The sequence below is a fragment of the Leiobunum rupestre genome, chromosome 8, assembly GCF_980474605.1.
Source record: "Leiobunum rupestre chromosome 8, qqLeiRupe1.1.hap1, whole genome shotgun sequence".
In the NCBI taxonomy this organism is placed as follows: Eukaryota; Metazoa; Arthropoda; class Arachnida; order Opiliones; family Sclerosomatidae; genus Leiobunum; species Leiobunum rupestre.
Window position 1 is genome coordinate 15,018,186 of NC_143391.1, and position 144,179 is coordinate 15,162,364.

General features: G+C 38.3%; 2 protein-coding genes across 6 annotated transcripts; one reads left to right on the top strand and one right to left on the bottom strand.

The window, feature by feature from the left end:
* Nucleotides 1-17,495: 17,495 nt before the first annotated feature.
* Nucleotides 17,496-18,554, bottom strand: LOC149932470 (uncharacterized). The gene is made up of 2 exons (XM_090157127.1): nt 18,159-18,554; nt 17,496-17,786 (listed from the first exon to the last, which is right to left on the bottom strand). The coding sequence occupies exons 1-2, from the start codon at nt 18,552-18,554 to the stop codon at nt 17,496-17,498; spliced, it is 687 nt and encodes a 228-aa protein (XP_090013253.1).
* Nucleotides 18,555-32,729: 14,175 nt separating this feature from the next.
* LOC149932471 (neural cell adhesion molecule 1-like) lies at nt 32,730-67,630 on the top strand. 5 transcript variants are annotated; one of them, XM_090156403.1, is made up of 14 exons: nt 32,730-33,585; nt 38,267-38,386; nt 39,462-39,797; nt 42,427-42,537; nt 42,834-43,040; nt 50,525-50,821; nt 53,038-53,328; nt 53,795-54,082; nt 55,585-55,875; nt 57,607-57,735; nt 62,968-62,991; nt 65,295-65,438; nt 66,482-66,627; nt 66,732-67,630. In XM_090156403.1, exons 2-14 carry the CDS (start codon nt 38,296-38,298, stop codon nt 66,768-66,770), a joined length of 2,394 nt encoding a protein of 797 aa, XP_090012529.1. In that variant the 5' UTR covers nt 32,730-33,585; nt 38,267-38,295; the 3' UTR covers nt 66,771-67,630. The 5 variants fall into 5 exon arrangements, with proteins under 5 accessions (XP_090012529.1, XP_090012530.1, XP_090012532.1 ...); XM_090156404.1 differs by lacking the exon at nt 65,295-65,438; XM_090156406.1 differs by lacking the exon at nt 55,585-55,875.
* Nucleotides 67,631-144,179: the final 76,549 nt, after the last annotated feature.

Below are 144,179 nucleotides of genomic sequence, written 5' to 3' on the forward strand. Positions count from 1 at the left end.
CAGTTATATTAAAATTAACAATTTTAAACCGTGGTTGACGTTTTACTTCAAAAATGCGTAAAATTTACCACACGTTGCTGTTTTTTCTGTTATAAACGGCAAGCGCTAGTATATAAAACAACTAATTATTATTTAGTTGTCAAAACATTTTTTTAAATCGCGCAAGTTTCCTTTTAGTTTTAAATATAATAATATCCGATGAAAATATTTTTATATACTATTTTGTATAAGTAGAATCCCATGCAAAATGCTATATTAATTACAACCCTTGTTCATCGTGTGCTTAATAATTTGAAACCAAGTTAATAGTTTACTTTCCTTTGGTTTTCCCTATAACTCTAAACTACAAAGGCTCGAGCTAAACATGACCAACTACAGTTGTAGTCAGTTTTGATACTACCTTAAAATTTATCTGTTGGATTATGAAAATATGTTGTCAAAGTTTTTGTTATTATAATAATTGTTATCTTTTATATATTTCTATCATGAAACTACAGCAAACACTGGAATTATACAAACATTGGATTTTACTGTAAAAACTGCATGCATTTACCGTATTAAATACGTCTGGAATGAAGGTTAAATAAACAGCAATACTCTGTAAATATAACTTTATCTTGCTGTATTTTTAAACAGCCGAGTGTCCAGTAAATTTAACAGGAAGCATGACAATAAAAAAAAACAGTCAGAGTTGGTTGTGAAATTAACAGCATTTTGCTGGCATCTATGCTGACCGCAGCTTATTGTAAAATTTACAATAATATTTTTCTGTGTGTAAGATGCTATTTATAACAAGGATTATATTTATAAATTAATTCCTGTTAATGTAATGGATTTAAGGTGTCTAATCACCATTATGTATTATAAGCAGGTGATCAAAATTATTTAAAACTATAAAAACTGATGTAAAACTCCTTGGAAGTGTGCAATAATGAATCAGAAATCTGAGTGTACAAAACTTACAGGAAACAACAGTCACTTTGGAATAGTCTTAATGCGCCTACCTAAACATGTGTTTATATAGACATACAATTAATTAGTAGGTACATAAATATAATCTACAATATAAGGACAAGTATGGAGTACGAGTCGTCAATTCTATTTTCGTCTGTGTGCGTAGTCAACTGGACCTATTCGTTTATCGCTCACTCGCCGTCAACAACTTGTTTTTCGCTATCATTTCTTCGGCAACAGCTTAACTTACGTCGTCTAAGAAAATATCGACAGAAATATTACGTCCATCATTATATGTTCCAAGAATACTTCCACGTGGCTTAGTGATAGCTCATTTGAATATTCTTTCTCTTCGTGCGCAAATGATACCGTACCTAATTTTGTACATATTCTGGAATACACTTTACTCAACTGTGACAGCTTAGATTAATAATAGTGTTTCCTGGATATATCACTTCGACATATTTCTGACCACAAATCGTTTTTACGACTCCCGCACAGCGAAGCGGGAAATTCATGAAACTCCTGTAAGAAACAGGAAACATCGTGCTTTTAATATTAGGCCTATAAACGCGATTTGATGCAAGCGCGATTTGCAACTTCGATTTTGGATTGGTTTATTTAATTAAATTATTAAATTAAACTTAAAATAATAATATAATAATAACTAATAATCCAGTGATACAAGACATACGGGTACGAAAGATACAAATCTTTAAGCATAACTGCCGCTATTTACAAAATCCCGATCGCAAAATCAGAACTTCAAACAAACGGATCTCAAACTACTTCCATCGAAAACAAATCGTGGTGTTCTCATTTCTTACCCTCGCAAATGTGCATTGGTGGACGCGGCGAAATAATGATAATAATAATAATCAGCTAGGCTAATACCCAAGGCACCACCTTAGCGACTTTTTAATGTCATAAACAGGTGGCCAGTTACAATGCGTAGGAGGGTAGTGGCAAGCCCTTCATGACACGCGAGCCAACAGCTCCCTACACTAACTATAACCTCTACAAGTTTTTATGGAAAGGGGAAACCGAAGAACTCGGGGGAAAACCCTTTAACCAGTGGGGAGAGAAATTGCAAACTCTACGCAGAAGGAGTGGTTCCGAGTTTTCCCCCAGTACCACAAGCTGGAATCGAACCCGGTGAAAGTGCTAACCACTCCGCCACCCCTACATGCTCGCGTTACTGTATAATGATATATCCAGATGACAGAGTTGAAAGAAGAGGTGGCGGTGTGGGATCTTAATATTCTGACCTGCCAATTGCGTCCAAAGTTAATCCATCCGATTTATTTCTACAGACTACAGGGTACTTCAATTTGCTCGATCAGGGTTTTTTTCTCAAAAAGTGTTTTTTCTAGTGTTATGAAATTTTCAAGGTTTATTTTTTAAGTATGGAAGACCTTGGTTTCTGAATTTCAGAAAAATCGAACGATTGTTCACGGTTATGGAAAATTTATTTTTTCACCGGTTGGTGTCACACAAAATGTTTCAATGGAAAAGCTGTAGAGCGTAGTCGAAAATTTAAAAATAAATCTGGTTCGGTCGAAAAAACCCTATTTTTCACTGAGTTTGGAGGTCGTGGAAGAATGTAAGTTGTACTAGGAGCCAATAGCCTTTTCAGTTATACATTTTAGAAAATAAAAAAATATATAATTAGCCAAAGTGACATATTTATTAATGACTTTTATAAAATGTTTTCATAAATTCCGCCTTCTGACGCAATGCACAAATATGCACTGTGTTGCATATTTTGAAATGAACCCCGAACCATTTCTGGAGTGACGCGACGAAATGCTTCGATGATTCTTTGTCTTAAGTCTTCAACGCTCGAAACAGGTGTTTGGTAAACGTATTCCTTTATGAAACCCCAAAGGAAAAAGTCGAGTGGTGTTATATCCGGAGACCTTGCGGCCAACGAACACGACCTTTTTTTCCGATCCATCTTCCAGGAAACTGGTCGTTTAGATACGCAACAACATCACGATGTTGGTGAGCTGGCGCCCCATCTTGCTGGAACCAGATACTTCTGTACTCGGCCAGAGAAATGTCGTTCAACTCGTTGGATATTTCGTTTTGAAGGAACTCCAAGTATAGTTTGGTCCGCTCAGACGATTTGACAGGAATAACGGGCCAATAAGTCTGTCACCTAACAGAGCAGCCCACACATTTAAGCGAAACTGTACTTAGTGGCGGTGAGGGAATCCCCAGTGTGTATTTTCGTAGTCCCACATGTGGTTGCTCTGACGGTTGAACGGCCCCTCTCTTCCGAACAAACACTCGTCGGACATCAGTAGTTGAGCGTGAATATCCCGGTGTTCGTCAGCCATGAAGCAAAACCAGTTTCAGAAGTCGAGTCGGCGCTGTCTGTCACCGTCATGCAGTGCTTGGTGGAGTGTCGCTCGGTAAGGGTGTCTGTTGGGTGATCTCCAAACTTAGTTTCGATCCAACCAAAAGTCGTAGATGGCAGTCTGACGCTCGTTCAATGGTAGGCGACGAAGTAGGCAAGGATAGTATTTTCCATGTCGATGTAATGAAGACCGAGACCACGAAGACTCGGATTGATATTACCCCAATTGTAAAAGTCGCGGACCACTTTAAGAACCGTCGTATGATTTGGTGTGCAATTGGGAAATCGTCGTCTAAATAACCGACTTACTAGGGTAGCGTTACGACGACCTTCTCTGTAAAATAACTCAAAAAAATTAACGCGCTGAGTGTAAAGAGGCATACTTGACAACAATGGTCCAAGCTGAGAGGATTATTTAATTTTAAAATGTGAACGCTTTAAATACTAAACGTAAAATTGACATTTTACGTTAATGAAAAATGAAAACATTGTTAAAGAAAATTGAACGTTTGAAGAGTAATTTTTAGTCTACAAATCTTCGTTTTGAGATCTTACTCGTAACCAAGTCGAAATGGAAGACGCGCTCTTTGTCTACGTTGTCTAATTTGGTGTTAGACGTTTAATTTAAAAAAAAATACTTTTTGCAGATTTCAATATTCAAAACATAGCGGAAAGCATAGGTTCCCTACAATAAATGTACATGATTGTTGTGATTATTTAAGATTGTTTACGTTAAAGGCTATTTGATAGTAGTGCCACTTGTTTTTTCCACGACCTCCAAACTCAGTGAAAAATATGGCTTTTTCGACCGAACCTCATTTATTTTTAAATTTTCGACTATGCTCTACAGCTTTTCCATTGAAACATTTTGTGTGACACCTACCGGTGAAAAAATAAATTGTCCAAAACCGTGAACAATCGTTCGATTTTTCTGAAATTTAGAAACCAAAGTCTTCCATACATAACAAATATACTATGAAAATTTCATAACAATAGGAAAAACACTTTTTGAGAAAAATGCCCTGATCCTGCAAAATGAAACGCCCAGTATTTTCCTTCCAATGCCTTGGTAAAGTTCAAACATGAACTTGGTTTTATAGTGGGTCTCATTTTGTCCAAACCGGAAGGAGATTTAATATTGATGGGAGATTTCAACGTGGATCTTCTACACAAAGAAAATAATGATCTGTGTTAAGACCGGAAAGGGTTTATCAGATTTGCCCGAAAATCACTACATCAATGGTTTTGTTTAAGACCCTGGGTTTTCCTGGTTTACCATTAAATTTTTTCATAGTTTACATCTAGAACCAATCTGTCACGTGTACTGATCACTACTGGTTTCACCTTAGTGCTAATTAACATCACATTAGGTAAAACAAACTGCCCTTTTTAATCTTGTTTCAAACCCTTCATGGTTTTAATTCGGAACCTTTTCGGTTATTTTTGGTAATCACTTCAAATTGTTTTGTCTTAAAGCAGTTAAGTTTGCCAATTAAATTTTTATTCACAGATTCTATAACATTTTTGTTAGCAACAGTATTTCGGCCATTTATTTTAGCAATGTATTCTGTAAGAATTTTGGCTACCCTCAAAAATCGACCGATATCCGTAAAACTAATAAACAACTGAGTTTCCCTTTGTACGAGCTGTCCTTAGCAATTTATAGTGAAAAACTTAACAACTATTGCATAGCAGTTCAATTTTTATCAAATAATTTTTATTCCCGGTGGCTCACCAGATATTCCAAATAGTAATGCCGTTTCGCCCTTTTAAGAACTCATAATTTTTCATGGCTTACGCTAAAATATTAATATATCGTGTTCTGATAAAACCAAAAAGGTTTCTTATTCGAAGCTTCTTATACAGCCGGTTGTATATTAATAAGAATATTTTTTCATTTTAATACGGAAGTATCCAAATTGGGTTGCTGGTAGATTTTAAATTATATGGTTGTTGATACCGTGTGTAGAAGATGTTAAAATCTACAATAAATATTTTGTTTACATATTACGCAATGCAAGAGTATTTTAAAATTATTTTGAGTAATTTAGGCAGTAAATTTTATAGTTTAGTCAGAGAATTTCACACACTCTGTGGCTATATACGCCACTAAAGTGGTCTTATCTGAAATTTCAAATATCTGGGACCCGTAATAACACAGAAAATTGAAAGAAAAGCTTTCCTCCCCGGTTTTAATGCATACCGATTGCATACCATATTGGCTACGAATTAATTTAAAAACCATAAATAGTATAAGGGGATTTACTGTTAACCATTGTCGGTCACTGAATAGTGAATGTTAGCAGCTGTTGGCTCGCGTGGCATGAAGGGCTTGCCACCACCCTCCTACGTATTGTAACCCGGCCACCTGTTTAAGGCATAAAAGGTCGATAGATGACTTGGGCTTAAGGTGGTGCCTAGGGTTTTAGCCAAGCTGATTATTAGTATTATTATTATTATTAAAATGTTAAATCTTGTCGTAAGCCTTTTACCTGACAACTATTTTTTACGTCCTCTTGACACCAAAAGAAGGCCTCTTTATTCAGCTCCTTCCGGTCTTCTTCAGCATTTAAAACAAGCGACTGGTATTCTCCTAACTCTAAGGTGTCTTTTATCATTTATGTAAGCCACCCAAACAAGTTTTGTTACAGTTCTGTTATCCTTCTTGGCTTGTCCTATCACTATCTAACACTGTGTCCGATGGCCGTCTAAACCTAATAGAATCACCAAAGTTCTTCCCACTAGGATTTTTTGTAACTTCGATGCGGATTCTACAGCACTGGCAAAAGATATATCCGTTCTTCTCGATGGTTCGGTCAGTTAATTGTGGTACTTCACACGCTTCTTGAAATCTACTTTTGATCAACACACCCCAATGGTATCGCGCCGCTGTACTCTGAACAACCCATCTTGACTCACTTCTGCAATTCAGAGATTATCGGATCATTCATATCATCATAAATCGCATCGTAGAGGGATGAATGCCGAATTTCACGATTCCCAATCTCGTATCTACAGAAATGTAGTTAACAACTATCTCAGATCCTCCAAGCTTTGTATATTAGAAATAAAATTGAGAATTGCCAAGGTATCTCAGGTCTCTTACAGACGACGTTAAAATAGGTCTTACAACGCCTCGACTATCTATTGCCATAAGTGTGACACTTCCTATTCTTCACGTGCCAAAGCTTTACTGAGAGCTATTTACAAGACATACTGCATTACAGGCTTCGTCGCCATTTTGCTTCCGCGTCAGACGTAGCCTTTGCCTGCGCCTCACTAGGGGGATAATTTATTCTTGAGATGACGTCACATCATTACTAACTCTCATTACATATTCCCCAAAGTAACAAACTTATTTAACAATATTATAGACTTATACTATTACTCATTTAAAAAATCGGAAAAAATATTATTGATGACCCGTACGAAATTGCATCCGTATTTCACCTATATCATTACATGAACTTATACGCCTTCCAACTTAATCCAGTAACGGTTAAGGAGGTATTTGATTTGTTGAAGAACTTTACCCAAATTAAGTTTCTAAAAGGTACAAAGATTCTTTTAGCCGAACTATTAACGAAATAAACAAATTTGGTTTTTCGACTGATTGTAAAATTACCCGCATTTCTCCACTGTACAATGGAAAAGGGGGTAAGTACGACCCAAACACGTATCGACAAATTTCTGTTTTACAAGCTATTTTTCAAGGTACTCGAACGCTTAGCCCAAAAACAAGTTATTCCAAACATACTCTTTGAGCTTCAATCAGGATTTTGCTCTTATAACTCTAAGATAACTTATATCTTTCGTCTTGTTGAAGACATCCTAATTAACGTTGGTGTTGTCTCCCGTGATGTAGCTGAGTCATTTGATCCAGTGGATCACAAAGTTCTGCTTTACAATTTGCAACGAATGGCTAACTCTTAAGTTTATATTGTTTGGCTCTCCTCTGAGACTTTAGCAATTCAAAATGTCCAACAGTTACCTGAAAGTGAAATATTTGGGAGTTTCTCTTGACGATGGACTTAGTTCTGTCACTCATACCGCATACGTTTTGAAAAGATAAACCAAGCTTATGGTGTATTCGTACTTTGAAACCCGGCATATTATATGCGTCTCTGGTACAACCTCTATTTGATGACGGAGACATATTTTACCACCTCGCGTCAGTCAAAAATGTAGAAAAGTCCATAATAAAAAGGGATCAAATTTAAAGTAATTACTAAACTTACGAATAACTCATACCAAAAATAAAAAAAATTACGTACAAAAAGTCTGGTACTGCGGCTCTGGAGGCTACATGATATTTACCAAGTTATATAATTCCATGCGCTCCATCCGGGAATTTTTCGGGCAGGCAAATATTAAGTAAAATTCAAAAACCAAATCACAGGCTGATACTGTACCTTGTATCGCGACGCCCTGAAATATAGTTTTATTTAATGTTGTAAATCTCTTTGGACAAGCGTGACGCTTCCTAGATAACGCAAATTTAATATTTCTGTTTCAAAAGGTTTTAATATAAGCGGGTAAGCCCAAAATGGACAAAATACTTGTTCCAACCGAAATTTTGAAGAATTACAATACACAGGCCATTTTTACTATTATTCTTATAATTATAATTTATTTATTTTTGCTGGTACCAATAGGTCTTCGAGAATGAAATGAAAACGTGAAACTCGGATCAATTAGATCTTAGAGTCAAAAATGAATTAAAAAGAGCATAATTTTATTTTTCGAGAAAATAAATATTACCTTAATTTAAAAGGGAAATCTTGAATTTGGTAACTAAATTTTCATTTGTCCGGTTCTGAAAATAGTCTATTGATTTTATCTATATTTATTTTATGTTGTAGCTGTAAGCACTCAGTTTGAAATCGATCTTTGACCAACCATGTATCAATGGTTCAATCAATTGTAATGGTATTTTACACGCTATTAATTGTAACAAAAAAAAAGCTAGAGGTTCCGAAATTCTGTTTTGATCAACACACCCCAATGGTATCGCGCCGCTGTACTCTGAACAACCCATCTTGACTCACTTCTGCAATTCAGAGATTATCGGATCATTCATATCATCATAAATCGCATCGTAGAGGGATGAATGCCGAATTTCACGATGCCCAATCTCGTATCTACAGAAATGTAGTTAACAACTATCTCAGATCCTCCAAGCTTTGTATATTAGAAATAAAATTGAGAATTGCCAAGGTATCTCAGGTCTCTTACAGACGACGTTAAAATAGGTCTTACAACGCCTCGACTATCTATTGCCATAAGTGTGACACTTCCTATTCTTCACGTGCCAAAGCTTTACTGAGAGCTATTTACAAGACATACTGCATTACAGGCTTCGTCACCATTTTGCTTCCGCGTCAGACGTAGCCTTTGCCTGCGCCTCACTAGGGGGATAATTTATTCTTGAGATGACGTCACATCATTACTAACTCTCATTACATATTCCCCAAAGTAACAAACTTATTTAACAATATTATAGACTTATACTATTACTCATTTAAAAAATCGGAAAAAATATTATTGATGACCCGTACGAAATTGCATCCGTATTTCACCTATATCATTACATGAACTTATACGCCTTCCAACGTAATCCAGTAACGGTTAAGGAGGTATTTGATTTGTTGAAGAACTTTACCCAAATTAAGTTTCTAAAAGGTACAAAGATTCTTTTAGCCGAACTATTAACGAAATAAACAAATTTGGTTTTTCGACTGATTGTAAAATTACCCGCATTTCTCCACTGTACAATGGAAAAGGGGGTAAGTACGACCCAAACACGTATCGACAAATTTCTGTTTTACAAGCTATTTTTCAAGGTACTCGAACGCTTAGCCCAAAAACAAGTTATTCCAAACATACTCTTTGAGCTTCAATCAGGATTTTGCTCTTATAACTCTAAGATAACTTATATCTTTCGTCTTGTTGAAGACATCCTAATTAACGTTGGTGTTGTCTCCCGTGATGTAGCTGAGTCATTTGATCCAGTGGATCACAAAGTTCTGCTTTACAATTTGCAACGAATGGCTAACTCTTAAGTTTATATTGTTTGGCTCTCCTCTGAGACTTTAGCAATTCAAAATGTCCAACAGTTACCTGAAAGTGAAATATTTGGGAGTTTCTCTTGACGATGGACTTAGTTCTGTCACTCATACCGCATACGTTTTGAAAAGATAAACCAAGCTTATGGTGTATTCGTACTTTGAAACCCGGCATATTATATGCGTCTCTGGTACAACCTCTATTTGATGACGGAGACATATTTTACCACCTCGCGTCAGTCAAAAATGTAGAAAAGTCCATAATAAAAAGGGGTCAAATTTAAAGTAATTACTAAACTTACGAATAACTCATACCAAAAATAAAAAAAATTACGTACAAAAAGTCTGGTACTGCGGCTCTGGAGGCTACATGATATTTACCAAGTTATATAATTCCATGCGCTCCATCCGGGAATTTTTCGGGCAGGCAAATATTAAGTAAAATTCAAAAACCAAATCATAGGCTGATACTGTACCTTGTATCGCGACGCCCTGAAATATAGTTTTATTTAATGTTGTAAATCTCTTTGGACAAGCGTGACGCTTCCTAGATAACGCAAATTTAATATTTCTGTTTCAAAAGGTTTTAATATAAGCGGGTAAGCCCAAAATGGACAAAATACTTGTTCCAACCGAAATTTTGAAGAATTACAATACACAGGCCATTTTTACTATTATTCTTATAATTATAATTTATTTATTTTTGCTGGTACCAATAGGTCTTCGAGAATGAAATGAAAACGTGAAACTCGGATCAATTAGATCTTAGAGTCAAAAATGAATTAAAAAGAGCATAATTTTATTTTTCGAGAAAATAAATATTACCTTAATTTAAAAGTGAAATCTTGAATTTGGTAACTAAATTTTCATTTGTCCGGTTCTGAAAATAGTCTATTGATTTTATCTATAGTTATTTTATGTTGTAGCTGTAAGCACTCAGTTTGAAATCGATCTTTGGCCAACCATGTATCAATGGTTCAATCAATTGTAATGGTATTTTACACGCTATTAATTGTAACAAAAAAAAAGCTAGAGGTTCCGAAATTCTGTTTTTGTCTAATAGTGAATATCGTTGATATCAGGATTTCAAAAATGTTTCAAGTAACTATTTTTAACTTTGTTTTTTTTTTAATAAAAAAGCTGTTTAAAAATTTTGAAACCACGTGGTCAATTTTGAATTCTAAATCTGAAAACTGGCATACTTCGATTTTGAAGATTTTTTATTTAACCGTTTACATAAGCTTTCTTATAATATAAGATTTGTGTGTGATACCAGCGGCTTAAAAAATATGATTTTCATCAAAAGCACAAATATTTTGTACGCAGTACAAACGTTCGCTTTACGAAACTCAGGATTTCCATAAAATTTGAGGTACAATCTCCTCAACCCACCTTTTAATGAAAATCCTCACATCTCAGTTGTGGAAAAAACGCCATTGATGCAATTTCGAAGTGTGACAAAATGATTTATCTTAGCATCTATATCAGAATAAAAATATTTGCAACGTCAGTGCATCGGAAGTATATCAAGAGCTATGTTAAAAAAATATCGATTCATTTTCTTTAAATAAATTTTTATACTCGCTTTCTTTGAATGTTTCTTAATAAAATTTGCTTTTACTTCCAAGCAACAACAGAGGGAAAGAGAATTATAACAATTCCATACTATAGGTAGAACTAGAACGGCATATTTACTAAAATCCAAAGCTTTTTACAAGTCATTCTCTAATTTCAATGTTAAATATAATTATTATTGGAATTTACCCAAAAAATCTTCCTTTTTCAGATTTTTCTGAAATAAAATAGGTTAAAATTAGGTTTAACAAATAATTTTTTATCTAACTTGATAAAACAGGTCAGTTTTTAACGAAGGTAAGGCCACTATACTTTAAGGTGTCCTAATAACAATGATTAAATTTTTAATAACTTTAATCACGATTAAAAAGTTTCGCTAACTTGCGCGGGTTCAACCTTTGCAAGTTGGGAAGTCAAGAATGAGATGCTGGTGGAGATTTTTAAATAACCACGATTTAATATCGCCGATCTTGTTTTAAACATTGCAATCACTTTTCAATCTGTTGATGGTATCCATATAATCACGATAGTTTCCGGTCCTTCCGGAATTTTGATCGAAATTGACATATATAAACAGTAGAATAAATTTGTGGTATCTAAGTAGTAAGTTTACATAATTAGAAAAATAAATATATATATATCATGAACACTTAAAAAAATCAACTGTTAATTTTTCCTTCTGTAGTTTTACATATCTATTCGGGAAGGAAAACTATCGATACGCCCCTTTTGGTTCGAAATTGAAACCTAGATAGTTAGCGACTAAAGCAGACGCCGTTTATTTTTCCTCGTCGTTATTCGTAAATTTGACTTACTTAAATTTTAATATAATTTTTGCATCGTTTGCTTATAATTTGATAACTTTATTTAAGCAAAAATTGTCTGGTTAATTTGTGTGTAGCAGACGCTACCTCGGAGAAGGTAGTGCCGTTACGCCACCTAGACTCGTTTCGGTCACGAATAATAACACCAAATTCATTTGTGCTATAAAAAAGCCTTTTTAAATTGAATTTGTACTTTTCCAAAGTAATTTTACCCTCTTGGCTTTTGCATTCTTATCACATTCCAGCTAATTGAGTACGACCAAAATGCACTAATAAACTCTTTTGTAATAAACTATATTTGAAATAACAATGACAAACTACTACGCGGATAAAACGTTTAAGCGCGTATTCAACGCGTTATTTGTAATAAATGAAATTATTAAATTCACTACTGAATCAATTAACCGATTTTTTCAAATTCATTTGATTGATCAATCCCCATTGTTATTGTTACATTTTTAGTGGTTTAACGAATGTTTTTCCTAATCGTTATTAAAAAAACGGTCAACCAGTTTCTTTTGCCTTCAATCTCTGCATGATATTTCATTAAATTAGATACAGATCTACAAATAATATCTATAGTAGTAAAAATAATTTAAAGTCAATTTTCATTCAAAATAAACCTAGGGAAAAAACAGCCATTGTATGTAAAATCCCGAGTGCATGCAGTGAATTTGAAATCGGGGAGACTACGCAAATCAAACCAACTTTTTAAAGAATGAATAAAAAATGCAAACACAGAAAATGGCTTATTTATATTCGAGAAAGCTTAAGAAACAAACTGGTTAAACTATGAAAACCTAATACACATTCATATTTCTTTCCAAACTCTATGAGAAATTTTTTTACCGTTGGTATCTGGTTTTCCAGCAAACATTTTAAGCTGGCACGTAAAATTCCCTTCTACAATTTGTTATTACTGTTATTTCAATATGTTATGTGTATTTAACCACACGTTTCTGCCATCTAGGAGCAACAAACACTACACCCCACACAAGGAGAACGCAACCCGTCAAAAGTCGTGGATTTTCTTGTTTACGTTTTTCATTGGCTAGACGCTTTAGCGCCTGCTGTCGTCGGAACGGGAAAATTTTCTTCCTCCCCCCCCCCCCCCGCCCGTAAAACGTTCAGCGTAAAGGCTCGTGACGCTCGTCCAATAAAATTCGTACGCAACCCTTCGTTAGCGTGTTTAAAGGCTAGCTGCGTTCTCCTTGTGTTTGTTGCTCCTAGCTGCCATATAGTACCATTTATTTGTTTTAATGGTATTTGTAAACGTACAAGCTAGCAAATGTATGTATTCTTTCATTCAACTTAGAATTCATGTTTCGGAAACTATTTTCGTTAAGGCATTAATATCCGATCGTTCACATTTACTTCGTTATCATAACATCGCTCCAGAACAGACTAATGTTCAAGTTTTAAAACCAACTATTTTTAGAAAGTATATTCGGTTTCTCATTCCATAAACACGTGTTGAAGGTAATGGTAATAGTGATTGTAGGGAGTTGTTGGATCCCGTGGTATGGAGAGGTTGCCACCAGCCTCCTACGCATTGTAACCCGGCCACCTGTTTAAAGGCTTTAAAATGATGATTTGGGCCTAAGGTGGTACCTTGGGAATTAGCCTAGCTGATCATTATTGGCAAGAACTAAATATTCAAAGTATAAATTCAATATTCACATTTATAAAGGAGGTTAAAATATGCGCATTATCTCAACCAAGAAAATAGTTAAAGTAATTAATTAACTTAATTAAGGGGCGTTCAGACTGTACAACTTATAAAGGTCAGTTTGTCTAACTATTTGGAAATGAATTAAGCAGTTTATACAGTAAACATTGGTACACTTTTATAAGGAACAGAACGCAATTATTTTTGGGTGTACAATTTGTTTGAGATATACAACTATTAAAAATTCAACCATAAACAAATTCATATTTTTACCACCTTTACCACCCGAGCTATACACCATTTACCATTTTTCCCTATAGGGGTTTTTTTGCTTATAAACGTTTTCACAGTAGGTTTTTTTAAATAAAAATTAAGTAGTAGATAGTATAGTTCAAGACACGTGTATATAAATTTATCAACATGCGCTCTCACTAATAATAATAAAAAATACGGATAATTTCATGTGAACAATTGTCGTACTATTTGCTACCCACAAAAATTGAATATAACCACATTGTTTGAGTGTTGTGAACAATGTGGGGTGATCAATTAATTGGTACATCAGATATGAACAACTAATTTGGCTCCCATGAAATTGCTTAGTCTGAACGTTACTTTAACTCTACCGCATACCAAAATAGAATTGATGGAATTGTAATATATTTGAAATCAGATCTCACAATTAATTGATAAATGAACTATTAAGACAATAGAAGTTAGACTACTAAATAATTCTGTAAATAACATTATTGCGTGTATCTATCCTCGATCAATAATGTAAGTACCTTTATTGAAAATTTTAATACTGTTTTGATATCCATATCTCGTGTCGGAAAAAATGTATGGTCCGATATGAACATTAATTTATTGAACATTAATGATGTAACCACATCAGACTGCATTTCAACACTACATGAATGCTGATTCTATTCCTGTATTAATAAATCAAAGAGAGTCAGCAAAACTATATTGATCATATATTTATTTAAAAGAATGATTTTCATTTCCCCACTTCAATTACTATTTCAATTAACCGGAATCAAGATAATGCGAGTTCTATAGAGTATAAAGATTTAATGATTAACAAAGAAAACAGACCCCGAAAGATATACAGGGTGGTTTTTTATTGCTCGAAAAAGTTACTTTTTTTAAACCTATATGTTTACTAGAAATGTGAAATTTTTATGGTACGTTATACATGCCGAGGGAGACTCGCTGACAAAATTTCATCGATTTCGGAAATTAGTTTCACGTTTTTCCAAAACGTAATTAATTTTTCATGGGAAACTTGTAGAGCGTCATCGAAAACAGTAGACTATCGTTGGTTCGAAAAAATTAAACGAATTTTTCACTGAAAAACACGACTTGAAAAAGTGCAAAGTTGAGCTAGCTAAAAATGTATTCGCAAAGTGTCATAAATTAAATTTACGTTTGTTGAAAAAAGTCGGTGAATTGTTTAAGTTAAAGGTTGGGAAGTGTTGTGTACGATCTCATAAGAAGTACACATTGTAACTAAAACATATTTATTGATAAAATATCATAAGAAGAAAGGTTAGACACTGCCTGCTGTCAATAGGTTGCCGGTGTTTATATACCGTTAGATTGCCACGTGATATACGATAAGCATGATAAGAAGTTTGTTTTTTATACGAAATATACACAACATCACTTACTCTTTTTTTTAAACTCCGGATCGTTCGGGCACTTAACGGTGCCGTTGTGGCGTTGTTACTGCGGTGGATTGAGCGTCGTTCATGGTCGTGAGGTTTTGTGGTGCAGCCGTGGGTGGTGGTTCAGGCGTGGGAAGCCATACGAAGTCATCAGGTGGGACAAGTCCACTTGATCGTGAAGAGGAATCAGCTCCCGGTTGCGTTTGCGTAGCTGATTTTGGTGTTTGCGCAAGAGGTGATCACCGCTGGCTACCTGGAACATGGCATGTCCGATGAATTTTGTAATTGTGCCCGAAATCCACTTAAGGCCGCGAGTTGTTGTCTCCCAACTGAAATTTGCTCCGGTGTGGTTCTGGTGCTTCGGAAACATTGGATTGAAGACAAGGACAGCAAAGGTCCAGACGAGACGTTATGTTTCTTCCCACCATTAGCTCAGCTGGAGACTTGCCCAATAAATACGGAGTTCTTCTGTGAGCCATCAGGATCCGCTGGATTCTCTCTTCAAGCGTGCCCAGGCTGTACTTTTTCAGTCCCACGTTCAGGATATCGGTTTCTTCGCCACTTCCGCCCAACAGTTTTCTAATTTGCTGGTGTACCGTCCTCACTGTCCGCTCTGCTTGGTCGTTTGATTGAGGGTGATATGGCGCTATCGTGATGTGGCGTATTCCATTTCTCCGAACGAGCTCCCCGAACCTTTCGCTGGAGAAGCAAGTTGCGTTCTTGGTATTCCGAATCGAGCCATCATGGGTCTAAGTGAACGAATGGCACACTCGGTTGACGTGGTGGAAACGATATCTACCTCCATCCATTTTGAGTAAGCGTCTACGACGATGAATATCAGCTTCCCTTCAATTGGCCCGGTGAAATCGCAATGCACTCTCGTCCATGGTTTCATGGTTGTGGGCCATGGTGATAATTTCTTGGTTGGTTCGGCTGCTGTGGACTGACAAGAGTGCATTGTACGCAGAATTGGGAGATGTCATTGTCCATTTCTCGGCCGGTGTAAGCGTGCGTGATGCGAATGATATTGGCCGTTCCACCCCGTTGATGTTGTGCGAGATGACGACTCCAATGCCCACAGGTGATGCGTCGCAGGGCAGCATGATATCTGCATTCGGGTTGAAGCGAAGCAGGATCGAAGAGTCTAATAGAAGCTGTTTTGCCTTCATGAAAGTACTGGAGTGCTCCTTCGTCCAATTCTACAATGATGCTTTCTCTAGGAGTCGATACAGTGGCTTCAATTCTGTAGCGTAATTCGGAATGAACTTGGCGTAATAATTGATAAGTCCCAAGAATGACCTCAATTCTTCAACGGATTTTGGCTCAGGGACGTCTGCTATGGCCGACGTCTTGGTAGCTTAAAAAATAAAAATAATAATAATCAGCTAGGCTAATACTCAAGGCACCACCTTAGACCTAAGTCATCAAGCGACTTTTGAAGCCATTAATTCAGGTGGCCGGGTTACAATGCGTAGGAGGGTGGTGACAAGTCCTGCATGCCACGCGATCGAGCCAACAGCTCCCTACACTTACTATTACCGTTAACCTCAACAAGTGGGTTGAGTCCTTCACCGTCCAGGTGATATCCCAGGAAGTCCAGTGAAGTTTTGGCAAACTGGCATTTCTCTCGCCTGAGTCTCAAGTTAGCAGCGTTGAATTTTTGCAATAGCGAATCCAGTCTTCTGCTATGGTCGTGATCATCGAATGCTCCGAGCAGGATGACATCCTGAAACGGTATTACACCAGGCTCATTTCTTAGCAACGCCTCCATATACTTCTGAAAGACAGCGATCACCGATGATATCCCGTAGGCATGTAGTTGCATTGATATAAGCACTTCTGCGTGTCATTGATTATGACCAAATCCTTGGATTTCTCGTCCAATGGCAGTTGACTGTATACTTCGCGCATGTCAAGGCGAGGGAACACCTTGCAACGACCCAGCTTGGCAAATATATCTTCTGCCTTGGGAAGTGGATATTTTTCAGTTTCGATTTGTTGGTAAGCTGTCAGCTTGAAATCGCCGCATATTCTGATACCTCCGCTTGCCTTTAATAATGGTACTATGGGTGCTGTTGACTGTGCGAAAGGTAACGGTGATATTATGCCGTCTCTTTCTAATCTTTGTAGTTCGGCGTCCACTTTCTCTTTGTAAGCGTAAGGTACTGTCCTTGCCTTGCAGAACTTCGGTGCCGTGTCTGATTTTCGATGGAGATGAACTTGGACGCCGACAAGAACTCCTCTCATCTTAAGATCGAACACCTTTTCGTGCTTTTTAAGCACTTTCTTTAACGCTTCGTCAGAATCGGGGAGCCCCTGTACCGTTCTGGTCTGCGACAGGACATTCTTTTCCAGGATTTGAAGCGTGGTGGACAATCATGATCTTCCGCATATAGTGGGTCGCTTACCCTTGTAGATTATTATCGGAAGAGTCTCTTCTCGGCCACGGTATTCGACTTTTACAGCACAAATGCCGAGTACGTTGACCTGATGACCGGACATACTTGGTGAGATGATTCCTTCTGCATTTCCACTGGAAATTAGTGAGAAAGCTGATCCCGTGTCGATCTCCATGGTGACATCGGTACCGTTAATCTTGCATATGATTTTATACGGTCCAGGAACCACTCCCTGGGGCTGATGTGGTAAGTGATTAAGATTGTTCTCCTGTTATTTCCGGATCGTGGTTAAGTTGAAAACGTCGTATTCACTCTCTACGCTCGTTCTGTCCGCTATGTGATTCGTTCGAGGCTCCTTCCTAGCCAATTCACTGCAACATTCTCTCGCAATGTGTCCCTTCTTTTTACAAGTTGAATTTTTAAATCTGCACGAGTTCTGGGTATGGTCAGAATCATTGCACCTTGTGCATTTTATTTCGCGATCCTGATGAGACGGTTGAGATGGTCTAGATCGTCGTTGTCTCGCTTGTTTTGGGTGCTTTTTCTTTGATAAATCCGAGAGTAGCTGAACTTGCTCCGAGATGTTGGTAATACCGACGTTCGTAGATGCCTATTCCATGGTCTGTGCTATGCTCATAACCTTCTGCAACGTTAGGTTGTCCTCAGCAAGTAACCATTTCTGTAGCGAGTCGTCCATGCATCCGCAAACGATACGGTCCCTCAACATGTTGTCTAATGTCGTACCGTATTTGCAGAATTCTGACCTGCGACGTAGCTCAGATAGGTACTTAGCGATGGTTTTGCCGGTTTTCCGGTTTCTTGAATTGAATTTAAAACGCTCAACAATCTCGGAGGGTACTGGATTGAAGTACCCAGCCAGTGCTGCAACCAGTTCGTCAAAAGTTCTATCGGTGGGTTTATCGGGTTCAACAATATTCCGTAACGTTACGTATGTGGTGGGTCCAATGACTGTTAACAACACCGCCTTCTTCTTGGGCTCATCCATGACGTCGTTCGCCACGAAGTACTGCGTCATCCTTTCAGCATAGAATTTCCACCCCTCCGTTTGCTCATCGAACTGACTGAAATGACTCGTGGTCGACCAGACTTTTACCAATGCTTGTCGTTCCCGGTCCGGTTTTCCGCTGGAAAGTTATTGGAACTCCGATCCCATCCCCGTCACCAATTTGTTGTGTACGAACATATTTATTGATAAAATATCATATTAAGAAAGGTTACACACTGCCTGCTGTCAAAGGGTTACCGGTGTTTATATACCGTTCGATTGCCACGTGATTTACGATAAGCATGGTAAGAAGTTGGTTATACGAAATATACACAACAGGAAGATACAATAATTAAAGAAGATATCGTTTTTCCAAATACGTACAGTAAATAATTTCCAAAAAGAATCGGGAAAAATCTATTTATTTAACAAAATGCGACGAAAATTATAAGAATGGTTTGAATATTCCACCATCAGCTGCGATTCAAGCTTGAGCGCGAACAATCAAGTTGTCAAAAGCATGTTGAATCATTTCTGGGGTGATTTCCCGGCAGGCGCTATATAATTCGTTGACGAAGTTCTTCTTGCGTTTCAACGGGAGCGGCGTAGAACTTATCCTTAATGTAGCCCCAAAAAAAGAAATTGAATGGCGTAAGATCTGGTGACCTTGGTGGCCAAAGTATCGGTCCGTTTCTCCCTACCACGTCTCTGTGGTAATGAGGCGGGTCTCCGTCTTGGTGAAACCACAACCTGGCTCGTTGGGCTAATGGAAGTTCGTCGAGCTGTTCTGCTGTTTCGTCTTGTAACAAATGTAAATAATTCTGCCCATTTAGATTTTGTGGCAGAAATACAGGACCAATAAGACGGTTTCCTACTAAACCAACCGAAATGTTGAAGCGTCTAAACTGAAATTGATGACGGTGTTCAAACCCCCAGTGTGGATTTTCGTCTTGGCAAAAGTGATGATTCTGGGGATTGTAAGGCCCATCTCTCGAAATCGAAGCTTCATCAGAGAATAAAACGTTGTGGATAAATTGAGGGTCGTTATCCACAGAATTCAGCAGCCAGTTGCAGAAGTCCAGCCGTCTTTGATCATCTCCATCTATTAAACATTGGTGGAGCGTAGCTCTGTAAGGATGGTACTTATGTGCACGTCATATTTTCCATACACGTGTTTTACTACACCCCAAATCAGCACTTTTACGTGGGTACGCGACAAAGTACGCCAAAACAGTGTTCTCAGAGTCGAAACTATGCTGACCAACACCTTGAAATCTAGGTTCTACATTACCATACTGCAGAAAGTCATTACATTAAAGTGACAAACGTCTAACTCCTGAATAAAAGGTGCGTTTGACGAAATATCTGTCAACTGTACAATACATACTTAGCGCATATGGGATAGTTGCCAATTTTAATAAATGTTGTAGAAATGGAAAATTATCGAGAAAAAAATTACCATAGTACAATTCCAACCAAAATAATAAAAATTAAAGGAATAAACATTTAGCTAGCCCAACTTGTCACTTTTTCAAGTCATATTTTTTTCAGTGAAAAATTCGTTTAATGTTTTCGAACCAACGATATTCTTATGTTTTCCATGACGCTCTACAAGTTTCCCATGACAAATTAATTACAGCACCTAGCAGTGAAAAATTAAGCTTTGGAAAAACGTGAAACTAATTTCCGAAATCGATGAAATTTTGTCAGCGAGTCTCCCCCGGCATGTATAACGTACCATAAAAATTTCACATTTCTAGAAAACATAGGTTTAAAAAAAGTAACTTTTTTGAGCAAAAAAAAACACTCTGTATATCTTTCGGTGTATCTTTTCTTTGTTAATCATTAAATCTTTATACTCTATAGAACTCATATTATCTTGGAAAAAATAACTTTTTCGAGCGAAAAAAAACACCCTGTATTAAACGAAAGCGATTTAACGTAGCAGATGTTTGTTGCGTAGAAGTCTTGAAGAAATATATAGATTTAGCCTAAGCTTTATGTGCGTTCTTCTTATAAAAGCCGGAAATTGAAACTCTGAATAAATAATTGTCTCAATATAAAAGAGTTAAACAACTAAAAAGGGAACCCTTTCATTATAACCAAATGCAATTTGTAAAGCTAAACAGGAACAAATTATACTATGTAATTAGAATTTCTTAAAGATAAAGTTGAAATTAGTTGTTCATAGCCGATATGCCAATTAATTTTAACGCGATATGCTTTTTACACCTTTCTGTCAAAAATGGAATTAAATTCATTTGTTATAGCTCGGAAGAATACGTAAATTTGTCACACGAGGGTGGGATTGACTATTTTGCGGAATTTCTGAACTGTCTGAACTGCTGAATTTAGAAGGAAACCTTCTATAAATCCTATTATCCGAATTTTTTGACTATTTTGCTGAATGCTGAATTTCTGAACTCGAAATTTCAAATCGCTTCATTTCGGCTTCTGTGCGGTTTCTGAACGGTTTCTTTTCGGGTCTTTCTGAACTGTCTGAACTTTTTGACTATTTTGCTGAATGCTGAATTTCTGAACTCAAAATTTCAACAACGCATTTTTAGTATTTCAGACTAAAATATTGTGGGATCAATACACCTCATACTACGGGCTAGAGTTTGACATTTCCAATTAAAGTACATTACTGGGGTTATTAAAATCAATTTTAATTTTACTATATGGTATGAATACACCCAGAATACCGTTTTGGATTTAACCAAAATCAAACCATATTAATACTTCCTCAAGAAGCGAAAGCGCTAAAAGAGCGATTACAAAAGTATTGCTTCTTAAAGGTCTAGGTTTGCTTCTTCCTGTCCACCTTCAATTAACTAGACTGGAAAGCAAATACCCTGTTAATAGGCCAACCGCTGAACATGTTGGCCCACCACCAGGGTATTCTTTTTCAGGCAAGTTAACTTAAAGGGGGAGAGGCAGAATCAAACTTAGGCCTTTAAGTAATGTATAAAAACTGAATTAAAATTAAAATTTAAAAACCTTCTTCTAGAAGTCAGGCGCATGAGATGACACATAATTCGTATTTTTATAAAATACTTTTGAGAGAGTTTCTCATAAAATATCTAATGAATAAACACAAATATGATTACGACGAAGCAGAAAAACACGTGATGTCCTGGAGAAGCTGTTGAAAATAAGTTTTAGAAAAAGGAAGATAATTTAAAAAAGTTTATTTTATAGAAATTCGTAGAAATGCTGTGTAAACTAAAAAACACAGAATTAAACTACAAGAAATAAATTTAAAAAAACATGTATGAAAAGGTTTATAATTTATTTTGAAAAATAGACAGAACCGTTCTGACGGCTAAAAATACGTTGTTGAAATTTTGAGTTCAGAAATTCAGCATTCAGCAAAATAGTCAAAAAGCGATTATTAATAACGCAACTTCAACATCGATCCAGCAACATATATTTAATTAAATGCTGGTTTAAAGTTGTAGTAACAATTATTATAAACAAATTATGCCGCAAATAGCTTTTTAAAAGCTTTAGCGTATGAAAAAGGATATTCTTAAAACCACTTGCCAGGTTGTCCTAATAATTGTTTTTTTAAACCGGCCTTTAATTAAATACATTTTTAATGTTGTTGGATCGCTGTCGAAGTGGCGATATTAATAATCGTTTGATGCATTTTAGGTGTTTCCAAGTTTCGACGAAAGTTTGCAAACGTGATAACTTCTCAACCGTTGGTTGTAGAGGGATAATTTTTCCACTTTCTAAATATGATCCGACCATTGTGAATTCAAGTCAGTGCCGTAGAACCAATATTTTAAAAGTTATTAAAAATGAGTATTGATGGTTCCCGCCAAACTATTAATTTTTGGTGGACGAAAACGATAAATAACGAAAGATATTGGAAAATAAATAATAGTTGCAATTGGTTTCATTGATCTATCTATTATAGTTTTCTAGCAGAATTAAAAAGAGGGCAAACATTTCACCTGTCGAAGACTTTTTAAACAGAGTGTACTATTAATGCTTAGAAAAACTTGAAAGGTTACGATAACATAGACCTAAAACTATCAAACTAGTTAAAAAAATATTTATTACCGTTGACCAATAAAATAAATCATTCATTATTTACAGGAATAATTTCTGAAATCAGAGGTGGTAAATATATTTAAGGAATAGACTATTTTCACTTATAAACTACATAGCAAAAACTCCTATAAGACTCCAAATATTAGTGTTAACAGAAACAATATTATTTTACGTTAATCTTAAGTACAAACGATGCTCTTTTTGAAGTAAAAAAGGAATTATATTCATCGGGATAAAAATCTATTTCTGCGTTCTTAGATCTCAAAAAGGCATTTGATTCTCCGACGAAATAAGTATATTAAAACCTGAAAAAGCCGGAATGAGAGGACAGCCCCTGAACTGGTTAACCTTTGAAATCCCAACAGGTACAGTTCTATAGGCCCTGTGTTATTCTTAATATATATTAATAATATTGACATTGGTGCTAGAATGATATCATTCGCCGACGATACAGTATTAATATTTGAAGCCAATATATTGGCTAGAAGTTTATTAAAAAAAGGGCAAGATAACGAGGATAATGTGGGAAGATTTTTTTTCTACATTTAGAGTTAATAAACTATGCATGTTTTCCGGCTAGACTTACGCCAGTAATGAATCGGTCTTATTATTCATGATACTAAAATTTGTCAAAATTGGGATTTTTAATTGTCTGAAACTTGAAAGGGTACGCAAAATTAAATACGTATACAAGTATTATAATTGATGGGACAACCATATTAATAATTTAGTACAACATAGGAGAATATTTACCAAGACATTATACGTAATAAACGAATTATTTATAAATACTTTTAAAATATATGTATTTTAAAATTGTTTATAAAGAAATTGATTCAGGCATATAATGAAAGTGCTTTTATTTTTTATAATATTATGAACTACGTAAAACTGTCGTTAAAATGATAAGGATGCTATATTTTTAATAGTTAAATTTATTATATATTTTGGAGGAACACTTAGAACATATTTTTAAACTTTTGACAGCTGTTTAATGAGATACCAATTAGAACCTGAACTAAGATTGTTTACCAATTATTAAGGTTTTAGAGTATGAAAAATAAGTGTAAAAAGTATCCTAGTACTATTAAGGGGGAAGACTACAGTGGCCATTGTCTACTTTCGCGCTATTTCAAGCTGAACTCTTTTAATTTTGTTTTTTATCTTATAAAATTAATATTTAAGTGTAGAACAGCCTCTTGTTTAGTGACTAAAATAATTTTGACAATTTTAAATTTTAAAGTAATTAAGTTATTACGTTTTAATTCGGACCCCCGGAGCTAAACAAGTTGGGCAAGCGCCGAAACTACTCGTTAGTTAGGACCTTATATCTCGTTAACTATTAATATTAGAATTATCAAAATTATTTTAAGCACTAGAGGAAGCTTCCCCCTTAAAGTACGTTATATTTGTTTGATAACTAATACTACCTCTCACGTACGAGCACTATTGCTTAAGTGACAAAATCGGAATATACGCTATTGATATGAATATCTTTCTTGCTCTAAAGAGTATCAATAAATTAAAAGAATACTTAAAAGAGTAGGTATATCTGCAGCTAAACCTCCGTCATGAAAACCAGGCGTTTTCCAAAACGGTGCCCAAAATAAATATTTTGTAGAAATATTATCTCTATCCCTACGAATCCACTCTGTTGACTAGTATAAATATGATTTTAATATTTGATCCAACGATGATACGCACTATTTGAATAAATATCAACCGTTGTTCATTCAACCAATATTAAATAACTCTATCCAAGTCGGAAAAACAATTTGTTTCAACAGAAAAATTAAGAGCATGCAGCAACGTATTATTGCGTTTATCCTCAACGTTTTAAAACACGGTGGCGTGCGAATCCTCAATTTCCTACATCCCATTTGTTACGGCATTCTTCGCAACGATAATGACTACAAACTAAACAGCCGGGAAATATTAGCATTATAGGAAGCGTATTATTTAATATAGCGCTAGGAGGCGCAATGGCCTTCGGTACAAAAATGACAGTTCGGGGTAAGGGGTGGCCGCTGTAGTAAGGTTTGTTAGTTGGACCAAAGGCGCAACGCCAGATGACGCGGAAGGGTTCGAAACGCGAGTAATGTATATAGGGATCCCTCGTATTTATGCTTGTCCAAACACGACGAACCCCTTCGGTTAGGGCCCGTCGTAAATTATCCGTCAAGGACTGAGAGACGTTTTTGAGACCGCAGTTACAGCCCCTTGGCACGCGCCTTTACCGGAGAATAGTCCGCTAAAAGATATAATTCGTCCGGTAAACGCCTTTTCCGTCCAAAAACCTAATGGCCGGGGCGTATACGGCTGAAAGAAGGACCTTAACTCGGCGAGGCAAGGTAGCGCCGCCACACCGATCAAAAAGGCAAAACCGCCTACTTTATAGCCCCATCTTTATCTAAGTCGCTGACTTTACTTCCGAGTCCCGTATATACGAGTTTGTAACGTCTAAACAAATTAAATCATTCGAGGTCTTACGTCTCGCGGATAAAAAGAAACGGCGCAGTTTTGGCGCGCGAGAATTAATTTAAGAGCGAGCGTACAGCGGGGTGCCGGCTCGCGATGGAATCCATCCTCTCTTATTATTCCTTCCCGGGAAACCACGTGTCTTGTCCTAACCGCTTTAACCTCCGAGAAATCTTAAAACAGAACGACTTTAGCCCGTTTCTTCGTTAGCGGTCGTTACTTTTACAACGCGGAGCGAATATATCCGCGAGTATAAAGAATATAAAATTCCGAACGACTTAAGCCACGGCCCGCTTCCCCAAATAAGATGTAGTCGGACCAAGGACAGAGTCAATTTCACCGTTAAGCACCCGGCTCAATTTACGCCTACATCCCTCTCGAGCTCTATAAAATTAATTACTTTCATATATATCTCCGATTGGCCATGGAAGAAAATCCAAGGCAGTGGCGCGTCTTAAATTAGTTCGAGGGAACTCGCCTACGGCGACGGAAATAACGAAGTAGAGGAAAGAGCATCTGATGGGAGAAACGAGAGAAACTCGTTTAAAAAGGCTAATTCCGAAAAACGCGGCGCAAACATTCCGTACCCATTCGACAAATAAACCCGTATAAGAAACTTATCGTTCTAAAAGCAATGAGTTCTACGACCAATGTCAAAATATGAAGTTCTCGGCGTCGTATACCGGTATTGGAAAAATCAATTTGATATAAGGAACGGGTACGTTTTATTTGACCTAAAACGGGACAACGCGGAGGGTCGCGAGGAGGAAATAAAACATCAGCGAAGAGCAAAGAAAGAAAGCGTACGGCCGCGGCCTAGCGAGAGTTCCGGAATCATTTTCCGATATGAAGGAAGCGAATCGTGGCCTCGGAAAAGTTTGTCGAGACGCGTATTTCTATAGCTCGCTTCTTTTGTCTTCGCGCCGTTTGGTCGCGCGGTTGGGGAGAAGAAATCTTCAGTTTGGCCCGGTCGTCGTCGGCGCTCCCTGGGGGACACACTTGCCCTCCCCCTTCCTCCGTTCGGATACTGGCAACGAACTCGAAAGCGATATATCCTCTCGACACGAGCCTATTTAGTTCACTAAATATAAAGGGAAAAGAACGAAAAATCCCGAGCGAAGAAGATGAGTCTCGTGGCGTGGAAGGGACTTTATCGTTAAGACAGCGGCGACCATCCCGGAGAATTTTCTCTCGGAGCTTTTTCCCAAAAGCTTAGATAATCAAAAGCAAGCACTCCCGGATTGCTTTCTCGATAACGTCCGGATCGACACCGAGCTAGCCGGCTCGCTCGCTCGCTATACAGTTTTCCATCTAACACTTCAATTTCATAGCCCCCATTTACCTCGCCTCCTAAATTCGTTCTTCCTTTTACTCGGGCAGCGCGCACCTTTTTAGTTCCGCGAATGAGAGAACCGGGTTAGAATAAGCCCGCGTTCCGCGAAAATCTACCGAAAAACTCTTCGTTATTCGACGAAGAAGGATTTCTTCGTATCCGACCCTTTTTTAGGGAGGGTATAAAAATCGAGAGTCTTAGTTCGCGTTTGCAATTCCGATAAACTAAAAGCTCGCTCGTAGATCAACAGTTTTCATATTCCGCTCCCTTATCTATATTGCAGAATATTACGGAATATAAGAAACGCTCTTCTAGCAGAGTGTTTTCCTCGATGCGGGTTCGCAATAGATAGACGAAAGCTCCGAAAGGTTTTAACATCAAAGGATTTCAAAAAGACTACGGTCTAAAATAAAAATAAGGAAAGAAAGACGGATCCCATTTTACGCGTCTGGCAATGTCCGAAGTAAGACTATATCTGTATTTTCGCATTTTTGAATTTTCGAAAAAGCGCGTTATTTGCCGCTCAGAAATACTAGAGTACGCGAGTGAACTACCAATCTAGTCTATATAACGTACGTATTTCAAAATAACATACACGAAAAACAGAAGCAATCAACTTTTTTGTTTATCTAATTTTTGACTGTTCGTATTATGGAGGAACTCTTTCTTCGGCAATTTACGCCATTTCACTATACTACCAACTGGGCCAATTTCAGTTAAGAAAATATGTTTCGATACAGTTCTATAAAGGGTGAATTTGACCATTTTCAAAAACTCTATTCAACGGACGACGTCGTTATTCGGTGAGAAAAAAATAATGAATCAAAAGTTTTCCATTGTGTGGATAATAAAACAGTTTTCATAAGAAAGGTTTAGGTTCTTTGAAAGGGGATCGACACGGAGGAGAGGGCCGGTCTTGGCAACGCTTTTCTCTTAACGCGGAAGTCCATTTAGCAGAAACGTGACAGAAAGGCTCGTGTTCGGCCAAACGTATAGCGCGAGCGGGGATAGAGTTAATCTAACTCGGCTCTCACTTTCCCTTTCATTCTCTCTCTTTCTTCGGAAACCGCGGCTTCTTTCTGCCGATATACAGCTCCGGGCCGCCCTCTGACCAGCGGAAAAAGGTCAAAAGAATAACATAATATATAAACGAGTTCGGTACCCAATAACGTTGTTATTTTTCTCTTAGTCTTACCGCGTCGGGAATAAAAAAAAGAACAAGAAGTATTATGACTTTCATCTTCGTCCGTTAGGTCTTCCTTCCTTACACGCCTCACGCGGGCTGGAAAGGGACAAAGGAGGTCCAGAGTCAAAGACCGCGCCGTTGGTACTCCGCATCACGATGACTGAGGCGGCGGTGGTGGTGGAGGTGGCGTAAAGAACCGTGGCACGGTTGCTTGCCAGAAATCTCATTTTCTACTACAGGAGATAAATTCTTGAGGAAAAGGAGTTAAGTAAACCAAGCGACGTACGACGGCTAAAGAGAGTGTGGTGCCAGTCTTAGATCAACCTTTTCCGCCCACACTCGTCTTCCGTACGTTATAGAAAACGCTGGACCGTTTATACGTTTCTTTCGCGAGGAAGACATTTTGTTCGAGTGGTCAAATGAAAGTTAGAAGAAAAACAATGTCTAGGGTTAATTTACCCACCAAAGTTTTCAGTACCACTCGCGAAAACACTTGTAAGAGAATAAACACCTTCACTTACTAGGAGACTACCCGAGGTGTAACACACCGATTTTGTTCAAACTCGGGGGTTAAGTAGGCCTTAATGAATCATGAAAATTTCCAAAAGGAAAAGTTTCAACGGGCATTAGTTTTTCCATGGCAACCGAAAATGTTTTTAACAACACAAAATGGAAAATTCCCTACCGAAAAACATGGGATTTTGAAAATTTCTGATGGTGCCCCCTTAGAAAATTTTCCAAAAAATTAAAAAAAATTTAAATGCAAAAACTAGAAAAAATTGATCAAAATTGACGGAAAAAATAAAATAGATCAGAATTTTATAAATTTTTTCAATTTGATGAAAATGGGTAAAAATCCAAATGATTTGATGGAAAATTAATAAAAATGGATTTTATTGATAAAAAATCTTAAATGTTATAAAAATCAATTGTGTTTATCATATTGATTGAATGAGATAAATTTAAACAAGTTTTGAAATAGTGATTAATTATATATGATAAAATTTAATAAAATTAATAAAAATAGTGATTAACTTTGATAAAATTTAATAAAATTAATAAAAATATTGATTAACTTGGATAAAGTTTAATACAATTAATAAAATTTTATATATTTAATATAACATGGTATAAATTTTGATAAAATCGATATATTAGAACACTTTTGGGTAATTTTTTGTCAATTTGATCAAAATGGGTAAAAATGGATAAAAATACATATAATAATAAATAGAATTCCATTGCAAAGATATTGTGCAAATAACATTAGATAGTTGAGTCAAATGGTATAGTTATTCACTTTATTCTATAAATCTATTAATGTTTCGTAAGTTCCGCGCCACACTTAACCAATATCGGTTGTTTCGGTACCGAAGTCACTGACTTTCGAATTTGGCAAATGCGAAGATGGATCCAGTATATGTTGTGCAGTGTTTAAAAGAGTTAGTTGAATTAGAATTCCCTTCGTATGTTGCAAGTTTTTATTTGTTTAACAAAAAGGAAAAACATTTTGCAAAAGAGATATTGAAAAGCATACTGAAATATTAACTGAATACGTTTTGCTAGAAGAGGAAGAAAGTTGGTAAGAAATTAAACTCTTAAATTTTTTTATTGAAATTAGTTTGTAAGAATATTATTATATTAATGGAAAATTACTCTTTCGTGTTTATAATATCAATTCTTAAATTACACATCTTAACAATAAAGAACATATGTCATAATAGTGTTCTTTTCGGAAATGTGGTACCGTAGAACTCAGGATAAAACTTTTTAAAGGTTTAGACTACACTACAGTAAAACCCAAAATTAATTAATAGGCCTTGAATCACCAGATATTCTCTATCACACAGATCACACATCTATTTTTTCTAGTCAAATGCATAACAAATAAAAGGTAATTTTCATGGTACATACGTCATATTTTATTTGAAAGATTCATAATTTACTGCTTATTGCTTTAAAAAGCAAGCTTTCTAAAACCACCTAAGTTTGTCAACCATTGGATACGACATTTCACCACCATCTAAAATATTTCGCCAAAGAAATATTTTCTATCGCTACTCTGGATTTTTCCTCTGAAAACCCTGTAGATGAAGTAACCACAAGGAACAACATAATTCGGCTGCATTCCTTATTGCACAATCAATTTTCGGGACCAATTTTTCAATCTATGATCCTATATTCCTGGTTTTCATCAGGACTTACTGAACTTAAGCCTCTTTTCTATTCGGTGAAGGAAGCACGTTTTACGTTCACAACGAACGACTATCTCTCATGTAGTCGAAGTAATTGTTTATTTATATGTATATTGAAGCCTTAAATTTTTCGTTATGTTACATCAAAACGAAATTACACAATTTGGGGTTTTTACATAAGCTTACTCGATCATTATCTTCGTAAATAGAGACGTTAGAAATAATTTCTCAAAATGTACAGGAATTTATTTTTTCAATTTGGTTTTGTTCTCATTCTATCAATTTGTTAAATGTGATAAAAATGAATTTTGTTTAAGATTAATCAATAAACTCCATTTTTATTAGTTTTCTATCAAATCATTTGCATTTTTACCCATTTTCATCAAATTGAAAAAATTGATAAAATTTGATCAATTTTATTTTTTTTCGTCAATTTTTTCTAGTTTTTGCATTTTAAAATTTTTTAATTTGTTGGAAAATTTCCCTTAGAAATTTTCAAAATCCCATGATTTTTTTCGGTAGGGAATTTTCCATTTGGTGTTGTCAAAAACATTTTCGGTTACCATGGCAAAACTAATGCCCGTTGAAACTTTTCCTTTTGGGAATTTTCATGATTCATTAAGGCCTTCTGGAACATAATCGGTGTGTTACAACTCGGGTATTCTCCTTGTTAGTTCGGGAATAATTTATAGGCTTATCGCGTAGTTTAAATTTTGGTCACAAGTATCGCCGCCTACCGACCGAGTTTAAATTGAATATATGAAAGCTGTCAGCAGCTGAAAGTTTCAACTGAAAAACATGGAAATTCAAAAGTCGTCTGCTATTTTTTAACATATTTAGTTCACGGATAATAAGGTAGACGGCGCTATATTTCCTAAGCTCGAAAACTATATTCCACGTTTGAAAAATTATTTAAATTACTATAATTAAAAATACGGGTTTAAAATCTTTTTAGGCACTTTGAAAATTCAATTCTCGAAGCCTACCGTTCACTTGTCTTATCAGGTGGCTCCAATTGAGCACTATCAAGTATATTTAATGTACATATCCACAATCTCAGTTACGAAAAAAGGTATTGGTTTACTCGAACGATGTTATTGGTGCGGCGCTGAAATAATCTGTCGGCTAGATGATTTTTTCGTTTTCGGAAGATGAGGATATAGCGGCAAACACGTCTCCGGCCTGTAGATGATAGTGGGTAGCGCGGTGGTGGCTATCGAATCTTCGCAGGCCCGTGGCTTTTACGGCTCGCAGTTATGGCCGGACATAAAAAGCATTGCTTATAACTGGGATTATAGAGCTCGTCTATAAGTCGAACCATAATAGAAAAAAGAGAGCTGGCTGCGAAAAACGAGGAGGGAGTAAAAGGGCACTAGCAACGAAAATGTATAGGACGGGGTGGCATCGGGGGTGGGGAACGTGTCCCCAATCGCTTTCCAAAGCCATCATCGGACCCTTTCGCTTACTTTTCGTAATCGCCCTAGGACGGAACCGACGCCAACGTTAAAGGAACACTTTCTTTCGGCGAGTCCCTTTCGAGCTGGACGAAGGTGGCGCTGTGGGGGCAGGGTGGGATAGCGTATAGTAGATCCGAAAGCTTTCAACTTACAATTCGTTCCCATATCCGCTTCCCCCCGTTCGTTTTTTACGGCTAATATTCTTTCCCGGAGTTCTTTTACTTTACGCGATAGAGCAACCGCGCCGAGGGTTTCAAACAAATGAAAATAACTTCTCCGTTGGGCGAAGATACGGCGAAGGATCAAGCTATCGTTTCGGATACAGGAACGCGACTCAATTAGTTACGCGCGATTAGAATAAAATAGCGTTTCTTACATAAATAGAGACGCGGCTTTGGCTCCGTTTCCATTCTTTACCTATCATTGCTTTTTCTATTTACAAAAATCCCCGCGGGTAGCTCAGCGTGGACCCGGTTAAAGATAATGTCGGGCTTATAAGGGATTTGGCGGTACTTTGGTCCGCTATTATACCGGACTGTGCTCGGACCCAGTCGCTCTATCTCAAGGACTCCAAGAATGTTGCTGAAGTAGGAGAGGGAGCGTTAGGAAAGGATGACGAAGGGGATGAAGGAGAGAGAGGCCCGATGGATGGCGAAAAGGCTCGCTATATTGACCGAAATCAATAACTGCAGGCGACGCCACCAATGAACGAAATCTTTCAAAACGAGAGTGCCAGGGAAAGGAGATACGGAGCGGGAGAACCAGGGAAAGAGGTTTATATATATATACATGGCGAAAAGGTCGCTAGCCGCACTTGCGTGGCGACTTTGTTTAGTAAGTTTCCAGTGTGGAGCCTCAAAAACAAAAAGCAAGCGGTAGAAAAGTAGCTCCGGAGTTTTATGCTCGATCTCTCTATTTATCCGGCGAGCATCGGCCAATCCTTCGACTCGGTTTCACCCAAAGTGTCTGTAGATTTCCCCAGAGCGAGACCCGGGTTCTAAAATAAACTATCTCCGGGTGACCACCCCCACCAATCCTCCTCCAGCGTGTTTCATTCCGGCACGCCAGAGAAAAATTCAATATTTAAAGCGTAACGCGTCGGGCGAAAGGCCACGCGGCTCGCTACGTGAGCGGATTACGAAAAGTCGCGGAGACCTTTTAAACGTACGGCGGGAAAGCTTGGCCGAAAAGATGAAATTAGCTCCCTCGTTAAACCCTGTCGGTGGCTCTGTTTATCCAAGTGCGAGCGTTCCAGCAGGATTTTAACTAGCGGCGGGCGTTCCTCTCTAGTTTATAACAGATTGGAATCGTTTTTCGGCAAAACGAAATAATTTCCACTATTTACTCCGCGTCGCTTCGAGCTGTTTGAAACGGAAGCGCGAAAAAGGGCAGGGATCGCTGAGCAGGCGCGAAGGGGGCTGCCAAGCGGGGGCTGCCAGCCTAGAGAGTTTCGAAGGGCGAGCGCGTATCATTCGCGCAGCATTGACCAACAAACTCTCCCATTCCGCGGAAGCAGCCAGAGAAAGCCGCGACGGGGGAAAATCAATGCTCGACTCGACCAGGTAGATAGTTTACCGAAAGTGGCGCTGAAGGGGGCGGTAGAAGAACTCCAGTCGTCGAACGGAGAGGTAGCCAGAACCGAGGGATCGTCGGATCGCGCTTTCCACCACTTTTCTCTCCGCGCTCGCCAAGAGAGGCGAAAGCAACAGCATCCGAAAGACGAGAGACCGAGCGACGCCCGAAATAAGCGAAAGGCTACGGACGACGGTGTGTGGAAGAATAAAAGATTCCCAACTCTCGCTATCTTTACACGCTAAAGACTCCGAAAAAAAAGAGAACGTCGAACGGAGATTGAGTAGATTCTGCTTCCCTGAAATTTCTGGACCGAGGTTCGTTCGAGCTCAGCCGTGGAAAAACGAAAGAGCGAAAAATTCAACAAAAATATCGGTGGTGGCGTGTATACCAAAAACGGAGTAGTTTTTTTTCTTAGAACGAAGCGTGAGAAGGAGAAATTTCGTGGTTCAACCCGCAGCGCGGAAGAGCGAGAGCTTGAAGGGCGGACGGAAATCTAATTTTTTTTCTTCCTTATCCGAAAGAAATAACGTTTAGACGCAGGAAGTGAACCCCGAGTATAAAAAGCATTTCATTTTTGAAGAGAGGGGCGCGCTGCTTTCTCGCTCCGAAATTGAAATCCGCCCCGTACACACACACACACACACGGGTGAAAAGGAAAGCGGAAAGCGTATTTTCGGAGAGTCTTAACACCTCATGGGTCCCCAGAATCGGTTCGGGCCGTTTACAGGTTTAAAGTGATGAGAATTCCAAACTCGGATATACAATTTATTCTCAGGTATGTACACGCTTTTCTTATACTATTTTCAAAGTTAGAAATAAAACCATTTTGACGTATAGTATATACGTAGTTTTTATCAATTCGCGATGGAAGCGTGTAGCTAGAAAACATCAGACTTTTCTTTTGAGAAAAAAGTTCGGTTTTCTTCCATCTCTTTTCCAATTCCGGAGAGAATTTTGAAATTTAATCTTTGTCGATGTTAAAAGCTTTTAAGATGGCAAACACGAGATAAAATGTACGTCGAAATACACGGTATATAGTCCCGAAGGACAAAATAAATGGTCCTTGTTGTTTTTCGGTGAATTTCGTAAAGTATAGCAGCCGCTTCGAGTCGAAACCTCAAGCTTGTTAGCCATAACGGACGTCGCCTTCTAAACTCGAAATATAGTTGTCGAAGGGCGGCTGGGGTCGCGGGGGAGGTTTTAATTAAAAGTCGAAATCGTTATCGCCACTGGGTAATTATTTTGCGGCCCGCGAATAACAAAGGGTTTGCGCGCGGCTCGTTCGACTTCGCAGAAACTACTAAATAGGGGCACGCGAAACCCGCTCTATACGAGCGCAAACGATATTTTTAATAAATTACCAGCTGAAGGACGTTCGCGTAACCGGCTTAGCGCACACGAGCGAAATCCAGAGCCCGCTGCAAATACCGAGACCTCGATCCTTTACTTAGGGGGGGCAGGGGACTTAAATAAAGGGTGCAAAATTTCGCACTCAACCTTGCATAATTGATAACATTAATTTAAACATATTTCAATAGTGAATGCGTTAAATCACGAGTAATAATACTAGAAAACTATCCAAACTAATGAATTGTGGTTTTTAATCGATTTAAAAATGACACTTTTACGATCCTACTATTGGTAAATATAAAAGTCGGTAACTTTTTGTTTATTTCTAGTTTTATTATCATTGCGTATAATTAAAATAATCTGGTATAATACCATTAAAGTTAATATTATACACTCTTAAAAAAAGGTTTATTTTCAAATCTTTAAGGTTTTTTCTTGTTTCATATTTAACACCTGAACAGGTTTATAAAGGACTTAATTCTACACCTTAAATTGCATTTTTCGTTTTAGGGTGTGTATTTACACTGTTTAGGGTTCTTTATGACACCGTTATTGGTATAAAACTACTCCCTTCAGGATGCTACACCCTACCGGGTGTTTTATCACTATAACACCGTTTAAAAAGCTTTTCAAGTTTTAAATTTGGGACAAGAAAAAACCTCGTTTTTTCCCAATTGGATAGTAAAAATCACAAAATAATGGGTTAGTTCGGAGAGAAAAACGGAACATTCTTTGAAATTCCGTTAAGGTTTATATGGGAATAGAAATCAGATAATTTTATTTACTGCAAAACAGTATCCGCGCTAGTGTACATAAGATTTGTAATCCTATGAAACCCGCTTATCCCTTTCTTGCGAGCTAAAACCAAATATATTTCCCCTTGAGAAATGATCCGCGGGTATTTGTTGAAAATAAGGAATAAAATATTAGATTATCTAGCGAACATCAAAGGATTACCGTTTAGAATTTGGCCTCCGCAAGAAACGAAAACAGTTAATATTTATACAATCTACTACGAGTCTTTCGCGGAATTTCGTGTAGGATTTAACGTATCATTATCGTAAATCCTCGTACGAACCTAATATTGAAATAATACATTACCTTCGGAATAAAATAAATGAAAGAACTACCGGGGGCCAAAATAGGGTTAATACCGATATCCCATATAGACTTGATCGTGGTCTTAGGTACTTTATCTCTGATCTCGGTAAACTGTGATCTTCCGACTAGAGAATAAAGAGAATATCATTAGGGATTTTTATTTCTGGATATATAAATAACTAAAGAAGGGAGCTCAACTATGAAATATAAATAATTATCTTATGGAAGGGAATAAGGACCGGAAGAAGAAAGAAATTTAGTTTATGGAATAAGTCGAGCCAACCGTAAGATTGTCCGAAATCAAGTCAAACGTATTGAAAGTTCCGTAACGAAAATAACCAGCTTTATTTTTATATACGCGACTAACTTCTCCGAGTAAATGGTACGACGGATACTCGCCATTAATGAAACCTTTACCATATGGACGTTCTTGGCTAAACTGTCAGGTTAGATAGCATTCTTAAAATGTACGATTTCTAGAATCTGAGGCCTTCGCGTCTCCCGCATCATAACCTTTATACAAGTACATTCTGGCTGAAGAACAATAAGGAAAGAAGAAAAAAGTAAAGGCAATGTTATATGAAACGGAATGGAACTCATCCATATCAAAAATAGTAGACTGTGTGTATAGAAGAGGATGAGGAGGAATATGCGGGGAACGACAGAAGATGGAGAAGCCGAGGAGCAAAAAAAATTATATACGGAAGAAGAATAAGACGAAGAAATGCGGGGGAGGGACGGAGGGGGGGGGGGGCAGAGGAAGCGCAAAAAATAAGCCCGTGATGAATCGTTTCATTTTATGTTTCTCTTATAACTCGAAACACAATGCATGCAAAAAGGCTTTACCCTCCAAGTATCGAAAATCGTTTTTGGCGCCAGAGGTGATGCCCGAAAACGGGGAGGAAGCTAGCCACCCCGAAGCGTCGATTCCAGGGGTTTTATTTTATCCGCGTAGGCAATTTCGGGCCGAACATGTTCCCGACGGTTCATTGTTAAAAACTATCGGGTCGAAAAAGCAAACAGCAAAGAAAAAGAGGAGAGAGTAAAGTTTATAAATTGTCAATAGGGCGAAGAACAAAAAATCCTTAGTATTTTTGACCGTGGCGTATTTAGAACGCAGTTGTAAAAAGCCAGCAGCGACTGGAGTCAGCCGCCAGAATTAGAAAAGCCGCGAGAAAAAGTACGACGAAAAAGCGGGAAAAAAATTCAAATTGGAGCGGCATCGATTTTCAATAAAATTTGCTAGTCCATATTTAAAGAAGCGCGTCGGGGCACCCCTCGTTCTCTTAATCATCCGATATGCTAATTAGTTCGACCGGGACGTGTTTGTTTTTAATTAACCACCCCCGTCGGAATTTTTTTAAGGAGGCGTTTCGAAAAGTCAATAAGTTAGAAAAGCAACTAGAAAGAGAGTTAAGTATAACGATTTGAATCAATTTTTTTTCAAAGAGCGAGAAGAGAGAGCGAGTGAGTGAGTCGGGGATAAAACGGGCGGAAGCTCCGAGATCGGAGCGCGATTTGGGCCTTATTAATATTCCCGTCGTTGAGGAATGGCCGCGATTCGATTCCAGCGTAGTCCTCGTCGACATTGGGAGGCTGCGAGGGCATCGTATTTCAGCGAAGAGGGAGGTGAGAACCCGACTTATAGATCATATTGATTAGTGGCGACGTACGTGTTTCTAATGGTAATCTCGCGGGGCGAGTGGAAGCGGCGGCGGGAGGTTCAATTCGACTAAAACGTAAATACCGAGAAATTACTCAGTACTGTCATTCCGAATAATGGCTACGACCACTAATTCCGATCTTAGCCTCCCCTTAATTTCGATAGTCATTACTGCCACTTATAACGTTCACTAATGGCGTTTACTACCATCTCTGACCGTTAAAATAAAATCTACGTCACTTTAAACGTTCGGGAAAATACGTGTATTTCGACCAGGACATTGTATTTAACTTATCAAGAATGTGAACCGAGAATACGTGACCAGCCCTTTGTTTGCCTCGTGATTCCCTGAAGAAAAACCACACTCCTCCGTTTTTTGAAATCTCACCCCCTCTTCCTCCCGGTAAAAGGAGAAAGCACTCCGGTGTAATCTCTTTTCCTGTAGAGGTGGATCATTTCTCCCAGGAATCACAAACACAGAGGGTACAGTAACGGCTTTATAGTCTCCGTTAATTCGAAAACCATCTTAAACATCAATTAAGGACTATTGTTTAATAACCTTTATTTAAAATGGCATTAACTTTATTATACGGTGAAAATCTGACTAAAACCACTTACTACATTCGTTATTGTTAAAACCAACGTCCATTAAATAATCGAACAAAGCTGATGTCCAAAATTGCGGCGTTTCGGTGTTCGAGGAAAAGCCGAACGTGAAAGGGTTTTACGTAAGTTAGTTACGTAATAGGCAAAACTATAAAGTAAATTTGGTCTTAACCAACTTGTTAAAATGGGAAAACAAAAACACGTGACTACCATTTCACAGGGAACTTAGATTTGGTAACTCGTGTTCATAGTTGGCCGTGCGATGGTAAAGAAAAAAATTATTCCTTCCAGAATACTGCAGGCAGCTAATTAACTTCCACAAGATGTTTTAAATAATAATAATAATAATTAGATTATTTAGATGAATCGCTCAAAATTTAAACCGACATTAGCAAAAGAAAATTAATAATAATTCGTATTTCTTAGGATAGATGGCGCTGCAGTTCTCTACAACGTCACGTGACTACCATCTTTTCAGCCCCCCCTGGACTTTATAGTTTCGCTTATTCCCCAGTGGCTTTGCTTAAGAAATGAGCGTCACTATTGACCTTTAGATAAATGATAAACACCGAGAGGTAATAGAAGCGTCTCCGAATAATTGGGTAATGGGTACCTTAAGAGCGGCGCAAACACGCCTAAATTGATAGCGTAGATTTTGACCGTCTAGGACCCGGCTAAACCCCATATGGAAATGACGCCCGCAGCACGATTAATGGTTTTCTATTTTGGCTGTCAGGAGATCTTGATCATCCAACAGAAAGACTTATGATCAAAAAGAAGCAATATATTTCGTTATTATCGTTGGGCTTATTCATCAATACTTGTTGTCTGCTTTGCTTCTCCTCGATATTATTAGGTAAGTTCCTCGTGGATTTCTAATTAAGCCTATTTTGCGCGTACATCAGCCCCGTCCGAACTTGACACCGATGGTAGAGGCTTTTTTGTGGGGGTAGTAAAACCTAAAGAACGCGCTTTGGGTGAGATCTCGTAATAGCGACGCTGGTTAACGCGGCCAAGAAGGGCCTGCTGGGTTTGCCTCGTAATTACGAGCAAGTTCTTTTTATTTGCCAGGCAAACTAATCTCGTTTACTTAAGGACCGGCAAAATTCGGCAAAAAAAGCTGGAACCCCTTCCGCTCTATCAAAATGATTCCGAGCTTTTTTTCTTTCGCGATAAACCTTCCGGGCAGCCTCGCGTTTTTTTCACCGGCTTTTTTCAATCTCAATGTTAGTCTCGTAACGCTCGTTTCTATTAATAAGATTTTCCTTTACCCGCGAGGCATAAATTATCGCTCTTATTGGACTTGATTCAAACAAAGCGTCGCGGGCCTCGAGTGTTAGGTACTAAAAGTGAATAATTAAACGATACGAAAAGGAAACAAGATATTTCTGATTAGGAAAAAAAAACGCGAGCGAAGGGATATGGCGCGTGATTTGTCCTTAGTACGCTGGGGGTCGTATAAGTAGAGAGGCCAATTTATACAGCCAAAAATTGACGAGAGTTCACTCTTCCATTTCGAAATGGAGTTTCCGAATATAGGGAAGAGATGAAAATTCCACCCTCTCGTACGTCCTTCATTCGTTCGATAGTAAAATATCTTTTACGTCGTTCGGCTTTAGCTAAGGGCTAGTTTTCACTAGTCCAAAAACGCCACGACGGTTAGCTTCGACGCAAAAAATTTCCGTTAAGCCTAATACAATATTTTTGCGTCCGCCATCGCCGTCGTCCTGTTTCTGTCCTAGTGAAAACAAGCCCTTAGGCGGTTGGCGTATAACGTGGACTCTCTGAAAAGCGATCTAGATTTTTTTTCCGTTTCAAGACGCGGTTTTCTATACCCTTCGCGAGAGTATTGCAAGGAAAAGTAGCATTTTTCTCTTAGTTATATTCCGGTTTCTTAACGCCGGTGGTTGGGGTCTATATCGGATTTGCAGGTGCAGCGGACCAAGTGGCCATCATCGGGGGAGAAGCCAGTCTACCGTGCAACTTCAGCATGCCTTCGCCCGACGATTCCGTATTCTTAATATTCTGGTACAAGGGAATGTCCAAGTCACCCTTCTACACGGTGGACGCCCGCTTCAGCCCTCTGACGAAGGCGAAACACCTGACGAGAGGGGTGCGCGAAAATCGATTCCTCTTTAACTTGAGCTCGACGCCGGCGGTTCTCCGAATTTCGCGAATCGAGGAGCAGGATGAGGGCGAATACCGATGCCGAGTCGACTACAGGTGGGAGAGAACGCACACCGTGCCAGTCAACCTGAGAGTCATCGGTAAGAACGACCACCACCCCCCCCCCGTTTGAAACCAATCCCTTAAAGCACGCATTCCTCTTACCCCCAATCGGTCTGTCTTTCTTTCTATATATTTATATATAAAATCTCTACACCTCGATGTTGATATTCAGAAAAGTAGCATTAATAATTATCAGCTAGGCTAATACCCAAGGTGCCACCTCAGGCCTAAGTCATCAAGCGACTTTTTAGGCCATTAACACTTTATAGGCCATTATCTCGTCACTATGTTGAGAGCTCAGTTGAGAAACGTTATCTCGCGTCGCTAATCCGAAGGAGGTAGACGAAATAAAACCATGGAAAATAGTAAACTCAATTCCAATCTCAACTATAACAACTCCATCGAAGCTTGACGTTTTCTGGCGTGCAGTCCTCCGGGTAACCCCTCTATAATCCAGCGAAGTGCAGTCTGCTTATACAAGCGAAAAGGATAGATAGAATTCGGGAGGGCGAAATGCGAATTACTCTTTTGATACGGTGTGTTTTTTGCCGAATTTTCGCAAAAAAGGAACCTTTAAAATCCGCGAAGGACGCTGTGTAAAAAGATACCAAAAGTCGCTTTCGGAGAAAAGCCTTCGATTGAACTTCACTCCGCACGCGTTGCCAAGTCGGCAAGGATTCTTATCCCAGATTTGTTCGGACGCTTATTTTTGGTATAAAATCGATATATCCAATACGACGCTTTTTTATTTCCTTCTCTCTCTATCGTGATTATATATACGGCGTCTTTTCTTCCGACACCAACCATTTTAAAGAGAGTCGGTCTTATAAAACTGACTGCGTAAGCTTAAGGGGCGAGTTGACTCCGAATGAGGGAGGAGTATCAAAGAGAGGATAAGCCTGGGATCTAAAGAACTTTCTCCTTCGCGAAAATACGGAAAAATAAAACTTCTCTGGAAGGCAAATAGTATCGTGGCGACCCCCTTGAAAAATACATTCAGCCATCTCTGGCGGTGGACGAAAAACTATATTCCGGCAGCGGCATCTCGGAGTCTAGCGCGTTATAAACTCCTTGAAAAGAGAAGGCAAGGTGTCGAGGACAGATTACAGCTCGGTAATAAAGAAAATATATTTCCCAGTACATGTTTCCCGCGGGCTCTGATAAAAGATATACTCGAGAGAGAAGGAGCTGTATTAAGGATAGGAACCCAACGTCAAAAATATGAGAGGATGAGAAACAGGCCGGGGGATGAGAGGATAACATCCCGGGCCTTAAACGTCCAAGAAAAATGCCAAACTTCGCGAAGATCCTAATTAAGTAAGGACCTTTAGGGTAAAAAAACTTCACGCTATGGTAAGGGACTTTAGATAGTCAAAAAGAGTTCTTTGAAACAATGGCCATATCTTAAAAATTCCAGCCCTATTAAAATCTCTAGATCCTGGATTACAAAATAGCGTACGAAAGATGTCCTTAATGCCACTAGGTTTAACAGAATCTAGAGGTGGTTGACGCTAGTTATGTTTAAATCAAATCGCAGCTCGTGTTAACAGGCGATATTTTTATTTAGTTTATAATTTCTATTAACTTTAAGTCAAAATTACTACATACAACTTATTTTTATATAGTAATTTATACCTCAAATATCTTTCAAGGGATCTTAAACTTGCGCAAATCAATTGGTTGGTGAAATATTTAGACATATTAAAGTTGAAACAGAATTAAAACAAAAATTATAAATGTGACGTAAAGAATAGATCATAATAATAAATATTATAATTTAAATATAGATGAATTTATCATCATTAAGTTTAAAAGTTTGGGCTAGAAAAATTTTAAACAACATTGTTCAGGCTCTACCCTTATAGCCTAGCCTTACAATATGACAAGATTAAAGCAATTGCGAGCATCTATGGTAAACTTTTCTGCGGCCCTCTAAAGAAACCCGATGGTTCAATTACTTCGGCGCATAGACTCTACACGCGTATCGTGTACGCTCGCGGGTCAAACTCCAAAGTGGAAAATGGGGGGGGGGGGGGGAGATTCTCTTTCTAAAAGATATTATAATTTCCTGGTGAAAAGGAAAGAAAATCGATGAAAAATAATAGCTTGAAGATTTTTTCATCAAAGTTCTTTTTTTCTTGAAGGGAAGTGTTTTCATAAGCTCTTCCTCTCTTTCCAAAGGATAGGGATTAGCGAGGATTTATCTCAATATAAAAATAGGGAGTGAGACGTCCCTTCAAAAAAGTAAACATCCGGGGGTAGAAAATAAGGGTCTCTCGGTTTATATCGCGAGTTCTCAAAAAGGTACCTCCCCTCCAACGCCTTTCTATGAGACGTTATTATTATAGTTTGAGCTAGCCAGCTTTCCATCCTTTTCGAGTTATATAGGCAAACACTCCGCGAGGCTGTACTCTCTATCCATCTATCTCGATCCGCGTGGCGAATGGCCGTTTCTCTATAGCGAAGAGACGTTTCCCTAATCTATCTCCGTTACGCGCGAAATACCGCTTTTCGGAGAAGATAGAGTTAGAGAGCAAAGGGTGGGCTTTGATAGCGAGGGAGACAATAAGAGGCGCCAGAAGTAAGGGGCTCTTCCCTCCAGATTATTTCAATTGGTCTCTCGTCGAGTGGCTGCCGCTTAGAATGGCGCTTCTTCTTTCTTTTCAGTGCCTGCCACAAACATAGTCATCACGGACGCCCACGGAGAGATCGTCTCGGGAGACATCGGCCCTTTTAACGAAGGGAACGACCTGCGACTGGCCTGCCGAGCATCTGGAGGTGAGAGGCTAAAGCCGCTTTCTTCTTCTACTAGTATCCCGCTACGTAAACGCCCAGCTTTTTCACTAGCGCCTCTTTAAGGGGATAAACCCGAATAAAACAAAAGCGGCCCGCCGGACAAAGAGCTTTACACGACTTTCATTTAATATTTACCTTTTTTTTTGGTCCCATTTTATGTCGTCCGCTCGATCGTGATCGATCGATAAATCCTTTAATAGTAGCCGCGGATCCGACATAGAATAAAGGCCGCAGGTGATTGCTCCGTCACGTATCTATTCGTCATATTTCGTTCGCAGGTCGTCCTCCGGCGAGCGTGTCCTGGAGGAGGATGGGAGAGACCATAGACAGCACCTACGTGGTGGTGGACGCCAACGGAACTTCCGAGAACGAGTTGATTCTCAGGAACCTGCATCGATCCGATCTGCTGGCCAAACTGGCGTGCGTGGCTAACAACAATAACGTGACGAAGCCGTTAATGACCACCGTGGTTATCGATCTAAACTGTAAGTAATACATTCTTTCTCTCTCCGACGCGGCTATATACTATTAGACCAATATCTCGGATTTCTTTTATCGGCCGGCCACATTATATCTCTACGAAAAAGTCGGTTCATTGTGCTCGATATAGATTCGACGCCCCCACTCTCTCTCTCTCTTCGTCTTCCGTTGACGCGTAAAAGGGCGCGTGATCCGAAGCCAGTGTCCACCAACACAGGCCAAAAGGCGTATCATCCGATTGGCTTAAGCTAATTGCGTTCCTACCCTACCCGTCGCTAACCGCGTAACACTGGTTAGCGTCAAGAAGTCGAGTCGCGTTATCCGAACTATAAAGTATTCATCGTTAATGACCGTATAGAGATTGGCAGCGGCGATATCGCCCCGTACCACGTTCGCCGGATAAGCCATCCCCATTGTCTTTGCGAGATGAAATCACCCTTCAACTAAATAACGGCCTTTCCCTAACTTCCGAGGCGCGACAAAAATGAAAACGCCTCGTATAACAGCGACGTCCAACCCGTCCTTTATAATACATTTATAATACCGAGCCGCATCCGTTTAACGATTTCGAAATTAGCGTATAGTGACAACGACGCTTCGTGGGAAACTGGGTCATTTAGAGAAATCCGGTCAAACTAAATTGCCGCCTCCAATAAAATCTTCTCTCCCGCAAAACCTAAAAGAGAAAGATCCGCTGGCTAATTTTCTCGTTTCAAAATGTATAATTAATTACGCTCCAGATATTTTAACTAAATTGGATCGGGCTCCTAATCAATTGGAATTACTAATCATGTTTGCTCTTTTTCATTGTTCGAAATTTTGCCTCGTGGCGGTCACCGGGGGAAGGAACCGATAGACGGCGCTTCGCGAGATCCCGAGAGAAGGTGGTCGCGGTGGCGGGGGAGGGCCAAGTGTTGCTGGGCGGAATGTACGCGAGAGCGAGAACGCATTTGGAATAATTCCCCATCGGAAACAATGAAAGGTCTCGGGAAGCCGGGACGAATTTGAAGGGAGCGCCGCGGGGGAGGAGTGGCGGCAGAAATAGCTCGGCGTTTAATTCGCGTTTGACGCCTGGAGTAATACGCGACTAATCCCCTAGAGAGATCGATGATACCCGCTCTAACGTTACATTCTCTACGGAATGTTGATTTCCGAGAGCGAGAATCCGTCTCAATCAACGCTCCAACCCGAAGCCGTATCGAATAATAAAGCCGGCCCAGCGCCCCGTACAAGATTGCCTCGCTACGTATAATACACAGTGGCGGCGATGATACGCGGTATCGCGACTACGGCCTATATTCGCGGCGAAAGGCGAAACGTACCGCGTAAACTGGAAGCTTATATAATTCTGGATTTTGAGCGAGCGTCTAAAACGGAAGGGACAACCCGGCGATGTCGAGCTAAAGGGACTTCCATTCGATCCGCGCCGAGTACCGAAGGTGGCGCGATTCGACGAGGGTGAAGGAAGCCAGCGATCCGGTTCGCGCATGAACACTTTAAATTTAATTTTCGATTCATACACTGTTCCATTTCCCGAGTTGTTTACCCGTTCAGAAAGGAATGTAATTAGCTTTATGCAAATCCTTCGTTAGAAGGAAACAAATGAACGGCTCGGATTCTGAAAAGGAGAGCGCGTTTCAGGCTGCGACAGCTCGATTCACTCCGCCACGCTCCTCACCCCTCTATACTTTTCCTTTCCCAAAAACTAACCCTTTCGGGCGTCGATAATAGGATGGAAATTATGATGTGGCGTCCGCCGTGGCTGCAGTTCCATCGGATGAGTGAGAGCGAAGCTATATTATGGAAATTGGATATCTCAGCCATTCCCTCCATATTCCAAAAGCGCGCCTAGGACGGGGGTTTCTCTTTACACTTCCGCTCAACCTATCTTCCTTTCCACATTCATAGAGGGCGAGCTACGAAGCTTGAATATTGTAACGACAAGAATTCACCCGACGATTCCCCTAAATCTTCGCGGCGGGGTTTTGAAATTTACATAGGTTAAACGAAAAGTATTAATCCTAATTCCCGGCACCGATTGTAAATAAAACGACCGGTTTATATTCGCGTCGCTCTCTCGCTCTATTTAATAAAATCAACCGAGCTATATTGAAATTAAACGAATGGGGAATTAAATTGAAAAGGAATAATAAAAAAAAACAAATTAACATTAAAATACGGGAAAATGCCAAGCGCGTAACTTAATTTATCAAACAATATTATTTACGTTAGTATATAAAAGTGGTACATTTTAAATTAATTTAAACTAACCGTAGCGTATTTTAATCAAATTAAAATTTCACCCCTAAATACACCCTTACCGACCGTGAACTCTAATTGAGTTAGTACTTTAGAGCCCCGTCTTTAATAAGTTTCTCCTTTTTTCTTACGTTTCGGTCGAAAACCCGAGGCAAGCTTCGAACGCGGGAGAAGGGGTGTCTCGTATTCCCGTTATTCGCGAACTAAAAGGGAAGACTTTGTGAAAACACTAGTTGGGGAAGTATATGGGATAGTAAAGCGGAAAGAAGGCAGTTTTTGAAGAGTTCGACGCGACCTTTAGAGAAAAGGAGGAGAATTTCGCGGGCCCGGAATATTTCGCGGTCGAACAAGTTCCGCTGACTAGCTAGTAAAAAGGAAGACTATATATACTGGTCTATAAAGGAGCGAAGCGTCGGCGGCTTTCCGGATTCTCTTTTAAAGAACTTTTTTCCTCCATCTTTTACATACTCTCCCTCTTCCTACTAGCTCTCGCCGTTAATAGTAGTAGAATGCAAATGAAGGAAAGAAAAAGCGCGCTTCCCCGCTCAGCATCGATCTTTCAAACACTATCGAAACTATTGGACATCCGGGACTAATAGTCATTCCGGGCCTAGACTTTTTCCTTCCGAGGAACAAAAAAAACAAGGAGAAAGTTAGCTACAAAAGAAGCCGCTCTAGAGAGTTCTAAATCAGGATTATATAAGAGTGAGATTGCGTCAAAGCGTATACGCGGGCTAGCCAGGGATATTTCGCGCGGTTTCACGCGATTTTTGCCAAAGCAAAGAAATCTTTCCCACCTATTCCGAGACTACGGCGTGAGGTTTAGGGGCTACACAGCCAGTCTCTGTCTTCAATTTTATGCTCCATAAAATCGGTTTATCGTCCAGAAGTAGAAGAGGCGGTGAAAAGTCTTACTCCAGCTAGTACGGTACACGACGCCGTAAGGATCGAAAAAATCCCCTGACAGAAAGTGTCAATTGCTTAAGTCTTTTTTGTCTCGTTACAACTAAGCGCGATTTGTTTTGCGGAAATTTCACCCCTTATTTTTTACTCCTTCTTTTATGGATCGGTAAATCTCGCTCGTTGGACGGTCACAGCCGGACCGACGTTTCACTGAACCGAAAAGCGCCAGCTTTCAAACCACCTTCCTTCCTTTCCACGCGTATACACGCCGGAGTTTGTACTGCCGTAATAAAAACGGAGATATAAAGGAAAAAGTCCCCTTTATAGATCTAATATCAATATTTATTCCCGCGTAAAAATGGGGAACTCGCGGGTGTATTTCGAAGTTGGAGCCATTTATAAACGCGAAGAGAACCACCGACCATAAATAAAACTAAAAGAACACGGCGCTCGCTCATTCCGGAGACAATTGCTCGGAACCGACTCAAATGTTGAGTTTCTCCCCTCGCCGTTCTTTTTTCCCTCTGATTAAATCATTTTCTCCAGTAAAAACAATTCCTTTTACGCGACTACGAAAGGCGTACCTACGACCCTTCATAAAATTAAGAGTTCTTCGTCGTTTTATTTCTACGCGTCTGAGAATAAAAGTCTTTTATCGCTTTTCTCACCTATAAAAACCTAATTTCGTGGCTATCGCGTCTTAGCACGTTGGTTTTCGGTTGCGAACAGACGCCAGGAGCCATTATTCAGGCTTTTGTGCTTCAATAATACCCTAAATCATCGATATATAGCGACATTTTTAGTTAATTTGCTTAAAACCTATTTTTAGACGTTTCTGGAAAAATCATTTTAAATTGTTGATAGTGTAGTGGTGTAATGGTTATTTAAAAAAAAAGGAATGTACTCCATTCACGACTATTATCCTCGGACCTTCAGGTAGCTGCTAGACATTTTTACGACCCGGATTAATGGTATTATTTAGAACCTATTTCGATATGAAAGACCACCAATTTTCGTATCATTAAGTTCCTTTTAAAAATTAAATAGAATAAGGTTTCTTAAAGGGGAACGGCCAAGCTTTTCCAAATATCGCCTTATTTGCGTATCAAAAGATCAGCAGACGTTCAATATGCTTACACGTACCTTATTTTGTCTTGAAAAAATAGTTTTTGGCTTAAAAAGTTGAAACGCCAAATAACGCCAAGTATTTGGGTTTCAATTTTCGGCGCCATCTTAGGGTGAATCGCCAGCGCCAGCAGCACCTTAGTGAGCGATTTGCGAACTATCCTAACTTTTAAAATCGCGCAACTTAGGCTTAGGTCTTGTATATCTGGAACGCGCCGCGCGTGAAAAACAAATTTTTCGAGTCTTCAGCAGCGCGCGCTTTGATGTTGTTTTTCTGTCTCACCGATTTCTTACCAGGGCTACGTTCAGCAGCAGTCAACGGAAAAAAACCCGATGGATTTGATATTTTCCACCGATGAGCTTTTTCGTCATAATGACGTCGTAAGTTGCTGAACGCTTTTATTCAGTCATCGGTGTTTTTAAAAATGCCGTAGCTTTTATAGTAGTTCTACGTCAGAAATGACGTCAGTCATCAGAAAAACCGACTCCTCCAGCCGATGACTTCGGTGAGTAACCGATGACTATCGTGACGTCAAAACCGGAAACGCGACAAAGCGTACAGTAGGAAACCGATGTCACCGATTAGTAATCTGTGAGTCCGATGAGCTCTGCTGAACGTACCCAGGGTGTCGCAGTGGACGCGCGTTTTCCAATTTCCCGAAATTTCTTTATTTTATTAAAAATTAACCACTTAATATTTTTACGCGGTTTTCGCCGTAAATTTTAGTTTTTATCGGGCTATAGGTCTATCTAACTGGTTAAAGCTCGACCGTTCCCCTTTAAGTATAAGCACCTTAATAAATTTAGAAGATTATTCAAAGTTTAGAAATAAAAGCAAAAGTTGGAAATTACGTATCGTATTGATCGTTGAAAAATAAAGGGTTATTTGACGATATAATGAGAATAAGAACGAAATCGGAGACTTAATTTCTTTCCAGCTCAATTCTAAAGTCGTCAATATCGGGAAAGGACTATCATATACAATAAGATTTCTGCTGATAAAAATCGCCGTTGATCTAAAGAGGCTCGGAGAGAAGCGTAAATTCTTGACGATTCTCTTCAGCCTCTAACCTTCTACAATCTTCCGTTTCGCGGGATAGAGTCGCTGCTGGGTGGCAATATAGCTCGTCTTTTATTATTATACGACCTTTCCCCGGGACAAGCGATTATTCGAATTTTCAGTAACGATAGGGTTCAGGCTATAATCTCTATAAAAGGCTGGGGAAAATGCGAGTGGTGGTGCTAAGAGGACATTGCCGCGTAATCGTCTATAATACACAGAGCGCGCTCGACTGCTGGGAAGGTAATTATAGAAAATCGGCTTCTCTTTATACGCGAGAAAGCTAGGCGAGGCATGGCGGATGCGGATAAGCGGCGCTTGATCTAGCTCGTTTCCCTTCGGAGAAATAGGCTTAAGCCGCTTCCGCAACTTCGTGACGGACGTGACTCGTCATCCCGAAACCGCAAACTCGGAGCCTCGTACGAGCCCGAAGGATACGTTCGGGAGTTGCCGTAAAATGTCCGAATATGGTCGGCCCGCAAACCATTACCGCGAGCCAAAGGCTAAAGAAAGACGAGAGGAGCGGACTTCGACATCGTGGCCAGCCAACCCAACAATTTGTCAAGGGGTTTCCTAAAAGTGGTGACATTGGAGAAAACGAGTCTGCCGAAGAATACGACCCTTTCGAACCGCGCGCGTACAATTTATATAAACCCCGGCACCATATAGACGCCGTTGACGAACGAGGACGGCTAGCGGAGGCGACTTAAGACTATTTGGGCAAAGCTAATTTCTCGATACCAAGCTAAAGGGTCCCGCATCGCGCGGTGGTATCAGATGGTACCGCGCTTCGGTGGTTCGACTAGAAAAATGTAGTGGCCTCCACGCCGCTTCTAATGATCTAATATATTTAAGATTAAATCTTACGCTTACCCGAGCCTTGTTAATGCGAGTCAAACCGGCCGCTAGAAGCTTTATAAATCATTAAATTTTCCTGGAATCACTGGCCCCGCTACCATCCCCAGTCTGATATATCGGAGCGATATTAAAATAACGCGTTAAAGAGAGGCCAGACGCTTGACTCTTCGCCAAGAGCGCGCGACGCCTCCGTAGAAACAAACGGCGCGCTTTTAAATTATAGAGAATTCACGGTAGACCTTATTTACTCGAGCGTTAAAAAAATCTTTGACCTTTCTTTGACAGTTTGCGAAAATAAAACTAGTGGACCCGGGAATTCTAATTTGGTCATTTATCATTATTAACAAGGACTCCCGCCGCTCGGGGAAGCCTCCCGGAACCTTAGTTAAAATGGCCCTTACCTTGGTCTGGACGATAAATATTTTGCTTTTACCGAAAAGTAGTAAGCGATTTATACCGCGACCATAAATTACGCTCTATATTTTAATACCAACCAATTCTACGAAAATAACTTAACTTATGGTTAGGGAAAGTTTTACGAGGTTTTACATTCGAGAATAATAATAAGTAAAACCGTACGGGTGTTTTGTTTTCAAGTTTCTCAGAGAGGGACGCTTGATTACATTATAGAGAGGAAGGGACCCAGCGGGATGAGACGGTGTGTTGGGAATAGAAACGACGATGAGACTCTGCGGGGAAAAACTAGCTTGAAAAACTGGAGATCAAATTCTATCTGACACGAGCGAAAACCAACACACGCTTTAGCGTAAAAGCAGACTGCACGCAACCAGCACCGCCGCGCCGGACCTTGTAAGCCTGATTTATGGCTCTCCACTGAACTGTACACCCACATTTTAAGAAAAAAAAGCGCTCCTCCTCGTTCCTTCCGCCCACAGATCCTACGTTCCAGCGACGCTCAGAAGACTCTTATACGCTCAACCAGCTTGCCTATTAAAAACCCGGGTACTCTTCTCATAGCGTATAAAAGTTCGCCTTCTGCTTGGGTATTTTATTAAAAAGCAAACATCCATAACACAGCCAACCTCTTCTCTATCTTTTCTGTTTACTCTCCAGAATCCCGCGTATCTACCAGACTACCCCGATAGGCCTAACGAGAGAATACGGAACTATCTTCTCGGGTCGCGTACGAGAAAGCGAAACGCGGTCGCGGAATTTCCTCGCTATTGGCTACTATTCCCAGATAATAACTTATATTCCGTATCTTTATTTTATCTTTCAACATTTTTATCGCGTCTCTCTCTCGGATGGATATTGAATACGCAGTGAAACCTTTGGACGTTCACATATCAACTGCCAGGAGACCACTTACGGCCGGAGAACGGGCCGAAATCGTCTGCGAAGCCGTGGGTGCTCGACCACCCGCCAGAATAATATGGTTAAAGGACAACCAGAATATTTCCGGGGCGGCACCCGAGTCGTGGGCCAGGGGTAACCTGACCAGTAGCAAGCTAATTATCAAACCGGAGCGAGAAGACGATGGGAAGCATTTAAGTTGTCGAGCGGACAACCCCGGAATTCCCGACAGTGCCAAGCAAGCCGCTTTGCTTTTAAGAGTCTATTGTGAGTACCGATAACCATTTTCTTCGTCGATACTTTCCTAGTCGTGAATCTCTTTAAGAAAAAAAGTCCACGGCTAAGACGCGTTATCTACTCGGGTCAAAAAACGAAGGCCGGAGTCTTTGGATCGCCAAGTATCTTTTGGACGATCGTTAAAAAAAGAGCCTTTACGAGATCCGCGAAGAGGAAAAGGTATTTTTTAGCGGGTTCGGGGTGGAAGTGGTCCAGAGTAGGGAGCTAACGCGTGTAAGTTATTGGCACCGATAAGAAAGGTTCGACTTTGCAGCGAAGCTTATAACGATTTCTGTTAGGCCTTCGAAGAATGTCCGATGGCGAGGGTTGGGCGGATTTGGGGAGTGATCTTCGAAGAGAAGCCCACCTTCTCTCACCGTATTGAGTTTTAAATAATCCTACCTAAAGTACTTTGAGTCACGCTGCTGTAGCTAAGCCGCTCCGTGTATACCGAATTTTTCCAAAAACACGTATGTAGCTCCACCATCATCCGGAATCCTTCACTTTCGCCCCCTTTCGGAAACCCTGGTAACTTCGAAGAATGGAAGGGGAATGACAAAATAGCGTATTCTTACGCTATCAAGAACACGCGGCGCCCCCGGAGAGATTAATATAAGATTGTTTTTCAAAAGGATATTTATATCCGCACCCCCTCGCAAATGATGATAAATTATATTCGGGCCCGTAACATTCTCTCCCTCTTTCTCGCTTTAAAATGGAACGAAAGATTATAAAAATGTATTATTTTTATGGTCCTATCTCGTAAATTACGGCAAAATAAAAAAGTGGTAATAGTTGTAGAGCTCCGACTGCCGCCTTTTTTCATCTTCGTCTCGGAGAAAGAGAGGAAAAAGAGAAGGGCCGATAACAAATCCCTCCGTATCTGATATAATGGAGAACGAAGGCTCCAGGGCGGTAGATCATTTTACTCCTCCCGGAGAAGCGTTATGGAAAAACGTGTCTCAATTATCGGTCTTCTAATAAATTTTCGTTGTCATCTTTAAAACGATGATCCGAATCCGCTTACGAAGGCCGATTTAGACGACTCGAGACGGAGTAGGGTAGTACCGTGGCCCGGAGCTAGGCGTTTCCACCCGACGGGCCAAAGTCATTAATTTTCAACGCGACGTCGAATTTTTACCGTTGATCATAATCAATTCTTCTCCTTATCCGGACGCGATTTCCAACATTTCTCTTTCGAGGAAAAGGAGACGAAAAAATCTCTTTAACGAGAGTTAAAAGCGAAAGAAGGTTTTAAGGATTTTCCATTCTATTTCGCTCTCTTTCTCGATGATGAGGAACGGGACGATGCCCAGAATGAGTCGAGCGCGGGAGGACAAGACGGTAAAAGATAATAGCGAGAGATGGCTCCTTTTTTTTATCTCCCTTTCCTTTTCGCGTCCTTCTCCGCGTAGCTTCCGAGCCCTGCCAAGGAGTATCAGAAACAGTCGACCGGCATAACGGGAAAAAAGACTAAAGGTTAGAGATTTTTCAAAGAAAAATGCAAAGAAAAGGGGTGACAGCGGGTGCCAATGATGCATGAGCTTTTTAAAGAGCATCTAGAAGTGATACGCGTGAATGACTGGTGCCGGACTCTGACGCGCCCCGCGAATTATATATAGGAGAGATATATAGAACAGAACGTACGGATATATAGAAAAAGTGAAAAAACATCAATTCTGGTTTTGTTCTTGCCACTTACTCGCATCATTGAATTCTTTTTTTATCCGCGTCAATCGAAAGTTTCTTTCTTCGCAACTGTCATGTCGAGGATCAAACGTCCAAAAAGTTTAATTTAAAGACGAAAAATCCAACGACGCCTCTATTCCCCTTTGGTTATTGGGATTATTGGTTAAAAAGGCGTAAAATCGACCAAAACGACATTTCGAAATTACGTCTATCTTTATTTAGGCGAACGCGACATATAGTCGAGATAGTTTATAATATAGAGTGGTCGTCCACTGTCACAGTGGCGCGATAAAGTTTCTTAAACGAGTTAGAAATTCTAACGGGATTGAGGCTGGTAACCTTCGCCATCCTGTCTGTACTTCGGTTTTCGGAAACTCGCGAATCTTTTAGTCTCTTATCGTTGGCACGGTTTTCTCCGTAAGTTCGTTGAAGGATAAAAAGAAGCTTCTTCTAATTTAGAAACTGGGCGGACTTAATCCCTTCGCTAAAACCCTTTTAACCGTTTTCTTTCTCCGCAGATAAGCCAATTGTCTCCGTGAGCATCCCGAAATTGAAAGACAAGAACGAGATCTACGAAGACAGTTTAGTGGAGTTAGTGTGCAACATAACGGCGAACCCTTGGGTTTTGGATGTGTCGTGGTACTTTAACGGAAAACCCTTGCGGCCCAACTTAAAACTAGGCGTAGTGATCAAGAACTTTTCCTTGGTACTGCACAATATTAGTCGCGAACAAAGCGGTCATTACCAGTGCTCCGCCACTAACGTGGTCGGCAAAGAGACCAGCCAAGAGGTGACGCTGTCGGTAATGTGTAGGTCATTACATACTGCTTTCGTTTCGAAGTTTCCCGTTCACCGATACCCAATTTCTTTTATTTCGCTTTTACTTTAAATTAAACCTTTTCCTTTGGTTTCTCGATATCCAATCCCCCTTTTTCACATCGAGGAGGGTATATTCTAGCCAGTCTATCGCTATAGAGAGCCGGTTAACCCCGCACTAAGGGGCGTTTAAAATCGAAACCCGACCCCGGGCTGGAAGGATCTTGGCTTCTCTCTAATGGAGCTGGCCGGAATTTCCGGATGTCTCGAGTGTACCTTTATCGGTTTCGAATAGACTGGCTAGCGATATATCCTCGCCGGATTTCTCTTTCGCCGTATACTTCGGTATCGGCGTGATATGTGTGTGTTGTGTGTGTGTGTGACGCGATCGCACGGTAAGTATCTCTCCGAGTGCGCTGTATATGGGTTTAAATACAAGTTCGCGATATCCGCTTCTAGTTTCACCGGTATGCAAGGAAGGCCAAAAGATAGTGTACGGAATTTCGAAAGGTCGAACTCTGAAAGTGACTTGCGAAGTGGACGCCGATCCCGAAGGCGTGACGTTCTTCTGGATCTTCAACAACACGTACCATAAGAAGCACATATCCAGTTTCTTCACTAATAAGCTAAGAAGCGTCGCCAATTACAAGCCCAAGACCAACGAGGATTTTGGCAGTTTGTACTGCTGGGCTAAGAACATCGTAGGGGTCCAAAAGGAACCTTGTATTTTTTCCGTTATACCCGCAGGTAGATAAAATCAAAGCATTCCCGTTCGTTATACCCGTAATTCCCCATCGCGCCTTTTCTAAGAGCGTAGTTAGATGGCGCTACGGGTTGAACACCGAGCCGTCATATTTTTCCCTATTTTTCACCCCCAAGACGTTTTGGTTTTTATCTACGTAAACATGGTGCCTGCTTTTTGGATTTTTGGCCAAGCTGAGCGCGCTAAACCCTTTAAATGGCAATTATTTCGCGAAGCGGCGGAACATTTTTGAGAGACGGCTTCGGAAAGAATCGTTCATTTTTAACGAACTTTTAATACAGCGGCGAGGCGGTGGCGCCGACTAAAATCACTAAATAGGTGTTTCTTTTTCAATAAAAGAGCCACTGAATTAATCCCGGGAACGGCGTTTAGGAGCGAGAGTAGCTAAGCACCGGATTCGTGAATATTTGAAGACGCGGCGCGGGAAGGCTTTTTGAAGAAGCAACGCGCCAGGATGAAGGGCGGGGGGGGGGGGGGGGGACCGGGTTGCGAGCGCTGCCGGAGAAGTTTAAGACGGTAATTTATTTTCTTCCTAGGGCTTAAAATATCGTTTGCTTCGATCCTAAACGAACTTTTGCAAAGGGAAATGGTTTTCGAATGGGGTTTTTCGAGAGGAATGGGAAACCGAGCTTTCTCTCCTCCTCTCGTCTTCCCGAGAAAAATAAAAACCGAGTACGCGGAGTAGATCGTATCCGCGGTCTCTCTCTTTTTGGCGGATCTAATATTCTTAGTCGAATGATTTTTCCATTCATTTTATAGTGAAAAGGGATCAATGCGTCACGAACCAGACTTCCCTTCATCAATGGCCGAGGCCAGAATGAGAATAGAATGAAAGGGGATCATGAAGGCCGATGGCGAGCGGGAATGATGAGGAGATTGCGGATGGCACGCTCGCCAATTTCGCGTTCTTTCCTAAAAGAGAACCCCGGGATCGTTCCTTTAGTTCCCCGTCGCGCGTCTATTTTAGATCGTTGAGTGTCTTTTTTTATGCCTCGAGCAACCGCATTAATAAATGAAAAATTTCTTTAAACATCCGGGAAGAAGAAAAGAAGGATTAGACCTAATCTTCCTATTTACCATTTGTGTTTGGGGAATTTGATTACTTTCGTCTTAGGTAAGCCGGGGTCGTTGGGCGGCTAACTGCGCCCTTAGACTCTCCGGCCGACTGCCCTTACTCCGTCGTTGGTAATAGTCCACCCGGCCGAGTTTTCCCAGCAGCGGCGTCCCCGTTCTTTCGGTTAATATTTCCAGCGAGATGAAGGGAAGTTTTAGTTCGCTCTAAGCCTAGGCTCCATCAAGAGAGAAGGTATTTTCGGTGAAATGACTCTGGGCCAATTTCGACAACGCGCGTTCTCTCTCCGCCATCGTCGGAAAAAGAGATCCGCTTTTATCAGACGAGACCTCTTCCTCCGTATAGATCCCCGTTGAATTTCTTTGTTTCACCAACGAGACCTTCGCAAACTTAATAGTGTCGAAATATTTTTAGGACCTCCGGATCCAGTGAGTAACTGTGCCTTTGATAACGTTACAATGGATAGCGTGACACTAAACTGTGATGTAGGCCACGGGGATTTCGAAGGTGACACGTATTTCATGGAAGTCTACAAGAAGGGCACGCTGGAAGCTAACTTGAGCTCGACGCAACCGAGGTTTTTCGTCGGCAACCTGCCCTCGGCCACCTATCTGACATTTGTCGTTTACTCCAGTAACTCATTAGGGAAAAGCGAAACCATCACCATGTCTATAGAGACCAAGCGCCAGCCCGTGTCCAATATAGGTTAGTTTCTCTTTACAGCTAGATCTCTCTCTCTCTCTGTCGTTTGGTGATTCATTCTTTAAACAAATATTAGATTAGAGTTCTCTTAGCGCCCCCGACTCGGAACGCGCCGAATTAGGCTCGATCCTATCACGTGCTGGTTGAGCGACAAACATTTTCGCCGAAATTTCCCCCAAAGTTCTGGACAATACTTTCGTTGTACGGGAAACCGGTTTTTAATTCCGTTACACACGTGTAGCGGCTATTTTACTAAATTAGCTAGTTGGACATGTCGCGTAAGAGAGATGAGACCTAATTAAGGTTATTGCCCGAGAGAAAGACTCGTTTGTCTTTTCAATTCCATCGCCAACCAGTACCAGTGTCGCCAAGTCGTTTTACGTACAAGAAGGAACGGCGAATTCTTCGCGCAAACACTTTCCCCTCGAGCGAGCGAGCGAGTAAACAAACAACGGGATAAACCGGGGGTGGGGGAATAAGGGTACGCCGATATAATATAGACTAAATATCCCCGAGGAGTTTTCCCACTTCCAAACGCCCGAGGAAAATTTGTGAACGTTATAGTCAACGTAAATGCGAGTTTGTTGAACGCTAACTCGAAAGGGGGGAGTGTAAAGGACGTCGCGTGGCCTTTCGAAGAACCATTTGGGCAATATTTTTTTCGGGGTGAAGCGGGTGGCCAGCTTTGAATAAGCGTTGATGACGCTGGCCCGCCTAGATACCCGAAATGGAATTCAGGCCGTGCCTTAAACGCGAAAAAAGCAGCGGGTCTCGCCCCCACGATTTCCGACTTCAGCCGCAGCGAAGCTCCGAGCCAGGAGCGCAGTCTGGAGAGAAAAAGTCTCCAGAATTCCCCGGAGGCTAAACGCCCTTTCGCTTCCATAGATCTCGCGTATCTCCCCAGAGTTCTCTTTCGGAAAGTGAGAGAGAGACACCCCCGCAGTGAGCGTGCGAAAGGAAGAAAAAATCTCGTACAATACGAGGCGATTCAGCACGAGCCATACGCCAATCGTATATAAGAAACCAAATTTGCTTTTGCAGGATAAATACCGATTTCTAGGCGGGAAAAACCTAGGAGTTGGCTCCCTTCTTTCGTGGCTGGAAATTTAAGAGGAGGTAAAAAGGAGAGAAGAATATAGACGCCCAGGAAACCTGGGAGTCTCGGAGATGACTTTTTCATGGTTCGCGGGATCAATGCCTGCGTTCTACTAAGGTTTCCTTTTCTTGTTTCCCCCCTGCCCCCCCCCCTCCGCGGTATAGCGGCCTTCCTTCTCTCCTTACAAGGAGGCACCATGTTAGAGAACGAAAAACTAAATAAATGGGGTCAGCTCGTTATCTAGAGCGAGCGATGAGGGGGTACGAAAGACCTCCCCCTCGCGTTGCTAGATATAATATTAGGTTGCGGCCTCCGGAATCGATCCTTAAAGATGTCATTTCTTAATGTGTTTTGACAACTTGGATTTTCTCTTTAAAAAATATAATAGATAAACGGAGTGATGGAGGGGATGGGAAAATATTTCGCTTTTCTCGCAACAAACAAAACGCAAAATTTACGTTACAGAGAAAAAAAACGCTCGAATATTTTTAAGAATCCATCATATTCGTTATTAGAAATTTTTTAAAGACTATAACGTGTACGGTATTTCGTTGCGAAGAGACGCCTTATAGAGCAAACCCATATAAGCCTTTTGTATATAATAATGTATATAACAGTGTCTCGTTTTCTATACGCAGGAGGTTACACGAGTTTGACGCCTTTGGGGACTGCTTTAGAAATTACTCTGGGATGCGTCACTGCCCTTTTACTCTTGGCTTGTATCGGCATCTTAGCGCTAAGAAGAGCCATGAGGAAAACCAAAAAATGTGAGTGCAGTCAATTTTTCAATGTACAGCAAACTAGAACGATATAGAATTGAAATCCGAGGAGAATATTCTAAAAGGCTAAGCCCTTTTATAACAAGTAACAACCAAAAAGCCTACGTCTTGAAAAAGCAAAAGTTGTAAAGAGCTATATGAAATGTTTAAAAGAAGTAAAATTTTAACGGATACGCGAATGGAAATAGTATTATCGTTAACTGGTACATTTACATTTGCGTGTCAAAACTAGGAGTTTCGTAAAGCTTTAAACAATTTGAGTCAAAAGTATCAACAACTAGACTGGAATAAAGGAATATCTGGCATTAAATTCGAAAAACACGACTGCGGAATATTGAAATCCTTATACGTTACGAGGATGAGTTGTTGAGCGGTTACCTAGGAGATGCGATTCCGTAGAATAAAACCCTCGGGTGAAATAAGTCTATAGGTTTTATTCCCCAGGGAACAAGGATAGGGGTCCTCTCTTTACAGACGTCGTCCGAGTTGAGAGTTAATAAACGAATCCCGAAACCTTTTCTTAAGAAACTGAAGAACAGGTTCGATCGGGGTTTTGGGAAGCTTGAGAAACCTTTGAAAAGCAGTCGTATCGGGGGTGCAAGAGAGGAAGACGGAAGATGAAAGGACGCGGAGGAGGCGAAAATGGCGAGAGAGGGAAGGATTGCGTTTTCCAGCGCCAAGTTCTCGGCTCGTTGAAAAGTTACGTCATTAGAGAGGGTGTTACGGGGTTGCCAGAAGGTCTCATAGTCAGTCAGCGGCGACGCGCGCGCTATTGGAGCGAGCCGGCGCTTCTCTTCTTCTTAAAAGAAAATATAGACAGAGACACGACGAGTCAAGCCCCGCCGGGAAAACAGATCGTCCGGCCAGTTCGTTCTCAGCCTCCATCCTTTAAAACATATCTTTCCTTTTTCGCGCCTGCCTTCTTTCCGAGCGGCCATTCTACTGGGAAACCTTTAGGGTTTTTGCCAGTTTTTGTAGCGAGAAAACGATTTCTCTTCTCACTCGAAAGTTTTTTTTTTCATCCTAAGCTAGCTCTCTCTTTTTGTTTCTATTTTTTCACTTTCTCTCTCACCAATGGGCCTGTAAGGACTTTTCTTCGCGCTTCGAAACAGTTCGAAAAGATAGACGCGTATAGCGAGGGCGGCGGGGGGCATAGCCGTCTAACCAGACCCTAAGCGTCAATCTTGATCAAGGCTCTCCTTTTCTCTTTTGGACGATTCTCTCCTACACGCTCCGCGAGAGAGAAGAAGAGACAACCCTCCCGCCCGTATTGACGATCAGGGTTAAGCCTATAGGCCTACTAGACTCTCTCGTTATCCCACACTGTCAAGTCCTTACAATCACACTCGCGGACGGAGATAGCTTCGAGCGGGACGCCAACTTTACCTCGCCATAGCGCTTCTCCCGTATTGTCGGGTATCGTTATTCTCCGACCGGGGAAAAAGTGGCAATCGCGGCCCCGCGAGTCCACTATATAGCCGTTTGGCGGCCGATTTCCGTATACTTATAATCGTATATAAATAAATAAAAAATCCGATAGGCGCCGTTTTCCGCCCGCTTGTCTGAGAAAGAGCCCCGGAATTCCAGATTAAACTTCGCCAACCGGGGGGATGGCAAAAGACGACAACAGAAAGGGGGCTGGGGCGAAATAAAATATACCATTTATATACGTATATATTGCTCGGCCGAATTGAGGAATAGTAGATCGCCATCCTTTTCCATCAAAGAACGACACCAGTTGGGAAGTCATGTACCAGCTTTCTCGAGAGTCCAATGTTAAAAGAGTAGGAAAACTGTTTACCTTAAAGGAAGTGAAGCCTTTTTTTATTAAAACGATGAAAGTGGTTAGATTCTTAAAATTATAACCATAAGTGTATAATATTGTTACATAAGTGTGACACTTCCTATTCTTCACACGCAACAATTTTACTGAGACTACATTACGGGCTTCGTCGCCGTTTTGCGTCCGCTTGCTAAGTGACAAACTTATGGAACAATATTATAGACTTATGTTATAAGAGAAAGGCTCGAACGAGAACCTAGTTATTTATGCTTAGAAATAGACGCTAAAAGAAATTATTCGCTCCAAAATAAAAACCGTCAAAAGGAAGGGTTTTTAAATTAAAAACGCGTGAATCTCGATGATATCGCCCATTTTTTCGTCGCACGTGTAATTATTTATTCTGATAATAAAATAGAATCACGTGGGCTTAGCAATATTTATCCGCATTTGTCTTAGCCAATAAGATTATCCCTTCCGAGCAAGCACGCGCCAATTTACACAATATAACCGTTGAATTTTTTCAAATCAATTTCTTTTAAGATCTATAAGAAATGTTTCAACGTATATTAAAGTTTCTGCCTACCTGCCTCTCTGACTGCCAGTATGCTCGTTCCATTAAATTTAAATTTTCTGTCAGGATTGAAATCCCAATAGGTGGCATTGCCCCTGTCGTGACCGGGGGCCCTAAACCCACATATTCATTATATCTAAGTATAAATAAATATATTACTGATCATCGGCTACTAAGGTACCCGAAATAGCTTCTAGCTCTTTTTTTGTGTAAAATTACCACTTCCGTTAGACATTGTGACCTATTTATCAAAACTGGGTTGAAATATGTTGAACTTCTATGTTTAGTCAAAGCTATCTGTGATTGGTGCTAGTTACGTCAAAAACAAACCGTGGCGGATTTTAGCAGACGATTTTTCGATTTAGTAAAATATAAAAAAAATTTCTGGACAACAACAATTTCTATATAAATTATGTCACCACGTTCTGACTTATAATATGTAGCGAAAATTAGCGGGATTCCTTTCAGAAAGTCAACCGAATACAAAGGAAACGCAAAAAAAGTCCGAGACATAAACTTACTAAATCGTGATGTCCCCATTAATAGTTAGTGTAGAGAGCTGCATCTCGCGTGGCATAAAGGGCTTGCCACCACCCTCCAACGCATTGTAACCCGGCCACCAGAAAAGGCATTATAAGTCGCTAGATGACTTGGGTGCCTCGGGTGTTAGCCTAGCTGATTATTATTATTATTATCGTTTAGTAACTATTTTATGCAGAGATATTAATCATTAAATAGAAATTGCCCATAGAATCAAAAATTATATGAAAAATATAAATTGGTAGAGATACTTACCAGAGCACTAACAACAGACCCTTACCGAACATGGATGAAATTAAATTTATAATTTAAATAATATTCTCGGATATGCATATTTGATTCTTTTAATTTGTCAAATTCCAAAATATGTTTGAATATAATATTTTTATAATAATAGAAATATAATAGAGTAGCTCTAATTCCTGTATTAGGTTAAAGGTTTTGATAAAAATGGATCAAGAATCGACGTGCGAAAACTCTGATCTTCGGATAGATTTTAAGTAGCTAGATTCTATAAGGGTGGTATCTGATAAGGATTCGCGGATAACAGGAAACAGGGGTTAAAATAGTTTAGAACTGCCCAAACTAAACTAAAACCCCAAAACCTAATTTTAATGACGAATATTTTAACAAAATTATGAGGGAAAAAAGGGCTGTAAATAAGTAACAGCAAAATTGGCTGTTTTTGTCAACATTTCCCATGAGGTAATCAGCTATTTTAAATTTTCATACTTTGTTGAGAAAAATTCCCGATAAACAGCACTGCCCAAATCCAATTTTAGAACTTCCCACTATTTTAAGCCCTGACAGGAAACCCCGGGTACGCAGTCTCCCCTTCTATAGTTTTAATGGAGGAAGAAGTTGCGGTAGAGATGCTTAAAAGTAATAAAAGAATAAGAAGACACACAAACGGTGTGACTTTTCCGCGTCAATACCCCTTTTCTTTTATATATATATTTTTTATTCGCCTCTGGCTTTATCCGAATCCCGGGTCGAGGCTCGCGGCTGTAAAGTGACGGCGACGTAATTAAAAAGTTCGCTTCGTGTCAAATGACACGTCGAGCTGCAGCGGCGAGGACGGTCACGTAATCTATTACCGGCGTAACGTCGAAAGATCTCTTTGCCGCAATCGGCCGCTCGCGCGCGCCGGGATACACTCTCCTGCCGGTACGAGGGGAGAAAAAGGAACGAGTCTTGGAAAAGAGCGCCGGAGAGACGTAGAAACCCAATCCAACGATACCTGGCAGTTGCGATACGAGTAGGAGAGTGGCCGACCTAGACTCATCCCCGCTACGACCCCGCTACGAGGTTACCGTTAGAGCCCGAAAGAGAAGAATCTGGAGAAAAAATAAGGAAAAGAAAGGTTTAACACGGCAAATTGACCCCTTCCAGCGGGGGTGGAGGGGGGTTTCGCGTGTTTTCTTCGCGGGCTCCTCTTAATTGAAGGTTTCAATGAGTCCAAAATGTCGGATAATAGGCAGATGCTCTCTTCGCCCGAGGAGAGCCTACCTGAATAAAAGAAATATAAAAAGCGGAGAAGAGAGAGGCCGGGGTTAGTGCCAGAAAAAGAGATCCGAAAAATCCACTTCCTATAATGCCTTCGTAAATGTTAATGATTTCCGTAAGCCAAAAGACGTGTAACAGGCCAGTCTTAATTGACTAACTAGGCAAGGAGCCTCCCCTAGGCCTAACGAGCCGTAAGAACTAACGATGAAATACAATGCCTATCCTTTAAGTCCCACGCCCTCGTATACTTTTTCCTTTCCCCGCAGGACTGGGGTCCGTTTTCTTTTGTCTTTTCTTACTCCGCTTCCATCATCCGACAACGGTCCCCAAAAACAATATTGATTAACCAAGGATGCATCCTGATCAATACGGTGATTTTATGGAGTTGGGTTTTTTATATTGGTTCCTTTTTTTGGCGCGCTTTCTCTCTCCTAAGAGGGCGCCTTCCATTTCTAGAATCCTCGTACGAGACCTTCAAACCGCCAGATTTTGATAACAATGAGAAATGTACAATTAGGGGTGCAAACGAGAGCTTTTAATTGGAATTGATCGGTCCACTGGAGGGTAGTTTCATGGAAATGTACAGCGGCTTAGTCACCTATCACGTTGAAATATCAATAAAAGATTTTAGAAAAGGATATTCTTTTAATAAGATCCAGTCTCATTTAATTAACCGCGCGGAAATTAGTCAGGTGGTAAACGATATAGCGAATCCCTTTCACTTTTTAAACGTAACCTCCGTTTCGCTTGAAACGAACGAGAATGAATCTAAAGTTGTTATTCTTTTTCTCTTTCCCACTCGCTTCATTGGCATTGGCAGCTAAACGAGTAGACGAAGCAAAGGGTAAGTTTCGACTCTTTTCTCTCACCGAACCATCCAAATATTTGATTTTTAATATTAAGAATCCCGGAAAATTTAATTAGAGAAATCGTACATCGAAAAATAAGCGCGCTCGAAGCGTCCTCGAACGCGGCTCCGATTTCGTCGGAGGGTGGCCCGGGGTGTGCCAAATTTAAAATTTCCGCTTCGATCGCGTTTCCACAAATGCCGCGGAAAAGGGATCTTCCTCAATTAGTTCACTCGGGCGTGTTGAAAATTTAGCGGCTTTTCTACATTTTTACCCAATTCGGAGGTTGGGAAGGGCGCGAGGAGGCCGCGCTATGACCCGCGGGTGTCTTAGATGGGTGGCGCTATTTTATGAAAAAAGAATGGTGGGGGCGCTAGCGACGTTGCCGATGACGTTGATCAAGTTGGAGTGTGGTCGTAACGCAATTATTGGGAATTGCCCGCTCGTCTTGAGCAAGCAAAGGCGGCGAGGAACTCATTAAGAAAGTAATGCGAGAGAAAGAGAAAACCGAGGTCATTCAGTTGCAAATTAAATTAATCAGTGTGGAGCCGAGTGACACGAAGCACCGCGGTTTCTAGCCCGACGCCACCGACAAGAAAGAATTCCAGAAAAGGATGAAACTACTCTTTCTATATACTTTCTATTAGGAACGAGACGGCGGTAATATCTCGTAGCCGCTTTTCTGAATACTCCTTTTCAGTTGGAAGGTCGGCTTTCGGCGTCTTTCATTCTTAAGGGAGGGAACTTTAAGTTCTTGTACAATCGCGGAAGACAATAGGAGGAAAGCGCGAATGCGTCCCTCCCTTAATTTGGAAGAGACTCCCCAGCGCGGGTTGATGTCACGGTATTCGTCTCAAACTCTTGACAAAGAAAATAGAAAAGGGTTCCTTTTGTCATTTATCGGTCCAGCTGAAGTGCCATCGCGAAAATTCTCACTTCGTAGTTCCTCTAAGCGCCTGAAAAACTTGACTCGAGAAAATGCTAAGATCTGACCATCAATCGAACCCACTCGACCAGCCACTCGCGCCACCTCCCTTTCAACCAGAAAACATATTCGTCGCATCAAGTCAATTCAGCATTGGCGCGCGCGGAAGGAAAGGTATACGGGGATTTAACTCCTGGGAAGCTTTCTTCTCCCCGGACGATAAGCAACGCGGACTTTTTCTTTCATTTTTATAGAGCGTAATACAGTGACGCGCGATGCACTCCGGTATAGATTGGAAATTTATATACGTATAAAGACGTGATATACAGCCTCTCGACGACCGAATACAATGGACAAACATGGCAACTCACTCTATTTGCTGATTTATAATGTATAAGGGGTGAAAAATCCTACGCTATGATTTATCGGGTTCTTCGTCAACCTTGAATCCCTCTCCTCGTTGCCCCCTTAAGAGATTCTCGATGAATTTCATTCTTTTTTCCTTTTTGCGGAAATTTCCAATTCTCCGTCTCTTTTTTTTCCTCCGGACTTGGCTTCGCTTTTTATGTTTGTCCACAGAACCGAAACCGAATTACACCGAGTAAAGCTACGCTACACTGTACATGTAAACGACAGAAAATAGGGAGGAATGCCTCGGGAACAAAATGTAGTAAAAGGAAAAAGAAATTTTCAAAAAAAATCTCGTAATTTCCCACAGGTATAAGAGTGTTAAGCGCGGAAAATGAAATATTGAATTTTCCCAGAGAGGTGGCGCTCTATTATAAATCAAGGCCCAAACCCCGTCTTTAATTAAGGAAAATCAACAGCGTCTAGTCTCGACACCTTCGTTGTTAGTTGTTTACTTCGGCGGGACCACGGCGACAAACACGGGTAACGCGCCCTTAATAACACCGAAAGCGATATACTCGGCGAATATTTCCCGGAGTCAAGAGGCGCGACTATAAATAAATAGCTTCGATCTTTAAAGGATACAAAAATATTTCCCAACGGAATAAAACTAAAAACTCCCTTAATCCGCGAAAATTAAACCGCCTTAATGAGATGGACGTTTCGCGAAAATTGCGGCTCGCCGCGACAGCGACGTTCCAACTAGACGAAATTCCTTTCGAGGCTACTAGGACCGCAGGGTCCGCGACTAATCTCTTAAATCTTTAAATTAAAGAGAATTAAAACGGTTTAAAGTTTCGGGAAGCTGATTAAATAGCGCAAAAAAGTTCGAGAAAAGAATATTTAAGTCGCTTTTTCTTTATGGCTAATAAGTTTCGGCGCCTGATAATTTTTAAGTAGTAGTTTTAATCTCTGTTGGGATTTTAACCCTTTCGTTTTCCCCTCAACCATTGTTTTTTTTCCTAGAACCCGAGTGCGTAGATCCTGGAATCGCCGGTCTTCCTCCTCAAGCTTGTTCAGCCGCGTCGGCATTGGCCGGCCCGTTGGACGAAGCGCAAGGGAAAGGGGTTCCAGGTCCAGATGTCATTCCACTGGCCATCGACTGGAATGGTAATTCCCTCGAAAGATTTTCTAATAGTTCGCCTAAGAGCGTTTCCCCTCTTAAGGGTTTTAAGTGGATAGAGATTCTCGTATAGCGGAGCGTTTAAGTTTCTCAGTTGAAGGATCTCGGCGAGATACGCGCGAAGGGATCCTCGCGTCCCTTAATGAAAACGGACGAGGGCCACCTTGTCCCCCAAAAGGAGCCGCCACCGTCGTCCAATAGGCTAAAGTCAAACGACCGACACGGAGATAAACAGCGCGTTTTAATGAGAAGCTATTATCTTTAATTGGGTCAAGTTGAAACTCCTATCCGCGGCCAGGGCTGTTAATGGCTTCGCCAATTTGTTCGTTGCCACTTTTGCGATTGCATTAATACCATCCGAAATCTACCGCCAGAGTCTCGTTATAATCGGCGGTTTCTTCGGATTTGGAATGACGGCATCGGGGGGCCATCGTATAATTGTTATAATCCAGATAAGAATCTTTCCCAATTATTCGCCGCTGACTATATTGACAGTCTACTTTTGTCCCCCCTTAAACCTAGTGGAAGCGTGTTTAATTTATGATTCCGCGTTCAACAGAGGAATATATAACTCGCGGTAGTTTCGAGGGAGGGAACCAGTCCCTCCTCTTGGTCGAAACTATAGGCTTCGTCCACGTCGAGTCTCTCCAAGTAGCGTACGCGGGCTTGACTCGCTAATTAATGGACTTTAATAAAGCAACGGAGAGTGAGCGCTTACAAATACACGCATCGATTAAGTTTTAAGAGTCCCGCTTGTCTCCTTTGAGTTTACCAAAAATGCCGTCGTCTCCCGCCACCACCCCATCACGTTCATTATATTTAATGAGTTCCTCGTTTGTTGAAAAGCAAAGTAAATATTCCGAGGCCAGATATTATACGGCAGCGTAACAAGAACCACCGTCGCGCGACCCGCGGTTTAGCATTAATTACATTTTAAAACTGTACATACCAGGTTCTCGGCGGCACTCTCTTCGGTTTCAAAGTTTGGAAGGAAATAACCGAGGTACTTTCCATCTCCTTTCTAACTTAGATTTGCCGGTGTTTCAAACCCCCGGATATCCCGGAGAAACGTCTCAGTGGGGAGCTTACAATGGCTACCCGGTCGGAGGCGAGTCGTACGACGTCACCCTTCACAACACACGCGGTACCCTGAGACGCAAGGGTCCGACCGTCGAGGTGAGTTCATTCCGTCCTTAACTTTAAATTCCCCGCGACTCTTAGGTTTCCGAATTAAATAGTGATTCCACTTACATATCAAGTCCTTCTAACCATCTTTGTAGGTAGTGCCGGAATATCGACTCAAGTCTACCTTAGTATAGAAAGGAATTTTTTCGCGCGACGATGTACAGCGGCTGTATATGACCAAGAAGAAAAGAAATTATCTATCAGAGTGTACGCTAATCGAGAAAATAGGGAAAATATTAAGAAGAAAAACTGTATGTAGCCAAAAAAATATATATATATAAAAACAAACTTCGCGGGAAATAAAAGTAAGATAGTTTCGCGCGGCCTAGTGTCTATCTTTATACCTATAAATATATATAAAGAAGAAGAAAAAATGTGTGAACGAGACTATATATATAAAATACACATCTTTGAAAGAAACGAAGATGTTGCTCTCTTCCTCTCCATACGCGGAGGGTTCTGTCGCGCGTATATCCGTGGTGCTGAACTGGCTCTCTAAGACGTCGTGGCGCGGGTTATAACTCCAGGGATTTCCAGATAAGACCAGCTGCCGTAACGAGCCAGCTGTTTGGCTCCCAATCTCCCAACCACCACCTTCGCCCGAAGGTTTTTTTCCGCGCCTTCATCAACATCTTCCTTGACCTAATCCCTAGCTCACATCCCCCGTTGGCCTCCTCCCCCCTCACCTCAACTTTTATTCCTTGGAAAAAGTGGACAGAGAGTGGGGCGCTCTGGACTAATTAGCTCTTTGCTCGAGAGTTTGTTAATTATTTACCGTATTCGAGCGATAATTACTGGCTAATAGGGAAAAGACCAGTTGTCGCCCTCTATCTATTACAATATAAATATATATACGTAAACAAAGTACCTTCCTCCGAAAATATAAAAATAAAAAACCTATTCTCATCTATGTAGACCAGCTGAAGCATAGACTTTGTATGTTGCCCATTCTTTGGATATGTTATAAAAAGTATGTACAGCAATAAAGAAAAAATATTAGACGAAAATTTTACTCGACCCTTAATTTTATCCTACGACTTATAATAGTAGTAGCGTAAGTAACATAATGACATTAAGTATGACTCTTCCTATTGCTTTAATGCAAATTTTCTAACCGAACCTTTTTTCGGCACTGATACTCTCTTCAAGCTGTGACTTGGACTCGTGACTTACCGTTTTGGATGACTACTTTTTGATAAAAATTTAAGCCTAATATCGGAGAGCACGGTCTGGAGTCGCGAGGGGCTTTGGCTTTGTTTCGAAGCCCGCGTGCGAATCACGGGTGATAAAAAAACATAAGCTCGTGGTGCCGAGAAAAACTTTTTTAATTTTTATCATTTTAACCTAATATTCCGCCTATCTATCGGAAACCAGATATTTCGGCTTAGCGGAAGTCTCGCGTATTTTAGACACTGGAGGGCTCTGTGCTGAGAAAACATCTTGATAACGCAATAACTATGAAAATCAGTTTGGTTGTAAATCTCGTTAATTTTCATACTTATTGTTATTATGTTACTTATGGTAGTAGTATTAACATTTGAAAACGTGACGGACGTCGATAGAACGTAACCGACGAGCCGAAACAAGTCCAAAGCACCTCTCGAATATAACCTGGCGTATAAATGGAATTTTCCGTTTTAATTTAGAAGGCTCTCCTTATAAATACATTAAGCTAAGACTAGCCCTTCCCGTTCCTATAATATTCCAACTAGCCACGGGCGTATCCGACTATCTAGCGCCATCTAGATGACGACACTGTGGATGACGTCTTCCTTATCAATGAATAATAACTTCATCAGAGAAGCGAAACGACGGTAAATATCCGGCAGAACCGACTCTAAAAGTAATTTCGCTAAATGGACTAACATAATGAAAAATTTTAATATTTCTGTTTGATATGGTGGCGGACAGATCGCGATTCCGGATACTAGTCGTATAGTGACATCTCACGTAGTAAAAACGCAATTTCGAGAGTCTATTTCGGCAAGTTTTTTTTTTTTAAGTTTTCGAAAAACATACGGCATGTAAACGGAATCGATATTTTGTAAGAGGTTTCTAGCAGCCCCGAAATATATGGCTCGGGGTCCAAAGCCATCTTCTTGGCGGTTTTTTCGCGTCGCTCGCGCTATCAGTCGCGCGGGGTTATCTCTTCCTGAGCAAAGTGCCCATAAAACACATCAAAAGTAATTCAACGTCTCCTCAGCAACTATAAGAGTTTCAAATAGGTTGCCTCAAAAACCCCCGTGGATCCTTTGGATCACCCGAATAAAAAGGTATCTACCGGTACGAAGATGAGGTGGGCGGATATTTGTCCTTCCAATACGATTTCTTGGACAAGTTCTCCACCCCTTTTAGAAGTCCAAAAACTCGCTTCCAAACTAAAAACAAATATATCTCGAAACTTTTCGGGGAATCAAAAATCCTCCTTAAAAAGCCTCTTTAGCTCCGTTTCCGCGACTTTAGCGACGCGTATCTCGAGATTTAAGACCGAAAGTCAACGGAATGTTCAGTAAAAAATAAAGGAAAGGTAAAGTCTAAGCCTATCCACGTACGGATCGAGATTCCCAGTCACGCTACCGTGGAAAAATCTCATGGGCCACTATATATAAGCGAAACGACCATTTTATATACGTAGTTTGTTTTCCCTACAGGAAAAGTGATAAGGCGGGGCAGCCTTACACGGAGATGAAAGTATACGGAGCTCGAAAAAGAGTTATCTAAAGTTTTCTACTTGTCGTTCGGGCAAAAGTTCAACACGGGAGACTCCATTTGGAGTTATTCTTTAAAATCTTCGGGTTTTCTGGCGTCAAATCTCGTCATTCGATACCAAAAAGCTGCGACGAATTAGAGTCGCGAGCTGAACGTAGAAAGAGGACGGGGATAGAAAAATGAAGAATTTTCTTTTCCATCTTGACATTCGACGGGACTGAATGCGGATGGGACGGAGATGACGAAGCGGGAGGGGGGCGAAAAGGGGACTGATAAAATATGGCTATTTTAAATCACGCTCGACACGCGGAATAAAAAATGATTTCCCAATTTAATTTCTGAAGCCGCTGACTTCGCGTGAAATACGAACTGGATGTCACCGTTTCGCTCCGCGTCCTCCTTTTTTTCCGAAATAGGCGTTCGCCGCTACCCCTATCGCGCCGAAGACGAACTTCTTTTCCGCTCCCAACTTTTTCTTATAATTCGTTCCGGTTTTTTTGAAACATTTTTCGCAGCGACGAAATTTTATCCCGGAAATAATTTCCTCGCTTAGATTCTATCAATAGATCCAATGCGCTACCATAAATATAGACCCTGCTGCTACAGCGATGAGAAACTTATTTCAGGAAATGTTTACCGTCGGAGATATTTCGTTTTAAAGTTAAGGTAGGCAAATTTACTTTATCGTATTTTTTTAACATACAATTCAAAATGAAAGGTGAGCTGGTAGCTGGTAGAACGCTTCCCCGCAGCGCATTCTGACATTTGGTCCAGCCTACTTTTAGAGGCAAAATGGTTTAATTGTCTTTTTAATATTAAGTTATTAATGGGCGAGTAATTATTAAAATAATAAAAATATAATTAGCCATTTCTTAAAAACATTTTTCAGAAAACCAATTACACTTACGGTGCAAAAAGGTAAGAGCGATTTCACATTTATTTTTTTAACTTTACACAAAGAAAAATAGTTGTAAAATAGTGAAAAAGAGAGGAATAGCTCGAGAGTCAAATTGAAACAGCTAAAGCTTTACGTATAGTAAAATTGCTGACACGTGTTCAGTCAAGCGAAGACCACGAAAGAAAAGAACAGAAAAGAAACGGCTAGCTAAGAGCGAAATTCACGTAAACTGATATCATGAATTTTTCGCGTTTCCTCCCTTTTTTGTAGATAGGAGAAGGAAAATAATAAAAAAAAAATAATAAGTGAAAATAGTAGATAATTAAATACATTTACATCAATATAAATATTGAAAGAAAATAGTTTTCTGTTCAAAGGCGACCACGTATTATATCTACCGCGAATGAAAAAATCCAGAAAAAGTAGACCTGCTTTTTTTTTGCTCCAATAACGTCCCGAAGGGAAACAGAGAATCTATAGCCTATCACTCAGTATAGGCATTTAGCAATAAAGAAAATGAAACTGCTTTCTTTGTTTTCGGCGGCACTGACGTCTTTTAACCCGATATCCTTTTCGTAGACCTCAGAACGAGGCAGGCCAAATATTTTGTACCGCATCCAGCCGTAAAAAGAACCCCTTTTTTATACGATCGGCTAGTCGGAACACGATTGCGCCGCAACGAGGGTTGTTTTTTAACGATCAGTGTGACTGCTTACCGCCTACCAAAAATCATCCTGGACCCTTAAAAAAAGCCAGGTCAGGGAGGCGGAGGGGGGCGAGCAGAGTGCACATCGAGTGAAGATGTATATTTGGCTGATAAAGATAGGCGACTTTTAGCTTGAAACGGAAGCAGGCTAAAAGCGGGATAGGATATTTGATTAAAAAGGATGGCCATTACCAGAACGCTTAAGGTCTCGTCTCCGCTTCTTCCGCATACCGGCGAAGCGGAATTTAATTTATCACCGCCAGAGATTGTCAAAACAATAGTAAATTTTCTATATGTTTTATTGGCGGCCCTGTGATGGATGAAGGAAAATGTAGGGACTCGCGGAGGCTGGCCGGAAAATAACGCTGGAAGATTATCTTTTAGAAGAATGAGAGTAACGAACGGAGGCGATGGTGGAGGAGAGGCCGAGATAGAAAGAATGAGCGAGTGCGGAGAGTAAAAAAGTACACGGTTGGAGCATTGATTTTTCTCGGCTTGAATTCGAAAGAGAACTTCATGATGGAATGGCTTTTTGCGGAGTAAATGGTCTATATAGGACCCGTAAAAGGGGTAATCTTCGGCGGGCTCGAAAAAGAAAAGAAATTAACGACGTGCGGATATCTAGCTGGCCCCGCCATCGATTACAAGTTCTTCCCGTCGATATTTATAGATAAATCAATGAGTAAAAATAGACAATAGGCCGTCTCGCCAACCAGAAAGAAGAGAAAAGCGTGATTTCCCCTACAACGCCCTAACGTTAATTACATATATTAATTAATTTCTGTCATTAATGGAAAAGCTCCTAGCGTCTACCTACGAAGATAAAGTCCTTTCGTACCGTATTTCTACTGCCAATGCAAAAACGGGAAAAGAAGGGCCTTAATTGAAAAAAAGGAAGTTCGTTGCTAAAATATAGACTCTGGTTTTGATTAAAAGGCTAAATATAAAAAAATAACCGATATTGACTAGTCCAAGGCTATTGCCATTTCTATTTGGTTCTTGTTTGAAGATAAAGAAGACGTTTCGCTTCGTATTTACAAATCGCGCGTTTATACCCAACTTAGGTTAAACCCATGAAGGAACAGAAATTAAAAATTGCAACATTTACTGATTGAAATTGTATACTCCAATGGTTTTGTTAATATTAAAAAATTTAAAAACAGTAGAGAAATGACCAGAAAATAATACTACCCCTTGATAAAAAATCACTACTGAAAAGAATGCCAACTATCTCAGTAACTACTAAACTTAAAGATTTAGATGTCCTTTTGAAAAACTTACAGGAATCAATGACATTTTTAAAACCCAGAATATATTGATTATCTAATGAATCTAAACTAAACAATTAGTAATATATGAGTACTAAATATTCAGCCGTTCAATATTGTAATTCTTAAAAAAAATATTATTATTATTTATTTATAGTAATACATTTTTGTTACAAATTTATTTTTATAAATAATTTAGTTCTCTAAATAAGCAAAAGGAGGTCACAGGCGGGCATCGGTCGGTGATTTTCCTTTTGCAACGGATCGCCATCGCGGTGCAGAGAGGCAATGCGGCCTTAGTACTAAACACTTTCCCTCCGGGCGCCTCCCTCGGTGATTGTTTGTACTCCCTGCCCTAAGTTCGTGTGGGTGTTTTTTTTATTATTATTTTTGTACTATATAATTTAACTACTTCAATAAAATTATCAGCAAAAGCTTGTGGGTAGAGGACTGGTTTATATAAATTAATTTTGTGTCGTACGCGATGGTACAGTATTAATATACAAATTTCAAAGGAAAATAAAAGTAAACAAAATAGCTTTACCAGCCTATACTATTACCATATGTAACATAATTACTCATAAGTGTGCCTCTGTTTAACATCCCTGCATTAAAAATTTAAATGAGACCTTGTTTCACAGCCACCAAAGAAAATACGGACTAACGTCGCGTAAAACTGGTTTTAACTTCCTTCCCTCCCCGCCAGAACTAGTTTGATGACGATAAAACCATCATCGACTGGGAAGTGACGTCAATTACGTCATATCCTTGCAACAAGGTCTCATTGAGAAAAATTTCCTTCTGGCACACTTATGAGTAATTATGTTACATATGCTATTACTAATTACATCATAGTTATTTACAATCCATAAAAGTAGCTGTCTTTTTCTTTTTTTAATTAAAGGGGTAATAGATTAAGCAATTTTGGTCCAAGGTGGGATATTTGTTTTAGAATCTTACTTTTATGAGCTTTTGGTATTATCATGTTTATAGAGTTTGAATATCTCGTATTATAATTACATTTATACATGTTACAGTCAAGTTTAGCTTTAAACATTTCAACTAATATTAATTTGGCCAACAATTGGTTAAGTCTTAGAACACCAAATATTTTAAATGCACTAGTACTTGAGAAATACCAGCTCTTATTAATGCATGTTTTTACAATTTTATTTTGGGTTTTAATTAAAAGATCTAGAGTACTAGCTCCAGCACTGCCCCACACAATTAAACTATACGATAAAATTGATTCTACTAATGCCTGATAGATTTGACGTAATAAATTCTGATCAACTAAGTTCTTAAGTTTACCTAATTTATATAATATAAATTTTAGATTACAATTTAGTTACTTTACTTGTTCATCCCATTTCATAACATGATCGATATAAATACTAAGGTATTTCCAAAATAGAACACGCTCAATTTTTTTACAATTACAAGATTGTGTTGTAAAACAAAATAAATGATTGTGCAAACACAGCTCCATGTCGTCTTAAAGCACGTTCCAAATAGCATATATTTCGTTTTATCAACATTTAGGATTAATTGATTATTATCTAGCCAACTTTTTACAATGGTTAAACCATTCAGTGATTTTTTTAAAAACTTCATTTATTAATATATAATATACCCTCTCTTTAATATAAGCAATGATAAGTTAGGAGGCCCACACTAGCTGACTTGGGTGTAGGGTGGTGCTTTGGGTATTAGCCTAGCTGATTATTACAAATTTTCTAAAATACATCTTATGGTTTTGTGAAAATGTGTGATATTAAATATATAAATAAAATACATTCGACCCTGTAAATTAAAATATCTCAGCAGTATACTCAGTTGCATTTTAAGAAAGGCCAAATATCTAGTACATTTGTCGAAAAGATACTAACACGACTTTCCGGTAAATAGTCGGCGCTAATTTTGAATTTCGCCTACTTTCTGTTGAAATCCTAAAGGTTCCTGCGCGTATTATATTAATCCATTTTAGAAATGTCTATTGTGTTAATTTCAAAGTGATTAATAAATATTTCATGTAGATTATTTTAGGCCTCATTATAGCGTATTTTGCACACTCCTAAACAATCATCAAATCAACGCTGTAATCTCGGCATTAATCGTTCTATACTTACTCTGGATTCGCCAAACGCGGTTTTTTTTAAGTTGCGTCACTTGTAGTTCTAAAAATAAATTATTACAGCTTTTTTTAAATCTTATCTATGTTACTTAATAGAGCGTTCTATAAAATCGGTGTGGTGTGTTTTCCCCCTTTTGAGTTCGAAGTTGGTGAATATTTGGCCGGTTTTTAGTGTGAGAGAAAAATATTTATCTGGCAAACCCGTAAGAAATTAAGAGCAGTCGTTTTTTAGGAGTAGCGTAGTTTCTAGCCTAGGCTTCACTAATTTCCGGCTTTCCGCACCGTTTTTCTTATTTTAAATGATTTTTGTAATAAATGTATGATGGAAAATAAGCAAAATACTAGTCCCAAACTCACGGGTTTAAAAAGAAACTTAGATCATGAAAATATTCTTAACCCCAAACATACACCTAGGGTCCCTCCTACAACTCCTAAAAGGTACGTCTCTAAAATATTCATATAAAGACCGGACATAAGCCGAATTCTCTTAAACCAAAGAATAACAAACGTTGTTAGTCCTGCTGAACTAGCACTATAGTTTAACCATAATTTCTAAAAATCCCCTACTTTTCCTTAAAATTGAACTTGTTATATTTACTTTAAAATTTAAATGATTCAAGTAAAACGATCAATAAAATACAAAACATTTAAAGTTTGAATGACCTATTATAAGCTTTATTTGGAAGAAATGTGATCTTGAAAATTTAATAACTGTGCGAATCAGAACTACGTTCTTTTGGTATTATTTTTAGCGAATGAAACGCCGGCGAAATAAATTTGGTACTTCTATTTAGTTAAATAATCAGAGTTGAACTTTAAATGACTTACCATTTTATCATCTTCCAATGAAGATAAACATCAGTATTTATTTACGTAATATATTATGCCATTTGGGTCTAGATATCGTTCAGCAAGTTGCTGTTGCAACGTCATCCGTCTAGAGAAAATATTCATATTCTAAACATTCAGGTGGTCAAGTTTGGACACCTGGAATATTAGTTAATTTAGAGTAGACGTTCGCTTTGATTAGCTTTCATGGGTTGCTAAGCGACAGTAATATAAATAAATGCGCCATTGGACAAAAAATCGAGCTCTCTGTCATTCGCACCAACTGCGAGTGAAAATCTATGGCTCGCGAAGCCTTTCCGGTCGGAAAATTTCAGCTATCATTCCGAAAAGAAAATCTTCTCACGTAGGAAAATTATATCTAGTTTTTGATGAAATGTTGAGTTAAGGTTGTTTTCCACTAGCGCGCGTCATAATGTTATTTTCTTTACGCGCGTAAAAACGTTTGAGCTAGTGTTGTTAAGCCCCATTTTCATGCTCGCTGGTAGCGGATAAAAATCGTCAAAATTCGCTTCCGCCACTCGCAAGCGTGAAAATAAAGCTAAAATATCTGTTTGAAACAGATCGACGCGGAAAGTGAAAAAGTATATAGCTGAAGCGGATTTTGACGATTTTTACCCGCTACCAGCGAGCATGAAAATGGGGCTTAAGTCGGAAAATTTTCCGCGGAAAATGACGGAGGCCTTTTTTCCGGAAAATTTTCCGTATTTTTCCGAAAAAAATAAAAAAGTTTTCATTCCATGATTAGTCTAATATATTGTTTGCAAATTGAAATAAAGCGGCATTTTCACCTCATTTTTTCGAATCTGAAAGTAAAACTAAACCTCTAGACTAGTTTAAACTGATTAACAATGTAACGCTATTAATGTTTTGTAGTATGTTTACTGATATTAGACATTTTATATCGATAAAAAGTTAAAAACATTAAAAACCCTTAAAAGGTAATTTATGTTTCAAATTTATATTTTTCCAATTATGGAAAATTTTCCGCATTTTATTTTTCCGGAAAATTAACATCCCTAGTTTGAACGTTTCAAAGCTGAGAAACGCGTCGTTGTGCGCGCCAGTGGAAAACAAGCTTTACGCATAAATACACAACGTCGACAATTGAGAATTAACCTCTTAATTTTCTGTTTGTGATTTGGTATTTTTGGTCAAGCGACATTCGCCGATATGATTTGAAAACTATTGTGGAATAATAGACTATTAGCAATTAATGGTTAATTAATAATATTTACATCACTTTCGTTTTACGAGTACAGTATTCCATAAGGTAACGAACTATAACGCACCTTTTATACATCCTACTATAAAGATTTCAAAGCTAGGTGTAAGCTAGGGTCTGAAAACGTTTCCAAAACATACATTATTTTGTCCAAACAATAAGAAACTTTGGGCCTATAAGAGCTGGGCAGTCGTAATCCGGTTCTAATGAAATCTTTTCGCGAGTTATATAGTATTTTTTTTTAATCTGGGAGGGTAACATTTTCCGGGACATTATAATGTTGCTGGCGACAAGGAAAGCAGCGTGTCCGTCGCTTGACCTTCGCCAGTCTCCTGGGGCCGAGCGAGAGTGGTCGTTAGGGTGCGTGTTCCGTCCGAAAGAATCGCGAGGCGAGGCGGGGTGAGCCGGCCTAATTTGACGTTTAATCACAGATTGCAGTTTCCTTGGGTGAAATTATCGCGCTGGGAACTGCTGGAATACTCTCTTAAACGCCACGAGAGGGAGGCAAAGAGCTAACAACTTACCGAGGGAGTCGGCTTATAAGAGGCTGCGGGGGAAGGGGGAGCGAGAATCAAGAGCTAACGACGCTTGAAACATTAAAAGCGAGCAAAATAATACGAGTCGGGCTTCAGGGGCATCTGTTCTCTGTTCGTTCTATTTTCCCGACCTCTCCGCATCCCCCGACTACAGTTAAGGCCGAAACCAGAGTCTTTAGCTAAAACTTCCACTTGGTAATAATATAAACACTTTTCAACGTGATAAATCAATGGCGGACAAACGGCTTCCATTACTCAAGCGGGTCCCTTCTCGGGGTAGCTCAGTGCGCCGAATACGCCACTACCCTTCTCCAAAACGTCGCTCCCGATGGCTGTCCCTCGTGGTGAGGAGGACTTTAGCGTGCCAAGATTATTGTGAGCCACGCTTTTCGTAAACAGGCTACAATGAAGGCGCTATACGAATACGAGAAAATTGTCTTTTCGAGTTAGGAGTTTTCTGGTGTGATTTGACCCCTCCGTTTGCCGTGGCTAATGACACCTCTTTGACCTCTGCGTCCGGTTAGACCGGTTGTTGCCCAATCGGTCGTCTCTTCTGGAAATAGGTCAACTGGGCTTCAGCTACTCGTCGGTTTCCGTCGCGTTTCCTTGTTGAATAGGTGAATTTCCAAACTACTACAAACATCAACAATTCAAATCGCTATTACTATTTCGAAGACAGTTTGCCTGACCCAAAAATGTTATGTAAATCTGAATGTTAAAAGCCTTTAAAGCAGTTTCGTACGAAAGCAAGATAGGTCGTTTACACGGGCAAGTTAAGGACAACTGTAGCTTTGAACACAAATTCCTAATTAGAAATCGACCGTTTGCTGGCAATACTTGTAAAGTACTTGCTCAAGGTCCTCCCAAATAGACGGCGCCTCAATCCCGATTTACTACAAACAAATCATGCTATACGTGTATTAATATCGCATAAAGATGTAAAAGTTTCTTCGAAAATACCTCAAACTACTCTTCGTAAACAGTTTAATCCTTTAGTCGAGATGATCGGCTTAACCAGGTCGTAAAGTCCCATAAGGCTATAAATTCAAAGCTAAAATAAGTAATTCTAAAGAATTAAAGAATTAAAGAATACCCTTGTAAAACCCAAGATTTTGCTCCTCGGGGTAGATTCGAATATAAAGGAAAAGATCGCTGTTATTGAACAAAAGACTAGAATTTAATGATTCTAACCTCGTTGCCAATTTCCCTTAAAGGATGGAAACGGCACGACGAACTGGGTTTTTGAGGCTTCGTCAGTATGAATCAAAACCTTTGTATAACGCCATAACGGCCATGTTAATTGGGCAATGGGTCCAATCGAGGAGTACTCTATACCAGCGGTTCCCAATTTTAATTTGCTATGGAACCCTAAATTATCCACCTAATTCTGGCGGAACCCCAACTCATTTTTTTTACTCATCTGGCGGAACCCCAACTCATTTTTTTACTCATCTTAAACTCTTGACACAAACAAAGATGGCCACGCTGCGAATTCTCGGAACCCCTGTGACCCTTTTACGGAACCCCAGGGTTCCGCGGAACACCTTTTGGGAACCGCTGCTCTATACCTTCCGCACGGTTCTCTAACAAGGAGACGACTCGAGGTGTTACACACCGATTTTGTTCAAACACGGGGGATTGTTAGACCTTCATGTAACATGAAAAATCCTAAAGGGATTTTATACAATGGGCAACGGTTTTGCCATGGCAACGAAAAATGTTTTTGACAACATAAAATGGAAATTTTCCCATTGGATTTTGACCGATTCCAAGGGCCCTAGGAAAATTTTTAAAAAATTACAAAAAAATCAAAATTGATCACATTTTGATCAATTGGAACCAAATGGGTGAAAATGAACCGTAATGTGCTAAATTTTGAAAAAATGTGAGAAAAAAATAAAAAAAATACAAACATTGAAAAAAATATTTCAAAATTGATTGAAATAATTTTTTTTCAAAATTGAAAATAAAATATAAAATTTAAAAATATTGATCAAAAACAGTAGTTTCGATCAAAATTTATAAGAATTGACGGAAATTTATAAGTTGTGTAAAATTGGATTAATGTATAGATAAATGGCGATTTTTTTAAAAACAAAGTATTTATTTTGGTCAATTTGATCAAACTTGACCAAAATTGGAAAATAATAGATCTAAATTAGCCCATTTTTAAAGTTTTGTAAAAATTATATAAAAATAAACTAAATTCGACCAACTATCTCAAAATTGTTTGAAATAGTTTTTTTTTGTTAATAACACTAAAAAAGTTTATCAAAATCAATAGTTTCGAACCAAAACGATCAAAATTGATAGAAATTGATGGAAATTTATTTATATAGATATATTTGGAAAATAATAGATCAAAATTAGCAAAATATTTAAATTTTGTAAAAAAAACGAAACGGTATTTTTTTAATCATAAGGTAAAATAATGTTTGGTTTTTAAAATAAATGTTAACTATAGAGAAATAAATTTTGTTCAGTTAGAATATTTTGTCGTCAATATTGGTTTCTTCATGTATACGGTAATACCTAAAATACAGCAGGAAAATTGGCGCGTATGCTAAAATCTTGGCTACCAGTAATCCACGATGGATATTTATTCGTTAAATGTTGTGCAATGTTTAAAGCAATTTGTGGAATTAGAATTTCCATTATGCAGTAAAAGTTCAACTTTTAATGATTGTGAAAAACATTTTGCGAAGGAGTTATTCAAGAACCTCTGTAACATTTTAATGGAATACACAAGTCATGTCTAAAGGAAGAACTAGTTGGTATGATTTAATATTTAACAGGTGTAGTAGAAACACGTAAAATAAAATAAAACTATAGATAATACTAAAAATATTTAGATTTGTTTTTGGTAGAAATTACTTTGTAATTTCGATTTACATATTTTTAATGTAATAATTAGTAAATTACGTAGTAAACTAATTGTTATTGTAATATTAAATAAATTAGGTAGTATAATAATTTTAGTGTAATAATTAGGTAGTATAATAATTTTAGTGTAATAATTACGTAGTATAATAATTTATTTCATTTAAAATAATTATTAATTTTTAAAATTTATGATAAACTGATTTTAAATTATGGAAAATAATATAAATAATGAAATTAAAATTAAAATTATTAGTAAAATATATATTACTAAGTAAAATAGTAATTTTTTTTAATTAAAATTAATAGTAAAATAGTTATTTATTTTATATTACAATAAAATAAATTAAGTTAATAAATTAAAAGTAATAATAAATTAAAAGTAATAATAAATTAAAATTATTAATTAAATAAAATTAAATTAAATTAAAATTAATTTATATTATTAATAAATTAAATTTAATTTAATTTTAATTAATAAATAATTTAAAGAAATTAAATATTTTCATTAAAAATAGTATAATCTAAAATAGTTAAAAATAAAATTAATTAAAAGGAAACAGTTTAAATTATTTAATTCGCTCTTTGATCGTTTCTTTACTGGGCGCCGCCATTTTCATACAGGACTTGAGCTCCACCGTTAAAATGTTTCACCTAAAACCGGTTTTGGGGGTCAAATTATAGATTATATTAATAGTTAAAATTAAATATTATCGGCATTTTTTAATGGTTTTATTATAATACTGAAAAAGTATTTATGAAAAAAAATTTAAAAATTTTGCTAATTTTGATCTATTATTTTCCAAATTTGGAAAATAATTTAAAAAAAGCTATTTATCTATATAAATAAATTTCCATCAATTCCTATCAATTTTGATGGTTTTGGATCGAAAATATTGATTTTGATAAGTTTTTTAGTGTTATTAAAATTTTTCAATTTTGAAAAAAAAAAAACTATTTCAAACCATTTTGAGATAGTTGGTCGAATTTAGTTTATTTTTATATAATTTTTTATGAAATTTATATCAATTTTTTAAAAAATTTCCTAGGGCCCTTGGAATCGGTCAAAATCCAATGGGAAATATTCCATTTTATGTTGTCAAAAACATTTTTCGTTGCCATGGCAAAACCGTTGCCCATTGTATAAAATCCCTTTAGGATTTTTCAAGTTACATGAAGGTCTACCAATCCCCCGAGTTTGAACAAAATCGGTGTGTAACACCTCGGGTCGTCTCCTTGTTTACTGTGTTACTTGAAGCACCACCGCAACCGCAGGGCTTCAGCGCGTCATCAGAATAGGCGGCACACTATTTTCTTTTTTCTGAACTTCTTGACAATGAAATTCATCTAACATTCTCGAGTGGCTACTCATGCTTTCGAGAACTCGTTTCAGACAAAAATACTAACATGGTATCGTCAAGTGCCCATAGTTCGATTCGGCAAAATCTTGGGGATTTCAGTGACTGCCACCAAGAGAGATACCGCCATTTTCAACTCAAACCTCAACGTCACCCACTTTGAGAGCTTCTATTTTTATATTATTCGGTGTTTATTGTTCTGAACTTACATCTTTCAAATCTTAATTACGCTCTCTGAACCATTAGCAACACTAACCTAAATATTGCGTTGTCTAAATGTTAAAAATACATTTTGGGATTTAGACTACTAGAGGCCCTGTGCAGCTAAGATACTTATGGAGGCTCCCCCATAAGGGTCCAAGTATAGAGCAACAACGGTTTAGGTGTTTCAATATTTCATGTTAGAAACTTGCAATTTCGAGGTAAAATGAATACATGACGACCAAAAGAAAAGCTTATTTTATATTTAAACAATACTAAAACAGGCATTATTTACTCGTACTTAAAATTCCCAGTAAATATTTCACAGCGTGCTTAAATTTATATGACTATACGTGTAGCGATGTTTGAAGGATCTGGGTACTAATATTTACATCTCAATTACATAGAAAGGTAACGACAAACGTTATAAAACGTATGGGCTGTACTACTGTGGCTACACCCATTTTTGGGAGAAGACGTCGTTGCTTAAAATTAAAGCACCGATTATTTAAATTTTATTTATTTTTATATATAAATGGAGACTTTATAGTATGGTATCAAATAAGCAGTTTCAGGGGAATCATTTATTACTAGAACTCGCATTTTTAGTGCAAAAGCTATTAATCGCATCACTATTTTTCGTAACATATCACTTTCTATGCAGATAATGCCTAAATTTGACAACCGATCTTGGAACACTGTTGATCGAAGATCGTTCTTATTTATTTATAGTCCAGAAAAATGACCATTCGCCCGTACAATTCGTAATTATTAAGCACAGGAACAATCTGAAAATTGATTCTTCATTTGGAAAAACTGTTCAAAGTTTCTCCTCAAATATTATATGATAGATGATCTACTCCTTGTTGAACCTATGTGGTGGCATGTTTCTTTAACACCTTGGGGTTTGGCAGTGACCGTAGGTTAAGGTTCTCCTTTTCTCCAAAACTTTCTGTACTTTTACTTGATAACAAACTTTTAGTGTAGTCAGTCAGACTCAGTCTATTTGACCTTGATTATCTTCGGTTTTTAAAAACTCATATTCTGTATCTGTGTTTAAAGCTTTGTTTGATTTACAATTACGACGTAATTGGTTTTACGCGCTTTAGCAGCACTTTCAAATCGCTTACTCATTTCAAATTCATTGGCGCATCCAAGGGAAAACAGAGGCACGTGCTGCCCCCAATTCTGGGAAATGAACATTTTGTTTTATAAGTTGCGCTAAGCCGGGAACCCCCGGGAATTAACCGAATTATGTAAAATAATAAAAATATAGTATCGTCTACCTTCTAAGTTTGTATATAACTTATCAGTCCTACTTCACAACGCGAGGTAGCACTGTAATAACTAACGACTGGCTTCTTTTAATGTTTGATACCGAGAAACTATTGACGACCAAAACGTTTAAATCGACTTATTAAAAATATGATTTTATCATTTTACTCATTTTTTAAATTGTTATTTTGATGATTTAAACACTTAATTTATTTTAGTCGTGGTCGTGAACAGCGCCGTTGCCAGACCAAGGTGGGGCACCCGGCCAAAGTTTGTCACTACATATTTTTAAAGGGCAAACTTATGTTGTAAAAGTAAAATAAGTTAACATTTAAACTGACAATCATAATGTGAAATACCGCTGGTTTTCATGAACGAAAGTTTTGGGCTAAAGAAGACTTAATACAATCTGTCTTAATGCCAATTAATTCATTTTCACTTAAATTGTTTTTATTTAAGGTGTGATATAAAGTAGGGGCCATCTTTAACTCCTACATCACTTTCATGATATAAATCCGCTTTTACCGTGTTTCCAGATCGCTGCCTACGTTAACGTACTCAGCGTCCAGATAATGGTAGGCGATTGAGATGAAGGATATAAAAAAAATTGTAATTTGCCCATTTGTGAAGATTTCCATGTTCTTTATTATTATTATTATTATTATTATAGCTTATTATAGTCTTAGTGGAATAACAATCTAGTATTTAATTACGTATTCAACAAATTTACTTCTGCAGACTGCAATTTTTATACTGAAAACAGTGAAAAGTCAAGTGTCACTTACCAGGAACTGAATTTTGTCAGCGCAACTCGTACTCTTCACTCCCCCTTATTGGGCCCTCAATGACGTTTTTATTTGTGTGGCCGGTACCCCGAAAACCAATAAATACGAGGCAGTCTATGAACTAACTTCACCGACGAGAGGAAAAACACGCAGTCCGGGGAATTTCAGGAAATTTGTGAAAATTACTAGAAACATTTCGTAGGCGGCAAGGCTCTATTATTTGTTAAAAAACATTTTGGAGGGGAGTGGAAACCTACCCCGGCGAGGCCCCTTCAAATCACGAGCCCCTTAGCTGCAGCACACTTAGCACATACGTAAATTTTTTGAAGAATAGCCTTGTTCGGGAAGTGGAGGGAAAGTACATATTGGGTGAACTGCAAAATGGATTTCGCAAGGATCGTAGCGGGTCGGATAACCTTTTCACGCTTACGTAGCTTATTGAAATTGCTCGTATCGAACACCGATCTCTATTCGTCGCTTTCCTTGATTTTAAGAAGGCCTACGATTGCGTGAACCAAGATATTTTATGGAACACCCTTCTGCATCCTGGCCTTCCTTCGAAATTCGTTGATCACCTACGTACCATTTATGCTTCAACAGCCTACCGATACTGGTTTGGATCTATTTATTCGGTCTACGGTGGGTCTGAAGCGGGGATGCCCTCTGTCTCCTGTCCTTTTTGCTCTGTATCTGGAGCCTCTCGACCGTGCCCTCTCCAAGTCAAATCTCGGCTTTCGCCTAAAGCACCCGTCTCGTACCGACATCTCCTATATTATCCCAGGGCAATTCTTTGCCGACGACTCGAACGCCATCTCAGAGACTTTTGACGAGCTTCAAATCCTCTTGAACATCTGTGGGAGTGTGGGGAGTACGCTACAAACTATGGGCTCACGTTTGGCAATGAGAAATGCAAGGTCCTTCAGTTCTCGGGCCATCAGTGAACGGATAATCAACGGTTGACCCTCCAAGGATCGCCAATCGAGTTTGCTACTCGGATAACATGCCTTGGTGTTTCGCTCTGTTCCGACATGGCCTACCTGGGTCCTCATGAAAATAAACTTCGATCAAAATCTGGAAGGCTACAGGGGGCTATCAAGCACAAGTGTTCGCATTCGTATAACCCGTACACGGTCACTCGTACGCTTTGGAAGTTGGTCGCTGTACCCTGCCTCACTTACGCGAATGAAGTGCTATGTTTAAAGGAATCGACCATCCGACAGCTTGAGCAAGCGCAATTCTCCGTCAGAAAGGCAGCTGCAAGGCAGCTGTTGAAGGAAACTTTTTGATCGCGAAGGCGGTGATCAAGGGCGAGCTAGCTTGGTCCACATTCATTGAACGTGAGGCAAGTAGTAAGCTGGTCTATTTGGGTCGATTAATGTACATGCCGTTCGATCGTACCATGGCCAAGGTGTACAGGTACCTGAGAGTCATGGGTCACCCGACTGGTTGGATGAAATGGGTTGAAGCTCTGGATCACACCTACGGATATGGCCACCCGCGCGGTGGTGTGAAAATGGCCTCGGAGTGGGCCAAAATTATCGAGAAGGCGGTCAAAGAGAACAGCACGAAGAAATGGCATCAGGAGCTGGAGTAGCACGACAGTCTCGTCCATTACACGAGGAAGGAAGACCTCTTTATGGAGGCCTTCTATAATAACGATGGTCCCAGTCACCTTCTCTTTCTCGCTCGTTCGGGGGCCCTCCCAACCGCAGCAAGATTCACCGATATCTTTGGAGAAGTTCCCGAATGCCCCCTCTGTGGCGCTTCAGTGGAAGATATCGCGCATATTTTAGTTGAGTGTCCGGCTTTTGAGAGTGTTCGAAAGGACTACATATGCGCCGAAGAACTGGAAAGGTCTGAAGAGCACGTTGCCTTTTTGCTGGGTTTAGGATCGAACTGCGTAGACTGGCCTGATATAATAGTTACTAAAAGAAATCTCGGTTGCTAGGGTGGCCTGCGCTTAAAGCGCTCAACTAGTTAGTATGTTTTTCGAATACATTGTAAATAGTATTTGTTGTAAATATATGTAATTTAAAATTGTGTAAATTGTAAATAGTTATACATTCTTCGGATTTTTACTACGCTTGTGTTAGTCCATCGTTTATTTCGAGAAGTATATTAGTGTATAACTTATTATTTTTAACTTTATCACTGCTTGTGAATCCTATTTTAAATAAACGGTAATAGTTAGTGTAGGGAGCTGTTGGCTCGAACGCGTGGCTTGCCACCACCCTCCTACGCATTGTAACCCAGCCATCTGAATTAATGGCTTCAAAAGTTGCATGATGACATAGGCTTTGGTATTAGCCTAGCTGATTATTATTATTATTATTATTATTAGATTCCTCCCTGTTATAAAAAGGACTTTTGTAAAAGAAGCAAATAAATATTCATTCATTCAAATCCGGCATGGCAAAGATAGAAATATAAATAAGTTAGGAAAATCTACGTCCATTAAGACCCGAAATCGCTCCGATATTTTTCAAGGGAAATAGTTCGATAGATTTAACTATCAGTTCAAAATCTTTAAAACCAGCCATTCAAACCTAGCAGTGAGCGACCAACACCCCAGCAGTTATATATAAAGCCTATGCCCCCGATATGAAGAGTACCATATGCGCAGTTACTCTTCAAAAGGCGGAAGTTTATTGTGACCTCAGTGAACGAGGCACTTTAACCTTGTGGTCTTCTTCTTTGGCAGCTAGATAGGTATACGAAAAGCAAATGTGTCCTAAGGCTAGACGCTTATTCAAATCTGCTCCTTATTGGAATAAAAATCTAACTGTCCTAAGTCGACGGGAACGAAATTTTAGTCATCCAGTACAATGTATTGAAAATAAGGTTTCATATAGTCAAATGGTCATAATAATAAACACGAATTAATTCAAATCGGCGACCGTTTTGCATGGATGTTACCGCCAAAAACAGTTTTATGTTGTCACGTTCCAACTTGATTCATTTTACTACTATTGGCTTCATAATTATCACTAATGTTACATTATATCTAAAGGTTATTTTAAATTTGATCTCAATTTTTTTGTGAAGGTGGAGCGATGAAGACGTTAGAATGTCAATTTCTCAGAAAACCTATGTAGTCTTCAAAATATTAATGCCCTATTTTTAATTAAGGTTTATACGATATTTTCAGGATTGTGTTTCAACGAAGGTATAAAAGGTTTATTCGTAAAATCATTAAAAGTACTGGTTTGGGAAAACTGTTATCTGTTGATACAAACACTTTTTGCACTATTTACGGAATCGAAGTTTTTTCAATGAAATGTTTCTGAAAATAACTCTGGTACTTTACTTAAACGGTTTGTTAATTATTCATACAAAAACGTTTTGAAATATTTACTTTTCTTTCTTTTTAAATACAGTTTTTTTACTAATTGTGACGCTAAAATTAATCGTTTACATTAAAGGTTTAGAAGTTAGAATTATGCCTATTAGGTTTCCTAGCGTCAACAAATGAAAGAAAGAAAAATTAAATAGGTAACGATGTCTAGGGGTATGATATGAGTTCACTAATTTATCACACAAAGGTCGGGTGTTCAAGTCATATATATTTTACCAATAATGATGTAAAATACCAAATTTCTAAATTCTAAAATAGGCATGCACACTTTAAAAATAATATAGTTCCGTTCTTTACGCGAATGTCTAGGGGAGGTGATTATCTCTATCAGCACTAAATAATATATACTCAGCTAGGCTAATCCCAAGGCACCACCAAGGCCTATGTCATCACGAGATTTTTAAAGCCTTACAGCGGGTGGCTGGATTAAATTACGTGGGAGGGTGTTGACCAGCCCCTTATACCACGCGAGCCAATAGATCCCTACACCTACTATTACCTTTAACTTCTAAAATATTTTATGGAAATGGGAAACTGAAGAACTCGGGGGAAAACCTAATTAACCAGCGGGAGGAGAACTTGCAAACTCAATGCAGAAGGAGTGTTTCCGATTTCTCAACCAGTGCCCGAGATCGAACGCGTCTGATTTTGCTGCGAGGCGAAATTGCTAACCACTCCGCTATAACAATATGTAGCCAATTTGTCTGTCGCTCACAAAAGTTGCTGATCCGGGTGACTCGCTTCCAGACTTGGCTCTTATCTCGTCCGAAACTCTGTACCCCAGGCTGCCCTGGTTCTTCTCACCTTAGATCGGAGTAATTCCTTGAATCCTTTCTGGATAATTTGCTCTGCTCTTGACCTTTTGCAACGCGTAAGTTTTGTCTCGTGGGGTGGTCACTTGATGTTTTATAATAGAGTTTAAAATTTGAATTTCTCTTTTCTTATTGGCGAAGGTGAAAGGTTAAGGGTGGCTTGAGGTGAGCGTATCGATTAAAGATCATTGGCTGTTGAACGAAGAGTAGAGTTGATAATTAGACGAAGTTGTGGCAGGGATGCTGTGGCGTAGCTAAGATATTTGGGGCCCAGGCAAAACACACAAATCCCCCCCCCCCCTGGTTGTCCACATCCCGCAGTTATATAACTTGTTTCCAAAAGAATCCTAATCTTTATCAGTCATAATATAATTATTAAAAATAGTGTTTTAAGTCGGAAAATGACCGAGGCCCTTTTGCGTAAAAACTAAAAAAAAGTTTTTATTCCATGATTAGTCTAATATAATGTTTGCCAATTGAAATAAAGCGGCATTTTAGACTCATTTTTTCGAATCTGAAAGTAAAACTAAACCTCTAGACTAGTTTAAACTGATTAACAATGTAACACTATTAATGTTTTCTATTAGACATTTTATATCGATCAAAAGGGCTTGATTAAGTTGGCCCGGGCGTAAAAGATAAAAGAAAAAAAGTGTCCCATAAAAATGCTCTAATATTGCTCCGATTTGCTCCATCGTTTTTAAATATTGCTCCACATCAATTAACTGACAAAATTAACTTTAATTTCTAAGGGACAACTTAATTCTAGCCCGCCGAAATGGAATAAAAATAAAAACTCCACACACAAAATATGCTCCCATTTTGCTCCATTTTGCTCCCATAAATTAAAATTTTGCACCACATTAGGTAAAAAACTAAACGTTTTTGAAACTTTGTGGGCTAGCTTAATTATAATTAAATACTTATGAAAAATCAATGTACATCATTCCAAAAATAATGCTCTCATTTTGCTCCATTTTGCTCCATTAGATTAAAATTTTGCACCATATCAGGTGAGAGTATAAAATGTTTTGAAACTGTGTGGGCCAACTTAATTATAATAATATGTACCTAAAATGAAAACGCACATATAAACAAAAATATTGCTCTAATTTTGCTCCATTATGCTCCGTAAGATTTAAATTTTGCTCTATAGTGGTTTCAGAAATTCCCTAGCTTACTAAGCGAGGAGAATGAAGTAAAAACATTTAATTAAGGGGCTAACTTAATGAAATCTAAAAACCAGTTAAATTTTCTTAATACAACAACATATAATTACTTCAATTTTACTTAATGAAATCTAAAAACCAGTTAAATTTTCTTAATACAACAACATATAATTACTTCAATTTTACTCTAATTTGCTCCGTATCTTTCTAATTTTGCTCTGCATCCGTGTTAATTACGAAACTGAAATTAATTATTTGCGGGCCAAATCAATGATATTCAGTGTTTAGAAAATTCTGAAAACTCTGCAATTCTAAAATATTATTATCAATGTATCTATCTTATTTTAGATGTACGTCAATATCTGAATGTGTAAAATTAACACAATATCTCCACAAAATTAATAAATTAGGTTTTTTATTTAACACATTGTGGAGCAAAACTAGCTAGATACGGGGCAAAATTGGAGCAATATTTTAGAATTGCAGAGTTTTCAGAATTTTCTAAAAACTGAATATCATTGATTTGGCCCGCAAATAATTAATTTAAGTTTCGTAATTAACACGGATGCAGAGCAAAATTAGAAAGATACGGAACAAAATAGAGCAAAATTGGAGCAATAATATGGTTTGTGTTTTAAGAAATTTTAACTGCTTTTACATTTCATTAAGTTAGCCCGCTAATAATTGCATTTACTTCATACTCAACGCTTAGTAAGCTTGGGAATTTTTTAAAATAATTAAGAGACAAACCACAATAGAGCAAAATTTCAATCTTACGGAGCAAAATTGGAGCAATATTTTAGAATTGTAGATTTTTCAGAATTTTCTGAAACCTGAATATCATTCATTTGGCCCGCTAATAATTAATTTCAGTTTCGTAATTAACACGAATGCAGAGCAAAATTAGATGGATACGGAGCAAAATAGAAAAAAATTGGACCAATAATATGGTTTGTGTTTTAAGATAATTTAACTGCTTTTACATTTCATTAAGTTAGCCCGCTAATAAATGTATTTACTTCATACTCAACGCTTAGTAAGCTAGGGAATTTTTGAAAATCAATATATGAAATTTAAATCCTACGGAGCAAAATGGAGCCAAATTGGTGCAATATTTTAGAATTACTGATTTTTCAGAATTTTCTAAAATCTGAATATCATTCATTTGGCCCGAAAATACTTAATTTCAGTTTCGTAATTAACACGGATTCAGAGCAAAACTAGATAGATACGGAGCAAATTAGAGTAACATTGAAGTAATTATAAGTTGTTGTATTAAGAAAATTTAACTGGTTTTTAGATTTCATTAAGTTAACCCCTTAATTAAATGTTTTTACTTCATTCTCCTCGCTTAGTAAGCTAGGGAATTTCTGAAACCACTATAGAGCAAAATTTAAATCTTACGGAGCATAATGGAGCGAAATTAGAGCAATATTTTTGTTTGGATGTGCGTTTTCATTTTAGGTACATAATATTATAACTAAGTTAGCCCACAATGTTTCAAAAACGTTTAGTTTTTTACCTAATGTGGTGCAAAATTTTAATTTATGGGAGCAAAATGGAGCAAAATGGGAGCATATTTTGTGTGGAGTTTTTATTGTAAATGTGAAATTTTAGGTTACCGTTAATTTAGCCCACCGCTTGAAAAATAAGTATCAAGGATTAACCGAATTGGAGCAAATTCGGGTTTCGAGCAAATTAGAGCAAAATTGGAGCAATATTTTGATATTATCCTATTTGGAAAATTTCCATTTCGGCGGGCTAGCATTAAGTTGGCCCTTAGAAATTAAAGTTAATTTTGTCAGTTAATTGATATGGAGCAATATTTAAAAACGATGGAGCAAATCGGAGCAATATTAGAGCATTTTTATGGGACACTTTTTTTTCTTTTATCTTTTACGCCCGGGCCAACTTAATCGAGCCGATAACGCGTTAAAAACATTAAAAACCCTTAAAAAGTAATTTGTTTAAATTTTTTATTTTTCTGATTTGCGGAATATTTTCCGCATTTTATTTTTCCGGGAAATTAACAACACTAATTAAATAAAATTATTTAACCAAAGCAATTTAAAGGCAGATTTAAGGAATTGGCTAAGTTGACCCTATAAAGGATTCAGGGACGTCATTAGGGTGGGGCAATGGGGGAAATTGCTCCCCCCACTGAAATTTTATGCTCTAAAATAGTTCACAAATAGACAGAACAAAACTTTTTACCCTAGATATCCCCCTATCCCCCAACGGGTGGTTGTCGTACTTCTGCCACGCGTGTCCCGTACGTATCCCTTCGTTGGTGTGACCCTGACACATATCTCACCACTTCAACGACAGGACTGAATCGTCTCACACGTTCTAATCTCTGAATTAATAAAAAGTATTTAACTTTTACTGCGTTAAAAAACAAATATCACGGGTTTATTTTGTATTAAATTAAAATTGTGTATAATTTAACGGTCAAAGAATTTGAAAAGTTATATGCAAGGTAATTTTCATTCATAAGTTTGTCACAGAACTACATTTAAATTTAGATACGTGTTGAAGTTAAATGAAGTTATAAAGCTAGTTTCAAACGTCTCGTACGTTTAAGTAATTAATACATCGTTTCTGATTCATATTTTTTTAAATATTTCATTTTGAAATAAATTTTACAAATTATTTGGTGTTTAGATTAATTGGTGTTATTAAAGCATAGCTTTTTTAAATTGGAAGTTTTTCGTATTTTACTAGCAATCTGTAGCTTCAACCTATTATGTTAAACGCTTTCTATTCCTTTATGTGAAAGCTTATGGGTGAGCATCAATCAATTGTTTTCATTTTTTGATAATGCAGTAACAATGAAATTGCGAAACACTCATTGCCTTCATAAATGTATTTTACAAATTAACTATAACAAAAATGTTGCATGTGAAAACTCCATATACTGAAGGATATAAGATTTTTTCTTTCAAATGGATTGGATTTAGTTATTAGTCACAACAAAAATAACAGCCAACATATTGCAACTAAATTCTGAAGTGGGGTGGCGGAGTGGTTAGCACTTCCACCTCGTGATAAGAATTTGTGGCCCTGAGTAAAAGCTCTCTTCACTGGTTAACCCGAACTCCTGAATTAAAGGCCATAAAAGTCTCTAGATGACTTGGTGCTGATTATTTAATATCTAACACATAACCAATTTAATATGCTATCAATTTGTTCATTACGGTTTGAAGGCTCAAATTTAAGCCAAGGGGTTTAATATAAATACATTTCCATCTGATCAATTTACGACAAGGTGAGGAAAATTGACTACAATTATTTTCAAATATTTATGAAATATATATACTTCGTTTTTGAAATTATTCCCCAAAAAATATCTAAATCTAAATAGGTCCCAAACTTAGCTCCCTCTCTTAAATCTGCCTTTAATCTGATTTGGTAAAAGCATTTTGGTTAGATCTATCTCTTTATTCTGGCCCACATGTAGCCCATATGGCTGGCCATTATTTGTTAAAAGCAGGAGCATTTAGAAACCGGAAAAATGTCCGGGAAATTTTAAATAAAATAGAAACATTTGTGGGAGTTTAGATTTAAAGTTTCTATTCATGGGAATGACCGAAGTGAGCTTCCTTATAAGCCACATTATCTCTCTCATGCTAAAATATGATCAGTTCACTCGGAAACCGTGAGAAAACCTGAGAATCGAGAAAAGATTAAATTTAATAGAATTTATTTTAAATTGAACTTTCTCTTGGGAATAATAGAGTTTTCTCGAGTAATAATTAAGTGTACTTAATTGACCTAGGGAGCGAAGCAAGGGACTACTAGTATACTTGAAATCTTGCGTGTGAGAGTTGTTAAGAGAATTGCGTCTGTAGGTTTCGTCACTTCCCCATCATTTGGCTAAAACTAAAGCGTGGTATCTTTTCACTCGCTTGGCCCAAACGTTGTTTAGTAGATTCAACTTGTAAGTCCTTGTAAATAATTAAGGATCATTAATAATATAAATACTGTGAAAAAATCAGATATGAAGCGAATATCCCAAACAAACAAAATTAACCCTATGATCATTAAATTTAACCAATTAATCTCCAGTAAGCTGTGTTATAGTACAAGAAATAATTAGTTTTCTAGAAAGGTTTAATGTATGAACTAATAGATTTGTATGGGCTAATTGTTTGTACGAAAGCAGAGGCTCAAAGGCTTAAGATGGATTACCATTAATTAGGTATAAATTAAGAGATTTTAATAAAAATTACCCATTAAAAAGGTGTATTCCTTCTATAAAGTTAAAGGGAAATCGGACAAACTTTTATTTTCCATTTTGCGGCGGAGTTGGTCGACAGTCGTAATTAAGGTTTCTAGCATCCGTAGTACTGAATGTTGCGCTTGAAAAATGCTTAAATTTTTTTCAACAGTAATATTGATTTTATTATAAATTCATCAAATCCATATTAATACTTTGGGCACCCCATTGGCGCCCCCTAGCCACCGATACCTGGGGCGGCTGCCCCTCTTCCCCCTCGCTATGCCACTGGTGCGAGGTACCACTTGTTGGGCCTGTGCATTTTCATAAGACCCGAGTCGAACGCCTTTAATAGTTTACGTTTGAATAGTCGAATGCCGAAGAATGGAGAGAGAAGGGAGAATGCCGAAGAATAGAGAGAGGGTTTCTAGGGCATACAATGGAGTCAAGATGTGTACCGTGCACAAAACACTGGTTTGAGTCTTTCAACCACATGGTAGGGTAGCAAAACGTTTTAGCTAACAACCAAATACTTGTATAAAATGCCAAACGAATGAAAAACATTAGGGCTTTGACACCTGAGCTGGAGTTTTAAAATACAAAGAGGCTTATATCTATAATACTTTCCGCATATGGATTCCTTTAGGTAGAAATGGAGGGATGTAGGGAAATCTAGTTTAAAGTGATTGCAGGTGCTCAAAGATGATACTCTAATAAAAATAAAAGGGGTTCCAAATATAGAAAAATAACAAGTTGGAAAGCCAAAATATACCTCTCCTCGGAAGAGTTTCTAATTTTCAGCGAAGCGTAACATGTATCGATGGTTCTGTGAAAAGAATAAAATTACTACACCTATTGACAAAAAGAGGGCGCTTTGGAAAAAGTTTTTCCCTAATTCCAAGAAACTGCGAACGCAGTGATTACACCAGTGTTCAGCGATTTGGTATCTAGGTAAAAGATATTTGTACCTAAGGTTAAAGTATCTAGCGTATCTGTTGATTGTTAGTGGAAAGATACTTTTATCTAGTTCAGCTATAATTATCTAAACGTGCTATACTGTTTATCTTCTCATACGTATTCGAGAGTTATATTCGCGTATCGGAGATTTCCTCGAACACCTATTAACTTAAAATATAGTACCCAGTAAAAATGATTTTATCTAAAGGTAAAAATATCTGTATCTAGATAGTAGGTACAGTTTAGATATACAAAACGATTCCTATGTACTGTGAGTAGCGATACGAAATTTAACAGAACATTTCAAAGAAGAGCAGGCATAGACCGAATATCAACAAAGCTAAATCAAGCCGTTAAATTGACGGATAGGTAGATTCAGAAAGCCAGTGGGTGAGAATTTGCGTGAAGTGAAGTCCAACTTCCCCCCTCAGTCCCGGAATTAGATAGTGCGGGGCCCTAAATAGTGAGAAGGGGGCCTAAGTAGTGAGATTAACCAATAGACCGAATAGGCCTGGGCCTAGGGCACCAAGCCTACAAGGGGCACCAAGAGGGATCGAAAAAAAATAAAAGTACAAAACTTAAATCATTTGCTTTTCACAAAATATTTTCCTGAGTAATTTTAGTAAATGCGTCCACCCCTATGAACCAAAAACGTTTGATTGTCACATTCTCGGACGGACTGCCGTCTAGCCCCTGACGACATACTAAATCTGGCAGCAAAATGAATTTTCCTTCCATTTCTCAATTATAAATTGAGGAAGCGCCTAGCTCGCTTCGCTCGCTTTTGAAAGGGGGCACCAAAATTAACTTCGGCCTAGGGCCCCATAAAGTCTTAATCCGGCCCTGGTCAGATCGTCGACCACTTAGTCGTCTTCCTTTATGATAGGATAGTAGTGGAAAGATGGAGAAACACTGAACTCAGCGGTAGTCACCATACTTTCCGTATTAATAGTACCGACACATTTATGCGAAATACTAATTAAATTACATTCATGACGGCAAACAACGATGTCCGTCATGTTAAGAGTAGGTGTTTCTTTTAAAGTCTGACCAGAGGTGGATTAGGCCGGTGGGCTGGTGAGCGTTATCTAACGGGGCCTCGACCAAAATTACCCTTTAGTTCGACTGGGGACCGCTTGAAAAGTGATTTTCGGGGGGCTGCAAGCCTACAGTACCCACTTCACGAAAAAGGCGCCTGTCCGCCCCTGAGTCTGACTCTTGCGCTACAAACGTTAATAATGCTCAGTGTTTATCTCAGAAACGTTTCCTCGGGGGAAGGTAACTAGGCTCAGGGTGGTTTTTACCAGACAAACGTGTGTGTGATGTCCATTGGCAAGCTATTAACGCCCGGGAGGTAGACATTCCCCCCGAAGAGATGCCTGAAACCCAGATAATGCGTATTCAAACTAAAAACATAATTACGTTCGTTTTCACTCTTTGCACCTGGTATATCTTTTTATCGATGTATTAAAATATAACTACCAACACAAGATAGATACAGATAAGGAACGTCGCAGATATAGCCTCTCAAAAAAAAGATAGATACCAATGGGCAATAATTTAGATACATAAGATACATTCTTTGCAAACAGATTCGGAAAAAAAGGTATGTGTAAGAGATTTTTGTTTATCTGTATTCGCCTCAAAAAGTTAGTATCTTTTACCCACAATTGTATCTTGTACCTAAAAAAAAGTACATAAAAACGTATCTAGATCCGTATCTAGATATCGCTGAACACTGGATTACACTTTGCCCCGAAAACGCGTACGCGTTCGCAGACCAGACAGACAAACCCACAGACACACACCCCACCCACAGATACGGTGATTGTAAAAATATTCTACTTAATTAAAAATAATAATGATTTGGCCGTTACATTATTTATACAAAAGCCTTCCATAAATGTTACGAAATATACATTCTGTAAGATAAAAACATCAATGTTCTGTATATTTAACATTATTGTGTCTGTAAATACCAAATACTTGTTGTAATTATTACACATTTCTGTATTATTGGGTTGTCACATCTTTTATGTAGTGATATATCTCTCAGTATAGTAAGTGTTAGGAAGCTGTTGGCTCGCGTGGCATAAAAGGCTTGCCACCACCCTCCTAGGCATTGTTACCCGGCCACCTAAATTAATGGCCTTAAAAGTAGCTGGATGACTTAGGCCTAAGGTGGTGCCTTGGGTATTAGCCTAGCTGATTATGGTAACGCGGCAGTTATTACTCGTGGTATGAACCTAGACGTACCACACGGTTCTTGCGGAAGGTTGTGAGTCGCAAGCTTTAAGCGAATTATTCATATCTAAAAGTCCCCATTAACTTTAGGAGCCAATTAGAGGAGCGGTCATCAATGCCCTTAATATACTGCCAGTTTACCGTCTTTACGGTAACCAAACGTTTCTGAAAGGAATATCTAGGAGTTTCTAGACAGCTGCTTAAGCTGGTTACGTTATCTAGTTTATGCGAAAAATAAGGTAAGCGGTATTTCGCAGAGGGTATATACACAATATTGTGGAGAAAGCACTTATAAAGGAGACGACCCGAGGTGATTCTAACCGATTTTGTTCAAACTAGGGGCTCAAGTAGATCTTCACGTAACATGAAAATTTCTCGAAGGAAAAATTTCAATAGGCATTCGTTATGACATGCCAACCAAAATTGTTTATGACTACTCAGTTGGATTTTTCTTAACGGGATTTAACATACAAAAATAACTGATTTTAAATAATTTTTAAAATTTATAAATTTAGTTTTTACAATAAATAACTCAAATGAACAACATTATTGGTCGTATTCGGGTCATTTTGGGTAAATGCGACTAAAATATAGTAAAATGGAATATATTAAGGAAAGTTTTGATAAATGTGATACATGCTTATAAACTAAGGTAAATATACCAAGAAAAAAAAATTGGCTAATTGAAAAGAAATTGGGTAAATGCCAAAAGCAATTGAGTAAATTTGAGGAAAATACAATTAAATTTGGCTAAATGTGAATAGAATTGGTTAAATTCCAATAAGTTTGGGTAAGTAAAGGAAATTTGCATATATTTGATAAATCTGAGTAATTTCGAATAAAAGTTTGGTAAATGCGAATAAAATTCTATTAAAATTTAATATTTTTGTTAAATTTCGCTCAATGTAATATACTTTTGATACATGCAAATACACTTGGGTTAATGAAAATCGGGGCCGAAGCCAAAGCGAGGAAGGGGTAGCGTGTTACACATTGGTTTCTAAAAAGTGGGCCAAATGGAAGTGGAATAGCAAAATTTCAAAGCTATAAATACTTTTCTTAATTGATTATATTTGGTTAATTTATTGGCTTATTAACATTTAATGATGTAAATTATCTCAGAAAATGATTAAAATAATAATAACATATAATGAAGTGCAAATGCTATTAAATTTATAATAAATAAATTAATTATTAAATGTAAGACCTATATATAATTTATTTAAAGCTAAATTATAGAAGACTATATGGCTTGAGTTGTGGTTCATATTAAGTGAAGAATAAAAGAACGTCGTTTTATTTGCATATATAAAACTTTTTTATTTAATAATAAAAGCAATTAAATAAAAAAGTTTTATATATGCAAATATAACGACGTTCTTTTATTCTTCACTTAATAGAAGACTATATAAAAAAGAGTTTTCTTTCAAAAATAAAGGAAACTTTTTAAAGAAAAAATTTCATTTAATATTAAATTTTAAATATATTTTTATTGACTTAAGAAAATTAGGAACAAAGAGTAAGACAATTAAAATAAAATATATATCGACACTGATTTCGTACTTATTACTCAGTGAAGTATTAATTCAGCACAGAGCCCCTTAAGCCCCTAATATCAAAATCATATGAGTTATATACGATATTGACCAAGGACGATAGAGTACTAGTTACTTAGCTTGGCGAGGTAGTAAATAGTGAAAGGACGTTTCTACAAAATATAAACTTGTAAAAATATGTAACGCATATTTATTTGTGTTATTAAACCTATTTGATACTCTCAGATAATTGTTCTCAATGTTGATGTAAGCCTAAAATATTGATACCCCTAGACAACAACTGACCCATGCTTAATAATACTTTGCTAAGTGCAACAGCAGTGGTGGTTACATGAATGGAAACCCGGGATAAAATCTAAACAGTGTAACACTCTTTGTACAGTAGATGATATTTAGTTTTGGCTCGAAAGAGGTTCCTCGTATATTTGTTTTTTTGGTACACTCTCGCAGTCTGTAGGTAAGGAGTCAGGATTAAAATAATCACAAATAGACATTGTCTTACTAATAGGTATTATGCGAGGGGATAGCCACCTCGAAAAAAATTGTACAACAGATTTGTGATATTTCTAGATTTCCAAAAATCTCGAAAATAATTCCGTTTATGTCTCTAGATTTCCATTATTTCTCGAGATTTCTCGATTTCTAGAAATATTGCAAAAATTAAGATTATTTCCTTAGATTTCTAGATTTCCAGGGCTATTTCTCCAGATTTCTTATATTTCTTGTAGATTTCCGGAAGTAATAATTTTGATTTATAACGTTTTGTACACCAGATTTCTTAAATGGCTACCCCCTCGGTATTATGTTACTAATAATTATGTTACGAATAATATTAGTATAAAAATAATATAATTATAATGTCAATATTCATTTAATGATATTGATTTATATTAATATTGAAATATTATTTAAAAGTTAAATTTATGTAATATTTAAATTTACATACTTGGTTACATAGAAAATATAGATAATTACCAACTAATTCTTCATCTTGTAATAAAACATACTCTTGAAAATATTTTGGGCAAAAGGTTTTTCCTTTTCATTTTAAAAAGTGGATGTTCAAAGAAATAATTTGTTAATTAGAATTAACAATTTACCATAATGAATTCAGAAAAGCCTAGGGGTATTTGGGTCAAATCATGTGACGAAACCATTAAAACTTTTTAGAAACTTTAATGTGTTCAGATTATGAATTGATTTAAGTTAATTAGAATCAAAGATATATGAAATGAATTGTTGATATCCTCAACAAATTTGATGTTAATTTAATTTACTCACGATTACCTAATTTATACAAATACAAACTAAACTTTTAAATTTTAAAAATTAACTTGTCTTAACCAAATTAATTCGCATTTACCCAAAATTCCCTGCTTTTATCCCAATCTATTCGCATTTACTCAAGCTTAACTAATTTACCCTAATTTCCCTATACTTACACAAACTTATTCGAATCAACCTAACATTTAATCGAAAGTATAGCTGCATATCGTGTTTGCACAATGGGAAATAAGAGCCCACCAACTGGTTAGGCTGTGGAGACTCGGGACAGTGTACTTCCTTTAATTAATTTGTATTATAGAATTGCAGATTCTCATATACAACGATAAATTCCCATAGCTAATTGCATAGTTAGGGTATTTGTACTGAGTCGTCTTGTTACCTCAAGGTATGCCCTTTCATTCAGTTATACCCAAGATAACAGTATTACTTTTACGTGAAATTTTATTTTGAATGAAATTATTACAATGCGTAGAAGGGTGGCGGTAAGCTCTTCACGCCACGCGAGCCAACAGCTCCCTACACTAACTATTATCGCTAACCTCTACAAGTTTTTGTGGAAACCGAAGAACTCGGGGGAAAAATCTTTAACCAGTGGGATGAAAACTCAACGCAAAAGGAGTGATTCCGAGTTATCACCCAGTTGGAATCGAACCCGGCTCCTTTTGCTGCGAGGCGAAAGTGCGAGCCACTCCGTCACCCCACAAGTTGCTCGCCACTTAAGTATTATATTATTATATAATAAGTGCGCTATTACCTCAATACCACCTTCACTTACACTACTTGCCATTTTGGAAGCAACCGTAATCGTTTTACACATTTATTTAAATCTATGGAATTAATTATTGAACAGCTATAATTTTAGTATAGACTCTTTTCATAGGTTCACGGAGCAGGGACTTATACATGTTCCACACACTCTACGTTCAAAACCTGCGGCTATGATCAATGACCGTCATTATGTCGGTGGCCGTTTGTCAGGTCAAAATATGACGTTGGGGAAATTCCAAATACGACGTAAACCTTGATTAGTGACATTTCAGACTTTGAATAGCGGACGTTGGTTTCGGATCTCGATAATCGAAGGCGCAAAATCGATGGAATCGGATGAATGCGAAACCCTTCTCTCGGATAGTTAAGTCCCGTTACGTACAATAGCGAAATAAGACTAGTTGTCTAGACTCTCAACGAGCGCAGTCATCTCCCGACTGCTTGTTTCGCTCAGGGCCGCGTCTACCGGTTATAGAGGTACCACTTAATTTCTAGAATTCGCCGAAGAGGGAGAATAATTTCAAGCGCGCTTCTCCCCAATAAGGGAAGACGAGCTCAATATGACATTGGAGTTGAGTCACTAACTTATCCCTTATATCGAGCCCTCAACAGTATATCCCCCTGACCCGTTCTCTTTTAGCGAGGGACCTTGTTTCCGAGTTAATAAGCTTAAATTCCCTCCGTGGGTGAAAAGAGGGGAGGGAAGGAACTCCCTAACTTGGCCAAATAACACTTTGGAGCCAGCATATACAAACGTACGATATATTCTATCACTTTGAAATTCCTAAATTAATAAATTCTTCGGGTGCTCGGCAACAGCGCTCGCGCTTGTTCCCTATCCCTTCATCCCCCCCCCCCCCCGCCATCCTGTTACGTTGCGCGGAGATGCTGGTATGACCATCAAAATCCCTCTCGGCCAAACACGCCGGTCGCTGCATCTTTAATGTTAAGGAAAGCTTCCGGGAAGAATTTTCATATTTCTCTTTTCATAGCGTAGCACTGCAAGGCGGTATTCTCACGGCGCGCCTATTATAACGATAAATTTTAATATAAATTTCTAGCAATCCGAGCTAGTAAAAGCGGCAATTGTAATTTCATCCTTCGCTCTCCGGAGGCCATGTTCTGAGGTCAATCGTGGTAGTCGCTATAAAGGGGCGCTTTCATTTTCACGAATGTACGAACTAAGCTCGTCGCGGTATCAGACACGAAGTTGCGTCTGTAAAAGGCCCGTACAAACGAGAGGTTGATGGAATATCCCTTTGTTTAACAAAGCTACTTAGTTCAAAGGATAATAATTTTACATCTATCTAAACAATGCGCGGTAAAAGGTAGAGCCGGGAGAAACTCGATTCTAGGAAACCACTTAAAATGAGCTCCACGGAAAGAACTAAAGCTAATATAAAATTTATCGCGAAACTAACGTCATTCCAAGTAACATTTCGTAATATAAGAGCCTATACGATCATCCGAGCAACCATAAATCGAGTTACCTTTCTAAAAGACACTAAATACGACTGAGTTTAACAAGATTTTGGTGAAACGTAAAATTCTTTTATTTAGAAGCACGAATTCGTTATATATTCTTTGTATATAAAGAATAATAATATTAAATCACGCGACCGATAAAATATTGATACATCATAACGCTATTTTCAAACAGAATACGCGTTATCGATAAATTAAGTTAAATATTATGTCAACCGCTGCAAGTTCGCGTAATTTATAATTTAAAGTATAAGACGTACCGACGAATCGCGTATATATATTATTTAAGAGAAATTAAAGGAAAAATTAAAAGGTTCGATGAGATTGCTTTATTTATCTCAAATTTTATATTCAATTTCAAACGTTAGACCGCGCATAGACAACATTCTTCGGTTTGTTAAGTTTTCAAACTCTATAATTGAGAGGATTTCGGGGGCACTAACCTCCGTCAACTACCCCATCACGTACACGGTGTCACAACATTTCGGTTAGAGAATGTGGGCGCGCTATTTCATTTGAAGAAGAGGGCGACCGTCTTGCTAACCTAATTGAAAGTGACACGGAGCCCCTTCGCGAATTCTTCCGGGTGTGCTTTCCTTTACTCGGACACGTCGAATTTCCAGCGAGCGATACTAACAAGACTGGATTCTCACCGTGTCAATCGGGGCTCCTCCTCGATCCATTAAAAAGATTTTAGGGATGGTGCGGGCTGCCTAAAAGCCAAACGACTCTTTCAATTAATATCCTTTTCTCGACTAATTGCCGGAGTTCAAAGTTTCGCAACAAGTCGCTCTTTGGTCTACTATTGGGTCGCAAAAACTAAATTTAGTTTCCCTAGCGGATATATTGAGTCTCTGGAAACTGCGGAGCAAATAAACGTATATAGAGGGTTCCATAAATAAGCCATATAAATAAACAGAGGGCTAGCTTCTTTATTCGAATCCATTTATATCAAGGGGGAGGAGAAAGATAAAAGAAAAAGAGGTGAAAAAAAAACCCTTTATGTACAAGCTCCTCCGTATAGCAACGCCTGGCGCTTCTTTTTGGGGTGTCGCGTGGCGTGTAACGCGAAATCTTATAGTAGCGATTCTCTCCGGAACAATTTTCTCGGAACTGCGTGTCATATAGAGACTTTTCTATCATAGCGTTTTGCTCCGAATTCTCTTTCTTTAAAGGGCGTAGCGCTCTCTCTCTATCGCTAAAAATAAGGGAGTTAAGCCCAAGAAAAAGACTATAGCGGGCGGTTCTTCTTATTCACTTGGTCTTTTAGCTTGGGTTATCAAACGGTACGTGTAGGACGGTTGGCTTCCCTTCTACCCCCCGCCAACGAGCCTCCGCGGAAATGTTATCGAATCCTTCTATGGACTATACGGAACAATGTAGCGGTCTAAAGGTGGTCCAGTAGCCTCTATTTTCCGTCAGACGTTTTTATTAGAAGGCTCTCTTTCTCTTCCGCGAAAGGGGCAAGAAAGCGCTTATACCACACGCTGCGAACCATACGTAACGCAACGCCACATTAAAGATGCAATAAGTTAGAAGACCATTCCGCAAACCCGAGCGAGGCTTTTATTCCTCCCCAGCAGTCCGCCACTGCCACCGAGCACTGTCAGAACGAGCGCCCGAAAAAGAAATGGACGAAAAAAATCTTGGGGGATATACGATTCGCGCGCCTATTATTCGGAGCATGCTTCGCCGGGCTCCCGATATATTATTCTTCTCTCTTCTCTCCTTTTTCCCTCTTTATTTCGACCCCCGTAGCTGACCCCCACTCGTCATTCTTACGTATCCGGTTATATACCGAGGTACCTTTCTCGTAATTGGAAAAACAGGGAATTCTTTATCTCGGAATTTAAATTTATCAAATGGACGCGTATAGGACTTTATCCTACTTTGAATAAGATAACTTATAAGAACCGAAATGGCTTATGTTCCGAGTCCCGGTATAATACGAACCAAAATGGCTTATGTTCCGAGTCCCAGTATAATACAAATGAAACGCGATACGTCCTTAGAAACTGTTAACGTACTCTCGCTCGTTTTTGGACCAATGACTTCCTACAGGGAAAATTGTTTAAATTAAGTTTCGATGCCTTTTAAGTTTAATATTTATCAAAACAATACTCGCTCTATTAATTTGAGCCCTGAGACTATTGTCAAAACGCGGTTTCAACCCCTTTTCTCTCAAAACCACCAATAAACAGTTGGAGGAAAGCTTCAGAATTGAAACCCTCTTCTTCATATTAAAGGGTATACAGAAATATACGTTTGTACGAACAAATTGTTGTAATACGATTTTTAATTTAATCACGTGCCCCGTTCAAAGTAAAATCCTGGCTAAGAGGATGATTCTTGAGTGGTCGCGTTTAATTGAAGAGATTCGGCCTAACTATTAAATTAGTGGCAAATATATATAATCGAAATCGCGATTAAGGTTCAGGTAGGTCATCTTAGAAAGTGGATTAGCGGATGTTAATCGAGATAACCGAGTTATATATTAGGAAGGTGCGCCGGAAACTGTAGGTGGCGTTGCCGATGTACGGAAAATGGACGCCGCCTGGAGAGAATATATATACGAGTAGTAGTTTGTTAGAAGGGGATACCGCGGCGAGCTTTTCGAGCGAAAGATTGAATTTTCCGCCTCCGGAGTCTACACCGCTTCATAATTAGCTCTAATCTCGACTGACACTGTCGCTTATAGGCTGGCTCGTATTCGTCGTACCTGTGGAGTAATTACAATAAAGGCCAGACCAAAGGCTCATTATTCCGCCGAATCAATCCTCATTATGCGCAGTTAGAAAGTTTCGAATTCGACAAAGTTCATAAAGCGCCAAAGCGAGTCTAACCCCTTCGTCGATTTGATACCTGATATACCGTATACGTAGAGGATATAATTATGCCTAAAAGCAAGTCCAGGTAATCGTTGGTTAATTTTAAATAATACGGGTAAACGTTTACATTAAATTAACAATTCGGAGTTTATTCATCGGGTATCAACTATATCTCCGTAAAATGTCGACAACTAGCAAAACTGTCTCCAATCTTATTTGAAAGACTCGAGGCCCCGGGGAATTATAACAAATTTCCATCCGGGCTAATTTACCCTCGCTCTGCCTAAAAGTTATAAACCCTTTCGTGATAGTTTTGAAAGGGTAAATTCCCTTATATAATATTTTCTTTTACAGCGAGAGTTTCTCCTCTCGTAACTCATCATTGTAGAATCTCGGGCACGCGGCCGTTTCCAAAAGAGCGGGGAATTTCGAAGACGAACCCTTTATTAACCGCTTGAAAGATTTCAGGGGGATCAACGACAAATGAATAAACCGAAAGAAGAGAAGAAGGTAGAAACTGGGCCGCGACGCCGATGGAATGGGAGCTGGGGGGAGAAGCTCGTTTGCCGGGAGACAGTTTCCTCGTGTCGAGATAGCGCGCTCGGCAACCAAATTATTTATCTACCTTAAGAGGTCCCGAGATGATTACGACGAATTCCCCGCTTGTAGGAACTCTTTAACCAGAAAACGGAGGAAAACGGGCCTTAAAAGTTCAAAACGCGTTTTCGCAAACTCTTTTTCCGGTGTCGGCGCCAGAGTCTCTTGTTCCCGAACCCGCGAGCAGCGACATCCTCTCTTCCATTCCCTCTCATCGGCGCTGCAACACCCCTCGCAGCCCCGCTCCTTCGGCGAATTACACGCTTCAGACGCGCCGGCAATCAGCTATACCCTTTTTCTCCATCAAGCATATTTCTTCGCCGTCATATTCGCTCAGGGGACGAATTCCTTCGCCGGTCGGAATTCGGGAACTTGTTGACTTTTAAAAGTTCCGGATATCCATACTGTACGCCTCATCACCGCTCCCAACTCTTATCCTCTCTCTCTCTCTCTCTCTCTCTCTCTCTCTCTCTCTCTCTCTCTCTCTCTCTCTCTCTCTCTCTCTCTCTCTCTCTCTCTCTCTCTCTCTCTCGCCTCCTCCAACGACGACTACTACGAATTCCAGAGAGATTTCTGGCATTCAATTTTTAGACAGCTTCGAGCGAGATTCGCGCGCGCTTTCGCTCAGACGCCAACGTTCCCCTTATAGCGGCCTTCCTCTCTCTTCTTTAAATGAACGCTGGCTTTTATCTTGGCTGGTTGCATCAAACGAGCGAGATGATTAAATTAAATCTACCCCTCTGTCGTCTCATTCTGCCTCTTTTCTGTTTTGTCCGATGCCAATATACAAACGAGCTTTGTTTCGCGACGGCTTCCGTTTATAGAGCTCCTTCTAACGGGATACATCAGCGCCTGGTTTACTTCCAAAAGATGGCGCTAAATAAAAGTTTATTGCGCTTGTACCCATTCCGCGCCAACCAGATCTCTCAAACCATTTTTAATTTTTCGAAAGGAATCTGTTATATTCAAATTAATATAACAAGCTTCCGTAGGCCCAGATATTAAGCTTTGGCCTCGCGGAAAGTGCTAAGCGTACTAAGCGTACTATTTTTACTTTGCTTTACACCAAAAAAAAACCAGTATAAAGTTCACATTTTATATAATTACGCGGACTTCAAATAATATTACCGAGGATTTTCCATTAAAAACAATTTTGAAATTTCGAAATAATGTTATACATCTATTTTACATAGGGATCCGTTATAATTTATTCGTATTTGCTTCGATATGCCGTTGATACCTTGGGCTAAAACTGGATAATCCATTCCAGTACAGATCTCTTTAAAATATCACGTTCTAGAAGCATCTTTTACGTATTAACGAAGACACGAATCCATAATTTAGTAGTTGCCGATTGTAAACTATAAACTTAGGGCGAAGTATGTCGACAGATCCAGTATAGAAAGTCGCGAAAATTTCATCAATAATTTAAAGTATCGATTTCATAGGGTTCTATCGAGATATATCATAATCAGCATCCATACATCTAATATTAAATAAACGCATTATAAATATTACTAAAGACGGCCGTACTTTATACCCAAATAATACGGTTTGGCTTAAAAATGCAACGAATGAAAAATATATTATTCCAAGGCTCGAAGAAAGAATTAATTCTAGTGAAAATGCGCGCAACAATTTGCGGTTAGAGTCCCGGTTACCAAGGATATACCGCAAAGCGAGAGAGAGAGAGAGAGAGAGAGAGCTATTTAGGCTTCTACCGTCCGCTATTGTCTAATTTTAAGCGAAACCTATTTCGGTTAGCCACTAGCGTTTATTTCCGCACTCTTTTTGAGAAACAAATTCTATCCACGCATTTAAAGAAATTTAAAAAGAGTCCAAAAAAGGAAAAGGAAAGAGAAGCGAGCAATTTTCTCTGGGAAATCTCGTCCCTTTTTTCTCTTCCCTCACTCTCCCTTTTTTTTCAAGTAGCAGTGGATTAAGCCTATGGGAAAAGGGCTCACGCAATTTCCACAATCTTGACATCGTTCTTGGGGAACCTAATAAGAGAAACGTGAACGGTTTTCAATTGTTCGACTGGTCCGTTCTTTCTTTCCTTTATATTGAGAGAAGACTCGGTTGCGGCGCTAAATGTTCCCTCGATGGCCCGCCTAAAATACTGCCTCAACCCTGGCGTTATTATTGTTTCGCGCCCGTTCCCATTTTCTCTTTCGAACTAAAACCACTTCGCTTCGTCTCTACGGTTCTGCCTCCCGCGATGCCGATATAAACAATAGGTGGCCTCTCGCCCAATTGCTATTTTTTCTTTTAAAAAAAGAGGAAAAGAAATGTTTTTCTTTAAAGCAATTTCTTTTTAGTACGTTACCAATAGTCACTTTGAAAATGACTCTCTATAAATTTATTTCTTGGAGTTGAGCATTTTCCAAATGTAATTGAAGTTTTGAGTTTGAAAACGAACGCGTTCCTATAAAAGCGGTTCCAATAAAGAGATAAAATTTAAAACTAGCAAGCCTACTGTGACATTTCTAATAATGTAATAATATTATCAAATATCACGGTGCAATCGAGTTTGACGATTTCTAGCTAGAGGGGAACAAGAGCGGGATTCTTAAGTGAAGAACCAAATGAAATTTCTTATTATTCGTTGGGAAAGTACTTCGACGCCCATGTCTTTGAATGGTTCGCTCGAAATAACGCGGCAGTAGTCTTCCCCGGCCAATTTTCTTCACCCAAGATTCGAAAGAAAGTTTCCCTTCAGAAAAGATGTAATTGTGACGTTGATAATGATCTTTTTTGTAAGACTTTAAAAGACCTTGATTGAAAGAGCTATCATCACCCTTCTTTCCTTCGGAGCCACTCTACGTAGCTCGATGGCCTTTACCAAGCACTTCACCAACCCCCTCCGACAAACCAGACGAATGGGGTCCGTTTGTATTTTAATTTCTTAACGACTGAACTGATAAAACGGCCAAATTCGTAAAAACTGATATTGATAAGCTAAGCGAAAAATGTTTTTTTTTAATTAAAAGAAGAAAGGGCTGATTTGAGTCTCAGACACCATCTGATTAATCAAGGCGAGATATGTGTAACGGCCACGCCAACGGGGGGATACGTGGGGACACCCGTGGCGGAAGCATTCCGACAACCCGTTGGGGGATTGGTGGTCGTCCTCACACGGCCATCCACAAACTCTGCCTCCCGGACGCCTGGGATTACAGGAGTGAGCCACTAGGACGCCTGGGATTACAGGAGTGAGCCACTAGGACGCCTGGGATTACAGGAGTGAGCCACTACTCCCGGCAAGCGAATAATGTTATGTGTACAAAAACGAACAGCGTATTTCAAACAAATTAAACACTAAATTATTCACTTATCATTGGCTCAGAAAAAGAGACTTTGCCAAGAATATTCCTTAGAGTTTTAAGTTAGCTAAAGGATTGTACAAACAGTCCGTAACATTTATGTAGATTGATTAGTACCATGAATAAATATAACCTACGCTCAAACTATAAATTTAATATTCCTGTTAACAAAGTTAGAAACTTGGAACCTTAAGCTTAGCAGCACGGCCTCCGACTTGGGATACGGGAATGAATAATTATACCTAAAAATAAAACAGTGTATACGCGTGTTTAGCAACGTTGACATACAAGGACTAAAACTTAAACCTAATTCAGACAAATGTCATAGAATTCAAAGTGGACTTATGATAGGTCGAAAATTAGATAATCTCTCTACGTTACTATTATTATCATAGGTATCTAGTTTAATCAGAACTGTTAAATACAATTACTTTTAAAATAATTTCCATTATTCAAAATTAATTTGGAATTGAAAGAACTAAAGGATAATATAGATAATATAAATTATGGTGTTCAAGATTTGAATCTAAGACTGTGGCTAATACTTTTAACAATTATTTTTAGTTTAGCACATGAAATAATTAACAGGGGCGATATCTGTGATCTTGATAATTATATTAACAATATATCTAATCTTAATGCAACCCAGTTTTTTTACAGCAGTCATTCCTAAAGATGTTGAAGTCTAATTATCTGATCTTAAAAACGTTGCTTCTAACGGCCGTGTTGATATTAATGTTAAAACTTTAAAAACCTATAGGGTCGATGGAGGCAAGTGTGATCAAAATATTTTTTTTTGGAGTTTACTGGAAATTACTCCTTAACTAAAAATAGCATCCTCTTAAGAATTGGTATCATCAATATGGCCACTATATACCACACAACTACGCAATCAAATTTAATATCGAATAAATATCTATTTAAATATTAATTATTTAATTTAACTCTGTTAGTGATCACACTTACCCCCAAAATGCGGGGCAAGTGTTTTAGGGGGGGTGGGGTAATTGTGATCACGTGAAATCCTTGACCAATCGCAATGAAATTACATACAGAGGTTAAATATGGTGTCCCATTAAAGCCATATTTTTTTCGTTGCTCTAAAATAATATCTTCGTGTGGTCACACTTACCCCTCATTTTTGGGGTAAGTGTGATAGGATTTAGAAAACCAAATAGCTGATGTGGACTTTCGTGTCCATGGAATGTAAAAATCGGAAACTCGACGAAAATATGTTCTATATATGTCTTAGTATTATTTTTCAGAGTTTACCATTTTTAAACCAGTGGCGTTTTCAGGGGGGTTTAAATTTGAATATTTACCCGTTTAATCTAAATGTCTCCGTAGCTTTTGATAGGAACATCGTATAATAATTTCAAATACATCCTTTTATAGCTATTTGACTACGGAACCACTCGGTATGTTCAGAGTTGGACAAAGGGGGTGTAAAGGGGTAAATAAATAGTCAAGTTTTTGTTATATCTCGTAAAAGGATAATGATATTTGAGGTATCGTTTTAAAAACAATTGTTCAAGGAACAATCTATTATAATCAGGGTTGAACAATGGGGGGTAAAAGGGGACATGCGTCAGATTTATAGCCCGGTGTACCCGGTAAGATTGAAACCACACCACCGGAGGTCTGTCATCATTATGCCCTACGCCAGCGTCCACAGACCCGGACAGGCGGCAAAACCAGCATGGGTAGTAGTACCCTACTACTGATGGTCGCGCCCTCAACGCAAGCTACTCAACCCAGCGGAAGGTGCAGCAATGGGTCGACCAGCCCCCACTTCGCACACAGTGGGAATTAGAGCGGATGCTCTGGCAACGCCAACCGACAGGGTAAAAGGGGAGTGAGAAAAATATAAATTATTTCAAATTACACGAGTTCTCGCTTTTACGCGAAAAAGCCGCGTAGCTCTGAATAATAATATTATCCCGGTGTTATACTGAAAATAATGCTCAAGAACCCTCACTATATTCATATTTCAAGCCTTTTTTGCATCTTTCAACATGAAAAAAAACGAAGGAACGACCAAATTTATTTAGACTATATTTCTCAAAGTATTTGGTAAAGCGGATTTCCAAGAAACCAGTTGAAATGTAAATTTACATTTAGTTTGTCAAAAATCTATCTCTTGTAATAATTATAAAATTCAAGGTACACGTAAGAAAAAGAAGCGATGGCGTGTGAGGTTTATTCTCTTAACGAATGTTCACTTGTTTTTATACTTTTGTATTTTAGTTAAAAACCTTACTCAATTAACGGTTAAAATTGTAAACAATACTATTGTAAATAGTTAATAAACTTTATCTCATTGATTACGTAAATAGTTCAGTTATGCATTTGCTAAGCCGTCACTCGTAAAGTCGAATGTTATTATACAGTTAGGGTATAGACTACGTGAATATTCAATATATAGTAGGTGTATAACTGAACTATTTATGTAATCAATTTCCTATTTTTAGTAAGTTTACATTAAGAAAATTATAAAAAGTGGTCTTATAAACCATAAATTATTTTACGAAAATTTAACATTGATTACCTGATCACACTTACCCCACACTGCAAATTTAGAAAGAGTTTTTCCAGATTATATTTTGAAAACCTCATATTATTAGCAAAAATACCAAATTTTCCAAGCGCGTTAAAAGATAAACTGACTACAAAATACCAAAATGTTAAACCGGTTTGTCAGTTAGCAAAAAAGTTACATAACTTTTATTTTGGGCATAAAATCTCTAAACACTAGTAGAAGGGTATAACGTTTTTTGAACTAAAAGTTTTAAAAACTAAATTTAATTTAAATTAATATCGAAAATAGGCAATATGTGTATAATTAAGTATATTTCAATATCTATTCATCAAATATTTTATTATAATAATATTTTGGGAAAAAATAGGGGGTGGTCACACTTACCCCTTGATCACACTTACCTCCATTGACCCTACTTCTATATCGTTAACATAACTCATCTGGAATTTTTCACATGCTTTAAAAAAATACAATTATAGTGGCTTTTTTAAATCTGCGAATAAGATATTATAGTGACTTTTTTAAATCTGTGAATAAGATATTATAGTGACTTTTTTAAATCTGGGAATAAGATATTATAGTGACTTTTTTAAATCTGGGAATAAGATATTATAGTGACTTTTTTAAATCTGGGAATAAGATATTATAGTGACTTTTTTAAATCTGGGAATAAGATTAATATCGAGAATCTAGCCTATAGTGACTTTTTAAATCTGGGAATAAAATTAATATCGAGAATCTAGCCTAAAGCCCTTTTGGAAAATATATCAAAAGTATTCGAAAAAATAATGAAACAATTTGATTGATTATCTGTAACACTATATTTCTAAGAATATTAAGAAAGGCTGGTGATAGAGGAAAGGCTTTGCAATGGTTTAAACGTTACTTTAAAAAAAAGCGATAGTAACAATATCACAAAGCTATAGTGCTTCAATAGTACTGACGTATGGTATTCCGTAAGGTACATGTACTGTGTTGGGTTCAATTTTATTTTTAGTGTATACATGTATATGACTTGCGTAATATAAAATTAATGGAAATCTCTTTCGTGGAATACACAACTATACTGTGTGATTAAAAATAAGCCATTGTAATAGTGCAGGAGGACATAACAAAGTCGTGTAAGATTTAAATATATTATTTTCTGCGAGAGAACTGAAAAATATTGATCTTGAGATAGCTGTATGAATTGTTTCGATACATGTTTAAAATTAGATAGCTATAGATAGTGCTTTAAAAAATGGAAACTTCGCGCCTATTTGTATAAATTGTGTATACTTTTCAAAGCACTGACTAAAAATTACAGTAGTTCAGTCTATACTACATGTATGCTATATTAGTTCAACTCAATATCCGTTTGAAGTATTTGTCTTGGAGCGGATTTTCCTGAAAATCGTTGAATGTTGTTTTAACTCTTTTGAAGTCTTTTCTGTAAAACAGCAATACGTTGTATCAAAAGTGTATAATTTATTAGATAAAAGACGTGGAACATTTGAAATATTTAAGAAAGGAATTATTAAATGGATTTTTTAAATAGGTATGGAACAACTCTATAACAAATTTTACATATGTAATCTCTTCATTTGCGTTTTTTTGTTATTTTTCTGTTAATCTATGAAAAATTTCTTTAACAATTAACTTTATTAATTGCGCTCGCTTTAAGGGTAATATATATATCATAAAATGTTTTTAACATTGTTAATAATTTTTTAACTTACAGCGTACTTACGAATAATTATGTTACATATGATTGTAATAATTATTATTTCTATTATTATTTTTATTTATGCAGACAACTAACCCACTTAACGGTAACCTTAGTCCGAAACCCAACAAATTAAATATTTGAAAGGTTTTACAATTTACTTTCTGAAATAAATCTGACCACCGTTTGCAGCTAGCACCCTCATCAATATAATAAGGCCTATGACGTCTAATGGGGATACCGTTTACCCTTCCGTCTGCCAATGCCTTCTGAAACCTGTATTTTTTCCTTTCCTAACTAATACGAAGGCCGGTTCTTTGTCTCCATTAATCTCCCGAGAGATTTTTTACGCATCATCTACGACGCGGCAATATGGGCGGCTAGAAAGGCAGGACATACTTAACGAGAAACCTAACGCGTAAACTTGGTCGGGAAGGCCGAGGATTATTCCGTATTAATTGATGTGTCAGATTCGTGACAGGCTTTTTCGTGTTTGGGCTCCATCGGAGAAGGTTAGCCCATTCTGTCTCGCGTATACGAGTCGTTCCCGCAGGTAACGAACGCCACTCTATATACGCTTTTCAGCCACTCTTTCTGCCTCTTCTTTATGGCGATAAATTATGTATTCCAACGAGGCTGTTTTACATAATACGTGTAGGGTGAGGAAGCTCCGTAACGGAAAAGGTTGCGGCTAAAAGCGCGGGTCGTGTGGTTGGGTAAGAAGCGAACGACTGTGGTAGTAATTCTTCGTCACCGCCGTAATAAAGGGTAGAAGTTTCGATAATATATCGTCGAGCGGTGCGGAAAGGTCTTTGGTATTCGCGCTACGCGGTCCATCGTTGCGGAAAGTCTCCGCTGGCGAGGATCGATTTTTTCACCCAAGACGAGCCAAGAAGAAAAGCTCGCGCTACAGGACATGTCGGGTCGAGGTCCCAGGAGCGCCTCGCCTTTTACAAGCGCGAGTGAAATCAACTGGTAAATGTTTCAACGAGCGTGGCGAGCCTTCAGCTAACCTTTCACGGGGGTTCCGTGTTAACGAACGAAATATACAAAGTCGCCTAGCTAGCCTGACTCGTATCCGCCACCGCTGCCACCCAGAGAGAGAGAGAGAGAGAGAGAGAGAGAGAGAGAGAGAGAGAGAGAGAGAGAGAGAGAGTAAACGCTGAAATAAATTTCACCCGCTAATAGAAATTTGCGGTGTTTTAATAGGCTGTTAAGAGGCGACGTTTTCGGGGGTAACACGTGCGTATGAAAAGGAGCGGTGAAAAATTGACCCCTGGAAAAGGGTCCATTCAAGCGTCACCCTCTTCCTCCTAAGCGCCGTCGAGACATAAGCGGTGGCGGCGACTGGAGAGTAATGTTTGATTAAAATGTAAAAACGACACAGCAGCCAGCATCCCGACATTTTTTTTAAACCAGAGTTAAAAGAGTCATTAACGTTTGCCCTTCGTCCAACTTCTGAAAAGGGAACGTAATAAAATTTCAATTAAATTAGACTTCCGCTTTTATAACAAATTAATATTAATGCTACTTCGATAAAAGCCTTAAGATTAACGAAATATCAGCAGCGCCACACCAACAATTGGCGAGCGATACTAGATGATCCGCTAGGTTTTGGAAAAACACGAGTACCGGCGACGGGTGCGCTTTGGGAAGTGAATATCGAGGATTTCAATCGGCTCGTAAAAGTAATACCGACCGAGATAAAAACAATAAGTTGAACGACGCCAGATACGGGCGTGAATTCTACTCGGGGATTCCCCTACAATGGATGGTGCGAGAAATGTTTATGTATTCCCGGATTGAGGATATTTTTACGGACAAAGCGGCGGGGTGCGATGTAGGGTAGGCCCGCGGCTAAAGCACTCTTCGGGATTTATTTTTCTCGCCTTTTCCGCCACGCACCGACGAGAAGGTTCGCGCGCCAGAAAATCTGAAAGTCAACAACAGGCTGAGGATTACTCGAGCTGGCGGCCTATAGCACTCTCACGCGAGCGTCGGCCTCGCCAATTCGACATTTCCCGAAAAACACGAGAGAAAAGTTTATTCAAAATGCCGCGGTTGAATGCTATTTTTACGTGCCGAGTGGAAGCGAAATCCAAAAGCGATATAAAATTCCAAACTGAAATCGATTGTTTGTTTTGGTTGTTTTACGTATAAAAATAAAGAAGCCTATCTAGAGAGCTATGGTTTCATCTTATATCGGAGCCAATACCGCGTCTTGAATTTAGTTTAACCCACACCAAATTTATCTAACATATTCCTTCGTTCATGGGCGAAAAATAGGAAACTTACCAGAAAAAGAAGCGGTACGTTTTGAGGTTGGGATTTTCGACTACACCGTACAATTGAAAACTTTAAGCAAAGCGAAACTTACGGCGAATTCCATTACGCTGTCAAGGTGCTCTTGGATTGGTTCTCATTTTTAATTAACAATGCACCAGGGAGCCCAAAAAAGGTAAAAGGAATTGAGAATTAATTTAAGGAAATGTTTATGAAATTTAAACGCCTCATTACCTTTGATTTATATTTTTTATAAAATCCCTCTCTAGAACCGATTGTTTTAATATAACATGATTGACTTGATTATTCATTCAAATAGTTTTCTACGATGAAATCCCTTACGAAAATAACTTCATCAAAATTTTGGAGATTGGATCAAATCATATCCAGATTTGATCAAGACTATTTTATTCAAATTTATTGATCCTATCTGGATATGACTTGATCAAGATTATTTTATCAAATTTATTGATCCTATCTGCATATGATTTGATCAAGATTATTTTATTAATATTTATTGATTCTATATCTGGATATGACTTGATCAACATTATTTTATTCATATTTATTGATCCTATCTGGATGTGACTTGATCAAGATTATTTTATTCAAATTTATTGATCCTGTCATATCCCGAAAGGATCAAATAATTTTGAATATAATAATCTTGATCAAGATAGTATTAAAAAAGCACATCAAAGAACACATTTAACAATTTTTATTACATTATTTTTAATTATAAATATACTAAAATTATTTTTCATTTCAAATATGCTAAAAGAATTATAATAATTAAGAGTTAACGAAGATTCGATACAAAGTATTTTATTTCAATCTGAATTAAAACTCAAATTTAAATGATTTTTGAATTTGCTCAACATTAAATCTATTAATAAAATAAAGCAATTAAAATCCTAGGCCTTAACAAGAATGTATTTATTTATACTCAGGGAGTATAATAAATACATTCTTGGCCTTAATAAACATACTATTTTTATATATAAAATAAAATAAATTTACTCGTCAACGAATTTTTCTGGTGCACAAGCTTGAAAAGTTTATTATAAAACTCGACCGCGGTTTCGGTTACCTTCATGGTACCATTCGCAAGAGTGAAACCCGATTCACTTTACATTGTGACTTATAAGAGAAAATAAACAGAATTAATTCCCAAAAATGAAATTAAAACAAAAAAATAGATAAAATACACATAACAAATTTAGGAACAATTTTTTTTCAATTGTTAAGATATTCGATTCCGGGGCCAAGATCTCTATTTAAAGATGTGTTTTTAATTTTATTATTTTTAATTAAATACGATTCTCTAATGTTTAATTCTAACCGATTTTTACTTTCTTTTTTTAAGGGTGATGTTATCCCAACGGATTTCATGGTTTAAGTTATGCCAATGTTTTTTTCTACCCTACCATGGTTGACATCAGCCTTGTGTTCTTTAATTCTAGTGCCAAGTTTTCTTTGGGTTTGACCAATATATTTTCCCCACACTCGCAAGGAATGCAATAAATTCCACTTATATCATTTAAATATAGGGGTCTTTTAATTTAACTAGTTTATTTTTAAATTTTTTTAGAGGTTTATAGGCAATATTACATTTTGATAAAATACGCGAAAAAGTAGATTAGTCCATAATTAAAAGGGATAATATATCTAAAACCTAAACAAATTTGAAGAAATTAAAAACTTACTAATAACTCGTACCGATAGGTCTTCGAGTGAAACTCGGATCAAATAGATCTTCGAGTAATAAACTATATAAAAACTAAATAAAATAGCCAGAAATTCCAACGGTAGACCGGTTTCGTTCTATTTGGAACTCATCAGTACCGTGCGGGAAATCTGGCTGGCGACTGTTATATCGAAAAGAGAAACTAAGTCTAAACATTAAAAAATTCAAAACGCGTTGCATAGCAACGGAAAGCCGAAAGGGGGGGGGAGTGGAGAATAGTATATACGATAAGTTAAGTTAGAAGAGACCACCTATGGACTGTGAGAAGGATGATAAAATACTTAATTTAATATTGCATTTAAATATAAAATTATATATAATTATATAATTATATATAAACGTATATATATATAAGTTTATTATATAATATATGTATATATTATATATATAATTATATATAAATTATTACATTTTAATTTATTTTTAAGGATTTGGCCTATTCGAGTGGAGATTAGAGGGTAAAAAGGTAAACTCACGTATGTTTTAATTTCGATGTCTGGTTCTAAGTTAGTATGAACTAGTATTTCATTTTTATATTTAAATTTCCTAACGGCTTTGTCAACCACGGAAGGGGGAACCTCTGTCTATGGCTATTACTCTAAGAAATTTTAGTTCGTCATCAATACCTTTGTTATCAGAACAAATGTTCAATGCTCTGTAGACGAATGTATAAAAAGAAGCCATTTTCTGTGATAGGGGGTGATTTGATCTCATATGTGGAATAGTGACGAAAAATTTAAAAACAAACTAGTTTAATTAAAAGACCCCCTATATTTAAATGATAAAAGTGGAATTTATTGCATTCCTTGCGAGTGTGGGAAAAAATATATTGGTCAAACCCAAAGAAAACTTGGCACTAGAATTAAAGAACAAAAGGCTGATGTAAACCATGGTAGGGTAGAAAAATCAGCTTTAGCTGAACATTGTCATAACTTAAACCATGAAATCCGTTGGTATAACAGCACCCTTTGTAATGCGAAATATATTAGTTATTTGAATTTAGCTGAACATTAAAATAATTCAATAGCAGGTAATTTAACTTAATTCAAATTCATTCAAAATTAACTTAATTCAAATTTAGACAAAACACCCAATTTAAACTTTAACAAATTTAAAGCCTATTCTTTGGAAATATTCGCTGGTCGAGTATTAGGCCTATAGTATTGTTAGTTAGTTTCCAGGAATTTCCCGGTGAGGGCATCGCGGGTTTTCTATAGTTTCCGTTTTTCTCGTTTTTTGCGATGGGTTTAGCCAGCAGTCCTGTCGCTTTCAATTATCTCCCCCCCCCCCTTTACCCTTAACTCCGAAGTGTCCAAACGGATGAGTTAGGCTTAGTTGTATAGGAATTGAAAAAGTGTAATTTTCCCTTCTTTGTAATCATGTTCCCTTTTTGTTATTGTAAATGTGAAAACGTTTGTGGCCCGGGGTTTTCCCCAACTCGAGAAACACCGGCGCGAGTGTCGTAGATACTTGGAAAGTTTTTTGAAACATTTTGTGCGCGAGGGACGTCACGAGGTCCGCGGAAAGGTTATAAAACAACCTGGTTCCCGCCAAAAAGGTCAGACTCTGAGAGAGATCGATATAGCGAGATATGGGAGAGTTCGTGACCACCAGTCTCCAAGTGAACGAGAAAAGTGTTATTTCTACACGTTAGTTTCGGCACCGAAAAGGGTTAACGCGGTAAAAGGGACAAAGTTATAATGCCTCGGTGAATTAGCTTTCCACGCACCACGGTCTCCGTATCAACGAGTGTACGTTCAACAGCGAGTGTAACGCAGCTGTTATTCACCTTACGCGTCTTGCCATTGGACGCAGCCACGTATGGACGAACGCCGAGATCAGATGGACATGGATTTAGTGATGAAATCATAAGTATAATTTCAAACTCCGCCAATACGGCAACCGTAAATGTGCCCTAAACGCACCTTGTGGTGCTTAACTTCGTGTTGGCCCTTCAGGCTAATTAATTTGCTTATTTGTATACTTGCGCAATAGTTTAGAATGTACTGGCCAGAATGAAAGATTGTATTGTTTTAATTTTAAGCAAGCTTCTCTGTTTTGGTCAGGATTAATTGTAAGTTAGCTTAACAGTATGTTAGTTAGGATTCATTTGTTTAATTCATAATAATAAATAATTTAGTGTCTTTATTAACCTATAATCCGTTTGGTTATTTCTTACACCCTTTGAATAAAACCCCTAGACAACTTAATGATAATTTATTCTAAACAAACCCCTAGACAACTTAATGATAATTTATTCTAAACAAACCCCTAGACAACTAAATGATAATTTATTCTGAACAAACCCCTAGACACCTTATTAATATTTTCAGGACCCATCATTGAAGTTACGCGAGTACCCGGGCAAATTAACTTAATTGTAGCAGTAATTAACTACGACCTAATATATTTAACGTTACACCTTAAAAAATAATGTAAAAATCGGTTAGAATTAAACATTAGAGAATCGTATTTAATTAAAAATAATAAAATTAAAAACACATCTTTAAATAGAGAATCGAATAGCTTAACAATTGGAAAAAAAAAAAATTGTTCCTAAACTTTTAGGTGTATTTTATCTATTTTTTGTTTTAATTTAATTTTTTGGCATTAATTTTGTTTATTTTCTCTTATATATATTTTTAATAGTCCTCTGTATACATGTATAAGTCACAATGTAAGGTGAATCGGGTTTCACTCTTGAGAATGGTACCATGAAGGTAACCGAAACCACGGTCGAGTTTTATAATAAACGTTTCAAGCTTGTGCACGATTAAAATTCGTTGTCAAGTAAATTTATTTTATTTTACTTTATGTTATATATATATATATTGCGCCAGTTACTTGCTAACTCTTAACAAAAACTATTTTTCTATTTAATTTTTTAAACTTAAAATTCGTAATTATTAAAATTATTGCCTTTGGTAAAATAAACCACGAAATCATCTTACTATTTCTTTATTATTGCTGTTGAATAACAAGAACTAATTTTCAATTCCGAATATTTGGCAGAAAACGAAAGAAAATCAATTTTTTATGAATTTAACAATATTGTCTTAATGTGACTTGTTTCATATAATTTCAACAAATTAGATCAAATTAGCGGAAGTTTAGATGTAAATTTTACACTTAATCTTAGTAATTCCTATTGTAATTGACTTCACTAGAACCGTTTTTAGTAACTTGTTACTGTAAGCCATACCTCAGCCCAAAATGGGTTAGAGTGTGCAATAACTGGTGGCTTTACCGGGGAGTCGGGGTCCGGCTCTTGTAACCCATAAGGGCGGTGGTGTACTGGGAGATGTTAGCTCTGATCAAATGGTCCTACCTCCACCTCCGACTTCGGTCAGGTTTGGGCTGGAAACTGAGCTTGGGCTCAGGCTAACGGAGAGGGTCCAGGCAAACTGGCCGCCTGGGAGGATGGGATTGCCTGCTGGAAACTGAGCTGTGGGGCGGCGGGTCTCCGCATGAGGCGCGGTAGTACCGTTTCCCAGCCTATTGGAATCCACCGGGATCTGCGGTGTCAGCTGTGCCAGGTTATGCGGCCCGCTGTGTGCCCGTCGTACCCCTTTAGACACTCTTTCTGAAGGGTATGACTCTCTACCTACGTAGGTAGGGTGTCGGCTGGAGTTGCTAGAGCATCCGCTCTTAATCAGACTGTTGTGTGCGAAGTGAGGGTTTGGTCGTCCCATTGTTGCACCTTCTGCTGGGTTGAGTGGCTTGCGTCTAAGGTGAGACCATCAGTAGTAGGGTACTACTACCCATGCTGGATTTGTCACCTGTCCGGGCTTGTGGACACTGGCGTAGGGCACTATGATGATAGACCTCCGGTGGTGTGGTTTTAATCTTACCGGTACACCGGGCTATAAATTCTGACACACTGTAAGCCATACCCGTGACAAAGCTTCACGTGCGAACCAGTTAAAGATTGTTCGAAACAAAGAAATGATAAAACTAAGACATCGCTTTGCTTACTTTATTAATGCCTCGGATTTACAGCTACACAGTTGTAGTTTTGATAATAGCTCAACCTATTGTGCATGTTTAAAGACTTTTCTGACAACGTATTACACGCTATTAATAGTAGTTAGCATTTAGAAATGTATCCCTTAGCCTACACTATTTCAAATCATCTTACCTTATTTAATACTTTTTTAAAATGTGCATAGACACTGCATTAGAATTGGCTCAAAACTTGTCCAAGCAATTATTTGATCCCTGATTGATCCAATGTGGATCTGATCCCTGTTTGAACCAATGTGGATCAAATTATCTATGTCAACATTGAATCCATTTTCGAAGAAGTAATAATTTGATCCCCGTTTTATCCAATGTGGATCAAATAATTTATACCAACTTTGGGTCGAATTTGGATCAAGTAATAGTTTGATACCCGTTTGATCTTTCCAGTTTTTGATCCAATTTTTATTCCCCCGTTTCCGTAAGGGATTGTATTGAAACTATACATTGTTTGATGATCAATAAGTACTGAATACCCAAAATGCCTTTAAATCAGGTGGCTGATGCGTACACTGTAAAAAAAAGGTACTTTGAAGGTCCAAAAAAATACCATATGGAATTTTCTAGTACTTTTTTAGGTATTCCGCACCAACGTCTTTTCAGTGGGTATTAAAAAATACCCAAAATGTTACTAATACAAGTAAAAGTATTTATAAAAACTTTCCATAGTTTTTTCTTTTAAATCTATACCAATAAAGGTATATTTACAAGGACATAGATTTAAAAGGGGGGGAAATAGCAATGGGATTGAAAAGGTCGCTCTACTTGAATGCGTTCGAAATTTTTTCGATAGCCCTCCCTACAACATCGGCTTAAGTTTGGTTATTGCTGGGAGTAGTGGCTCACGGTCTGTAATCCCAGGCGTCCGGGAGGCAGAGTTTGTGGATGACCGTGTGATGACGACCACCAATCCCCCAACGGGTGGTCGGAATACTTCCGCCACGGGTGTCCCCACCCCTGTCCCCACGTATCCCCCCACCCCTGTCCCCACGTATCCCCCCGTTGGCGTGGCTGCTCCACATATCTCGCCCTGATTAATCAGTTGGTGTCTTCGCCGGGCTCGCGGTCTTCTCAGACTCAATCAGCCCTTTCTTCTTTGAATAAAAAAGAAAGTTTGGTTATTACGCGCTGGGCTGGCATTCTCACGCTGTTTCTTTGCTTATAAATACGGTCTTCGCTACGTCTCTGTAACACGTTTTTAAAATTTTCGCGTATTAAGTTAGTAACGGTTTGGACAACAAAGAATTTAATCGCCGAATTATCATACAGGTAAGAAATTTTTATCTAATTTTCTTATGCCTTACAACAAAATTCCATAACCTAGAGATTTGCTATAATGTAAATAATGTGTCTTATCATTAATCCAAATGTAAAAGAAAATTAAATTGATTAGTTTTTTATTAACTTAAAATACTACGAAAAAGGTAAAAATCCACAGATTTTGGATCCGAAATAACCTCCTTCGGAAGTTCGGATAGCAGTTTTTGTTGATATAAAGGCTCATTCACACTATCCAACTTTAGTCAGCTGACTAAATCAGGCAGACTAATCAGTCTGACTCTTTTGCAGTCACACTATCCAACTTTAGTCAGCTGACTAAATCAGGCAGACTAATCAGTCTGACTCTTTTGCAGTCACACTATCCAACTTTAGTCAGCTGACTAAATCAGGCAGACTAATCAGTCTGACTCTTTTGCAGTCACACTATCCAACTTTAGTCAGCTGACTAAATCAGGCAGACTAATCAGTCTGACTCTTTTGCAGTCACACTATCCAACTTTAGTCAGCTGACTAAATCAGGCAGACTAATCAGTCTGACTCTTTTGCAGTCACACTATCCAACTTTAGTCAGCTGACTAAATCAGGCAGACTAATCAGTCTGACTCTTTTGCAGTCACACTATCCAACTTTAGTCAGCTGACTAAATCAGGCAGACTAATCAGTCTGACTCTTTTGCAGTCACACTATCCAACTTTAGTCAGCTGACTAAATCAGGCAGACTAATCAGTCTGACTCTTTTGCAGTCACACTATCCAACTTTAGTCAGCTGACTAAATCAGGCAGACTAATCAGTCTGACTCTTTTGCAGTCACACTATCCAACTTTAGTCAGCTGACTAAATCAGGCAGACTAATCAGTCTGACTCTTTTGCAGTCACACTATCCAACTTTAGTCAGCTGACTAAATCAGGCAGACTAATCAGTCTGACTCTTTTGCAGTCACACTATCCAAATTAGCCGCCTTGTTTGTCCGACAAAAATCTTTCAATTTGTCAGCTGACTAAAGTTGGATAGTGTGAATGGTTCTTTAGTCTTTTCCTCGCGCCAAAACAGTGTATCGAGTGAAATGTAGAAACCGGTAGCGCGTGCTTGATACTCTCGCCCTCCGGTTTCTTTTCTCGGCGGCGTGGCGCGCAAAAACGTTATGAAAAAAATTGGGAAAATCAAATTTTAACATTTATTCTATCAAGTTTGACCCATTTTAAGTTATTACGGTACCACAAGTTTGGGTCATTACGATTCATTAGTTATAATTACCGTGTGCATTTGGGTTATTTTGAGCTTAACCTCTAGCCAAACGGGTCATTTCTGGACCAAAACGAAGTAGCAAAATATAATATCGTCTGCTACAGTTTCTACTTTGGTAAATAAAAACATTTTTATTTAAAATATTTGAGCTCACACTCTAAGAAAGGTTGGGTTAAATATTTTGGGTAAAATTTACTTTGACCGAATTTTGGAAGCTTTATTCATGGATAGTAGATTTTAGAGGATCGGTATAAAGGCTGATTTTTAGCCCCCGTAAAAAAAACCCAAAAATCGCTAAGAGTGGACGATACTGTTCGAAAAAAGAAAAAAGATAAACACGAAGTACATTTTTACGTCAAAAGGTATTTTTTCACGTTTTTATAGATTAAATATGATATACTAAATATCAGTTGATAGTTTTTATTGAATTAAAAAACCAAAATTTCGTAACAATATCAACCGCATTAGATTGCAATTTTAAGATCACGTGGTACAAACGACCTTGCAAGACTCCCTCGGAGTCTCTCGAGCTGATTGATACGCGGGGAGAAATAAAATGCACTGTGTCCATGATTTATTTATTCCGTATACGCTACCCAAAAAACCTTACTTAGAATTAAATTTAAGGAACGTATTTGCAATTCTAGGTTAAATGTAAACCACAGCTATTCAAAAATATAACTGTCATGAAAATCGGACTTAAATTAAGGAACGTTATGTCGACTTTCAGGCGGAAATATAAAACCACGAACATTGGGGTCCGGTAAATAACCCCGAAAACTATACTTAAATTTAATATTTACTAATATAACAGAAGTTGAGGTTCAACTGAATCCTAACCTATCCAACAAAATTTTTTTTAACGTTATCGGACTTAATTTTAAAGAAAATATGAACCACACTAAGGAAATCACCGAAAATAGTAAGTTGGGCAAATGCTAAACTTCTTGGGCTCCGATTTGAGAACTTTATGAAAGGCTATCAATGGCGATGTCTGTACATTCGAACGAGCTATCATTGACACTTCTAGCCCTTACCGTTGAAGAGGTATGCGTGACACGGCGGCATCGGCGGCATCGGCAACGGCTACACTGTACGTGAGACTAATACACACAAATCCTTAGGATTGTGTGTAAAAAGAAAAGGTTGCTGTATGCCTACTTTACTTTTGCGAAAAAATTCTGGTCAATGGAGAGTAACGTTTGATTTTTTCACATTTCCTGCATTACGCAATCTAAAAATTTGAGGGAAAGGCAAAACTGATATTTTTCTGGACAGAAATATGGTTCTGTATTTTGGGAAGCTATTTTCATCCGAGTTGGTTCATATTTTTTACCCTAGGGTTTGGTCTTTTCAGTTTAGGAGAAATTTTCTCATTAACTAATCATAAAAGCCTATTTGTTTCCAATACATCAACCCAATTATTGTTATAGATTTTTTTAATTAAACTTATTGACCAAGTGAGCTGAAAATGAAAGTTTTATATTAAGCGGTTACTCATAAATTTTATTTAAAATGAGAATGTTTGAATGTTCCATATGTAACACCAAAAGAGCTTCCTTCAACAAACTCCTAGCGCATTATAGGAACCTGCACGCGCTTAATCGTAATTTCAAAATATAATGCAATTTGGGAAACTGTTCTAAATCCTATAAAAATTGCAATTCCTTTAAAAGTCACGCTTACCGAAATCATCACAATGATTTGAGAGAAAATGATAATAATCAACGAGCTGTTAATGACAATCATAGGGAAGATTTACCTTCGGAGGGAATAGAAGATATAGAACATGATTTAATTGAAACACCAAATTCTGAAGATAATTTAGTAAATTTAAAAAGGAATTTAGCTTTGATGGTCTTAAAAATTAGAGATAAACATTTACTGCCCAGATCAGAAGTATTGCAAAAGATATTGGCTTGATAGTGGAAAACATTAAAGACATGTGTACAAATACTGACCATACCTATATTCCTGCGACCGAAACTGACATTACCAGAAGTGATTATAAATTAAATACTTTTTGCGCTCAAGAGTTGGATTTACTTTTACCCAATATTTTGGGGGAACACGAGAGAAATGGAAAAATATTTAAAGACACTTTTCAGTACATAATTATATTAGATTTACTAAAAAAATTATTTCGTTTAATGATGTATGGGAGGAAATCACAAGGTACGGAGTAGCTTCTCATAAGCGGGAAAGTAAACTATCAGATTTTACAGATGGCGAAATTTATAAAAACCATTTGTTAGTAAATGACAGTTCAATGCTTCGAATACATTTATATACCGATGAAGTGGAACTAGCCAACCCACTGGGCTCCAAACGCGGTAAACCCAAAATTCGCGTTTTTATTTTTTCATTGGTAATTTAGCCCCAAGATTTAGGAGTAAATTAAGCAATATTTACTTATCAGTTGTAGTACGTGATAAATTAGTTCGGCAATATGGACATGGACCAGTTCTTGATTCTCTCATTAAAGATTTAATTACTCTTCAAAATGAAGGTATATATATATCAGGGAAAAACACAACCATTGTAGGAGCTTTAACTACCAAATCTGGAGACAATCTTTCTTCCCATCTCTTAGGTGGTTTTAACAGAGGTTTTTCTGAATTAAGAATATGTCGGTATTGCATGGCTTGTAAGAAAGATGTTTGTAAGAAGTTTTTGGAGAGTGACTATATGTTACGAACAGAAAAAGGTCATTTATATCATGTGGAAGCTGTTATAGAAAATCCAGATAACTCGACGATATATGGCGTGCAAAGCAAATCTCCTTTACTTGAGATTCCTGGATTTAAAGTTACCGATAGTTTCCCTCCAGATATTATGCATGATCTATATGAAGGAGTAATTCCTTTGGTTATGAAGATAGTATTAGCTGGCCTTATTAATGGTAACTTTTTCTCTCTTGATGATGTAAATGACATTATTCTTAATTTCTATTATGGATGCCAAGATATTGCAAATAAACCAGGAACCTTTACAAAAAGAATGGTCTTAAAAGATGTCCATTTAACTGGGTCTGCAGCGCAAAAGTCTCGCTTATTTTATCTTTTTCCATTTCTTTTTGGGACGCGTGTTCCCGAAAATAATAGTTTTTGGAAACTGTATTTAACTTTGAGAGAAATGGTTGAAATTTTAGCTGCCCCAGTAATACAAACATATTGGTTGGGCTATGCGAGTGACCTTATTGAGCAATTTTACAAGATCTTGAAACAATTAGCTCCGACCAAATTTACACCTAAAGTCCATTATTTAATCCACTATCCTCGACTTACGTTAGAGTACGGCCCACTTAGAAGATAATCTTGTATTAGATTTGAAGCTAAACATCAAAACTTAAAGATAATGGCTGGTAGGAGTAGGAATTTTATTAACATTGTGAAAACATTAGCAACACGCCATCAGTATGCCCAATGCTATGACTTTTGTGGAACAAATGGATTAGAAAATGATGATAGAGAAAACTGCGTAAAACCTATATTATTTTCTCGCTCGCAATACGATCTTAAAACTAAAATTAAAGAATACTAATTTTTAAATATTGAAAATGATAACTTGGTAGTCTTTAAAGCAAATGAAATAAAATTGAGTTCGATTAGCTATAAATTGAAAACTTTTATAGCTATAAATTTGATACACGGTGAGGGTATTCCTGAAAAATGCACGTATTTTAAAAATTAATGGCGTATGGGTAATTTGTGGAAAAATCTTCACTGCAATTGAGTTTGTACGACATCTGAATGCTTATGAAGTGAAAGATACAAAACTTTGGGACGTTATTAAACCTGGTGATGAAATTGATTTATCGGCAATGAACTTCTATTTAATTAATTCTAAACCATTATTATTTCATCAGGTTAAGATACAACCTTTGTCACTATAAATAGCTCTTTAAAAATGTAAATAATGCACATTTGTATTCAATTTTCATCTTTTAATATAATTTTTTTCATGGAAATAGGCGACACGAAGCTATTGTGTATCATGTCACGCAACCGAACAAGAACCTTTCACCATTGAAAATCTTTCGTGCAAAATAAAAAACCTTTAAAACAGATTTCAAAGGTATTCAGCTTCTATCACTTAAATGGAAAAAATATGTTGACATTGAAAGTGATGACGAAGAGAGCCTACCTGATGGGTCAGATCTGAATATTATCACTGGGGAGAATGGAGTGTCATTTCCTTCCACATCAAATGGAACAACAATTCTTATCATATCAAATGGTGCAACATCGCTTTTCACGTCAAATGGAGCAACATTGACATCTCGGTAGTTATGATTTTATAATTATACACCTTCATCGTAATTGGCTTTTTAAACAAACTTAATTTATAGTGCAAGTTCAGGATCAAGCCTTGAAATTGAAAGTAAAGAAGAATCGCCGGCCAGTAATATAGGCAAACCTATTCCTTTAACATATAAAGTCCCTACGTTGCCTCATGTTGTCACTGAACTTATTAAAGAAAAGAGCCATGAAGTGTTTGACACTCATTATACATCTAAAATCATAGATGTATTGTTTGAAGACATCAGCAGATACACATTGTGAGTAAAAGTTTATGAGTTATTTCATGAGTTTTCCATTGAATGTTATGTATTTTAGGTATCCGTCTCATGATGAATATGTACGAATCGTAACTGCTTTAGTTAACGAACACAAATTTTTATCTTGTCGGTTTGAAAGGGGTCCTCCATATGTATGTGTTATTTATCATGAATGTATATTAAAAATGTGGTTTATAAAAAATAATTAAATGTCTAGGCGAAAATAATCGCACAACCGAAAATGTGGAAACAGCGACACACGCAAATCTATTGAAATATACAAAAATAGAAACTTCTTAATTAATGTTTCAGAGGGACCTTTTTTACCGATAATCTACAAAAAAAAATAATTGATAAGCATAGTTCAATTTGAAATATGTTTTTTCTGTTGCTTTTTTTATTTTTTTTAATGTTATATATTTTGTTTAACAATGTCTCGCCGCTCTTCATTCTCACCTTGACAATGACACAAGGTTGTGTCGAAACTGGTCGACCTTTTTATATTTTATTGTAAAAAATATAGCTACTTTTACTTACGCAATATGAACGTGGTTTTTTGTTATTTTAATTTGTTTATTATTTTAATAGGCTACACGGCTATCGAAATTAAAAACAAGAATTAAAAATGAGCGAAAATCATTGACTCATCTGTGTTCAAGGAGCAAAAAAGAAGCATACAAATAAGAGGATCAAGAAGGTTGACACTACTCATAGTAGAAAATTGCAACGAATTGAACCTGAGGTACTAATTTCTTAATTATCTCGAAGACGAAATTAACATTCATGCCCATATAAAATGTATAATTGAAGAAAGCAAAAAATTAAAACCAAATGAAGTAATTTTGGACGAGAAGATGCAAAAGACATTGCCTTTTCGTCAAAGAGGAATAATTGAAAAATCCGTTCCAAATATTTTGGAAAGCTTTCCCAACCTGCTAATTGGACCAGAGGTTAGTTACCCTTGTTAACTGCTTATGACTTGATACTAAGATAATTTTCTTAAATCATTTAGCTAGCTAATAAAGGAATTCGCCAGAATCATTAAAGATGATATTCAACCAGAAAAAAACCTCACTTCATACATTCAGCCACTTACATCTCGAATTTTTCATTTAACCAAACAATCTACGTTATTTAAAAAAGTAAAGCTACAACTGGATTCTGCGAAAGACTTTCTAACTGATGAAAAGTTTAATGGTATGGTTTTTATCCATGGAAATTTGATTTTTGACCTTATTTTAAATTATTTTTTCAGACTTGGAGATGAGTGCCTGTTTGGTTCTGTTGCCAATTATTTTTAAAGAAAAACCAGATTTACTATTTACATTCGCAGTAAGTTTTCATAATTGTTAGTTAAATTTATATGTATATCTAAAATTGTTTTATCAATTTTTAGGATCCTACGAATCATGAAAATGCTGTCTTGTATGCAGAAGACAACGAATTTTGGGAAAACCAATTAAATTGGTATTAGAATCAATTACAATTCATGCCGCTCATGCGCCGTCAATAATAAAGGGATTTGTGTACCTATTCGTATTATACTACGTTTTTGGAATTGCGTACCCAGCTGGATTAACCAAAACTCTGGAATTTGTACAAAAAATAGAATTTTTAATAGAACCCAACAAAAACAAGGTCTCAGTACCTATTAAAAACGTCCTCAACAATTTACTTTAAAAATGGTTTTAAAGGAATAGATTGAAATGGTTTTATTTTTATTTTGTATAATTATAATGAAATGGTTGCAATTTATTTTTATTTTTTATCATTGAAAAGGAAGTATATGATACTTACATGGGCTAATTTTTAATCCACAAATGCTATCGATATATACCTTAAGGTTTCAAAAAGTACCTATCTTAAAAGGTATTTCTTAACACCAATAGAAGCGTTATTTGATCATAAAATAGGGACTATATAGTGCTAATAAAGGTTCAATTTAAATCCCGACATGGTATCAATTTATACCTTAAGGTTTCAAAAAGTACCTTTCTTATAAGGTATTTGTTTAGCACCAATTGAAGGGTTATTTGCTCATTAAAAAGGAAATAAATAGTACTTACAGGGGCTAATTTTAAATCCACGATTGGTATTAATATATATATTTAGGGTTCAAAAAATTCCCCTCTTAAATGGTATTTTTTAACACCATTAGAAGCGTTATTTGATCATTAAACAGGGACTATACAGTGCTAATAAAGGTTTAATTTAAATGCAGACATGGTATCAATTTATACCTGAAGGTTTCAAAAAGTACCTCGCTTCGGAAGTATTTTTAAGTACCTTCAAGAGAAGGTATTTTTGTATACCTTTTACAGGCCTCCTGGGGATGCAGCGAAAAATACCTTTCCTGGTACGAAAAAGCCTCATTGTTTTTAACAGTGTAGAGGGTGGTAGCAAGCCTTTCATGTCAAGCGAGTCAACAGCTCATTAAATTCACTCTATAATACTTGAAATGTAACCATCTTCATAACCGATAGATCAAAAGTAGGTCCAAATGGCCTGGTGGTGCGCTGGTCTGGATGACATAGAGACTTTTCGGTTAGTCCTAATTTAGGGGAAATGTACGATTATTGTTCTTAATATATGTTTCGGAAACGGTACTATATAAGAATAATTTAATTGTACACATCTTATATTAATCTTCACTTATAATTGCTATGACTTAACTATAAATGTATCGAAATGTTAAAAGTTTAAAACATTTTAAAGGTATCCGTATTTGATTTCAGTAGATCCAAAATAGGCCCAAAACGGCTAGTGCACATAGTGGTGTGCTGACCTGGATTTCATAGCAATATATATATATATATATATATATATATATATATAATCAAGATAGCACAGCCACAATAGTAGCCTCTTCCTCCTTAAAAACTGAGGCTAAAAGCTGTCTACGTTGGAACCCATGTAATTATACATGTTTATTGTCTTTACTTTAATATTTTTAAGTTTGTTATAATAGGCCTTTCTAAAAAGTAACATTGGCTTTCTTGTTTTGATGTTGCTACTGCGTCACGGGTGACGTATCAATGACGTTGAGGACATGAGTAAATTCAACGTTGCAACCTGCTTTTAATCACAAACTTAACTTTTACTTATTAAACAAGTTCAGCAAGCGTAGCTTATTTTATAGAAAAACCTATTTGTATCATACTACCTGTTTGGGGAAAGTAAATAAACATGCATTCATTCATTTTTGGTTAGTCCTCAGTTAGGAGACACAAAATAATGTTTCGGAAAAATGAAGAAAAGGTTAATGTGAAAATCAACTAAACGGAATTATTTAAAAAATAAAAGGTCGTAACATCTGGCTGAAAAACTTTTGTTTCTCAACCAAAATTAGATTCTTAATCAAGGATGATTTTGACATCTGGAGTTTAACAGACTTACAACTAGTACACTGGTGTTGTATTGATGGCAAAAGTGTAAGGGAATAAAACTATTCTACACGTATCGAACTAAAATGAAGGCAAAGGGTGGTTATCCGTATTCTCAACGAAGCGTACTTCGTCGGAAAGATAAGAGGTAGCGGAGCCCCAATTTCCGGATTTCAAGCAATAAATTGTTCATTTGACCATTATTAAAATGGCGAGATAAAGAGGTTTTATTTCGTACAAAACCTCCATAAGCGACAAGAGACATAGGGTCCGTTATAAAACGAAAAGCCCTTCGCGACTGGTCCTATAACGCGGATGAGCGAGAAAGGCTGTCGGGGGACACCGGAAATAATATATACGCCCCTCCTTTCAAATTTATTAAAATGCGCGAGCGCTTTATCAAAAGTTTTAGATTTTTTTAGTGTATAAAAAGATTGGCGTAAAGAAATCGTTATAAAAGCTCTCTCCCACAGTCCATATCGAAAAGCTCGCTCCACTTTAAAAACCAAAATTGGTTTTTAATGTTAGCGTCTTCAGCTCGGACGAGGTGAAGAGCGAGGGAAAGGCCCTACTTTGGCAGAGATAAAAAAGGAAGAGAGTGGAGGAAATGACGGTATATTTTCCGGCTTTCGAGCGTTTCTATTTTCAAAAGGGAGCTATACGGGATAAGACGATAGAGAGAGATAGAGGCCGCGGATGAGAAAATTTATGGAGGCATCACCGGTCCTGGGAGTAAAATTTGGCCAGAGTTTGGACATAAATAAAGCATTCGTTATCAATGGCAATATCGCGCCGGACGTAATGGAGCGTGGAACTTATTTGAGCTCCATTAAACTTTTATTTAGAACTTCCACTTCGCAGAAATCACTCTATTCGTTATACCCGGGACACAACAGCGCTTTCTACCCTCTCTTTCAACGTCGGTAATAGGCTCTGGTGGTCGTACGCCCTACAAAGCGCGACAGGACACGGGTTGCCGGAGGAGGGCGATTGGAGAAGGGGACGCTGTCCCTCGCTTTCCGAAACGCACCCTTTATCCTTGGGCGCCTGCCCCTTCCTGGATACGTACGCGTACGCGGCGTAGATTGTTGAAGTGTGGTATAAACGCGAACTCCCCTCGCACTCGCCTCTTGTAAATACGCCGGGAAAGGAAGTAGCAATCGCGGCCGGCCCAGTTTGCCGTATCAAATTTCCGCTTTTACTCTTTCAATAGAACAGTCAGAGCCGCGATTAAAGTAGAAAACGCGACGGGACGCCCGTCTTCGCTACTAGCCTACTCTCTTCGCTCGCCCTGTATATAAATATAGCGGTATATATTTAACCGGTACAACCAGACCGAAAAGTACCGGCTAGAACGTAGGATTTAGGATGGTTGAGAGGCCAAAAGCTCTTTTCCGTTCTCAGAAAGAGGAGTAAGCCGGTATGACACGATGTTGTAGCCTTAGCCACGTAGTTACTAGATATATAGATTAGAAGGGGCCACCGTGTCAGAAGGGTTGAAAGCGAGAATTAAAGCGACGAGTCTACTCTGTTTTCTCTAGGTTGGAATAGACCAGAGGGATTTCCTAGCTCCAACTCGCCCAAAGGGCAAAAACTAGCACCGCAGCTCTCTGGCTGGCTGGCTCGATCGTCTATATTTGTTGGAGACTTAGTTTTGGCGGAGATGCGCGCGTGATAAATGTCCCGAGTTCCCCAGTCAGTTTTAGTCGAGCCTCGGTTGCCAGCATTAATTCCAAGCTTCTCTATATTTCAGTCTGACAGCCGGAAACGAAGTCGCCTAGCTTCGTCAGGAAAATGTAGATAAGATCATCAAAATCAGATTTATTATGCAAAATCCAGAGACCCGAAAAGATTGGCCGCGCGTGAGAAGCTAGCCAAAGTAACGCGTATTCGCGAAGAGCCGAATCTTCCACAGATCACTTAAATTTGAAATCTGGCTGACTGCAAGTTTGAGAAACATTTCGTAACTAAACATGTACGAACCGACGGAATTACGCAAACATGTCAACTACTAATCCTTCCCAATAAATTACGGTCGTGTTTATTTCATTCCAATCTGAAAGGATCTCGCTTTTAACGAATATATGAAATTAAATGTAGGTTAACCAATTTGGTGACGAACAAACTTAAAATTTTAAATGGCATAAATATTACTAAATTTGGTGACAAACAAACTTAAAATTTTAAATGGCATAAATATTACTAAATTTGGTGACGAACAAACTTAAAATTTTAAATGGCATAAATATTACTAAATTTGGTGACGAACAAACTTAAAATTTTAAATGGCATAAATATTACTAAATTTGGTGACGAACAAACTTAAAATTTTAAATGGCATAAATATTACTAAATGAAAAAATACGCGTGTGATAAAAGAGCTTTGAATCGCGTTTACAGAATTGAATCGGTACCTACAGTTTTGCCCATAGTGGGTTGAATAAATCTAGGATCATTGACCCCCGCAATCTTATCAAATATATCCTCGGTAGTTTGATTACAGCTTAAAGATTGCGCGCGTTTTCAATTTGCTATCCTGACTTCCAACGAAAAATCTTCGGATTGGGGCGATTAGTTTTCCGAAGAAATCGAGGGCAACGTCAATGTGAAATTAGCAAAAGAAATTACGAATGGTATAAGATCGGTCGAACGCAAATTGCGATCTTAAACAGTGTGTCACAATGTTCATTAAGGTTCGCTTTTTTAGGCGCTCCATCGTCGGGGGAGGCTGTCTTTCAGAGGCCAACGCCGATAAATTTGTATTCCGCGTATATAAACGGGTCGGCGGGAGAGTGAAAGATGGTAGTGGTAAAAGGAGGAGAGAGAGAATGAGAGGCGAAAGTTGGCTTGTCAGACGCCATTTCGCGTTTCCCCTCTCGCATTTATTTTCGGTTATTTACAGTCGCTAATTGCAGACGACTCCGCAATCATTTGCTTTGAAACTAGCATCGATCAAAGAGGGAGAGAGAGCCTCGAGCTCACGAAGCATTCTGTTAATAACACAAGGAGGGGTACCCCTTTTCTCAAAGCATTCCCCCTATAGCCACGTCTCTAGCCTCTTTCCCCCTTTGGTAAATTGCAGTTACCCTCACCTCACTCTCTCTTATCCGCGCAATTAGCCGACGTTTTCTCGATTTCGCCGTTTGATACCTCAGTACGATGATGGCTTTAGCTCTCCGTGCGCCGCCAACTAGCTCTATCGAGCGGATTATTTCCTACGGAGACGAAAATTCAAAAGAGAACGCTGGGTGAGGTAGTTAATAAGGATGAAAACTGAAACAAACCAGTCTCGCGATCCCTAATAAGGGTTTGGCGGTAACGTCAATTCATCCACTAAAAGACTGACATACAATCGAGTAGATTACAAGATGTTCTCCCTTCGCGAATGTATCTAGAAAGCGTACGGACGGACTACAACCCAAAAAAAACCGGAAAATGTGGAAGGGAGGTTTAACGATGCTTGGGTCGGGCGAAATAGCGAAAGTCCCGCTGGCGAAAGAATGCGATTGAATTCCTAAAAAGTTTTCCCTTTTGGCCCGGTCAATGCCTCTTTGACGCTGTACGACTCGCCAATGGTGAAGAGCGAAAAACCCCTACAAAAGGTTCTCACTCTTTCAATTCTACGCCAGAGATATGTACCTATAGACCAGCCGAGGAATACCTCAAAGAGTCGGGACGAGGGTACGTAGAGACGATACCGCTATCCGCCAATATCTTTGAGTGAAGCGTTGATCTTTGACTCGTCTATAGGCGTGTGCGTCGACGGCGGGGACCTTTTCCCCGGCGCGTCTATAAACGTGCCAATACCGGCTACGACCGCGCCGCTCCCAGAGCTTTTTATTTTTAAACGTTATCTCGAATTCCGAATGCGGCAACTGATAGGTATTCGACTCATTCCTTTTACGGGAGAGCTATAGACCTACGTGGCTGTTCGCTGGCTATAGCGCCATCCGCGTCGCTATTTTAACGCTATCAACGGGATGGCGTGCCACGAAAGAAGAGTTATCAGCTGCGGGGATGGCCCCCCCTATTTTCGCTTTCGGAGGCGGTTTTTTTAGGCGAACCAGCCTCTTTTTTCAACTAAAAACATTCCGTGACTTCGTCGCTCAATAAAGCAGCGCCTAAAAAGAATATACCTCTCGATCCAGTAAAGCCTAACACTCCAATGGCGCACCCGATACGGCGTCGGTTATATTTTACACCGAGTAAACTTGCAGAGTCAAGTTGTTATTTTTATAAACGTAATCCGACGGAAACCGCGAAGGTGAAGTGAATAAATAAGGAAATTTATCGCGAAGAAAAAGCAGTCTACGAGACGGAACTTTTTCACGAAAGAGTATACTCGCGAAGAGCTTAAAAATATCAGACATCGTTCCGTATTTTCTTCCATATTTTCCGTTCATTTTTGTGTTTCCATCGAAAAAACACGCTGCAAATAAGGTGAACGTAGTAAACAAAACATTTGGCCCCGAGCGATATAATGCTTATCTGCAGCGCCTACGCGAACACTGTTGAAACGCTTCCACAGGCGTTTGGTCTTTTATTCACCTACTTTGAAAGCAACCCGATAAAAATAATAAAATAACAATATTAAGATAACATCCCAAGGTTTGGAATTTTTCATTTAAGATGTACGTGTATTCGTATCTGGGAAAAACACAATTAAGGTGCTACAAATTGCGAGAAATTTCACCACGAAACGGTGAAAGTTTTTTCATTCCAACGAAAAGAAATTTCTAAAAGAATTATTAGGAATTTTTCGTGTTTTTTCTCAGTTAGTTTTTTATTCTTTTCTCTATCTCTGATTTGACTGGTGTTTGGAAGGAAACAAGGCTGGACGGGGCGTAAAGAGGGTGAAGAAAGCGGCGAAAATAAAAAAGCAAATAGTAAAAAGTCGAAAAGAACAGGGTCGTTAGCGTAATGAGCAAAAACGAAATTCCATTTGCGTTCCCGTCGTGTTTTTAAATACTTGCCCCGAAACCAAAAAAAGCAACTTCGGATAAGAATAGCGACTCTCTCCTCCCATTTTCCGATGATAGCTACGTACACGTTTTACGTTATATACACCTGTCTCTATTAAGGTTCGTAAAAATAACGCGAGCCAGTCTAATCTTGAGGATACCGTGAACCTATCAACACTCAACAGTCGAACGGTACCGCAACCCCTACGTTTTCCAACACCCTCAAATTTCGAGCAATTACCTAACGTATTCGTTCGCGTACGAGACAGAGTCAAGGTCGGCGTACGGGAACCGCGGCGAACGCCGAGTTCCAGATCTAGGAACTAGCACTCATCATCTTGCGCTAGTTTCCGGACAAGTGAGATATCAGATAAGGCAAGGCGGATGGGGGCCTACCCGGCCTCCGATCGTTAATGATTTCCATATCTAGACAATGGCTTAAAGTCCACGCTGTACGTACGCCAGAAAGTAGATGGCAAAAAGAAGACGGCGCTTGGTTCCAGTTCCCTTCTCTCCCGTGATTTCAGGTTTTGGCAAACGCGACGACCGTTTGCCTTTAATGGCAATTGTAATCATACCGGTAATGAAGCAAAAGTCGGGGAAGGCAGAGAGAACGGAAGAAAAAAAGCGAGCTTTATCTCTAGGGCTAACTCTTTTAACTTATAAAGCCGGGAAGCTATTTCCCAACCCGACCTTTTTACTTTAAAACTGCAGGATATATCTTTCCGTCCCTTCCTCCAATCTCTCGTTCTTTTTTTTTCAGGACGGCCGCGTGTCTTTTTTCCTCGAAACAAAGTTAACGCGTGACGACTGTTATCTGCCTAAAACTACCTTTCCATTAAAATTAAGTGACGACGGCTTTCGATACTTAAAGGAGGCCCGCGATTTGGTTACTGCAATTTCGCTCGTTAGTTTAAAGGAAGCATCAGTCCTTTTGGCAAGCGATAAAGTATCCCCCCCCCCTCGCGGGCACAACTTGCGTATTGTTCCGATCAAATTCTCGTTAATTAAGCTGTTCGCGATGGAAGTCTCCTCACGAAATACAATTACTCAAACCAGATGGACGAAAGGCCCGAGGATATCGTGTCGTCTTTGATATACTCGCGATTTTGGATGGACTAAAAATTAATTAATGATTCTTGAAAATCTAGCGTCAACTATACGTCTCCGATATAATGATAACAATTGCTTTTAAATAAATACATAGTCAGCCACCCGATGATCCAGTTCTATCTAACGAGACAGTGATTGAACGAATTCATCATATATGGAAAATAACCGTATTAAGGAATATTGGATGCTATTATGATCCTTATAATTTAAACTTTGACATTTTAGATCTAAAATAACCTTCGTCACCGAATAGCCCGTACCAAATGAAGTGTTTAATTTATACTCTTTAAATCGCAGTACCGGGTGAGATGAAATAATAAAAGCCCAATTGAAAGTTAATCTCAGGTTTTGTTAGCGAAATACCTGGATGAAAGGAGAGGGAATTCGTCGAAGGAGGGCCCGCTTTAATAGCGTGTTGGGGGAGGGCGTAGCGTGTCTTAATACGATCCACCGCCGGCGATGCGTAAGATTTCCCAGTTACATATCATCTATTACAATGTCAAAAGCAAAGGCATATTTCTCACGGTCGGCCGCTTCGAAAAATGAGTTCCATTCAAATCACCCGCGCGCCTTTATAGCGGACCCGACGGACGAAAAACATTCAAGCAACCCTCCAAAAAAATGGTCACTAAAGAAAACCTCTTTTACTTTTGTATTTTCTAACTTTTTTTTCCGTCGAAAAAGGTCGTTATTCTGTCCACGGGCAACCCTGAAATGACTCCTTTACCTAGCGAACTATGGTTACTACGAGGCAAAGACATTGAATACTGGAACACTATTACTTTATATAAAGATAAGCGACTGCCGAGTGCCTAGGTTACCGGAACCAGTTTCGCGATACAAAGCTACTTAGTGGATAACGAACAGGTATACGTATAGATACCTCTAAATTGTTTTCAGAAATACCAGAGGACCACGCGGACGTAGTCGCTGGGTTGACGTACGACATTATCTCTTCCAAGAGCATCTACAACGCTTGGCTATATTAACTCGCTGTAATTACAACCAAGTCATTTAACTTTCCCGGAGCTAACGAAGAAAAAAAGGCTCCGGGATGCATTAAGAATATCTCCAAGACCCAAGCGAGTACCGAGAAAACGAAATTTTAATATTTGTAGTAAATATAAAGAGTGACCCCTCTCTTTCTCCGTCTTCGCGGTCTTTTGTCTTTCCGCGATCCTAAAGGATGAGAGAGAGCCGCCACTCTCATCTAATCTAAAAATTAGCAAAACCTTATAAGGGTGCGGGCCAGAGCCAGCGCTCGGGGAGAGAAAACGCGCGCCAAAACTGAAATTAGCCGAGACACGGGTCTTTTGTATTCGAGGATGTGTAATTAAATACGGGGCTTTGTTACGGCTCGGACAGCCTGCGAGGGCGCAAAAGGGGACCGGAGAGTCTTATCCGTGACCCGAGAAAGTTTCTTATTAAAATATAAGCCCACGAATTAAGGGAAGTCACGCGAGACATTGTTTTGCCTAATTTAAGGGATAGGGCGAACGCGTTGGCCGAACCGAGATTGTTAGTAGGAAAATAATATTTTTAATCCTAATCCGTCTAAGGTTTAGGCGGAGATTACAACCTGACACAACATTCAAAGAGACTTAAGCAGGCATTAAATTACCGTACAGGCTCCGAATATCCGCTTTGGGGTATTATAAATATAGGAGTATTCCTTAATTATTAATATTAAGCTAAGTTAAAAATATTTTTTCGCTTCGTTGTATTTTGTAATTCAACGCTACAAATATTACAAACAAAGAAATATTTTCAATAGGGATATGGTTTCGCGAGGTTGAAAACCATAAACTTGAAGATCGCGCAATTTGAGAAATATTAATTTGAAGTTTAAATTTGTTGTATGTTTGATAAAACTTATTATGGTAAATATTTACTCCAAATACATTAGAAAAATACTCCAAATAGAAGTTAGAGTTGCAAACTTTTAAAACTTATAGGTAACGAAATATTGCTTTGATTATTTCGTTTGGCGTCGGAAAGGAGATAGAGGCAATGAATTGAAATGGAATATTTGGAATATAAATGTTTCAATCAGTCGAAGATTCAACCAATCTTTTGTGAAGCCGAGAAAAAACAGTTTTCACGGAAAACTAATAAAAATTCGAAAATATATAAAAATAATATTTTTTCCTAAACTTCCATTACACTGTCTCTTTCGGTTGGAAAACTCGAGATTTCTCGGAACCCGCTTAATGCTTGGAGTCTGAAGTCGTTCTCCAAGGGATGAATCCCAATGTTTTGGCAAATTTAAAGAGTTATTGGAGATAAAATCTGACTCCATCCTTTCGACTATCTCATAGTTTTGTTCATAAAAGCTCGTATCTGAGAGGGCGCCACCAACCAACTCTAAATTAACAATATTAATATTTAAGGGGCACGTCATTGGCTCCTGCTAAAATATTTAGCGAGTCACCAAGTTTCGGTTTTCTCCTCGGATTAGGCGTATTTGAAGTACGGCTGTATACTCTTCTAAATAAAATTTGTTTCTTAACCTCTGGAAACGCGACTGTATATATTTATCCATACTAATGGGCTTTTTAAAAATACTTAGGTAATCCAGTGAGGACACTTTCAAAGTAGAACTTGGCCTAAGCCGATGAACAAGTTAAATCAATTTTCAATGATTAAGAAAAATCCGGGACAAGGCCGGATTAGCGGAGCGCTCACATAGCCTTTGGAACTCTCTATAAAATATCTATTGCGAAAGTTTAAACCATCAGTGATGTAGCGGTCAACAATCACAATTTTCAAAATAGGCGTTTCTCTTTTTCTCCCCCCCCCCCACGCGCATGCGTGTTAGCAAAAGTAGCATAAGACCCAAAAATATGTCAGAACGGTATAATAGTTAATGAGAGTTTGTTGCAAAGTAAAAAAGGGAAACGAAGGGGGGTCGGAAAATACGTCATCAAAATCGAGGTACTCCAGCGCCGCCGAGTGAGGCGTTATAGAACGTATGTCTCCGGGCGAGTAAATCGAAGAGAGAAAATCACGCCAGACTAAAGACTAAATATAAAGTTGCTAGTACTATTCCAAGTAGTAGGTTATGTAGTCTATAGTGTGACTAGGTCTCACTAGAAATTTTAATAGGCGCGAAAGTACAGCTGACACACTTTTGGGTCTTATGCTACTTTAGGTGTTAAGCCCCATTTTCATGCTCGCTGGTAGCGGGTAAAAATCGACAAAATCCGCTTCAGCTATACACTTTTTCCGCGTCGATCTGTTTCAAACAGATATTTTAGCTTTATTTTCACGCTTGCGAGTGGCGGAAGCGAATTTTGACGATTTTTATCCGCTACCAGCGAGCATGAAAATGGGGCTTTAGTCTTATTTGTAAGGCTAAAGTTGATAGCGCGAGTGCATTTTCATTTTTTCGGGAAGCGCGTGCGAAATTGAACGAGCCCTTCTATATGGGAATATTAAACTGCGTGCGCTTTAAAATATAACCTTGGCTACGTTCAGCAGCGCTCATCGGACTCACCGATTAGTAATCGGTGACATCGGTTTCCTACTGTAGGCTTTTTCGCGTTTCCGGTTTTGATGTCACGATAGTCATCGGTTACTCACCGGAGTCATCGGCTGGAAGAGTCGGTTTTTCCGATGACTGACGTCATTGCTGACGTAAAACTGCTATAAAAGCTACGCCATTTTAAAAAACACCGATGACTGAATAAAAGCGTTCAGCAACTTACAACGTCATTATGACGAAAAAGCTCATCAGTGGAAAATATCAAATCCATCGGGTTTTTTTCTGTTGACTGTTACTGAACGTACCCCTTTTTACAAGTTTGTCGTTGCTCTCTGTATTACTATTTCTAGGCAAATCACTGAACAGGTTTATGCGTCTATTGCATAACTGATTTTTTTAGCATCTTAAATCGTCGTTCAACCTTTAATATTGGAGGCAAGGCTATCAATGGAAGCTAAAATGGCCTTATCGCGGGATCATCGACTGGTGCAATCTTACAGTTCAATTGACTGATGGAGATCCCGGTTATCTCTACGACGACCCATCAACACCGTCCATCGCCAACTCCACCAGTGGTTCTCACATTTCGAGGACCTCAGTCTCCCGCGTTACATTGCGGATACTCTGCTCACCGGCCAACTGTTTCGTAAAGTTTTGTTTAAACAATAATAGTTTTTTCTTCGTGAGACCACCGCAAACTTTGTTATTAGTTTTATAATTATTCTACTATCGCAAGTGCACTGTTACAAAACATTATTCATCTCTCATTTTACGAAATAACCTTGGGGGAAAACTGCGAAAACTAGTAAGTGTTGACGAAAATCTTAAATTCTCATTGGCAAAATTATTATCAGAAAAGGATGAATTACATTTGTATAGAATAAATGGTTAAAATAGTTTAAGGTCTAACAGGTGAGCATGTAGGGAGTTGGTGCGGTGTTTTGCTCTGGTAAAAACTAGCCTTAGGATAAAAGAAAAAAGTGAAATTTTCATAATTTGCCCCGTGTCCCAAAACGTTTGCCAATTCCCCTCAAAAGTTTGCTTATCAAAGCTGTGGTTTGTTGAAATGCAATAGAGAACTACGCTTTCTCATAAAAATGTTTGTCTTAAGTAGGCTCCCTTAAAATAAAATCCTATCGACGCCACTGACGATATTAAACTGAAAAAAAAAACACACAATTTAAATTAATAAAATTGGCAGCCGAAAAGTGAAAACCCTTTTCCATAAAGGTAGTTTTGATGTAAAAGCATGATATCCAAACTGATTCTATTTGTTATCCTATACTCATGTGACTTAGTTTGAATAAACAAGCATTGAAATAGCTCTCATTTGTGACATGAACATTTAATCTAGTAAAATCTATATGCAAAAATAAATAACAAAAAATATATAATTATATTTGCAACCAAAATAAATTTCAGTATTCACAAGATGTAGCTTTTGTTAAAGCACGTGTAATGTACTTAAAAATAAATGTTTATTGATACGTGAGAGTAAGAGGGAGTGATTAGCTCAAATGGCCTAGGGCCTAAAATAGTCTGGCAGCGGCCGTGCCCTGATATCTATCACATATCCCCTCTTACAAGATGAATACAAGCAGGTCCATTTATTAAATTATTGAGAAGTTATCTGTTCGTTAGGCAAACTTTATAAAGCGTAACAAACACAGTGTGAAAATTAAAACGTAGTTCTACGGTTACATCACCATAACGTCGAGCTTTACCCTTTTAAGAATAAGGTGTCAAGAATATCACTGCAATGGAAGGAGACGTCGTTTTGGTTTTCAAAACTTAATAAAACAACATGCACACATTCAACGTCATCCACTAAGCCATGGTTAAAAATAGAGTTTAATGACACGTCATATGTGCCGATTAGTTACTTCGTCAGGGCACCATATGGTTTTTCATGCAGTTTACCTTAATTCGTGGCAAGAACCAGTTCAACGTGCATCCCTTCATTGAGAGCAAAGAGTTTAACCGTCTGCCTTTAACCATTATCTGCCAAGAACGTCGTCTCGAGGGTAAGACCAAATTATTCTTAACCCTTATTGTCAAGGACCAGAAGGACCGGGGCTTGATACAGCGACGACACTGTTTATCAAATGGGGAAAATGTGCAGCGGTTAACGATTGGTACAATTACATACTGCTGAAAGAGTTGATCTCTGGGATAATCGGCGTAAGCTCGCTGGGGAGCTCTTGGACAAAGGGGATCGAGCGGCTTCGAGCCAGACATTCGAGACGAATTCGAAAATCTACTCATTGATGGCCCGCCGATTGTGGGTCTCGTGAAGCGCAGCCGAAACGAAGCAGCTGCCAGACGAAAAGGATGTTTTGAAAGAAAAATAATATGTCTGTGTAATGGTATGTAAATTTTGAATAATGGAACGTTGAGAGCACTTGGTTGGTTTCTCTCCTTTCGTAACACCACTTGGTGTCCCGTCTTTTATTATACGGTTTAGTGTTATCTGAAAACGACAATCTGATGTTCGTATAAGATTATGGCTAGCCACCCTTATTTGATTCGAAGAAATGAATTTGTATCCGGCCTGGTTTTAGATTTTGGAAACAGTGTTTAGTATCTCAATGGATCTCAATGACCTCATGTTGGTCATTTTTGGTTCATTTGTTTTAGGTAACATATTGTTTTAAAATTAACACAAGTAATATTAGGACTATAATTTAGAACTTCCATCACAGTATGAATGGTTTTAATGTATCTTCATCTTTTTATGGTGCATGTCTACATATTTGGTAAAAGGATGCTTTAGTACCAACCGAGTCATCAAATGTGATGTATCCATCGTCAAGATATAGCAAACCAAGCTTCTCAACATGTGAAATTGGGAGGTGCTATTCGACGTTAAGTACAACAGCGTCAGAAGAGCACTTTACGCTACGCATTATTTTCAAACAGCTCTTCGGAATAGTTCCGTTAGCAGCGAGTCCCCCGGCGCAATAATTTCAATAATGTTTTTCACCCATCAAAAATTTTGACCAAGTTTTTGCAAATGTTCACCCTACCCAAGTGTTTTAGGTATGCAAAACTAATACAAATTTAAAATATCTATATTCCTTAAAACGCTATTAGTAATGTTGTGTTTGTACATAATTCTTGAACCTTATGAAAGATGGCGCTAGCATCTGCTTTTTAGTATCTACTCTTAATTTAAAATAGGAAATATAATGTGTACGAGTTGGCAGCACTGAAAAAAGAGAGTGAGTTACTCCACCGAATATAAAGTAAAATGTACGGGTTTGGTGTGTTAATTACAATAATGTTTTGTTGTTTACAAGAGAGTTATTCTTTAGTTAAACAGTAATTTCAAAATATAACATTGGCGACGGAGATTATTTTTAACGGTCATCAAGCAAGTTCCTGTGCTTAAACGTTTTTTTTTTACAAGTTTTCGTTAGCTCCACGCTGGCTTGTTAAGCCTACTTTTATCGTTTTGTGTTTTTCGTCGTCCCATGCGAGATTTCATGGCGGCTATAGCGACGTTTCCGAGTTTTGATGTACACTCCGACCCTCTCAACGTTGGACTCCGGTGGAACAAATGGCTGACATGGTTTGAACGTTTTCTTATTGTTTCTAAATTTACCAATTACACGTCTAAGCGGGCTGCTTTATTACACTACGTGGGAGAGGATGTTTGTGATATATTTGATACGTTACCTGATACTGGAACTAATGCCGAATATGGGAAAGCCATTACTGCGTTAAACGCTTATTTTAAACCGTTAGTCTATAAAGACCATGCCATTTTTCTTTTTCGCCAAGCCAGTCAAGGGGAAA

Coding starts and splice junctions, on each gene's coding strand:
- LOC149932470 (XM_090157127.1), bottom strand. CDS start 18,554: ATGACGCAGTACTTCGTGGCGAACGACGTCATGGATGAGCCCAAGAAG. Junction 17,787..18,158: donor ACAACCTAACGTTGCAGAAG/GTTATGAGCATA, acceptor CGGAAATAACAG/GAGAACAATCTTAATCACTT.
- LOC149932471 (XM_090156403.1), top strand. CDS start 38,296: ATGATCAAAAAGAAGCAATATATTTCGTTATTATCGTTGGGCTTATTC. Junction 38,387..39,461: donor CTTCTCCTCGATATTATTAG/GTAAGTTCCTCG, acceptor TCGGATTTGCAG/GTGCAGCGGACCAAGTGGCC. Junction 39,798..42,426: donor AGTCAACCTGAGAGTCATCG/GTAAGAACGACC, acceptor CTTTCTTTTCAG/TGCCTGCCACAAACATAGTC.